A 101465-nucleotide genomic window follows, 5' to 3' on the forward strand; every position below is an offset into this window, starting at 1 on the left:
CTAATATATAGCTTCAGCTTACGACAAACAAATGAAATCTTGTTCCTCATGTCATGTATGCACATCTTCATTAATTTGTTAATTTGGGCCCTGGACAATTATCTTCATTGGATCCTCTCCCGTGTCGTACGTATTCCCCACCAACAAACTAATATATAGCTTCAGCTTACGACAAACAAATGAAATCTTGTTCCTCATGTCATGTATGCACATCTTCATTAATTTGTTAATTTGGGCCCTTTTATTAATTATTTTTTTTATAACCTCTCCTGCTCAAGATCCATGAACAAAGGATCTTCAGCTACTTTAATTTCCAGTTGCTTCCCAAACACATGCAGATAGCTAGCTAGAAAGAGCTGATTTCAAGATCAAGGTGGCATTCATTCATAGAGCAGAACAACCCAAGAAACCTAAGTTTGGTTTTCTTCTGTAGTTCTGCTAGTCAATGCAGACATAATAACAACCTCTAACGCCATGAAAGGTGACCTCTCATAGTTCATTTCATACCTTTTATCGACCCAAAATATGCACAGTAGATAACAAATGAAGTTACATCACCCACCCTGTATCAGCAAGGGAAAAAGGAAGGCGTCCGTTCAGACCAGACAGCAACAATTATAAAAGAACAACCGTCCTTATTAACTGTAATATTCAATTTTTCATTTCAACAACAGACCGTGTGACCAGAAAACTGTCACAAGAGGTTGCTGTACAGGCTGAAACTGGTCTTTTAGGGTTGATATGGCAAACATGTGGAGCCCCTTTTTAAGGCCCCACCAAAGCCAAAACTTGGGGTAGCAACTAGAGAGTTTTCTAGGGAACAGGGTTACCACTTTGCATGGTTGCTTCCTATTTTTTAATATATTGTACTGCAGTAATATTGACTTATTTATTTTAAATAAGAATTAAGAAAGCTCTTAGCCTCTGGTTCGGAGTGTGTGGCTCTCCAATGGACCACGTTCTCTTCTGGGTTGATCTGGTTCGTCAGTCGGTGACCACCTGGGACCCAGACAAGAAGGAGAAGCGGTCAAATACCAGGATGAGCTACTGGTAAATACGGTTGAGTGGGACCTAACCAGAACCAAGCTTGTTTTATGTGCTGTGTACAACACAGAAAACAAAACACAGAAAGGAAGGAAGAAGAAAAATCACACACGGCTCACTGTGGTTTCTAAATTCTAATTAAAGGGATTAGAGATGAGCTTAAATCAGGGTTTTGCTTCTTTTCATGAATTGTAAATGTAATTGTAACAAATAAATATTGACTGGTCCAGAGTAAAAGTACCAAAGTCCCAAGCCACTATGGTAAGAACCCTACAACCTACCCTAAGAAATCCCTAATCTTTAGTTTGTTTATGTTAAAATTTGTAAAAGCCTAGAGTAGGATCTCCTTTTCTTTTGTAGGCTTTCTCCACTGTTTAGGGTCACTCTCAATTTTTTGTAGGACGGTTTTGTTTTCTTTCGCTAAAGCAGATTCAAAGCCATTGCTCCTACGCCAAGTTGAAAAAGTCAGAAGCTTTTCTAAGTGGGATTGAAATAATTTCAGGATAAAACTTGGTAATATGATGTCTAAGCAATTGATTGTGAAGTTTATATATGAACAGAGAGAGAGAGAAAGAGAGAGATTGTGACTTGTGACCTAGGGTAACAAATGAGGGAGAGTGTTGTGTTGGTGACGTGAACTGAAGGTGGGCCGGGAGCTAGGGGGATCAGGTGTTTGGTGGGCCATTCTAGAACCAATTTGATTAGTACCCACGAAATGGGTAGAACCCACTTGATTAATATTCACGTTATGTTCTAGTAAGTTTAAGAATCATCTCCATTTCTACCCAAGCATGGAGGTTCCTTTACCCTTTTATGATCATCAGCACACAGTATTTGCACTATCAAGTTTGCTTAAGCTTTTGGGCATAGAAACAAGAAAGTCAGAGGTTTAATTTAGGTAAAACGCGTGGAAATATCAAATCATTTCAGACGGAGGAGGCCCCATTAAATGTTGATCAATTAAGTTCATTACATATAATTAGTATTTACTCTAACATTTCGTACCACCATTAGTTGCCCCGACATCTAATCACTCCAAGATCTCTCTTTCTCTCTCCCCCTTGCACGTGCAGTATAGCATGTGCCATCCTTTACTGTTAGAAGAGACAAGAAGCCCTTGTCAATCTTAATAGCGAAAAGAACTATGCCAAGTGAGGCAATACTGTGCAACTCAATGAAGCTTCCGAGCAGTTGCCAACTCCATTAATGGCCAAACTTGGCCTAGATACCTCAGTAACTATGCCAGGAAACCTGCAGGCCAGCTGCTACATACCACATATAAGAGAATCCAAGTACCCTTTTGTTATTAATAGAATATGTAATAAATAAACCCCAGATCTCTCTCTCTCTCTCTCTCCTTCAGCATCTTTCCAGTCTTAATTTTTTTATTAGTCACTTTGACCCTCCTTAATTTTTGTTCACCTTCTCTTCCTTCATGGGAACACAGGAATGAAATTGTAGAGATGAATAATTGAAACTATATGAAATAATATCATCAATACAATTTCAATAACCATGTATGGTTGTAGCCCCTAAATTCGGAAACAGCAACTTCATCTCTCTCTAAATATCCTAATTAACAAAAATTAGGATGCATGAAGCAGTGACCTCCTTCCTGATTCACTGAGAATAATCTTGTTGGAATGGTGGACTTTGGCAAGTTTTCTTTTCTTGGAAAGATAAAACCTGGGAGACTAAGAATGACTCTCACTTGGAGTCTAAAGATTGAGAATTTGATGTGGGGAGTCTTCTATATTATGGGGTCTCATTGTGAGAGATGTTCTATGGGCAACCGTTCTCATAGAGTTTGAGTTTGGGCATGAATAATTAATTCTGGTCACTTCTTTGGCTTTAGGATATGAAGCCTTCTATGAAAAAAATCCTATCTCAAGAGAGTTCTCAAAAAGCCAAAGAGAAGAAACAGGCTTCTAATTCACAAAGAATGAAATCATTCATCCAACAGTGATCTGGGATTTATTTGCCCATCCCACTCCCATTCTCTTCTAAACATTTTGGTTACAGTTTTACCCACCAAGAAATACCAAGTTAACAGTGATAAGTTGTTAATATTGATTCTCAGTAGTACAATCTGGCATCCAAATAAATACCATATTAAATTTGGTATTTATTACATTCTTCTATGTGCCTTACACGTATATCAACTTATCAAACAATTAGAGCTTCAACTTTCTGATTCTGACCGATATGTTGTACCAAAATAAAACCTTTCTAATTATGTTTGTATGTATTTAGGTAGGTATTAATATTATGTAGTAGAAAAAGGTTAATTTATTGTTCATATATATAAATTGAATGTGTGAACAATGATTACTCCAATTAGTCCATGTTGTTTCCTTTTTTACTTTAAAGCTTATAACCTCTAAAAAGAAATGCTCTGATCTGATATACTTTGCCCAATTTCTTGATAAAGCATAAAATCAAATGTGACAAAGACAATGGCAGTTTCCCATCCAGTCATGCTTAATTGCAGAAGGTGTAACAGTTTATGAACCCACCACGTGTACAGACAGTGTGATACAGAAAAAAGTTAGCTAAGCAACCAAGCAATTAAGCAAACATTTCTGTGTTCCTTTCATTCAGGCCCCAGCACGTTGTTCTCATTAATGTATCAAGATAAAGCATAGTTTCTCTAATGTTGGGATTTGGTGGTGACTGGGTTTTCAGTTTCTTTCTCTTAAAGGGTCCCCAGCTCTAAAGACCAACTTCCTAATGCTTTCCTTTGTGGCTCAGTCCATGTTAAGCTTTGATTCTTGGAGTCAAAATATGTCTGAGTGATGTTTTATGACTAACCTCTCTGGTCTTCTCTCCTCTTTTCTTCTTTTATATGTAGTTTATGATCAAATAATTAATACTTATTGATGAAGGAAGATTTGGCCCGATCTCGTAATTAAGCAACACGTAGTAAATGCAATAGTTCGACAAAACAGTGTGCCCAAGGCGTGAACACCAAAGGGAGGAACTAGCGGTTCGAGCTCCCTACCAGCGGTCCGAACCCCTACCAGCAGTCCGAACTCCTTACAAGGAGCCCGAACTCTCCCTTAGGCCCTAAGCCAAACACAAAGGGCAATAACCCGAACTGGCCTGCCCAATGGCAGTTCGGGAAATACCTCTATCCGAACTCAAGACTTCACCTCGCTCACCAGTCCAGCACTTCGCCTCAGGATGCCGAATAAACAGTTGTACCATGCCTAACATCGAGGAAGTTCGTATCCAGGGGCGGCGCACCTGACTGACTTGGGATCTGATGCTTGACAACCGCACTTCAAATGGCCACCTGCCACCGCCACCTGCCACCGCCATCTCCAGTTACAGAGACGGCTCTAACAAGGAGCAATGGAGGTTCTGTCCCAACAGAGGGGATGGCACCCGAACTGGCAGAGCACAAAAGTAATCATACCCGACCTGATAGAAGCCTTGGAGCGAGTGCGCGAAGTGGTTATAAAAGGCTCCGTACCCCCCAAGAACAAGGTATGTGAACTTTGCGCCATCTGGTTTTATCTTGCCTTTGAGAGAATACTAACTTGAGCTTCGGAGCAGTCTCATCGGGTTCCCCTCGAAGTTCCTCATCTTCTCTGTTTCAGGCTCCCCGTTGCTCCAATCAGAGGCAAGGTCGTTGACAACTAGGACCGGCCGGATTGCGCACCATCAATTGGCGTTGTCTGTGGGATCGCTTCTAAAAGCTTCCCTCTAAAACTCTCATAACCTCCTCTTCTTCCAAAAAACTCCAACACCCATGGCTTCTTCCAGCAATGCCGGACGTGGCACAGAAACGAACACCACCGAGGAACAACTCCAAGTCCCCGTGGTGTGCATCGGACAGTTCACCATCCCCCTTCCAGTGGATGGGATCCCCATCTTGAATGCGCCACAAGCAGTGGCGCCCCTAAACCTTCCTACCCTGAACATCCCTCTTCCACTCCCTATCGAAACAACTTTTGCTGAACCAACTATTGTCCCACTGGCGACCTGCCAGAACCAGTTGGACGACCTAATGCAATGCATGCGGGCAATGCAAGCCCAAATGCAACAATTCAGTAGCATCAACTCCAACAGCACCAAGTACTACACCACCTCTGTCAACACCATTATCAGCAGCAGTTCCCTTAGCTACCCCTAAACCAGTCATTGCTTCTACCTCGGCACCCTGTTCCGAAGCTGGTTAAAGCCTCCCCTCAGGGTGGATGCCCTCACCGAGGAGAAGCCTCCCAGCTCCAGAAACCCCTAATAGCCAGACCTCATCCCCAGGCCGAAAGGAAAGGAAAATCACCCTAGCGTCGCAGCTCGCAGGCAGGTCGGGAACCTCGCCCGCAAAGTCAGCACTTCGGTGCTCCAAGCCTGAGTTCCCGCTCACGGAGAACCGGTTCAGCGCCCTAGCAGCAGACTACCAACATTCCGGGCCCATCGAGCTTAGCAACACAGAGGCCAGCAGCGCTAGTACCAGGCCCGCTCAACAACATAGGCACCGACAAAGTTGCCGAATTGCCACCCGTGTCCTGCCCGAGCTCAGAGGTAAGGAAGAGACGAGCTCTGATGAGGTAAAAGCTGCCCCAATTCTCTCAGTTCCTTCCCCCCTTGCATCAGAACTCCTGGCAGTCCCCATGCCCAGAGACTTCAAGCTCCCACCTTTGGACAAGTATGATGGGTCCTTTGACCCCAACGACCACGTCGATGCTTTCCAGTTCCAAATGCACCTCGCTAGGGCCAGTGAATCATGCATGTGCGTGGCCTTCACCACCACCTTTAGGGGGTGGCCCGCACCTGGTACAGGAACCTAGCCCCCAGGTCAATAAGAAGCTGGACCCAGTTTGTGCAGGTCTTCACCGCACACTTCGTTACCAGCAAGCGGTGCCCCGAAACCGAGGAAAGCATCTTCAGAGTAGTCCAGAGGGAAGGAGAATCCATCCAGGGCTACATCAAGCAGTTCAATGAAGCATGCTTATAGATACCGCGATTAGACCCCATAGTACAGCTCACGACGACCAAGAGAGGAGTAACACACAAGGAGTTCAAATGGCACATGGTAGCCAGCCAGCCCGCGACCGTGGCCAAATTCCTCAAACTCGCAGACAAGTTCATGAGAACAGAGGAAGAAATCAACCAAAGAACAGAAGGCGGGGTCGAGAAAAGAAAAAGAGAAGGTGAGCCCTCCAACCCAGGCGACAGAAGAAACCAGGCTCGAGAGGCGAAGCCAAGCCAGCCGTCCCGAGCTCCCTTAGCAGTTCAGACGGATTACACGCCATTAATCGCAAGGCAGACCAAGATCTTGATGACAATCAAGGACGCCCCATACGTAAAGTGGCCACCTCGCCTAAAGAATAATCCAAACAAGAGAAATAAAAAGTTGTACTGTAGTTTTCATAGAGATCACAGTCATAGCACCGAACAGTGTAACAATCTCCTGGACGAGATAGAGGGACTCATCCGTTGCGGATACTTGAGAAATTTTGTACAACATAATGATAATAATAATAAGGTAGGGTCGGCAAGTGGAGCACGAAAAGGATGCCCCCGAATCCAGTAGCAGACCGGTTGAAGCTTTGCAGAGACAACCTCTAGAAGAGAGGCCAGTTTGGGGAACCATCCATGTGATAGTGGGAGGTTCGGTGGTAGCAGGGTGTACTTTGGCAGCAACACGGACGTTAGTTTGCGAGGCAACCCGAGAAGAACAGAACCCTCCAAAGAGGTCGAAGACAGAATAACCGATCTTCTTCACGGAAGACGATGCGCGAGGTGTCCACTACCCCCACGATGACGCGCTTGTCATAAAACTAAAGATCAGCGACTTCGAAGTTAGGCGCATACTTGTGGATTCAGGTAGTTTGGCGGACATCCTCTTCAAGTCGGCATTTGACCAGCTATAGTTGTAGAGAAGCGAGCTGAAACCCGCAAACACTCCTCTGGTGGGCTTCAACAGAGAGGAAGTCAGGTCCCTTGGGAAGATAACAGTACATGTGGAAGTCGGCACATGGCCTTGCACGGTCAGACTCAACCACGATTTCCTGGTGGTTGCGACCCCCTCCCCATACAATGCCACAATAGGGCGACCAATTACGCATATTCTACGGGTGGTGGTCTCCACCTACTATCTGGCAATGAAGTTCCCCACAAACTTCAGTGTGGGGGTAGCGTGGGGCGAACAACTTGAGTCCCGCAAGTGTTATGTTGCCGCCCTGAAGGGAAAAACCAAGGCAGTCGACGACCTCGAAATGGAGCGGCCTACGGGGCAGGGCAAGGAACGAGCTTCGCCCATAGAAGAAACAGTCACGATCCCAACCTCGGCTATAGATCCGGCTCGAACGCTACAGATCAGTGCTTCCGTCAAGGAGCCTCTACGAACCGAACTAGTGAGTTTCTTATTTCAAAATTTAGATATTTTTGCATGGTCTGTGACCGATATGCTTGGTATTGACCCTGGCCTTATAACTCACAAACTTAACACTGACCCTATAGTCATACCCATTAGATAGAAGAAACGCAACTTAGCCCTGGAGCACTGGAGGGCGGTCGACGAGGAGGTCGAAAAGCCCCTTGCAGCGGACTTCATAAGGGAAGTTCATTACCCGAGCTGGGTAGCCAACCCAATGCTAGTGAAAAAGGCAAATGGCAAGTGGCGCATGTGCGTCGACTACACCAACATGAACCAAGCTTGCCCAAAAGACTACTTCCCCCTCCCCAGAATTGACTGCCTAGTGGATGCGACCTTAGGACATGAGTTGCTAAGCTTTTTGGACGCCTACTCAGGCTACAACCAAATCAGGATGGACCAGTCCGATGAGGAAAAAACCAGCTTCAGAACCGAGTTTGACTTGTACTGCTACAAGGTTATGCCCTTCGGACTGAAGAATGCTGGGGCGACCTTCCAAAGACTTGTAAATTAGCTGTTTTGACCCTTAATTGGCATGGAAATAGAATGTTATGTAGACAACATGGTCGTCAAGACGCAGTTCTCACAGGAATTAATACAAGACTTAGATTATGTCTTCCAAATTCTGCGTCAATTTAGCATGAAACTGAACCCCAACAAATGTGTCTTCGGTGTCACCTCGGGTAAGTTCCTAAGATACATTGTCAACCGGCGCAGTATTGAGGCCAACTCGGACAAGATAAAGGCCATCCTAGATATGAGACCACCTCAAAAAGTAAAAGAGGTTCAGAGGCTAAACGGCTGCATAGCCGCTTTGAGCCGCTTCATGTCCAAATCGGCAGACTGATGTCTGCCTTACTTTAAGGAAGTCGAAGGCAAAGGGTTCGAATGGACCCGAGATTGCCAGCTCGCGTTCGACGAGCTAAAGACCTACCTCGCTACTGTGCCAACTTTAGCCAGGCCCGAGGAGGGTGAGGTCTTAGAACTGTACCTCTCGGCAAGCAACGAGGTGGTTAGTTCGGTACTAATAAAAGAAATAGATCTGGTCCAGCGCTCGTCTATTATTTAGTAAAACTTTGTAGGGAGCAGAAACAAGATACTCGTAGATAGAAAAGCTAGCATGCGCATTGGTAATTGCAGCTCGGAAACTCCGCCCATATTTCCAGGCTCACACCGTCATCGTCTTGACTGATAAACCTCTGAGGCAAGTCTTACTCAAGCCCAAGGTTTTCGGTTGGCTGATGAAGTGGGCCATCGAGCTCAGTGAGTATGACCTCCAGTACAAGCCACAAACTGCCATTAAGGCCCAAGCCTTAGCAGATTTTATCGCCGAGTGCACATTCAGCCTTGAAGCCCCTGGTCCGATTGAGCCTGAGATCCCCAGTTCGGGTGATCCCGGAGCTCCCAAGCCAATAGAGTTTGAACCCCGTGAAGTAGCAGCCAGTGTGGTATCTCTCCTGGTTAGGCCAAGCACGAACTAGGATGAGGAGCCCTGGATTCTTCACGTAGATGGCTCCTCGAACCAGTAGGGCAACGGGGCTGGAATAGTCCTATGCGGCCTAGGTGGCACGAAATTGGAATACGCACTACGCTTTGAGTTCGTGGCATCCAACAATGAGGTAGAGTACGAGGCACTGATAGATAGGCTGAACCTAGCGCAAAAGGTAAGAGCAAAGCACATAGTTATCTGTAGTGATTCCCAGCTCGTGGTCAACCAGGTTACGGGCGAATACGAAGCACGCGAGCTCTCTATGATCGCATACTTGGCGAAAGTAAAGGAGGCTCTGCTCAACTTCCAGTCACACTTCATCAAGCAAATCCTGAGGTTAGAGAACACTGAGGCCAATGCCCTATCCCGGTTAGCCAACACGAGTCACAACACCATGAGAACCGTGTACATAGAAGACTTACCTCGGCCTAGCATTCTCAGTGGGGCAGAGGAGGTCGCTCCCGTCCTTGAATCAGAGACAAACTGGATCGACCCACTCGCGAGCTTCTTGCTAGATGGAACCCTCCCTGCAGACCGCAATGCAACCAAGAGAGTGCAGCTCCAGGAAGCCAAATACGTCATAATATACGAACGGTTGTACCGATGGCCCTACACGCTCCCATACCTGCGTTGCTTGCGACCTGCCGAAGCCGAGCTCGTACTCCATGACACTCATGAAGAACTGTGCGACAGACACCTGGGAGGCAGAGCCCTCACCCAAAAGGCACTTCAACATGGATACTACTGGCCAACGATGAAGGCAAAAGCTGTCGAGCTCGTTAGAAAATGCGACAATTGTCAGAAGCACGCCAATATCCACCATCATCCTGCTTCCGACTTCAAATACCTCACTAGCCCATGGCCCTTTGCGCAATGGGGCATCGACTTCCTGGGGTCATTCCTGCCAACAACAGGTGGGAGAAAGTTCCTAGTGGTGGTAGTAGATTACTTCACAAAATGGATAGAAGCTGAACCTCTGGCAACAGTTACAACCCGAAACATACAAAACTTCTTTTGGAAGAGCATAGTATGTCGTTTCGGACTACCTCAGGTACTGATCTCCGACAACGGCAAATAGTTCGAGGATATCAAGTTCCAAGAATGGTGCCAAAATATGGGAATTTGTCATAACTTCACATTGGTCGCACACCCGCAGGAAAACGGTCAGACAAAAGTAATGAACAGAGCCATCCTCTGCGGATTGAAAGCACGACTAGACCGAGCTAAAGGATTGTGGGTGGACGAGCTACCAAGTGTTCTATGGGCTCACCGAACTAGAGAAAAAACTTCCACGGGAGAGACCCCCTTTAACCTCACCTACGACACTGAAGCGGTAATCCCAGCGGAAATTGAAATACCTACACTACGACTAGAAGCATATGACGATCGGACAAACAGAGATGAGTTACGTACCAACCTCGACCTACTGGATGAGATAAGAGACCTCGCGCACATTCGGATAGCGGCCTACCAGCAGAAAGTAGCTCGGTACTACAATGACAGAGTAAAGAAGCGAAGCTTCCGAGTCGGTGACCTGGTTCTTCGTAAGATTATGGTGCCCGAACCTGGCGTGGGAAAACTTGGACCAAATTGGGAAGGGCCCTACAGAGTAAAGAGAGCGCTCGAGGGGGCATACGAGCTCGAAACCTTAGAGGGCAAACAAGTACCCCGAGCGTGGAACGTTGTCAACCTAAGGCGATACTACCTATATACCGCCAATCGAAGTGGACGAAATCGCTACCAGAGCCTAAGGGCCAGGATGCTGAGCTAACGAAGAAACCTCGACATAGGCAAGCAAAGAAAATCCAGCCAAAGGCTTAGGCAAAGCAGTAACCCGAGCAAGAAACAGATAGGGCATATGGTCAGTTCAGCAAATATGGGCAGTTCGGTAGAAAGAACAGCCAACACTTAACCAAAAGAAAAGTCATTCCATTACAAAATAAGGGAGCGTACATTTGAAAAAAAAATCATTTCACAGGCCCAAAGCTACTTCTTCATTACTAGAAGGCACTTCAATGATACTCGAAGGTCCTACCTCGCCCTCGGAATCTGGCTCACCATCAGCAGCGTTGGCCATCTCCTGAGTTATGCGCGAAGTGGATATTGCACTGATATCGAGCTCGGGGTACATATTCCGGATCATCCACCGGTTCGGTTTAAATCCCCTTCTGTACGAGTCCACCATCGGGTCATCAAAGTGCAGCGAGGCGATGTACTCATCAACGGCCTTCTTCTTGGCATCTTTGATGCCTTGAGAAAAGATCTGCGTCCTCTCCCTAATGTCCTCCTGAAGGTATTCAACCTGATGCTGCAGATCCAGCCTCAGGTCTGCCATGTACTTTACAACAACCCCCATGGCCTCGGCATCTCTCTGAGACCTTGCTTGCCTGGCCATAGCAGCGCGAGCAGCCTTCTTGGCAGCACGAGCAGCCGCCTCTGCAGCTCGGGAAGTCACCTCAGCAGCACGGAAAGCCTCTTTGGAAGCTCGCGCTTGCCTCGAGCTCCTCTCCACCTGGGCCGCCAAGGCATGGATGGAAGAGTTCACCTACCAAAAGGAAAGAACAAGTGATTAAGAGAACAACAACAAGAGGGATAAAAGCAAAGAAGCCTGACAAGAAATCTGACTCACCACCATAGCATGATTAGCAACACGACAGGCGACCTGGTTCAAAGGAAGATCGGTCCACGCCGCAATCTCCTCGGGGAAGGTGGCCTCCCTACTCTTCTGAAGAGCGTAGTTCAGTGATAGCACGCTCTTGAATTCCCCTTGGGCTCCCGAGCCTGAGGGCCTAGCTCGCGTATAAGTGGACCCAGAGTAAGCGGGAGCACTAGAGTAGGCGGGAGCTCTCGTGTGAGTAGTCTCGGCATAAGGGGCCCCTGCCGCTTCTTGCATTGGAGGAGCCACCTCGGGCTCCCTGGGCTGATCCTCTGACGGGTAGTCTAGTACCTGAGGCTTCGCATCCTAGGGCAGCTCGGCACGAGTTTGCTTGGCGACTCGCTTCCTCCTCTTCATGCCTTGAAATAGGTGCCCACCGCGAGTCCTTTCTGAGTCCATCATACCTACAAAAAAGAGTTTGACATCAGAAAAAACGAAAGAACAAAGCAAAACAAGAAACCTCTAAGCAAGGAACCTACCCAAACTCAGGCCGGCCGCAATGAGCTTGGCCTTCGTCAAATACTGATGGCATTTTAGCCCTAGCCGTGCCCATTGCCGGAGGCCCTTCACCGTCTCTTTATCAAGCGTAACACCGGAGTCAGGGGCGGCCATCCCCCACTCGGTCTGAAAAGGCCACCCTAGTACACTTTGCACCCCGAAATAGTCCCGCTTCCATGCCAGGACCTTGTTGGGAAATTCGTACAAGAGCTTAAAACCTGGGCGAGGAGACAGGTAATACGCCCGCCTACGCCCGAGAAGGGGACCCGCTTGTTTCTTAAGCATTAAGATAGAATGGAGTTCGAGTGAAGCTGGCCAACGGTAATGCCAAAGTGGTTCATGACCTCAACAAGAAGGGGGTGGAAAAGCAGCTGCAGCCCCGCAACGAGCTGCTCCCGGAATATCACGATCTCTTTAGGACCGTGTTCCCAAGGAAAGCTACCCGAAGGAATGAAATAGGCATACTCCCCAGGCAATTTGTAATAGGTAATAAGGGATTGGAGCCCCTCAGGCATCATGGTCGAAGGACCAAACCTGCCTAACATCTGACCTCGACGAGAGGTTGACGCCAAACTGCCTGAAGCGGCTCGGCCTACGGGCTCAAACTCTTCCTCAAGTTCTACCTCAGATTTGCTAAGGCCATCGGGGGATGCAACTCAGTTCGTAGAACCTGCATCAGACCCACTTGAAGAACCGTCTGAGCTATCCAAGCTAGACATCAAGGAGAAAAGGTGGATTCCAGGAAAGTACTCACCCGAAAAAAGGTTTGAACAGACTTCGGAAACTGGAACGAGCAAAAAACCTTGAAGGCGAACTAAAAGCTTGGACGCGAGCTGAAACTTGGATGCGAGCTCAAGAAGCAAAACGCAGAAGTGACAAAGCGACTGGGGTCCCCCACTATTTATACCCACAGTAACCGAGAACCAACAGTGCAGATCAAAGCCAATCCAATGGCCCGCATTCGCGCTGACCGTACGTCCCCTGAGACCGAGACGTGATTGGCGCACGTCTTTTTGAAACTGACAAAACACCAGTGCATGTCTCCTCGCCTTACAAATGGCAGCAGCGCATTTTTTCAAATTCGAAAAGACCCGCTATCACGTCTCCCAGTGGTGCACTTTTTTAAAATTTGAAATAAGCACGTGCCGCCACGTCTGTAAGCATTTGTAGGCAGGTCGGCGCGTCTCCCGCCTTTTGGCGCTCGAAAAACCCAAAGAACCCTAACAACGCACCTCGCGCTATCGAAATTCGAAGTACGAGACAAATCCACTTGCCACCTCGCGAACTCCCCGTGCCAGGGCAAGACCCTTAGCATGAGGAGTGGGGGGCAATTGATGAAGGAATATTTGGCCCAACCTCGTAATTAAGCAACACATGGCAAAGGCAACAGCTCGACACAACAGCGCGCCCAAGGCGTGAGCACCAAAGGGAGGAACCAGCGGTCCGAGCTCCCTACCTGCGGTCCGAACCCCCTACCAGCAGTCCGAACTCCCTACAAGGAGCCCGAACTCCCTACAAGGAGTCCGAACTCTCCCTTAGGCCTCGAGCCAAACACAAAGAAAAATAACCTGAACTGGCCTGCCCAATGGCAGTTCGGGAAACACCTCTATCCGAACTCAAGACTTCACCTCGCTCACCACTCCAGCACTCTGCCTCAAGATGCCAAACTGAACAGCCGTACCATGCCTGACACCGAGGAAGTTCGTATCCAGGGGCGGCGCACCTGACTGACTTGGGATCAGAGACGGCTCCGACAAGGAGCAGTGGCGGTTCTGTCCTAGCAGAGGGGATGACACCCAAACTAGCAGAGCACATAAGTAATCATACCCGACCTGACAGAAGCGTCGGAGTGAGTGCGCGAAGTGGTTATAAAAGGCTCCCTACCCCCAAGAACAAGGTATGTGAACTTTGCGCCATTTGGTTTTGTCTTGCCTTTGAGAGAATACTAACTTGAGCTTCGGAGCAATCTCACTAGGTTCCCTCGGAGTTCCCTCATCTTCTCCGTTTCAGGCTCCCCGTTGCTCTAGTCAGAGACAAGGTCGTTAATAGCTAGGACCGGCAGAATTGCGCACCATGACCCACTTAGAACTGGATGCAGCAAACACGACGCCAGATCATGCACACGTGTGGCTCTCTCTCTCTCTCGTGTTTGTGTGTGTTGTGTGTTTCTGTGAATAGATTATGGTGAGATCCTGTCGCCTTTACTTCTAGATTTAATTCCATCATTTCTTTCTTGTCTTCTTCCCAGTACACAATTACTACGAAGCTGTGTAAGTCCACCACTACATTTGTTTTATGGCCTCCTTCCTTGCAGGGTCGCAACCTTTTTAAACATACATGTCGCTATAGAAACCCCATTGTGCACTAAACCAATCATGATTCATGAGTCATGACCACCCAACTTTCTCTTTCTCTGTGACCCCAATGCCCAATGGCCCATACCCAAGCATTAATCTTGGTCTTATCATCAACAGAACAATCCAATCTAAGGAATTCTTCACATTCTATCAACCTGGTTGGACTCAGGCAGAGCCTGTTTTGGAATTATATATATCAGGAAAAAACTCGACCAGATGGTCCATTTATATTTATTTATATGTGTCTGTTCTGAAAATGTCAACCCAAAATTGATGAATAACAAGAATAAGGTTACCAGGTTCTTATATAGAGAGGTCCAGGTTTAGGCCAGCAACTGGGTGGGCCTGGTCTACATCAGCATCAGCAGCCCATCTATGACATATACATACCATACCAGGTACTTAAAAAAGCCTGAGCCAAACAACTTGTCCCCAAAAGATGGAAGATATGTAAGCATATATAATTTGCTGGAAGCCAGTGCTGGGAATATCTTGCTACATGTGAAGCCTTCAACCTTGTAGACAAAACATGAGATCATTATAGTCTATAAAGCAAGTGGGATTTGTATATAATTACAGGACTCTACAGAGTGAGACCTCTCTCTCTCCAAGGCTTCATTGGCAGATCAGTATATTTTCCTTTCTGGACGCCGTGAACTCTGTCCAAGTGGGTAGATAGATTCTACATGTTTGACCCATTTAGCATTTATTAGAGAGAGAAATTGGGAGTCTAAACATTACTTTAAAAATATTAAATAGAAATCTATTTTAAGTATTGTCATAGAGAGACTGGGTTAAGAGGTCTAGGAGATTAATGAACATGGGATGATGTCTGGATGTCCATGGACCATCCTTTAATTTGCTTGCATGTTTGACCTTTTTAACGCCTTCGCAGTAGGAGAACTGCAACTTGCGGAGGGTTAGGCTGAATCCAACCCCCCACCCCACCAAAAAAAAAAAGGGTTGGTTGAAGTTGGGTTAAGGCTAGGAATGAGGTCGGAGCAACCCTATCCAATTTGAAGCATCTCCTCCCAACAAAAAACCGTTCTTACATGATTTGTGTCCGGACATCTAAATTCCCTACGAATTTTGATAAATTTCACCTGATTGGTTACCACTTTTATGATATTTATCTAGTACATATACAATTATGCATCTAATGTATAAATACAAAAGCTTTATTCTATCAACCAATTTTTATTTTGAAGGCCTTTACCAAAACAAAGAGTCGGTGGAAATTTTTTATGTATCATATGTAAAGTCCTCCCAAAGCATCACATCTGAAGCTAACCTACTCTGTTAATCTTCTCTCTGAAAAATAGGAAATTTTTAACAAAAAAAAAATATAAAAGTTGGGTCAACCCAAATCAAACCCATGCTGGGAATTTAACAACTTAGGTTGAAATAAGATTGACCTCAACTCCACCTAACCTGGCCCAGCTTGAACCCCGAATCAATAGAGCCGTCAATGAAGTGATTCTACCCAATAGAATTAAACCGGCTAAACCAATTATACAGGTTTTGGTTCTGAGTTGTGTATCTTGATTATAATAAGATTGGGATGGTTTTTGGCTTATTTGCTCTTCCAAACCAAATATGCGGTTAATAATATACAAAAGTCTCCTGCTTTGTTTTTTTTAATTCTTTTAATATTTATGTTTAAAAGGATAAGTTTCATAAGCAGTATAGAAGATAATTTTGGCTCAAAACAGAGTTTATCAAACAATTTACTGTTTCTGTCATCTTTATTAAGGCTATACTATCAGAAATGAAATTTTAAGTTATTGTATCATTATAGATGTCATCCTCCTGAGTAATAATTAGTTCGATTCTGGGTATATTTTATACAACTGATTAATAATCGGTTAGCGATTGGCCTACCCTGTTCCAAATCAGGCCCGACCCATTGACAGTAGCCACCCGTGGCTGTGTTTAGCCCACTTAGCAAAAGTATTTCATTTGCATTGGTTGCAAGAGTATGAGAATACAAATGAGTTAGAGGGTGCCTACTGTGCAAATTGCAAAATATGACGAAATTTAGGATTCCCAGTACCCTTCTCGAGATCTTAGATTGCGTGATTGCCCTTGTTTGCATTGTATATGAAGTAAAATAAAATCTAAAACATTTGTACTAGTGTAAATGAAATTTTGTTTGTCAACCAGAAAATTTTTAGTGTCAAAATTCAATGGCTTATAGCCCTCTTCATGTGACACGTTGGTTCATACATCCGTACTTTTAGCACTGTTATTGTCCTATGCAGTATGGACTATGAATTTTATATATTCTCTTTAATTACCTAATTTTTATTCATAAAAAATCTCATTTTTATGTTGCAAATATATTCTAAGGCCCAACACGTGAACCAACCAATGTTTTAATCTTTGGCAGTGTTTTCGAACCGTCATTAACCCGAACGGTCAATGCCAGGTGACCATCTTGCCTACTGGGTCATCAGTGAAGGCCACGTGCTATATTGGTAGAGTACGTGAAATAATCATTATTAAATTTTAGCACAAAAGAACTAGGATTTTGATTTTTTATGGGTACTCGGATGGTTTTTGATTTATTTGCTTAGATCCTGATCTCACCCATCTTTAACCCCCAAAAGTCTCAACTATCTATTTCTTTGAAGGTCACACCTAGGGGTGTCCATAAAAAACCGAAAAACCAAATTGAACCGAGAAATTTGAACCGTAAAATGCGATTAATCAAACCGATTGGTTTGGGATTTTTAAAAAATTGAAGGATCGGTTCGACTTTCTGTTAACCTACAAAAAACCGATGGTTAATCGAACCGACCGATATATATATTTTTATCTATTTATTAATATATTATATATATTATATGTCATTTATTATTTATTATATAATATTATACATATATTTATATAATATATGTTATAAATATAAAAAACCAAAAAACCAAGGGATCGAAACTGATGGACCGATTAACCGGTGGTACCGATTCGATTTCAGTTTAAATAATTAAAAAAACCAATACCACCGATTTAGTTTAGAAAAAAGTGCTATGATTTGATTAATCGAACCATACACACCCTCACACCTATCTAATTTTAATGTTTCACTTTTTTTCGCTAGAATATATTAGATACAACATTGGATGAAGCAGAATTGCGGAACAAGATTAATGCCAGTGTAATTGAATGTATGTGGGCAGTGCAAATTGTTAAGACGACATATAAAAATTGTCAAAAAATAATTGCAATTATTTGACGCATGCCAACAGTCAAATCTTTTGAGACAATCACGACCCCACCCCGTCATAAGTCCCCAGTGTCGATATTTGAAGCTTGATTATACCATTTACATGTAACACTCCAAATCAATATTTTGGGTCTTGTCATCTTCATGCAATATGGAGAAAAATCATCACATGAAAATCGGGAAAATGGGAAAATCGAGTTTCTTTCACCAGCACCCCCACCATCATCAAGCTTCTTTCCATCATTGTTTCCGACTCTGTGCGACCCCCTTCTCTCTCTCTCTTTCTCTCTCTTCCAATTCCGTTGGCGTTTCCAATCATGTGATCCCCCCTCTCTCTCCATTCTCTATTCTCTCTTCCGACTCCGTGACCCCATTTTCTCTTCTACTCTCTCTTTTGCAATGACATGTCTGGCCGTTTTCCTTTTACATCAGTGTATTTCTGTATTTTCACCACATCCAAACACAACCTTAGGAACAATTATATAAACATAAAAACTAAAAATGAAAACAACTTAATCATCATGTATTAGTATAGTGCATGGGTTGAACAGGACCAATATGTGTGCATAGGTAACTTTATATTTTCCGCTTACCATGAAAAATCAGAACTTGGAAAATTTTAAACATTATAGTACAGCTAAAGAAGAAGGCTTTGGATAAAAAACCTTTCTTGTTCTTTTATCATTTCCTTTCAACAGCACGAGCCATGCAATGTGAGACGACGGTTGGACAGATTCTTTAAAAGAAAAAAGCATGCAAACATAGAGCTTGACATCCAACCGCACATCGAGAACCCTTTCACTTTCAAGAGATCCTGACTCAGGTAATGTAAGCTCGACCTAGGTGTTGGTTCGAGTGGTTAAGTGTTTGTGGGCCTAGTTTATCTTTTATGTTTAAGTTTCTTAGTTTTTATGGGCCTTTAGTTATTGGGCCTAATCCTGATTTATCTTTCTTTATTATGCCTAGGTGTTCCATCGCTAATCAGGGGCATTTTAGTCCTTTTGTGTAATATATTATTGTGAATATATAAGTTAGCTTCTAGGGCTGGTAGAGACTACTATTGCCACCCATTCTAACACCTGTTCTCATCTCTTCTTCTTCCTCATCTACTGCTGTTCTCCAGTTAACATGGTATCAGAGCACCATTCAGCTTAACTGGTTACAACTTGCTTTCTTTCTCTTATTTTTTTCTTCTCCTCTAATCTCTCTTCATTATCTCTTATTTTTGCTACAATGAAGAAACCCTAGGGCTGACAGTAGACAACAACAAGGCCTGCATCTAGGGTTTCTCTTGGCTATATGGCCTAAGGGGAGTTTTTTCTCAGAAGTTTATGCTTTACTAGTGGTTCTGCAGCAATGAGTAGCCATTCGGCTGCTAGAGAGATCTATGTAGAATAGATCTAGGTGGAAAGACTAAGTAGATAGTCCTAGTTCGTGTTTGGGTGATTGCATAGATCGTAGGGGTGGTCACAATCCAAGTTCAGCCTCTAGAAGGGTTGCTGGTTTCAATCTAGAAGGGGTGCTGGTTCAATCCAGAAGGGGTGTTGGTTTCAGTACAGAGGTGGTGTTGTTTACAATCCAGAATTTTCTCAGCCACATGTGGTGTTGTCTTTCAGCCCAGAAGTGCTTTAGTGCAGTCATAGAGGGTGTTTCTTCAGCCTTGTAACAGTTCTTGTAAGTCTGAAATCTAGTTCCTTATGTTGAAATTTCAATTGTGGTTTCTGTAAGAGAAGGAATATGACCTCCATATCAGGTGAAGTGTCTTCAAAAGACAATAGGACTGGTGGGAGGTCTTCAAACCTAGAAAACCCAAAACTGCATAGCTTGTAGATCACCAGTGTGTTGTTAGATGAATACAACTTCAGAGAATGGTCTGTTTTGGCCAAGCTTTTCATTACTTCCCGGGAACTCATGGGTTATTTAGATGGACAGAAAAATGAACCCGAAGAGGATGATGCTGAATATTTAGTTTGGCATAAGGAAAATGCTACTATTATGTCCTAGCTACTTGCCTCAATGACTCAATGAGTGGCTAGGACTGTTCAACACTTCCCTTCTACCTCTAAGATTTGGGAGAAGGTGTCTAAAACATATGGACAGAGAAAGAACAATGCAAGAATTTTTAGGCTAAACCAAGATATTATTGCATTGAGACAAGGAGATATGTTTGTTGCAACCTACTTTGCAACTCTAGAAGGACTATGGGAAGAACTTGGCCATCATCTTATACTTGATTGGGAAATTACAAGAGATAAAGAGAGGCATGTGTCAGCACTCGATTTTTGTTCAGCCCGCTACTTGAACCCCTAATTCACCCAAACACCCGATCAGACCCTTCCGACCAATCCAAAACACCCCAAAACCCAGAAAACCCAAATTTCACCTCGAAAGCCCTCAAATCCACCGTTAAGCCTGCTCGATACCTATCCCATGGCCCCGATCAACCCTCACTTACACCTCAACCATTAGATCAGACATAACCATCAGACCCAGAACATACCAAAACACCTACCCATGAAATTTGAACTCAAGATTCCTTCGTTTGCCTATCCGTCAAACAAAGATTCCATTTTGCTCGTTCCTGTACCCACAACCCATATCCACTTGATCTGAACACATCTAAACCAATCAAGTCTTTCCAATCACACCAGAATACCAAAAAACCCTACCTGGAGAATTTTCACCCAAAACTGCCTTTATTTTCCCCTTCATCGAACATAGATTTCATTTCGAAACTCCAGATTAGCCGAATCAAGCCATTTCTAGATCTGCCTGATCCGGGTCTAGTCGGGCCAATCTATCCCCGCCAATCAACCCAAAATGTCCAAAATCCCCACCCTATAAAATTTCAGTAAAAAATTATCTCGTTAACCCTTCTATCCAAAAAGATTCCATTTCGTCCAATCCTGTTAACCCACACGTCAAAACCCTTCTCAACCATTAGACCCATCTCAACCCTCCATTCTTGACCCAAAACCACCCATCATTGACCTAAGAGTCAAGTTCTATCTCTAGGCCCGGTTCAACCCAACTTGTTGAAAATTACCAAAACCCTATTCGTTTTCTTCAAAATTATGAAATGACCCTGTCCTAATATAAAAGCAAAATGACACCTCATTTAACCTAGAGAGGAAACAAAGAGGTTAAGGAGGGAGAGACTATTCATCGTCTCCTCCACTCAAACCAGCGGCGAGAGTAGGCAAGAGAACCCTCTTTGTCGTGTATTTTTGCTCGGCACCCTCTCTTCTTTCCTCTCATTTCTTCGTCTTCCCTCTCTTTCCTCTTTTCCCCTTCTTCTGCATCGACCATCAGACCCAACCAGAGTACACCTGCATTTGAACAAAGCACCTGCAATGTCAATCTCAACTTAGCCAGACAACCCAAGTTTCACTAAAATCTGGAAGTAGATCATTCTTCGCCCCATTGAGGTATCTAACTTCACCGACTAAGTTTTGGGAGCAAGCGCAAGTAGGTAATCTTCCCTCAACTTGTTCTCGCTGCTCTCATGCTTTCATTTTCATATTATGGCTTCTTATTTATGCATGGTCGAAGAATGAGGGAAATGAGAAGCCGATTCTCTGTTAGTTCTACTTTAGTTCAGTTCCTCTGTTAATTCCTTGCTCATGATAGTCTTTTTCTATTTCCAATAGTTTCTAATAGTCTTTTCTTTATTTCTGATAATTTCTTCTCTCATCTATTTTGATAGTTTTTGTTAGCTATTTGCTCCTCTATTAGTCTTCATGTTATTTTGAATTACTTTGATGCTATATTAAGTTTAAATCTCAGTGTTAGATGGTTACTCCACTTTTGTGTTCATCTTTCCTTTTCCTTTCTTTTTATTTTCTTTTGTTTTCTTTTATTTTTCTGGCACATTTACCGAATCTCTGTTATCTTCTTATCTTTACATTTTCGCCATTATTTTGTTGCGTGCTTAACCATTGCCTTTCTGATGCATTTTCCAGGCTGCTTAGTAGCAGGTTTATTTGATCGGTTATTTGTTTCTTCTTTAGATAGTTTCTAGTTGTGCATTCTCTTCAGTGGCTTTCATATAATGCAAAGAAGATTATCAAGTAGCAAGTTATTCGCATGACTATTTTTAGTTTTCTCATCTTCATACCAATCATCTTTTCGTGTTCATTTCTTTCGCGTTCTTCTTATATTTCTGATTTTTATTTTGATGTTGTGTCGATTAGTTATCTTTTATATTATTTCAGTCTTGGTTGAAGGATTTGCTTTCAATTAATTTCGTTAGCTGGAATAATAGTTAATATGCAACTTCTTTAGAATTGATTAGTTGTGTTTTTTTGGTCTTTCAGTTTATTCTCTTTAATATGGTTTGTTCTTAACTGATTCAGATTAGTTAGATATTCTGTCCCTGTTTTTTGCTTTCTTGTCATGGAACACCATGTGGGCCTTACCTATTGGACCTGGGAAAGGGGTGCCTAACCCCTTCCCTCTCCCATTCAAGCCTTACCTAGATTGGTTGGACCGGTGCCTTGGGCTTTGGAGTCACTATTAAAACAAAATGTTTTAGAAAATCATTTCCTCAGAGGTCCCATCACCTCCATCTTCTAACTTGATGGGTGGCGACTCCATATCTGCCCAGGTAGCAAGTGAGCCCGGTTTTCCGATGCTCACAACATGATAAACAAATTGAAGAAGGTAGGGCTTTTAAGTTTTCGGCTGGCCTATATCCGATGTATGAAAGCATAAGATCCCAAATTTTGGGAATGGATGACATTCCAGATTTACATTATGTTTACTACCTTGTAAGGAATGAAGAGGTTAGAATGAAAGAAATGCAAGTTGACACCCAAGTACAGCCTGTTGAGCATTCAGCCTTGATTTCTTCAACCCAAAAAGGGGGCAAACATTCAGAAAAGAGACATCTTAAGTGCTCTCATTGTAGAGGTGATAGACATTTGAAAGAGACTTGCTGGATTCTTTATCCTCATCTGGAACCAACTGCTTTAAGGAACTACAAGAAGCCTTAGAGGAGTCAAACAACAAGCGGGAACATTGTCATAAGCAACAATAGTGAGACCTCAGAGAACACATCTATAGTTGCACCTCTTCCTATGGGACATACTACTAATTCTCGCACATTCGGGTCATTTGATTTCATTGCTCATGAGGTAAAAGTCCTTATCTGGGCCATGGCTCATCTAAGGAACAATTCTCTTGCCTCCACCTCTCTTGCTAGATCAGGTATTGTCTCTGCTCACAGTGTAACTTGTCCTATAGAGTCTAATTCGTAGATTATTGATTATGGTGCTACTGACCACATGACACTAGACCTGGCAATTGGGTTGGGTGGGTTGAGTTCAAGTTGGGTCAAGGAACTTTGGGTTGATTTTGGGTTGGGTTGTCAAATGCTAGAACTTGACCCTAAATATTCGGGTTAGGGTTGACCCATGGTTCAATTTGGGTCATCCCAAAAAATAATTAAAATTTAAAAAATAAAGAAAAATTACATGAAAAATGTAAAATTAAAATAATTAACCTTAAAATTCCAAATATAAAATAAAAAACTTGAACATTTAACAATTTAAAGAGCAAACAATAAAAAATAGACTAAATAGAAAAAAAATTAAGAAGTGGAAACTTCTAACAATGCATAAATAGTCCCAATTAGACGTGACAATCGGGTCAGTGGGTTGACCCATTACCCAACCCAATTTTTTTCGGGTTGGGTCGAGTTGGGTCATTTTCACATTTTGGTAGCTAAATATGAGACCCTAACCTTATTTTTTCGGGTTGTGTTGGGTCAACTTTTTGCCAAGTCTACATGACACACATGTGTTCTTTATTTTCTTCTTATCACTGATGTCTAGCCAAGATAAGATGAGAGTTGCTGATGGTTCCTTCTCCACCATCTTTGGGAAAGGGGAGGTTGACCTAAGCAAGGATCTCTCTCTTAAATCTGCTCTACATGTTCCCAATATTGCTTCCAACTTCTTACCAGTTTCTAAGTTTACCAAGAATTTAAAATGTAGCATAACTTTCTTTCCTACTTATTTTCAGGACAAATTGATGAAGAGAACGATTGGGAGCGGTCATGAGTCTGGAGGTCTCTACTATTTTGATGCAGACATTAGTTTAGCCTTACAATCTTCTACTGTCAGTGGTTGGGATAACGAGGAGTCAATAACTAGGTTACATTTGTGGCATGCTAGACTAGGTCATTTACCTTTTTTTGTCAATGCAAGGATTGTTTCCTGAGTTGTTCAAGTGTGTTTCAAGTCAGAGTTTGGTTTGCGAAGTGTGTCAATTGTCAAAACAAAAAAACTCTTTATCCAATTTCTAGTAATGAAGTTCAATCTTCTTTTGATTTGGTTCATTCTGATGTTTGGGGCCCTTCACCTATTATTTCTATAGATGGCTTTTATCACTTTATCAATTTTATTGATCACTATTCATGATTCATCTGGATCTACTTGTTAAAAGGATGTAATAAAGTGCCACGGATAACTATGGCATTTTGTAAAATGATTGAAAATCAATTTTGGCAAGAAAATTAAGCAATTCCGTTCAGATAATGTTGCTGAATACTTTGAAAGCTCCTTGAATTTGTTCATGAGAATGCAAGCATGCTACATCAGTCATCTTGTGCTAGTACCCCCCAACAGAATGGGGTTACTGAGCTCAAGAACAGACATTTATTGGAGACAACTCGAGCCTTACTTTTCAACACAAGGTTCTCAAGCACTATTGGTCTCAAGTAGTCCTTACAACATCGTATCTAATAAATCGGATGCCATTTAGGGTGTTGGGTATGAGAACTTCTTTCTCTATTCTTTGTCCTAACCTTCCAAATTTTCCCCTTCCTCCTAGGGTCTTTGGCTGTGTGTGTTTCATCCATGTCAAAGATCCTAAGAAGACTAAGTTGGATCCAAGGGCTACTAAATGGGCCTTTTTAGGGTTCTCTCTTACACAGAAAGGCTATAAGTGCTATGATTCATTACCAAGAAAAAATATGTCGCCAAGGATGTGGTGTTTTTCGAGTCTCAATCCTATTTTCAGTCTTCCAAGAATCCTCTTCAGGGGGAGACTAGTGGGATGGAAGAGAAATTTTCTTATCCATCTTTTTTTGTGCCTCTTTCAACCTTGGGTCTTCCATCTTTTCCTCCTGATCCTCTTGTTTTTAGCAGCTCAGTAGAATCTAGTAAGACTCCCATTGACCTTGTTACTGCTCCTGACTACCCAGGTGATTCCATTAGGACTCCCACTGAACCAGCTACTGCTCCTGATGTTGAGGGTGTGAATGATAACACTAATAGACAACAAAGAGATATATGAATTCCCTACAAAAGAAGGAAAAAAGATCCTCCAACTTATGGTAACAACCAATCGAACTCAGATTAATCTTTCAATGAATCCAAGTAATCCTATCACTAATACTTTTCATTTTGATTTTCTCATTGCTCTTTGTAAGCCTACCCGTTCTTATACTACCCGACACCCCATTACTGAATATTTTTCTTATTCATGTCTATCTCATCGTTATTATTCCTTTGTGTATGTTCTTTCTTCTGTTCATGTCTCTACTAAGTACTTAGAGGCAATGTTTGACCCAAGATGGAGAGAGGCAATGAGTGAAGAAATGAAAGCCTTAATGAAGGCCAAGACTTAGGAATTAGTGGATTTATAACAAGGGAAGAGTATTGTGGAATGTGAGTGGGTGTTCACTTTGAAGCATAAGGAGGATGGGTCCTTTGAAAGATATACATCCAGGTTAGTGGTGAAGGGGTTTTACTCAGAAGGAAGGGATTGGTTACAAGGAGACATTTGCCCTAGTTGCAAAGCTCAACACAATCCGGGTTTTATTGTCATTAGCTACAAACTTCTCATGGGAGCTACATCAGTTGGACGTGAAGAACACTTTCTTAAATGGTGATTTACATGAGGAGGTATTCATGAAACCTCCACTCGTTTATGATTTTGATGGGAAAGTATATAGACTAAGGAAAGCATTATATGGCCTCAAGCAATCCCCTCGAGCTTGGTTTGAAAGGCTTTGTGGAGCTATAATGAAAGTAGGATATGATCAGAGTAGTGTAGATCATACCTTGTTCATAAGGAAATAAGATAGCAAACTTACAACACTTATTGTTTATGTGGATGATATGGTAATTACCAGAAATAGTTCAAGAGAGATAAAAATATTGGAGGAATTCTTGGCATCTAAAATTTGAGGTCAAAGATTTAGGCCATCTAAGATACTTTCTTGGAATTAAGGTTGCAAGGTCATAAGAGGGCATTTATATATGACAAAGGAAGTATGTCCTTGATCTCCTATAAGAGACAAGTTTGATAGGGCGTAGACGTGTGATACTCCAATAGTGCAGAATTATTGTCTATAGGAATTGGTTGAAGAGTACTACCATGATAAATAAAGATACCAAAAGTTAGTAGGAAAATTGATATATCTATCTCTTACTCGACCTGATATTGCTTATGCAGTGCATGTTGTCAGTCAATTCATGCACTATCCAAAGTTTCCTCATATGAAAGCAGTGGAAAGAATCATCAGGTATTTGAAGACATGCCTAGGAAAAGGAATTTTGTTCAAAAGGCACAATAAAATTGAAATTGAGGCGTATACTGATACATATTAGGTTGGTTTTATTGGAAATAGAAAGTTTACTTTTGGATATTGCACATTTGTTGGAGGGAATTTGGTTATATGATGAAGTAAAATGCAGAATGTGGTTGCTAGATCAAGTGTAGAAGCTGAATATCGAGCTATGGCTCGTGCTGTTATTAAACTGTTGTGGCTTAGGACCATCCTTGGTGAATTCAGGACAAAGGTTGAGTATCCTCTCAAGCTGTATTGTGAAAACAATGATGCTACCAACATTGCAAATAATCCAGTGTAACATGATAGGACTAAGCATATTGGAATCGACTGACACTTTGTTAGAGAGATGATTGTCTCGAGTGAACTTTACATTCCTTATACTCCTTCTGAGATGCAGGTTGTAGATGCTTTGACTAAAGGACTATCTTCAATAAAGTTCTTAGGCTTACTTGGCAAGCTAAACATGACTAATATCTATGCTTAGCTTGAGGGAGCGTGTCGGTTCGAGTAGTTAAGTGTTTGTGGGCCTAGTTTATCTTTTATATTTAAGTTTCTTAGTTTATAATGGACCTTTAGCTATTGGGCATAATCCTGCTTTATCTTTCTTTATTATGCCTAGGTGTCCCATCACTAATTAGGGGCATTCTAGTCCTTTTGTGTAATCTATTATTGTGAATATATATAAGTTAGCTTCTAGGGCTGGCAAAGACTACTATTGCCGCCCATTCTCAGACCTGTTCTCCCCTCTTCTTCTTCCTCATCTACTGCTGTTTTCCAGTTAGCACTAGGGATGAACACCACACGATTGATCCACAATCACAGAAATAAGAGTGACATTTTCGAATTTTGATGGCTGGAGAGTAGAGATACAAACTAAGATTAAATTTCTGGTAGATCATTATTTCAAATGGCAAACATATACAAGTGCACCTCCGCACTCTAATGGCATCATTCAATATCAAATTATGTTGGAATTAGATCATAAATACAATCCATTTGAATGCAACTAATAAATCAATCAAATTTAAGTTATGTCGAGAAAATTGATACATTTTAATTGTATCGTGTAACTTGTAACACCCTTGCTTACGGGGGTTTGATATCTTATTAAGAGCAGCAGGACACCTTGATGCACCTTTTTTTCCCACCTTTGCGGTTTTATTACTCGAGTGGAAGTGAACCAAAGTCCCTCTACTGAGAAGCACGACTCTTATTATTTGTTTCTACATTTCTTACACGCTTTAGTTCACAACATTTTCTGGGAATCTGGATCAGATGCAGAAAGTTGGGCATACATGTCTGATATCGCTGTTTCAAAGTAAGCCTTCGCTTGAGGTCTCTTAATCTGGAAGAAATAAATGAACAGAACACCATGAGACCATTTCATTCTAAATATATTTCATTTCTTTCACACTTGACTGAAGCTAGACTTGCCTTGAATGTTGGAGTGAGAAGGCCATTCTCCACGGTGAACGGTTCAACAACTAAAGTTACAGCTTTTGCAAATTCAAAACCCCTCAACTGCACAATGGAAGATGGTAAAGTGACAAACTTAGAGTCGAATAAATAAAATGCAAATAAATAACATAGGTGTCAATGCAACTTTAAAGTCTAAAAGTATATTTGTCAAAATGTCACCTGAGCTTCCCTTCCAACGGCATCCATGTCAGTCAGGACAGCTGCCTTTGTTCTTAGATCATTACAAAGTTGCCCTAGATCTTCATACTAACATGAACCCAGGATGGATTGTACAGTCAGATTTCCTTATTTGTCCAAAAAACACTATTTTCACTTAACAAACTGGTGCATGTGTTTACAATGACACCTTGGAACATAATCAAACGAGCTGATTGTTTGGTCTTTGGTATCTTTTCATACAACTGTCCATAGAATAGATCTCACACAAAGCTAATTGGCATTGGCAGTGGATACACAAATGTGGAGAACATATTAAATTGGCACTAATCAAGCTAAGACACTGAAGTTTAATTTCATTTTGTCAATGTGCACAACATTTGCTTAACAACTGGGCAACTGATGGCACAATTTTCAGAAATGAATTACGCATGTAATATTTCTCTCTAACAGAATTCAATACGAGGCAGTTTAATCCTAACGCGCTCGAAATCAAACATGCGGCTCTTTAAAAATAAGCTTCAAATAAAACATCTTATATGACAAGAAATTCAAGAAAATACAAAGCTCAATAGAGCAGCAAATGATGAATGAAAATAAGAAGCTGCAAGAAAAGTTTACCAGGAAACACATCATGTTTAGAATAAGTTACAGAAAAAAGTTACAATCTCTAGGAGGCAATACAAGAAAAAAAAAAAAAACGAAGATGATGCCCTTCTACCTAGCATTTATGTTTTTTAGATCATCCTTACCTAAGCCTTGTTCAATCTATAATGGGTTTGGCTACATGAATCCTACTTTGCCATTCCATTCTGTTTGGTGCCATATCCCTTGTAAAATCATGGGTGCCTAAATCATCTCGTATTACTTCCACCCAAGTCCTTTTTTCCCCCCTAGCTCTTCTAGCCCCTTCAAGTAACAGATCACTTTTTCTAACAGGTCCTATAGATGGTCTTCTGTGCATGTGGCCAAACCATCTATACCTACTTTCACTTATTTTATCACCTATTGGAGCCACTCTTAGGATCCTTCATATGACTTCTATTCTAATCCTGTCCTCCTAGATTTACCACTCATCCATCTAAGCATTCACATTTCTGCCACTCATTTTTTGGACATATTGTTCCTTGACTGCCCAACACTCTGTTCCATACAATATAGCTGGCCTTACAACTTTCATTTATGCTTTTAGATAAATATTAAAAATGCAGCCTCTTTAATGGCAAGAAAAAAACACAAGCTAAAGGGAAACTTTTAAGGTCCACAACCTTTATTCAGTTCAAAGTCACCAATCACATTCCATGTGATGGGACACCCAAGACGCTATTAGGAGACACCAAAAAAGAAAAAAAAAAATCTTGTCCAGCAGTTCTCATATGGTATGACAATGGTTCAGTCACCTAGGAAATGACGTGGAAAAACAAATTTATATGTATAGATCTTATTTTTCATTTATTTATTGTATTTCTGAAGCAATGTTATTTTAGTTTTTATGGATGTGGCATTAAATAGAACGGAATGGTGAAAAAGGATTCATGTAGCCGACCACATAGATGATGAATTCATGATTGCAAGTCATTAGAAATTTTAATGACTTGTTTGAGTTCACTTTTCTCAATGATTAATATGTTGATGTCATTACAAGTCATTAGAAATCTTAATGAGTGAAAAAAGTATTAGTCTTAATATGTTGTTTTGGGGCAAGAAAACTTGGCTGTATGGAAACAACAGCCTGGGCTGTTTTGAAGCTTCCCACACTTGACGCGTTACCCCACTTAGTTCTTTAATTGTCCTTTTAATTAAAAGAATATAGATTCCAATTATTGTATGGAATTATTATGTTAATATATTTCATAGGGAGAACAAATTCGATTTTCCAGAATGCAGACTGTTAAAAAACATTTTTTTTTAATTGTTAAGAAAAATCTATGCTGCCAGAAAGACATGATACCTGAATGGGTTTGACCAGTCAAATCCCCACCCCCAGAATTTGATAAAGAACCACCTGAGTGGTTGCCACTTTTAGGGGTGCTCACGGTTCGGTTAACTGAACTGTGGCCTATTTTTTAAACCGAATCAGGGTTACCGGTTTTTGGAAAACCGGTAACCGAAACCGAACCGAAATCAATCAGTTAACCAGTTGACCGGTTAGATTAACCGTTGGTTTTTCATTTTTTTATATTTACAATATATTAATAAAAATATATAAATATATATCATATATTACAAATATATATATTTATATATAATGCATATTTATTAATTTATAATATATAGAAAATATATAATATGCATAAATATGCATAAAATATATAGATATATATGTATACTGGTCGGTTAGTTAACCAATTTTCTATGTTGGTTAACCAAAACCGAACCGGTGCCTTCTGTTTTTTAAAAATACTGAACCACCCGGTTCAATTAACTGAATTTTCGATTCGGTTTCGGTCGAACTTTTGGTTCGGTTCAGTTTTTCGATTTTTCTTGCTCACCCCTAGCCACTTTTATGATACCAGTTGATTGGTTACAACTTTTTCCAATATCATAGTTGAATCCTTTTTGTTACCTATATGATGGAATTGTTGGTCATACCAAGGTTTCAGACAAAAATGAAATAAGGTCATTTTCTAAAACATCTATTAACCTTTTTTCTCTTTTACTAATTGCCACTTTTATGATACCAGTTGATTGGTTACAATTTTTTCCAGTATCATAATTGAATCCTAGTTGTTATCTATTAGTGTCGACTGTATAGGGGTAGTTTGGTCTTTTTATTTATGTTTGGGGTGAGGTGTAATGTTTAAGTGATGTGTCTGATACTTAAGTAGGGGCATAACAGACTTTTTGTTTTATATTAGAAAACTAAAAATATAACCTGGCTGACTAGAGAGAGAAGACTTATCTCTCTTGTTCGAACCGCTTTCTTCTTCTCCTCTCCTCTCTTCTCTTCTTCTGTTCTATCTTCTCTAACTTTCTTCTACTGCTATTTCTAACTGAATACTAATGCAGATCAGAACTTTATCATGGTATTAGAGCCACTGTGACAGATTCAGATCTGCCCAGAATTCTTTTCCAACATCATTCAGCCTAGGGTTTTTCAAGCTTTCTTCATCATCTATTGGAGATAAGAAAGGGCTGAAAAGGAGTGGTCGCCCTTTCCTTTTGGAGGTTTTCATGCCTCCGGTCTGTGGTTTAGTGGGTGTTTGTAGTGGTTTGTAGGAAACCCTCTAATCGATGGATGGAGAGGGCTGTTTCAGGTGGTTCAATGGACAGTCGAGTGCAGGTTGGTTTTTTGTTGATCAAATAGGTGGGCTGTATGGGTGTTTCAATGTGAATCGAGTGGTTGGTGAGTTTCAAATAGGTGGTCTGTATGGAGTGTATTCGGGTAGCTTTGTGGTACTAAGTGAGGAATATCAGTGACTGTTATTGCTGAAAACTGTGACAGTAGGTGTCTTCAGCAATAATCTATCACTAGTGTGCAGTGTGGTGAAAAGTGAATTAGGTGTGTGATATACAGGTGAGAAAAAAAATTCAGATATGGGAGACAGTAGTGAACACAAGTCTAGCATTATGGTTCCCTCCGATTACCTGAATGTTCAGATGACGTCTATCAATTTGAATGGGGAGAATTATGTGCCTTGGGCGGAATCTGTAGAGGTCTTGCTTAGTGCTAAGAAGAAAGTAAAGCATATAAGAGGAAAAAAACCTCCAGCTGATTCTCAGGAATATAGTGATTGGGAACAAGAAGATGCGCAGATTAATGGCCTGGTTATGGAATAGTATGGAACCCAAGACCAGTGTTAATTTTATGTTCTTAGATACATTTAAGGAGATTTGGAACCATGCCAAGAAGCTTGTCCTTTGGACAAGAGCTTTAACAGGAGTACTTTAATCTGCAACAGGGTAATCAAAGTCTTGAGCAATACTATGCTAGCATGAGGAATCTTTGTAATGAGTTGAATGTGTACATTCGATGACAACAGAGAGAGAAACTCGATGTAACCAGATTTTTTAGTAGTGCTGAAATCTGAATATGAGCCAGTGAGAGCATAGATACTAGGTGGGTCAGCTCTTCCTTCTCTAGAAGAGGTGTTTGCCAGACTTTGGAGGATTTTTAGTAGGTCTGCCTTTGCAATGACAAGAAGGGGTGGGGGGTCGTGGAGTTAGAGGTGGAGCTCGGGGAGCTTAGCCTGGTCGCAATGGTGGTGGTGGACCCATGTATGGTCGTATTGGTGGTAGTGGACCCATGTATAGTCGTGGTGCTGGATGTATTGGAGGTCGAGATTTAGGAAGAGCTCGTGGTAGAGGACGTAAGAATGGTATGAAGTATACACATTGTGGAATGGAAGGGCACACCAACTTTTGTTATGATCTACATGGCCCACCTTCAACTTGGGCAAATCATGTAGTAGCCGGTGATAGTAGTTCAAGACAAGATATTTAACAAGCTAATCAGATGCCTTCTACATCTACGGATGTCTCAAGGAAGGAGATGATGAGTGTTCCATGTGATGAGTATGAGCGGTTTATCCAAGCCACGTCTCACTAGAACACAACTACCCTCGCACACTCAGGTATGGCTTGTCTGGCATCCAAACCCTCCCATTGGATTATCGACTTTGGAGCTTCCGATCATATGACTGGGACTCCAGGTGTGTTCTCCTCCCTTTCTTAATGCTCCACATCACACTCTGTTGCCCTCGCTAATGGTTCCACAACTTCTATTTGTGGTGTTGGTAATATTGACATAGACCCATTATCCTTGTCCCCAGTTTTATATGTTCCCAATTTTCCTTTTAATCTTATGTCTGTTAGTAATCTAACCAAGTCTCTTAATTGCTCTATCACCTTTTTATTCTTCTTGTGCTTTTGAGGATCTCGAGACGAGGATGAAGGTTGGTGGAGGGCATGAAGCTAGTGGATCTCAACAGCTCTTCAAACGTCTCCTCTTTAGTGGCACTACAGACTTGGTCATCCATCGCTTAAAGCACTTAAATCACTTGTTCCGTCATTGAGTCGTCTTTCTGTTTTGGATTGTGAGTCATGTCAATTGAAGAAACATCATTGTTCTCCCTTTCATCGTATGTTGAGTCCTTTTTCTTTAGTTCATTCAAATATTTGTGGTCCAAACAAAATAGTATCATACAATGGTTACAAATAATTTGTTATTTTTGTTGATGATTATTCAAAGATGACGTGGCTTTATCTTATAAAAGAAAGGAATAAATTGTGTTCCATTTTCCAAAAATTTTATGCTAAAATCCACAACCAATTCGATGTACACATTAAGATTCTTCATTATGATACTGGTCGAGAATACATTTATACACCGTTTTAGGAGTATTTACAACAACATGGCATTATCCATTAGACCTCATGTACCTACACCCCACAACAAAATGGGGTGGCTGAGAGAAATAACCATCATCTTTTGGAAACTACTCAATCCCTTTTGCACCATATGAATGTACCTAAACGTTTTTAGAGTGATGCTATGCTTACACCTTGCTTCCTCATTAACCAGATGCCTACGCCCATCCTTGAAGGCCATTCTCCTTTCACAACTTTGTTTCCTACCTTGTCTCCATTTCCTATTACACCCGGGGTTTTTGGTGTCTGTTTTGTCCATAATCTTGGACCTAGAATGGACAAATTAGATGCACGATCCACTAAATGTATCTTCCTTGGCTATTCGCATACCCAAAAAAGGTATAAGTGCTATAACCCCAATTCTCGACATTCTTTTCTATGTCCTGGTGTTACTTTCTTTGAGTTTATTCTGTTTTTTTTTTTTTTTTTGGGGGGGGGGGTCAAGTGATGTCTCTTCTTCTCCACCGCCTCTTCCAGTTTCCATTGAGGACCCCATTCCACTTGTTCCAATTGTGACCAAGTCTTCACCTCTAGTGCAACTTCCTGTTGGTTGGCCACCCATTCAACAAGTGTATATGCATTGACAACATGTACCAGTTCCTCCTCCAACTTCTTCACTGTAGACAAATCTAACAGTTGTTCCCACACCAGCCCCACCCCTATTTCTGACCTTGATCTTCCTTGTTTGTCGAACTGAACCTGTTGAGAGAGCTGAGAAGAAGAAGAGGAAGAAGAAGAGAGGAGAGTCTGATGTGTTCGAATGGGCACTGTTCATCAGTCGGCACTGTTCATTAATATAAGAGCAATACATAATTTACATGAAAGGACCAGGATGCCCCTGATTAGTGATGGGACACCCAGTCTAATAAAACACAAGATACAATTAGGCCCAGTTACTAAGGCCCATTAACTAGAGACTCTAATACCCAGCCCAGACAAGAGAATAACAATATATTAGCCGAACCAACACTCCCCCTCACTGTGGTTAGCCCTTTAGTTAAAACATCTACAATTTGCATCTCTGAGGGAGTGTAAGGAATGCAGAGTTCTCCTGTGACTATTCTTTCTCTAACAAAATGGCGGTCTATCTCAATATGTTTTGTTCTATCATGTTGCACTGGGTTATTTGCAATGTTGATAGTAGCCTTGTTGCCGCAATACAACTTGAGAGGACACTCAGTCTTTACTCCCAGTTCACCAAGAAGAATTTTAAGCCACAACAGTTCCACAACACCGTGAGCCATAGCTTGATATTCTGCCTCTGCACTAGACCTTGCAACAACATTCTATTTTTTACTTCTCCATGTAACTAGATTTCCCCCAACAAAAGTGTAGTAACCTAAAGTCAACTTTCTATCACCCAAAGAACCAGCCCAATCTGCATTAGTATATTCTTCAACTTCAATTCTATTTTTTTTCTGAATAGAATCCCTTTCCCAAGGCAAAACTTCAAATATCTGAGAATTCTTTCTACAACCTTCATGTGAGGAATTTTGGGGTTGTGCATAAACTAGCTGAAACAATACCTGATCTAGCAAGGGAGGTGGAAGCAAAAGAATTTGTCCTTAGGCGGGCCAGTGCCCGGATAAGTACCTCTACCTCATCAGCTATGAAATCCATAGGCGGGCCGGTGCCCAGATAAGTACCTCTACCTCTACCTCTACCTCCATCGTTGTGACTTACTGCTAGGTCCCCACTTGCCGAATGGCCCTTCTGGTGCTTCTTCTCTTTCCTCAATGCTGCTGGTTTCAAATGAGGGTAGAGAACCCAACAGTTCTCTTTCACATGTTTTTCTCCCCCACGTTGAGTACACCTCAGGTGTCTCTTGTCAGAGAACTTGTTCCCCCTTTGGCTTGTTGAAATGAGAGTTGAATGTTCTATAGACTGCTCTACTGGTTTGGTCTGGGCATCAACTTGCATCTCCTTTCTTCTCACCTCTTCATTTCTCACAAGATAGTAGACATGATGTAGATTAGGCATCTCATCTCTTCCCAGAATTTGGAGCTTATATTCTCATATACCAGAACTAGGCCAGCCAAAAATTTGAATGCTCTACCCTCTTCAACTTGTTTGTCGTGTTTCTCCTTATCTCTATCATTCTCCTCCCAGTCTATGATGAGGTGGTGATCCAGCTCTTCCCACAATCCTTCTAATGTAACAAAGTATGTAGCAACACTCATGTCTCCCTGCTTCAAGGCAGCAATATCTTGATTCAGTCTATAGATTCGGGCATTATTCTTTTTCTGCCCATAGGTCTTAGACACCTTCTCCCATATCTTGGCAGCTGCGGAGAAGTGTTGAACCGTCCTAGCTACCCTAGGAGTCATTGAAGCAAGCAGCCAGAACATGACTGTAGCATTCTCTCTTCTCCAAACAGCATATTCAGCACTCCCTATTTCGGGCTCTTTCTTCTGCCCGTCTAAATAGCATGTAAGATCCCGGGATGTGATAAAGAGCATGGCCGAAACAGATCGTTCCCCAAAGTTGTATTCATCAAGTAACACACTTGTTATCTGTAGGCTGTGCAAATTAGGGTTCTCCAGATTAGGAGACCTCCCACTAGTCCTAATATCTCTAGAAGAAACTTCCCCAGATATGGAAGACATCTTCTCCAACTTGCAAGAGTACCAAAACTGTCACATAGGTTATGCGAAACCTCTTCAGACTTCCGGACCTTGCAGCACTGTAATCTCAGACCTGAGGGTCTGTTTTAGGGCTGTAATACCCTTCCCACTCTGCTGTACTGCACCACTCACTGCTGTCGCAAGCTGCCACTTACAGTTGAAGTGCCGAGCCAAAAAAAAAAAAAACTCTACTGTTTTTGGCCACTGTTTCCGCAACCCTGACCTAGCTGTTGTGGCTTCTACCACACACCAATCACTGCTATCGCAGGTTAACCTTCACCCACGAACTGCTCTAGGACTGCTGAAATCAATCCTCTCTTCTAGATCTGTTTTACACAGATCTCACTTAGCCGAATGGCTACACCTTGCTCTATGTATCTCTTAGGGCATCAGCTACTGGGACTAACTCCCCTTGGGCCCTACAACCAAGGGAAACCCTAAGTATAGGTTCTGTTGGGTTCTACGACCAGACCTAGGGTTTCTTTGCAGTACCAAGATAGAGAGAGAAGTGCAAGACAGCTGCTGTAACCAGGCGAGAGAGGACCTAGAGCTCTGATACCATGTTTGCCGAACTGAACCTGTTGAGAGAGCTGAGAAGAAGAAGAAGAGGAACAAGAAGAGAGGAGAGTTTGATGTGTTCGAATGGGCACTGTTCACTAATATAAGAGCAATACATAATTTACATGAAAGGACCAGGATGCCCCTGATCAGTGATGGGACACCCAGTCTAATAAAACACAAGATACAATTAGGCCCAGTTACTAAGGTCCATTAACTAGAGACTCTAATACCCAGCCTAGACAAGAGAATAACAACATATCAGCCGAACCAACATTCCTATTGCCTTGTGGAAAGGAAAACACAATTGCACTTTTCATCCCATTTCAAATTTCTATATCTCACCTTTTTGCTTCCCATCCCTAGTTTGTTTCTATGTTGCCTTCTATTTTTGTTCCTACGGATGTCCAAGAAGCCCTTGCCTCTCCAAGGTGGCTCCATGTAATGGAAGAAGAACTCTCAGCTTTGGCTCATAATCATACATGGGACCTCACCACGCTCCCCCTAGTAAGCATGTTGTAGGTTGTAAGTGTGTATACATTGTTAAGTATTTTATCTGATGGTAATTAGAGTGGTTGAAAGCCCAACTGGTTGCCAAAAAATATTCCAAAATGTACGGTATTGACTACACCAAGACCTTCTCTCCATAGTTGTCAAGGCGACGCCTAGGCAACTAGGCGCTTTTCAAGGAGTGCCTCACCCAAACGCCAAGAAAAAATGTATTAGGCACATGTTGTGGGGACTGAAACACATTTATAATATACAATATTTATTAAATAAATATAAATATAAAAAAATATAATATTTTATTGGTTGGTTTTAGTTTTTAGAATAGGACATGTTGCATGTTATCATGTTTTTTTTATGAGGAAAGTATAAACAAAATAATCTCAAGGGTTTCACTTTGACAAAAGAATCGAATGAGGAAGAGGAGAGAACAACAGCCCTCCATTGTTCTAACACAATCCTCTAAGTCAAGGTGAGTTAATCAGTTTCCTCCTTCGTTTTGTTCTCTCTTTCCACTGGTTTAAAACAGTGGTTACGCCCTATTGTCCTCCTCTTCCATTTTGTGGACTAAAACCATTCTTCTTTCCTAGTTTAAAACAGGGGCTCCGCCCCCTTTTGTTCTTAAATTTCTTGCGTGTTTTCAACTCTCTTTCCCTCATTATTGGTGTTTGAAATTCTTCGTATTCTTCTTTTATTTTAGTATTTTTTTTCACTATCTTTTCTGGGTCTAGAACAGGGGCTCCACCCCCTTCTTTTGCTCTTAGCTTCTTGCATTTTTCAGCCCTTTTTTGTTCTTATCATTAGTGTCTGAAACAGGGGTAGAGCCCCTTCTTTTCTTCTTCATATTTTTTTCTTTTATTTTAATATTTTTCACCTTCTTTTCTGGGTCTAGAATAGGGGCTCTACCCCTTAATTTTATTCTTCATTTTCATCTTTTATTTTAGTAATTGTTCTCATCAAGCAAAACTGCGAGAAACACAAGCACAAAAGTAAGTGCAGAATACATAAAACCAAAAAAACTAGTTCAGAAGGGGTAGAAATTCATCACCTAGGTGAGGGCTAGGTGGCTGCCTAGGTGCCTGGGCATCCCATGGTCGCCTAGCCTTGCCTTGGCGCCTTGAAAACTATGCTTCTCTCCTGTTGCTAAAATTGGTTCAGTTCGTTTTTGATATCTCTAGCTGCTATGCATGATTGGCCTTTGTTTCAGCTTGACATCAAGATTGACTTTTTACATGGTGATCTCCTTGAGGAGATCTATATGGAGCCACCACTGAGGTTTATTGCTCAAGGGGAGGATGATAGTAAGGTGTGTAGACTAAAGAAGTCCATTTATGGACTTAAACAGTCCCCCCCCATACATGGTTTGGTAGATTTAGTGAAATGATAAAGAAGTTTGGTATGAAACAATGTCAAGTTGATCACTCAGTATTCAACCATGATTCACATGCTGGGACGATTTTATTGGTAGTATATGTAGATGACATTGTTATTACCGGTAGTGACAGGTTGGGAATTAATAGGTTGAAGACCTTTCTGCAGGAGCACTTCCAAACAAAGGACCTTGGAAAATTAAAATATTTCTTGGGGATAGAAGTAGCAAGGTATTAACCTATGTCAGAGGAAGTATGCTCTTGATTTATTAGAGGAGACGGGATTATTAGGTGCCAAATCGGTTGAAACACCTCTGGAACCAAATACCAAGCTAAGCAGTGATGTGGGTAAGGAGATCGAGGATCCTGGAAGGTACAAAAGGTTGGTGGGTAAGCTAAACTACCTAACTATTACTCGACCAGATATTTCATTTAAAGTTAGTGTGGCAAGTCAGTTTATGCAAAATCCTTGGATTCCACATTGGGGTGCAGTTCTAAGGATTGTATGATATTTGAAGGGAACTCCTAGTCGTGGTTTGTAATACAAGAGTGGAGGAAATCTTGAAAGAGATGGATACACTGATGCTGATTGGGCTGGTTTTGTATCTGAAAAGAGATACTCTACGGGTTATTGTACCTTTCTTGGGGGTAATTTGGTGAAATGGAAGAGTAAGAAGCAAACAGTGGTGGCAAGTAGTGTGGAAGCTGAACACAGAACCATGGCACATACAAATTGTGAACTAGTGTGGTTGAGAAATCTTCTATAAGAGATGGGGTACTCGATTGACACTCCTATGAAGCTTTACTGTGACAACCAAACTACAGTCCACATCTCTTCTAATCCAGTTTTTCATGAGAGAACAAAACATATAGAAGTTGATTGTCACTTTGTGAGAGAGAAGGTGCTTAGTGGAGTGATAGATATTGCATATGTTAACACAGGAAGTCAATGGGCAGACTTGTTCACCAAAGGGTTGAGTCGAGGAAGAGTGGACTGCATATGTAACAAGCTGGGACTATATAATATATACTCACCATCTTGATGGGGAGTGTTAGTGTCGACTGTATAGGGGTAGTTTAGTCTTTTTATTTATGTTTGGTGTGAGGTGTAATGTTTAAGATAAGTGTTGTGTCCCATACTTAAGTAGGGGCGTAATAGAATTTTTGTTTTATATTAGAAAACTATAAACATAACCTGGCCGACTAGAGAGAGAAGACTTTTCTCTCTTGTTCTAACCAGTTTCTTCTTCACCTCTCCTCTCTTCTCTTCTCTCTTCTATCTTCTCTCTTCTATCTTCTCTAACCTTCTTCTACTGCTATTTCTAACTGAATATTAGTGCAGATCTGAAGTTTATCATTATCTATATGATGGAATTGTGGGTCATACACTCATACCAAGGTTTTAGACAGAAATGAAATAAGATTATTTTCTAAAAAACATCTATTAACCTTCTTCTTTTTTTTTAAATTAAATTTGTTTTAATAATCAAACACCATGATGGGGTTTGGAGATTTTCCTTCCAGCACTAATTATAGATTCTGAATAAATGAAATTTGGAGATTTTGGTGCTCATACATGTATGATACTCACAACATCGAGAAGTCGTGGTTCCAACAGAATCCCAAGTCATTTATGGTTTGGACCCTGAGGCTGTATTTGGTTGCAGTGCAAATTTGTTTGCACTAGTACAAATGCATGGGAGTACAAATCATTTGCACTGCCATGGTTTTGCATTAGTGCAAATTTATTTGCATTGCAACCAAACACAGCCTTAACATTTTGATCTTTATTTTCTGATTGGCCTTGATTAAGATTGCTAGCGGAAGATAAATTTGGCATGAGGACTAACGCAAGTATGACACCAACTTTCTTAACCCTCCATTCTTATCTTTCTTCCACTCAAAGAAAACCCAGTCTAGTCAATTTTCCCCAATCTAGAAAACCCTAAAGTTCATGAAAGGAAGTCATAACTGTGTTCCACTAAACCTACCTAGCATCCTATTTTGGTTTTCAGTTTCCAATATAGCCTTGACTTCGGCTACCTAATTAAACATGTTCCTGCATAATTACCAAAATTTTAAGCCTAAATATGACCTAATATCACTCTCAACTGCCACATATGTTTACACTCTATAAAAAGGTCATTACCAAATGTCGGTCCTATCTATCTGGGGTATTGGGAGGGATAGACTGGATATGGTCCTAACATTTGCACTCTATCTGAACCCTAAATTTCACCACATTCCCCAACATCCCTCCTCAGCCATGTCACCATGTGCATAGAATCTCTAGATAGCTGAGGCACAATAAGATTGTAAAGCTTAATGGTAATGGTGCTATACTTATGGATCTCTCCATTTTCTTCTTGATGCTGCAAAGGATTATGCCAGACATACAACATTAGTTGTCATAAAACTTTTTCTGAGGCAACACAGATAGCACTTTTTCATCATTTGTACTGTGCAAATATATGATACAATTAAAAGATGTTCCATTTGAGCTGATTCTTGTTACCATTATTGCATTATTACTCTTCAACCCACCTTGATGCCTTCAGCTGCAGCCCAAACCTTCAATGTATCTTGGTCCACCGAGACAATTGCTACTAAGCAAGATTTCAAGCTGTCACCTATCGCAATGAAACCAATTAATTTAAACAGAAAAAACAAGACCAAATAGCAGTTGATGAAGAAAACATAGAATCTCAAATCCCTTACCATATACAAAACATTGGGAGACAAATTTGCACGTTGCATATACGTTCTCAACCTTCTCTGGTGCTATATACTCCCCTTGTGCCAACTTAAATATGTTTTTTTTCCTACCAGAATTTCAAAGTTGATAAAAGTGGAGGATAGTAGGTATGAAACATAGTCAAGTGGATTGTTAATACTTACTTAAGAAAAGTTAGGAGGAAGGAAATAAATTATCTAATTGCTGATTTATCATGGAAAATCTGAAAATCAAGAAATGGTCAAATTTTTAACTGTGTTTTGTCTAATCCAACTAAAACCACTGATGATGCTTCCAAGGATTCTCAGAAGATGATGTTTATTCTGAAACAAGAATCACAGAACTCTGGCAAGGAGAATAAAAAGGTGCTTATTGAGCCTTATGGGAGTAAAAAATCAAGGTTAGCACCAATGATAGATACAGAGGAAAGGGGTTGGCAACTTTTGGGATAGTGGAAAGAGGGTGCAATAGAAACTTCCTTGTAAAAGTTGGTCATAGTCTAGGAAGCGTTTGTTTAGAAACATGGAAAATGACAGTAGAGTTGTAGTGCGTAGCCTTTCAAAATTTCCCTTTGATGGTAGAAAGGGAATCCCTTTCATTCTCGTAGGTATTCTGCACTTAGTTAAAGGTAACAGTGAGCTTTAACTATGTTGAAAGACAATCTAATGCAACTGCTCATATTTTTTCTTTGGGGTAGTTATCTTGGGGTTTGTGTCAGTGTTAAATGTGTTTCTGTGGTTTTGCTGCCTTCTGCTTTTTTCCCAAATAATGAATTTCCTTTATCAAAAAAGAAAAAAATAAAGATAGCCTTAATGGTATGAAAAGCTTATCATCATCAGCTCTTAAATCATTTCTTCTAGCCCTTTCAACTTGCAAAACAGAACTCTTCTTATGGGTGCTATTGATGGTCTTCCATGCGTGCAACCAAACCATCTTAGTCTACTTTCTCTCATTTTATCACCTATTGGAGCTACTTCTAGGTTCCTTCAAATAATTTCATTTATGATCCTATCCCTTCTAGTTTTTCCACTCATCCATCTCAGTATACACATTTCTGCCACACTCACTTCTGGACATGATGTATCTTCACTGCCCAACATTTATGGTCATGGATCCTATAAATCCCATAGACACCACAATTTGTTATTTTGTTATCTAAAAGTCCTTTAATATATTGAGAAACTAAATAAAAAAAAAAAATCAAATATCCTCTAATGAAGAGCAGATGCATAACACCAGTGTCAAGAAGACACCACACCAAGAGTTGTGAAGATCTTTAGCTGGCAAATTTATTAGCAAATACCAGTCTCTCGATTATTAGATGTAAAACCGTAAGTGTATAGGAAGAGTTATATAAATGTTCCATTACATGTCAAATTCATTAACTCAAACCTAAAAATGATGGTATGTGGCATGCATTCCTTTGAGGACTAAAAGAAAAGAAACTTTGATCTCACCTATCAATGATCTTTAAGCGTCCTCCAGGCAACCACAACCCTATGTCTCCTGTATGCAGCCAGCCATCTTCATCAATTACCTCTCTCCTGCCCAATGGTAGTAAATTGTCAGGTAGATCTGGTTTTGAAAAATTTTATAGCACACTCAATAAACTGAAAACTCTATGGAGTAAATACGTTTGCACTTCATCTTTATAGTAGCCTTGGAATACAATGGGACCCCTGACACAGATTTCACCACGAGGATAGGGATGATCCTCAGATGTGTAATTCATTTCAGGAACATCCATAAGCTTTATCTCTGAAACAGGGAAAAGGAAAAGAAGTCCAGCTCAGAGGAAGAGAAAGATATCATAGCAAATAACATTACAATCATTAATAATCAACTGGGTCAATTTTTTTTGTTGATAAATAACAGATAAATTCATTCATTAAGGAGCTGAAAAACCCCAGAATACATTAGATAGGCCCCAAAGGAATATGAAGCCAAGTACAAAGCTGAAGCTAAACAAAAATAAAAACTGACAAGTTATAGACTATAGCCCAGCCATGGACAACCCCACTCTAGATGAACCTTTGAAACCCCTGCTCTAGCCAATGTGTCAGCCAACGAATTGGCACTTCTAGGTATCCAGTTGAATGAGGAGTTCAAGGGGTCCCATAGGGGAGGTGCTTGTCTTACTAAAGGCCTCATCCTCCAACGAATTTCTTCTCTAATCTTCAGCCAAGATATAACTATTTGGCAATCAACTGGGCCAAATCTTAGACCTCCAAGGAAACAAAGTTAATTTTTCCAGGATGCCTGACATACTTTAATACAAATTGAAGTGGTTTTCATATTACAATCACCTGTCCCACCAAGACACATCAGAATCATTTAAGGTACCAGGGTTGAGGTCTAAATCCAAACTATCACCAGGTTTGACTTTACCCATCTCCTTCAGTACAGAAGGACTAAATGAGTTTTTCTATTGTAACAGGGAAAAAAGCATTAAATAAAAGAGAAGGATTACAACCAATAAACAAAAAGCCAGAATATAAAACACCACACTTCAACAATCAAGAATACAACAAGACCAAGAACCCCATTCAGTCCCTAATTCCCTATAACTCAAACCCAGTGTAGACCACAAGCTTGATCCAAGTGCTTCCCTAATAGTGTCTTTAAAATCCGGATACGCAATTTCCTATCCTGCAATCAAAAAACCAATTCTAGAAATCAATTTGACTCTTGGTTCATAGCAGGTAAAAAATTTTGCCTTTTGGCTGAACTTTATCTTCTTTTTTTGAAGATAAATAAAAAAAGAAAATTTATTAAGAAAAGAGGACGCAGGATATAAATGCAGGTGATGAACCAATCACCAAAGAAGCAAAAAACCACTCTGAACCTTCCAACCCTCCAACTCCCAAAAAACAAGAAAAAATCCTTCACAAGGGAGCCATCCAAACAAAAGAAGAGCAAGAAGAATAAAACAGCCCAGCGTCCCCAACCAAAATTCGTTTCCTCTGTTCTGAACAGGGCAATTTCCTCTTTCTATCACTTCCCTGAAGACTCTTCCAGCAAACTCCACACCTCCAATAAATAGAATGCCTAAAATTTTACTTACCTGAAGGTCCTGAACTCTGTTTCCACCACCTTATCTAAATCAGCCTTCCTCTGTACCTTGAATGTTCTGTCCACTTCCACCTCCTCAAAATCACTTTGTTCTCTCTCAGCACCCCCTTCTTCTTCTTCCAATTGTTCCATCAAGTTTCTCTTTTATCCCTCAACACCCTCTTTCTCTTCTTCCACCTATACTAACCTACTCTTCTTTTTTCTGTGGTACACTTGAGAATTCAATTCCACCCTCCCTCTTAACTCAATCTCTCTGCCTTCTACACCCTCACAACCCTTGCTTTCCCCTCCTCCGTTATTGCCTCGGTTTGCTTTCCCCCACCCACCTTTCATAATCCTTTCCTCCCACCCTCCCTCCTAACTCAATCTCTCTACTACTCTTTTTCTTTTGTTTTCTTTTCTCTCCCAACACCACTCTAAACTCCTTGCCAGCTAGCTCCTCTCCTCTCCCTCCCACAACCTTTGTCCCCTCTATTTCAACCAAATTAGTGCAAAGTATCTTTTTCACAGCAACTCTGACTGACATCTTTGTCCCCCTCCTCACTTCTCCTCACACCTACATCTTTGTTGAGTCCCTCTACCATTTGAACAGAAACAATGAACTCCATGATTCTTCCTAGTAGGGCTGTTCACAAATAAGTCCAAACCGACCAACCTGGCCCGACCCAACCCGAGTCGGTTGGTTTTTCTTCACTACTGGTTGGTTTCGGGTTGCAAAGATGAGTAAACCGATAATTCGGTTCAGTTTTGGTTTTCATGTGAGAAAACCGAAACCGAACCGAACCGAACCGAGTTATTTGAAAAAATATATATTCTGAAAAATATCTGTTAAATATAGATATTTTAGTTTTAAATAAGAAATATATATCTGAAAAAATATATATTCTGAAATATATCAGTTATATATATTTCCAGAAAATATATTCTGAAATATCAGTTATATATATTTCCAGAAAATATATTCTGAAATATTATATATAATATTAGCACTTGGACTTCATGTGCATTGTGCAAGCTTGGAGTTGGTTGAAACCCAAACCGACTCAAAGCAACCAGGTCGGTTTTACTTAATAGAGGGTTGGTTTCGGTTTAAACTATAGGTAACCCAACCAGGTCGGGTCAGTTGAAAAAAACACTAGTAAACCGATCCAACCCGACCCGTGAACAGCCCTACTTCCTAGCACCTCCTTCCCTTTCTTTACTCCCTGTTTTGGTGCAGGATCTTTGTGATTCAGCACTATTCTTGCAACCAACTTAGATCCAGATGTGTAGCACAAACAAAGAACTAACAGAGAGAGAAGAGAAGAGATGGAAATAAGATTAGAACCCTAGGCAATAACACCAAATCTGTAGAGAAACTTTATTGTTCATCAGAAAAACTGTTTTTAAATGAGCCATACAAGCTTAATAAAAAGAAGCTTCCAAAGGAAGAATACTTTCAAAAATAATACTGATGTAATATATATTTAATAGAGCAATTTCATATCAAAGTAGCAACTAAAGAAGGTCAAACTTTAAATAATAAAAGTTAAGATAGAGTAAGTAAAAAAGAAAATAATAAGGGTGGAGACATAGTTTTTCTTAATGTAATAGAGAAAGAATAGAAAAAAACTAAAAAAAGAAATCCTTTATATTTCTATCTATTCTCTCTCTCTCCCTTTTCAAAACCCTTGAATCCTTTAAATTTCAGTAGTAAAACGATAGAAAAAAGTATAAATGATATCTATAGGTATATAATAAAATGTATTAACACGCATATTAGTGAGATGTAGCAATATGAATGGTATTATAATAAAGTGCCCACCTTGTCATTTTTATCACCAAGGTAGTGTGCCTAGTTGCCCAAACGAGCACCTTGTTGCTATAAACAAGGAGTTCAGGAGAGGTGTCCAAGGACACCTAGGTGAAACCTTGACAACTTTGGTCTCAATAATATACAAAATAACAAGTATACCCCTTAGTAAATATATTAACTAATTTCATATCTAAGGTGACAAATGGAAGATAGACTTCTCTAGAATAAGATTTTAACCTCAATGTGCTTAGTCCTTCCATACTAAGCAAGATTATAAGCTACATGCATGCACAACATCAGTGCATAATAAACCATAAATACATACATACATTTGAGGGGTTGCAAACTTGAAGGATTACAAACCGATTAGCCTAATCTCAAATAAGCTAATTTCTAAAGTGTTAGCTAATCGTCTGTGCAAGGCCCTTCAGCACATTATTTCTGTCACAAGGTGCATTCGTGGATGGATGCCAAATTCTATATGGAGATTTGATTGCTAACAAGTGTATGGACTCTCAGCTCCGAGAAGGGATCTTCTAGGACTGCTGTGCAAAGTGGACGTGGACAAAGTATACGACCATGTCCAGTAGGAGTTTGTTGATTATCTTCTATTTTGGATGTGTTTTGGTCATTTGATGTGAGATGGTGTAGTGGATGAAATCCTGTTAGTTTGACAGGGGCTGAGACAGGGTGATCCCATCTCCTTTCCGTTTTATTATTGTGGTGGAAGCATTCAGTAGGTGGGTGATTGGGTTGCGGAGGATGGAAATCGGGTTGAGTGCTGATGGTCCTTGCATTCAAACCAACATCCCACTCATTAGTAGACAGCCCTCTACTCTCTTTTCAGAAATCTTATTATATATCCAGCCTTTCTCAGGTTGCATGCTTGGGCATCTTACCATGCTACATCATTATAGGTTGAAAGCATGGTTTCAAATGTCGCAACATTTTGCTAATGTCGCTCGACATATGTTGATGTCGAGGCTCACCAACATGAAAATGGATGGTAATATAAAAATTACATTATTTCGGTTGACATTTCCTATAATTCGGATATGTTGACCAAATTGGTCCAAATAACCAAAAAAAAACAGTTTTTCCTATTATGTCGACAGGATGCCGACTAATGTACATTAATAATATAACATATTAGTATATTATATTAATATAAATTATTCCATTAATAATTTCTAGTTAATATTTCAAATGAAATATTTATAAAAAACAATTAACAAAAAATAAAAGAATAAATTAATTACTTTATAATATAAAACATAAAATATTTTTCAAGTAATAAAATATTAACTAGTTAGTATTTTTAAAATATTTATTAAAATCAGAAAATATTTATTAAATTTTATAATAAACCATATTCTAAATTTAATATAAAAATCAGAATAAATTTATTAAATTTTATACTAAATCATAATTTATTATAAATTTAGTATTAAAATAATAATAAATTCATTAAGTTTTATAAGAAATCAGAATCTATCATAATATTAATACTACAAAAAGGAGAATCAGTTTATTAAATTTATAATAAAACATAATGTATTATAACTTTAATATTTAAAAAATCAGAATAAATGTATTTCTACTTACTAGTGTGAAATAAATATATTAGAATTTATAAGAAATCAAAATTAAAAATAAGAAAAGAAAATATTGGATAACCTTGTAAAAGCATCAAGGTGCATAATAAATCAGTAAATCGTCATTTACTAATTTGTTATTGCTCTTAGTTTCTTAGCTTTATATAATGGTTGGGAATAAGATAATAGTCTAGAAATATGCATTAATGCTTCTTTTATCATTTTACAAAATATCATTGAATATTTCCACAGTGTCTCTAATTTTTACAATATTTCCCCTCGACATTTCCGACATATGCCCTATATTTTGGTAAGCGACATTTCCATCGACATCGACATTTTAAACCTTGATTGAAAGGAATACATGTAAGTTTTGAAAGCAAGGAGCATCATAATATGCATCTCTTAATAGATCTCATCAATGTAAGAATTTCCCATTAGTATTGACAAATGGAGAATTTAAAAGGGTTACTATGGATGAAAGCAAGCAAGGGTGGTAAACTATTGAGGGTTTCTCCCTAGTCCCTAAGAAGACAACAAAGGAATGCTGCATGGATGGTGCCAAAGACAGGTAAACGAAAGTCAAACTTAGATGAGTGCTATTTTGGAAACCAATAAGTGTCAAGTATTAAAGTTGTTAACAACCATGGCGGAAAAGTTCTGCTTAGCTTCTAAGAACTCCCTGGAGATGGAATTTCACTGAAAGAAGAGACTTAGACCAAATGAAGGTTAAAATTAGCCTTAAATTCAGACTGGGAAAACTTCATACAAGGGGATTGAAAAGTGATCATGAACTGGATGTTATCAAGGGAAGCTTAGAGCACTAGCCAACAATCTGAACTGCTCGTTCAGGTAGGTTACCAAAGCAGCAAACAATCTGCCAACTACAGGGAAAAAAAACAGTAGTCTAGTAAAGTCCTTTGCATCATGCATATCACTAATTTCTATTAAAATCCAAAAGCCAATAACATACCACAGGCAGGATTAGGAGAACCAACATGACCTGACAAGTTGTCACCCACATCCATTGAGCTTATAACACATGAAGTTTCAGTCATTCCATATCCTTCCATTACTAGACAACCAAAACATCTGTAAAATATGAACTTATGAAGTTATTTTAATGAAATAAGGAGTCAAAAAAAAAAAGATGAAAAACAGCTTTACCACATATGACTTGTGAAAAAACAACTTACACCCTCAAGAAGTCCATGACATCAGGAGATAAAGGTGAGGCACCTGAACCCATAAACCGGACTCGCCCTCCAAGTTTTGCCTTTATTTTATTGAATACTAATCTGTCCCATATGGGTGATGTATTTCTACCTGAAATAATCAAATGCAAGTATTTAGAATTTTGGCAACATATATGAAAGATATGGAATACAAATTGGGTAAAATTACTAAACTATCCAAAGCCACTAACCAAGCAAACGCTTCCACCCTTGGTGGAATAGGGTTTCCCCAAATTCCATTCACCCCTGAGACAATAGTTTTCAAGGCGACACCTAGGCACCCGCCTAGGCGACAAGGCACCCTTGGAGGCTCGCCTCGCCCAGTCGCCAAGCAGTTTTGTATACTATCTTATAAAATACATTTATATTGTTACTTTTTTGTGATTATAATTATAAAATAGACATTATTAAACAAAAATATTCATTTTGCGTGTTTATAAACTAATTTCTTTTTATTATTTTCTTATTTGTCAGGGTTTAATCAACACAAACGCCACTAACTTCTGTATGAACCCTCAAAGACTTCAGAATCTAAACCAATAAGGGAAAAACGTAAAATTTTGTCTAGTCAACACATTTCTTCCTCAACTTCTTCTTCTTCCTATAACAAAAATAAGGGTTCAGTCCCCATATTTTTTTTAATTTTCTTTTCTTCATTCTTTTTCTTCTCATAAATATGTTGATTTTCTAGACTTAAACATGAAGTTTATAATTTTCTTATGAAAATTATGGATAGTTATTAAGGAAATATGGCTATGGAACCTAGGAAACTACCCTAGGATATGTATTTTTTACTTGAAAAAATCCATCGCCTGGGCAACTAGGCAACAAGGTGCCCCCTTGTCACCTAGCCTCACCTCGGTGCCTTGAAAACTATGTCTAAGACATCTCCACTTGATCTTGAAAGGGACTGATAAAAGGATTTAACTGAAAATAAATCATTTCTTGATTCTTCCCACCATCTTGAATCTTCCCTTTACACTTGAGACTCTATTGATTGTAATTTTTAGAAGACCAACACACTCCTGAACTTCCCAATCAAATAGAGCTCTTCTAAATTTTGGACATCAAACTACTCTGCCTTGATTGATCCCAAATTTCTCTGCGACGAAGCTATTCTTCATACCCAAACTGTATAGCCGAGGGTAAAGATCACAGAGCTTCCCAATACCCAACCAATCATCTTCCCAGAACTTAATTGTTGATCCATCACCAACTCTGAAGGAAACAAGATTGAAAAAAGCTGCATAGAAACTCATAATCCCTTTCCACACAATTACCCCATAAGACGTCTTCACTTCCTTAAGGTCCTGAAGCCAATAACCCCATATTTGCAGGCCAGCACCCTTCTCCAAAGAGCCTCCCTCTTCAAACCAAATTTCCATAACCACTTGCCTAATAAAGCTTTATTGAAAACCTTCAATTTCCTTATTCCCAAACCCCCTCCCTTTTTTCCTTGCACACTTTGTCCCACTTGACTAAGTGAAATTTCTTCTCCAAACCTTTAACTCCCCATAAGAACTCCTACAGATTTTTAATTGAATTTATCACACTAGATGGAGCTTTTAAAAGCGAAAGGTAGTAGACCGGGAGGTTGGAAAGGACACTCTTAATAAGAGCAATCCTTCCACCAAGAGAAAGGTACCTCCACTTCCATCCTGCTAGCTTTTGATCAATCCTGTCAAGAACCGGTTGCCAAGTAGATGGTGCAGAAGCTTTTACCCCTATAGGAAGACCCAAGTAAAGGAGAACTCCCCCACCAAACAACCCAAAGCTGAAGCACAGCTCTCCAATAAATCATCCGAGATATCACCCACCCCAATCATCACACTCTTCTTCAGATTGATCATTTGACCTGCCAACAATTCAGAAAACTTGAGGCGAGTAATGTATCATCCGCAAACTAAAGGCGAGTAATGAGGATTGGGACTCCATGTCTTCTTGCTGTGAACCCTTCCAACATCCCAGTTCCTACTCCTTTTATTAAATAAGAAGCTTAGAATTTCCGCAACCAAGACAAACAACAGTGGGGACAACGGATCTCCCTTTCTCAAACCCCTGTTAGCTTGGAAGAAAGGGGCAGATATTCCATTATATCTTCTAAAAAGCCCAATCCACATGATCATAAGCCTTCTTAATATCAAGTTTGCAAAGCTCTTGAGCTTTGCAGAGGTGTTGGGGTGTGAGATTAGAAGTTGGCCCATTACCTACCTTGGCCTACCTTTGGGGGGGAACCCAAGGACAGAAGGATTCTGGAAGTCAGTGGATGAAAGGTTTGCAATGAAGCTGACTACTTGGAAGAGAACTTATTTATCTTTAGGGAGAAGGATTATATTGATTAGGGCCACTTTAGCAAATCTACCCATCTACTTTCTTTCTACCTTTCGTATCCCGGCAAGGATTGTGAAACATCTAGAAAAGTTCATGAGGGATTTGCTTTGGGAACCGGGGGAGGAAAAAAAGGATCACTTAGTCAAGTGGGAACAGGTTAGTAAGCCAAAAGAGCAAGGGGGTCTAGGGAAACATTGCCCTAAGGAACACCGCATTGTTGGGTAAATGGTTGTGGAGATTTCCCTTTGAAAGAGATAGTTTGTGGCACAAAGTAATTGCAATAATTCATTGTCTAGATTGCAATGGTTGGGATGCTAAATTGGCACATCACTCCACTTCAGCCTCTCCTTGGAAAGCTATTCACGAAGTCTACCCAAAATTCTCTAGTTCCATCTGTTTTGATGTGGGAAAGGGGAATAGAATCCATTTCTTGGAAGACCTTAGGGTTGAGGAATCACCACTTAAAGAACAATTCCCTGACCTTTATACCATTTCCGACTTCAAGAATGAAACCATTTCTAATTTGGGTGTGGCTTCCCATTCAGGTATCATCTAGAACCTTGGTTTCAGAAGTGGCCTTAGGGATAGAGAGTGTATCTTCTTGACTGATCTCCTTGGAACCTTGCAATCAGCTAATACCCCAATTTGGAGGATTCTAGATTCTGGGTAATCTCCCCAGATGGGCTCTTCTCTTGCTCCTCTTTTTTCAGTCATCTTGCTTACTAGGCCCCAAGGGGTGACTCTCCCGATGAAAGAAATTTGGAGCAAACCTACCCCACCCAAAATCCAACCTTTCTGTTGGACCCTTTTACTTGGTAAGGTAAATACTTGCGACTTGTTGCAGAAAAGGAGGCCTTCGACTTGCCTCTCTCCTCATGTGTTTTCTTTGTAGGAATGAATAGTGGAGAGTACCTCTCCCACCTATTGATCTCCTTCCCATTTATAGGTCATGTTTGAGAATTTTTCTGTTCTCTCTTTGGTTGCAGATGGGCCCTCCCCCAGAGGTGACAGACGATTTCAATCCTAATTTCTTGAGGCAACCTAAGAAGAGAGGGAGAATTATGTGGAAAGTTACCAAAGTGGCTATTTCTTGGGGAGTATGGGAGGAAAGAAATAACAGAACTTTTGCTGGAAAATCTAGAACCTTGGAAGAGGTCATTGACAGCATAAAACTGAGAGTTGCATTGTGGATAAAAACCTTGGGCAGTTTTCAAGTTTTCTTTGTAATTACATCCAAAGGGCATGGAAAGAGATAGCACAGTCCTCTAGGGGTAAGGAAACTCTAAGAGTTGAGTGGAAACCACCAGAGATAAACAAAGTGAAATTGAGATTTGATGGAAGCTCTATGCGCAACCCGGGAGTGGCAAAAATAGGAGGGGCAATCAGAAATGAAGCATGCAAGATATTGGCTCTATATTCAGGGTGCCAATTGGTATTACGAACTCAACTAAGGCTGAGTTATTAGCATTACTACAGGGCCTCCGATTGGCAAAGCAATTGGGTATTCATCAGGTGGAAGTGGAAGGGGTTCTCAAAAGTTGTAATCTCCTGGGCAAAATGTAATAGACATGTCCCATGGACCCTCAAGCATATCTTCAGAGAAATGGAGAGGTTAGTAAAGGATATAAATGCTGATTTTAGGTGGATCAGGAGTGCAAATAGGTTAGCAGATACCTTAGCCAAACAAGGGGCTACAAGGCAACAACTATATTGGGCCTCACTGTAACCAGTGTTTTAAAAGGCGTGGGAGGTGTATGCCTAGAGGCGCGCCTCCAGGCGAGGCGCTCCCAAAACGCCCTGAGGCGTATGGCAGAGACACTGATACCTCTAAGGCGTACGCCTCAGGTGCAAGCGCTTTTTTCATGAGGCGTGCTAGAGGTGTATGCCTCTTGCACCTCATGCACACCTGATATGAAAATACAGGAAAAAAAAAGAAAAAAGAAAAAAAAGGAAAGGGAAGGAAAAGAAAAGAAAGGGAAAGAAAAGGAAAGCAAAGAGAAGAAAAAAAGAGAAAAGGAAAGGGAAGGGAAGAAAAGATAAGGGGAAAGAAAATGGTTTGCCCCCTACCCCTTCGGTTGGGGGGCTCCGCTTCGGCGAGCGAGCTTCACTTCGACAAGACCCCGCCTTTGAACTACTGTTATGCATCTTTATTCTTCTTAATATAAAAGATTTTTATTAAAAAATAAAGAAAAAAATGAGATCCTCCCTTCCTCTTCATCCTCTTCCTAACCCCCCTCCTCTTAAGAAGGCTTACGCCTCCTTATGTTCGGGAGGCTTACGCCTCACGCCTCTAGGTAGTGGAACGCCTTGTGTCATGCCTTTGTGTTTTAAAACATTGGTTGTAACTTGGATTGTAATCATTGGGGATGACTATTGGGTCATCAGTCTGTAATTAACTCCACATAGTTTAATTAATGAAACAATCTTTTTGCTGATCAAAAAAAAAAATCATCACCCCATCAAGGATTTGCTTGCCTTCCACAGAAGCCATTTGGGTTGGACCCACCACCCCATGCAAGACCAGTCTTGGCTTTCTAGATAGAACTTTAGAATAAAACCATCCATAGAATGGCCACTCTAGTGCATCTCCTAAGTACCATTCCCCTTCATTTAGGGAAATCAGGAAAGGGCAAAAAAAGATGTGGCTCACATATTTGGATGAACCTACCTATAACCAAAGGAGCTAGAAACCAACCCTAAATACAAGAAGTGAAACTATAGGAGATTAGCAGATAGAAAGTAGTTTCCTCATTTGCATCACACATAAAACACATGTGCACCAATTAGGTGTCATTTTCACAGATTCTCACAAGTATAGAATTTCGGGAAGACCTCTGAACAAAATTCCTCACCCAAGCCAAGTATATCTAAATGTAAACGTGATAATAGAGGAAGAAGGTAAAACAAGAGCTTCCACAAAGGAGCCAGGGTCCAAATTCTGGAGCCAAATTTGGAAGGACCCAATAAAACTCGTTCTAAAGACTATAAATGCACAGCTACCTGTTCAAATACAAAGTCCCTCACCCCTCCCCTCAACGCAAGATCACAAGAGAAACCACCATTGGAAAATGAGACAAAACAGGAAATGGATTTGAAGAGGGAGTAAACCCAGGGGAACTGATCTCTAAGAGGCCTATCACCCCACTATTAATCCTCCCAAAATCTCTACTGCCATCTAATGCATCATCAACAACAAACTCATGAAATGAAGGCAGAACAAAGGAAATGGCTTTCCAAGGAAAAGCAAGTGTGGCTTTGTGAACCAATCTAGCATCCCATCCTTCAATCATCCCACCATGAATGTTGCCAATGGATATCTCCATAACCGCTGTACAAGCAGAGCCAAGTTTTCTGGTACCATTCTCCCCATAAAAAATCCCTTATTAACTTTTCATCCGTTTGCTATTGACCTCGGAATTCTAAAAACTGACAAAAAGTATATGCATGTAGGTCAAGGTTGATTCAGCTAGAGTAATTCTGCCTCCTAAAGAAATGAAGTTCCTTTTTAAAGCAGACAATTTTTTTTGTTACCCTCTTCCACCACCGGATTACAAAAAAAGTTGGCTCTAGGATTACTTCCCAAGGGAAGACCTAAGTGTTTCAAGGAAAGAACCTCCTAACGTCCTCTTCTTCATCCTCCTCCATGCTAATGCTGGTCACACAACTCTTATCAAAATTAATTTTTTTATTTGAAATCAACTCAAAGAACTTGAGCAAGAATTATAGGTTCCTAGCTCCACCCACCCCCAATGTCCTTACAAAACAGTACAATGTCATTAACAAGCATAAATGAGTCATATCTAAATTGGTGAATACATAGAACCATGTAACCATAGAATTTAGAGACTACTTATTTTTGGCCTAGATAATCCATTATATAAAGCCCATCTATTGGTGAGCCAAAATGCTAAAAGCATGGGACATTTAGCAAGAGAGGTCACACCCTAGTTAGAGTGTTGTATCTCCATGCCCAAGTCCCTTAATTGGTAAATCTGACAATTGGGGCCCACAGGCCTCTTAGCAACCAAATAATCTCAGATAGTGTTACCTAGAAAGTCTTTTCTGGATTCAACTTTCTTGCATTTTCTTGGCAACCAAATGAAGCCCCAGTCTTCCTAATAGATGTGTTTCTTGCTCGACTCACTTATAATATTCCAAAATCCAAATGTACATATTTCTTGTTTAAAGAATGTAGGTGCTATAGGTTATACATTGTTCATAGTATTGACAACCAGGGACAAAAAAAAGGCAGTCAAAAGTTCCTTGCTTTCGTGTAAAATGCATCTAGTTGTCAATTCGTTTACCACTCATTATTGCTTGTTTCTTGGCATCATATGCAGCATTGAACAGACTCTCCCTTAGAACACCAGATGTCTTTACAGCATTTATAATACTGCAGTTTTAAGATAGCAATTGCAGACCAAGTCAAAAATGAATGCCCATACAAATTGTAGGCATAGAGAAAATTCAATTTAACTATTGAACATTAGTTTACCCAGCATAGATTCTATTATATAGTCGAGGGACACTGCAGAATATAGTTGGTCTTAGAGCAGCCATATCGTCCATCAATTTTAAATTGTCCTGCAAACGAAAGGCAACATTCAGCATATGAGTATTTAATGAAGAAAATAGTAAGCTTTTCTTTGTCAATGTCTACAAAAATTTTGGACTTAGATCACATCATAGTACCTAGAGGCAGACCAAAAGGACATCGGTCAAAATAATAAGAAATGATTTAAGCGTTCATAATTTAGTAATGGATATAGCATTAAACAAAACAGAATGGTGAAATGGGATTCATGTAGCCAACCCAATATAGTTGGGATAAGGCTTAGATGATGATGATCACCAAACAAATTATTAGATTAATCCAGAATCAATGGTAACTTATATTAAAGAATGAAAATATATGTTGAAGAATAACAATAAAAAACTATATGTTGATGAATTTAAAAAAAGATAAAGGATCTATTTATCAAAAGAAGAATCTAGAATCGTTAGACTGGTTTAACAATTATAAGAGTCAATGCCCATAATGCTAAATTGCTATATATCTTAATTGTATAGAATAGAAGGAATCATACTTTCATATAATATCTTAATTGAATTATATATAATGATCAATAAATTCAGTTTAATTCTACATCTACACGTGGAAAATCCTAACAACATTTTAATCGATTCCATAGATATTTAGACTATAATTGATGAACAACCAAGACAAATATTAGTCTTTTATTAGTGTTGAATATAAATCAAATTGGCGCATGGCCAAGCAGTAACGCAACAGGTTTTGGTCCTGGTATATATATTTCCTTTTCTTAACACTACCAGTGTGAGTTTATCTTACACTGCTGGTCCTAAGCCCGGATAAAGGAGAGTTGTGTCAAGTTGGCAACTAACACTAAAACTTCTGCCAAACCCTCATGATTATGGATCCTGATTTGTCTTTTTGTGCTCATGCTAGGGCATTTTGCATAAATGGTGTGTTGCACCCTAACTCGTTTTAATTAGACTTGTTTTAAGAGGAGGAAGTCATTAACATAATTAGTGCTTATGCACCTCAAGTAGCTTTAGAAGAAAACATTAAAAGACAATTTTGGGAAAACTCAAAAGGATTAGTCCAAGAAATTCCAAACGAAGAGAAGAATTTTATAGGAGACTTAAATGACATAGGGAAAAGATGTTAGACAGTTTTGTATGCCCTTAGCTTCAATCAAAATGATGTACTTTGTGAGTTTATTGTAAATGAAAAATGTGCATATTTGATTCATGTTCCCTTCGTATATTTCTGTGTAATACCCTTAAACTGAACACTTAATGAGACTCGTGTTAGTTTAGAATGTTCACAGCCAGTGGGTCGGTCTGAGGAGACCTATCCTGACAAGGCTGACACTGTGGTGCCACCAAGTCGGTCGGGGTGGCCTGTCTCAGCTACCAGGGTGAGACCCTAGGCACATATAGTGTAGGATTAATTGAATCTTTGAACTGGACCAGATTTCCAGTATTGCCCTGAACCTTGGAGATTGATGGGCAAAACTGGAATGTTACACCCAACCCCTAGACTTGATTATGATACTGCACTAGGCGTCGGATTGGGCTATCTTTGATGTACCAATCAGTGAGATCCTTAGCAGGGGTCAAAACCTGGGTATGTTGGGACAGTCTGAGAATGCATCTAAGTGGGTGATCATAGTGACAGGATCAGCCCCTTTGTCGGACAAAGGTAATGATCAAGGATGCACTCTCACTGATGGAAACCAAGACTGTCGGCAGTCGATTTCAATCGTTGAGATTTGTTTTGCAAAATATATTTTATGTGAGATATAAAAGTATATATATAATGGTTTCTAAAAGGTTTGCAAAAAAGTTTTAATTCCCGGGATCCATATAAGTAGAGAGTGCAACACTGTTCCTTGCAGCCGAGGGAGAGGTCATTTCTTGTCAGGCAGTGTATGATCATTATGGGCTGAGAGGTTAAGTGTAAGACCATTGAGGATAATACCTGATGAGCTAATCTTGCATCTGCCCACAGTCCCTGGGTGTTACAAGGTGGCTTGGCCCAGGGACCACTTAGGGTAAGTGTTGGGCCCATAGAGCCCATGAGATGGGTTTCAGGGGGTGCACTGTCCATAACAGTGTATTCGGCCAAGCCTTGTAACAAAGGCTAGGCTGAACCCATGTGGCTGATGTGTAGATCAATGTTTGGGTCCCATGCCATACAAGGAAGCCCAACTGGGCAGTAGTTTGGAAGGCTAAGTGAATACATAACCTTAAATGGGCCTTAAGCCCATTTCGAACTGGGCTGATTTGATTAGTCACTTAGGGGTGAATTCTGAGATGGATCAACTGATAGGATTGGGCCCAGACCCTATCCACTTAAAGAGTCCAAGATCTAAATAAGATTTAGATCTGGAAGCCTCCTAATTAGATTAAGAGATGGCTGATCTTATCTGCAAATAAGATAAGGGTTATCCCTTATCACTTAAAGGGACTTCTAATCCAAATATGATTTGGATCACCAACTCCTAATGGGATTAGGAGTTGATCCCTTTAAGATTATAAAAGGAGGGGGCGGCAGCCTTTAGACATGCAATTTACAACTCCTATCTTCAGAGCTGAAATCACAAGAAGAGAGAATTTCTGCTCCCTACGAATACTCTCTTGCCGCCTCCTTCCTGCAGTCGTCGCCTCCAGCAGTTCGATCTCCTACTCTACAGGAGTAATCAAGATTTGATCTTGATAACAATCAATTGGAGAAAAGATTGATTGGAGCTGTATTCACAAGTCATCATGTTGATTCTTGCGAAGGGTCAAGTTCTTTTGGAAGAACACTGTTGATTATGCTCCTTCCTGCACTGCGCCATCTTCAGTGGGAGCAGATTTTGGATCCTTCCTTGGGCGTAAACACCTCCATTGAGAGATATTGTTTCTCCGTATCAGGTATAATCCCTTCCTACTCCTTTTGGTTCAGATCTGGTTCAGTTTATGGTTCAAGAATGATCCTTGAAAATATGATTTTCTAAATAGGGAATGCGATTCCCAATTGAAGGGAGAGAAAAATTTTTGAAATCCACCCCTTATTCCGCAATCTTTGGGCGTTCATGTGATGGATATCCTATCCCTTCAAAAGAAGTATAAGATATGGTATAGTACATGGAGGATTTGGATATAGGGAGAGGAATGAATCAGGACATAGATTATTAGATTTTGCAATAGCTTATGACAGAGAAATTTTAAACAGTTTTTTCCAAAAGAAGGATAAACACTTAATAACATTTACAAGTAGATTAAACATATGTTAAATAATTTTTCCTTATTAGGAGAACAGAACGAATGATGTGTAAAGATTACAAAGTTATTCCATGAGAAAACTTAATAACACAAAATTGATTAGTGGTGGTAGAAATGCGCATTAGGAAATGGAAGAGAAATAGGGAAGAAAATAGGTGTAGGTGGAAAAACCTAAAAGAAGAAAACGCTAGCTCAATTTAGAAACAAGTTGATAATAAAATGGAATTTAAATTTAGATGGAAAGATTAACGATATTTGGCTTGAAATGGCAAAAAACATCAAGAAAGTAGCAAAGGCTAAAAATACTAAAAAACTTGGTGGTGTGATGAAGAGGTCAAAATATTATTAGATTAAAATGAACATGTTACAAAAAATGGCAAAAGGCTAAAAATGCAGAAAATATAAAATCATAAGAAATGAAGTTTAAAAGAAAGTGAATGAAGCTAAATGTAGAGCTTATTATGAGCTTGACCATAAATTAAACACTAAGGAGGGAGAAAAAGGAATATATAAACTAGCAAAACTGAGAAAAAGGAAAGGCAGAGATATAAACCATGTTAGGTGCATTAAAGATGATCAAAGAGTGTTGGTAAAAGATGAAGAAATCAAACAAAGATGGAAAAGCATTTTAATAAAATAGTAAAAGAAAAGATGATGCATTATGATTGGAGAAAGAATAATATGGTGCCTATATTTAAGAATAAAGATGATATACAAAGTTGTAATAACCATCGAATGATTAAACTCATTAGCCACACTATAGAACTTTGGGAGAGAATAATTGAACAAAGATTGTGACTTGGGACAAGTGTATCAGAAAACCAATTTGGCTTTACGCCAAGGAGATCAACCATGGAAACTATATTTCTTTTGAGGCAATTGATAAAAAAGTTTAGAAAGAAGAAGAAAGATCTTAATATGGTGTTCATTGATCCAAAAAAGGCTTATGATAGAGTTCCTAGAGAAATAATATGGTGGGTTTTGGAAAAGAAAGTGGTCCAAATTAGGTATACAGACCTGATTAAGGATATGTCTAAAGGGGCAACAACCAAGGTTTAGCACTTAGCCCTTATCTATTTGCACTGATCATAGATGAATTGACTATTCCATGATGCATGTTGTTTGCGGACCTCTATATATATGGATACACTAGGAACATTCCAGATACAAACCGACTAGAAATAATTCATTTCCAATTCCTAGACCAAGCGACATTCCCTCCTGACATAGTATTACTTAGAAAATCTCATTCCCTGCTTCCTATTACCTAGAAACCTTTCTTTATGGTCAAGACATGTTTTTATGCTTCACATGAACCTAACATTTTCTAATCCCAATGATGCCAATACCAATAGTGAAAGTTCATTTTATATTTTGAGTGCAAAGTGCATTGGACCTCCATGTTAATCAAGGGTATATTATGATTAAGTTAAAGCTCTTGGCATCCAATCTGAATTGCTTGTTCAGGTGGATTTCAAGGTCGGAAAATAGCTTGGTTGACAGTTTTGCAAGGATGGATGTGAACAAAAATTTCTTAGAATGGCGAATGCCAGGCTCAATGATAACTTACAATTTTAGATATTCAGTTTTTAAGCCTGTCATGTCAGGCAATGACTAACCCAAACTTCTCTCTACTTCTAAAAAGTCATTTGGAAAGTAGTGTTGTATTTCACACTTATTTATACTTAATAAAGTCGATTCTTGTTACTGATAAGAAAAAAACAATTATGTTCCTCAAGAACCATAAAAGAAGATAGATTTTCAGAATACCCAAGTATCAGATAGTCTAAACATCACTCTGGATGCTGAAAATGTGCATTAGCACAGAAGTTCTTAAAAACGTTTTTTTATTGTACTAAAAACATTTTCTATTGTTCTTAAATCAAACCATGTAACAAAAATAACCAATTATATGCAAAAATCATGTCAAAAAACTAACACAATTGCTGCTAGCGTGAAACTAAGTTGAGACACAAACCCCCTGGTAAAAACCAACTGCACCTCCATGGTATGCTACCATAACTTGGTTAGCCCGTTCATAAATGTGTGCCAAAGGAAGATAAGATATGTAACTGTCAAATGCAACGAATAGCTTCAGTAAAAGGATGTGCACAGAATAAAAAATAAAAACAAAAAATAAAAACTCACACATCTGAGGAGTAGAATTTGATGGTATGGCAGGAACCAGCAATATTTGCAATCAAGTTTCCATGAGTTAATACAGCTCCCTTCTCATAGGAACAAAACCATAATCTGTAGTTAATATAAGGAACCAAAATATTACTGGATAAACACTTTAGGTTACAAGTTAAAGAACTCAGTCAACAGGAAACCAAAATATGATACCTTTGGTGTCCCAGTTGTACCACTAGTGTAGCAGATGGTTGCAATATCTTCAGGATTTGAAGGGCAAAAAGGATGAGGACTACTGCGGCCCTACATTACATCCATTTATATCATTCAAAAGCAATTAATCTTGTAAGAGCTAAAAAAATTGTTTACAATGTACAAATCAAGATTGTAGACATACATTAGCTTTAAAACCATGATCAGAAAGGAGATACAGTGAAATAGCTTTATCCAATAAAACAAGACGACCACATTCAATAAATCCAATAGAGATGAAAAACCCCTTCATTGAAGTAAAACAGATGAACACAAAATTTAACAAATTGTAATAAAAGATTTCTCCAAAAAAACATGCATAGAAGTTAAAGACCACTAGATCTACACAATTCACAAGCATTTAATTCAACAATGTGCAAGAGCGGCATCTGAAAGGGATCAACTTCTAAAATCCATTCATTGGAAATGAATGCAATTGTCCAAAAATAAAACCCTTTCCAGGGGCATATTTGTAATTTGGTATCTTATTTCCAGCAACCAGTATAAATAGTAATTGGAGCCATAACAGCCCTCACAATTTGGTGTTTTCTCCCAGAATCCTCCTTTCTTCTTCCTTCATTCTCCTTCATAACTCTGCTACTTTTCTTTCTGTTTTACTACATTACAACACAAGTTTGTATGAGAGCAGAGTTACCTACTCATTTCCCTATGTGGGATGCATGTGCATTATTAGGATCGGCAGTGTGCATAGAGAATTGAAGAGGCTGATCACTTCTAATGATGTAGCCTGCTTGTTATGAGGATTTTAGGAATTCAATTCTGTTTGATGCCTAGAAGTGATTCCTAGAGTGTGTTGCCCAAAAAACAAGAAAATCTGAGATTTCGGACCTTATTTTGATTGGATGCTAAAGAGTGGATGTGGAATTTGCAATTAGGTGTAAATCAACCAATTTTATATTCTACTTGAGATCGACAACCCTTTCAGAGGTTTCTGAGGTGTCAGGTGAGAGCACCCCTATTTCTCCCTTCCTATACTGGTGTCAGGGTTGGTTGAACCTAGGGGTGGCAATTTTTAAACCCAACCCACTAACCCGCCCAACCTACTCATCAATTTACAGGTTGGGTTGTATTTATTTAGTCCCAGGTCATTGACATGTTGGTTAAGCAAATAAAGGGACAATTAATAGTTTGGGTGGGTTGGGTTATGATTATCCAATCGGTAACTCGTTATTTCGAAGCCCCCCCCAGTCTCTGGTTCATTGCCTTTTGTGGAATGAACTCCAGAAACCTTTTGAATTAAGAAGGATTATTAATCTCTGCTATGATTTCAACTAAATCTCAGATTGTTTAAGCTTTCTTTATCTCGTAGAAGTGAGAACAATTCAGATTTCAGAATCATTCCATATTTATCTTAACAACTAAAAAAATTCAAGAAACCACAGGTTCTGTGACTTGATCCCTCAATGCATCTCTGATTTGAAGGAGCAGAGCTTTCAGAAACAATAGCAAACCACACTTCCATTTCAATCTTGTCTTGACTTGAAAAGTTTTTATGTCCGGATTGAAATCTCATTTACAACTGTTTGATCTCGAGTTCTCGACAATAGAATCTCTGTTACAGTTTAGAACAAGTAGATGTGTTGTATTCCAGATATACTAGAAGTCCTCTTTATGTGGATACAGTAGATTAATTGTTTTCATTCCAGAACAAAAAGCAATGAAGATCTAAAATTTGTCCAAACAAATTGTAAAGATCCATGGAGAAATCATGGATTGGTTGTGGTGGCTGTTATTTTCTCATGTTCTCTTCTTTCTTTGCTGAATTCTTCAGAGAGTTCAGATCTCAAATACAAGTCTTGCGAAATGAAGAAGGTACTTCTCTCTCTAATGAAAATTTTATTGTATTTTCTTTTTGAACAATTTGTTTTCATGATTACTCCAATTTTGTCTAGCTGTATCAGATTTTGGTCGAATTGCCAATTTTGTCTTCAATAGTTTCTGTAGATTAAGAAGCCTTTAATGGTGGCTATCATTTCCCTCAAAATAAGAGAAAACTCTTCACTTTCTGGTTAGAGATTCATGCTTGCTTGAATTGAATGTCTGTTCTTTTAAAAACATCAGAACGCTCTTGATTCTGCAATTTATAAGATGACTAGATAGAGTAAAAAATCAAATTCAAATTTGTGTTATGTGATTTATGTACGTCTAGGATTAATGGGTCAGGTGGGTCAGGTTGGGTCAAGGTGGGATTGGGTTGGACCAACCCATTTAATTTTGTCTAAATGGGTCATTAACCAGTTGACAGATTAGGCAGGTCGGGCTAAAGACCAACACGACACTTATGGATCTACAAGTTCTCTCAGGGAGAACCCCAAAATACTAGTGACCACATGAGATACTGCAGAATGAACTGCCACAAATCCACTTCATGCTAGGTGGGGACGAAAGAACTATATGGTCATGGCCATGGGTGGTGATTTTGATGTAGCCACTTATTAGCAGAAATTGTTTATGGACCAAGACATTAAAGAATATTTGAGATAGTGTTGCTAAGACATATTCCAAGGCATTGAATGTGGCAAAAACCTACCAACTCAAGAGTGAGATCAACAATTTTGTGTTAGTTAATTGCAGAGAAGCTTGTGTTGGTTAATGGGGTGGTGAAGGATTTTTTTCAGGCAAGCAGAGGCCTGAGGCAAGGGGATCCCTTATCCCCTTTCCTCTTAGTGGTGGTGGATGTTTTTAGCATACTCATTTCCAAGGTGGATAGGGAAGGGGAGATTAAGGGTTGGAAGATTGGTGGCAATAATATTGTAGTCACACACCTCTAGTGTGCGGATGATATCATAATCTTTTGTGAAGGGAGTGAACAAGGGTCAATAGGGCATTTGAAGAGTTTGGTAAAGAAATTTGAAGCTATCTCGAATCTCAAAGTTAATTTTGAAAACTGTTGCATTGCGAGGATGAATTTGGAGGTTAGAGAACTAGAGGCTATTGCAGAGAGGCTTGAGTGTTCCAGATCTAGTTAGTCTTTGCCCTATTTAGGGCTTCCTTTAGGAGCCAATCCCAAAGAGAGTAGTTTTTGGACTCCAATGTTGGAAAGGTATGCAAAAAGAAAAGCAATTTGGAAGAAGAATCACATATCTTTAGGTGGGAGAATTACTCTGATTAGATCAGCCCTAGCAAACTTGCCGTTATACTATTTGTCATTGTTCAGGATTCCACAAGAGGCTAGGAAGATTGAGAAGGTAATGAGGGATTTCCTAATAGGAAACAGGGGAGGAGAAAAAATATCACTTGTTGAGATGGGAAATAGAGACTAAAGATCTTAGAGGAGGGAGGCTTAGCTCTAGGTAATGTAAATAAAAAGAACTTGGGTCTGTTTGGTTAATGGACATGATTGAAATTGGAATTAGAATCAAAATCCCCAAGAATCGGAATTGGAATCACCTATTCCTGATGCTTGTTTGGTTCAATTAGGAATAAAATCGGATTCCGATTGTTGTTGTTTGGTTCATTTGGAATTGGAAACGGAATCAAGTGAAAATTTTCAGTTTTATATTAGTTCATTCATTATTTTATTAATATTTTATGAATATATAATTACTATTTTGTTAGTACTTTATTATTATTATTTTATTTGTATTTAATAATTATCTTAGCATTTATCATTAATTTATGAATATTTTATTAATGCATTAGTATCTTATATATATATATATATATATATATATATATATATATATATATTAAAAGGATATGGGTGCTCTCTGCACTCAGGAAATGGAACCTACTCGTGCGAGTAGATCCCACGTGCGAGCACCCATTTCTAGTAATTAATTATTAATTAATAACAATAATTACTAATTACTTACTAACTAATAACAATAATTAACTTATCCTATATACATATATTAATACGAAAGGGGTGCTTTCCCCTTTCAACACGTTCCCTTTGTTTCAGACGTTTCCTTTAGTCCCTGGTTTCAACACAGGTCCTTTGCTTCAGATTTCATCAAGACTGACACGTTCCCTTTGTTTCAGATTTCATTTTCTTTCATTTTCCTTTAGTCCCCAGTTGCAACTCATGTCCTTTGTTTCAGATTTCATCAAAACCATCACTATATCCCTTCTCTTTTCCCCCTATCCTCTCTCCCTCTCTTTCTCAAAACACTCCATCTCTCTCTCTCTCTGATAGGTGAGTTCCATTTCTGGTATGCCAGCGACCACCACTCTATCCCCTATTCCCCCCCGCCCCTTTCTCTCTCTTTGGTATGCATGGCAGCTGATCAGAAGATCAGAATGGTTTTTATTTTTTGTCATGGTTTGTATTTGAGTGTTGTTGGGTTTTGTTTTTGTTAATTTAGGGGTTTTGCATTTCCACTTTTTCCCTAATCTGTTCAGCGGGAATAGCTTGACTGACTGGTTTTTCTTTGTTTTTTCTTGTTTTGTTTCTAAGATTAGGCATCAGTGGTAGTGGGAATAGCTTCGATAGAAGCCATTGGAAGGACGCCAGTGGTAGTGAGAATAGCTTCGATGGAAGCCAGTGGAACATCGAGACCATCACCATATCCCCTCTCTTTTCCCCTCTCTTTTCCCCCCTCTTTTCTCCCTATCCTCTCTCCCTCTCTTTCTCGAAACACTCCATCTCTCTCTCTCTCTCTGATAGTTGAGTTCCATTTCTGGTATGGCAGGGACCATCACTCTATCCCCTCTCTTTTCCCCCCTCTTTTCCCCTATCCTCTCTCCCTCTCTTTCTCGAAACACTCCAGCTCTCTCTCTCTCTCTCTCTCTCTCTCTTAGAGGTGGGTTCCATTTTTGGTATGCATGGCAGCTGATCAGAATATCAAGATGGTATTTATTTTTTGTCATGGTTTGTATTTGAGTGTTGTTGGGCTTTGTTTTTGTTAAGTTAGAGGTTTTGTATTTCGTTTTTTTCCTAATTTGTTCAGTGGGAATAGCTTGAGTGACTGATTTTTCTTTGTTTTTTCTTGTTTTGTTTTTAAGATTGGACGTCAACGGTAGTGGGAATAGCTTCGATAGAAGCCACTAGAAGGACGCCTGTGGTAGTGAGAATAGCTTCGATAGAAGCCACTGGAAGGACACCTGTGGTAGTGAGAATAGCTTCGATTGAAGCCAATGGAAGGACGCCAGTGGACACTTTCATGTGCTTGCATTTATTCTTCTTAAGCACATTCCTAAGCCCTAATCCTCCTTCCTCTTTGCTTCTCCCCACAACCTCTCAACTGATTAAGTGGTCTTTTTTACCTTCTCCCGGTTCCCAAAGAAAATCTCTCATTAATTTTTCCAGTTTCTTCACTTCCCTAGATGGTATCCTAAAGACAGAGAGGTAGTAAGTAGGTAGGTTCACAAGGGTAGCTCTTATCAAGGTGATCCTCCCACCCAAAGAGATGTAATTTTTCTTCCACATAGCTAATCTCTTTTCAAACTTCTCTATAACTAGGGTCCAGAACCTACTCTCACTAGGGTTTGCCCCTAACGGCAGCCCTAAATAGGACAAAGGCCAAGTAGAAATGGAGTATTGAAGACAATTTGCAATAGCCTCAACCTCCTCAAAGTCCAAATTGACTCCATCAATGCAGCTCTTTCCTAAATTGATTTTCAAATTGGACACTCCTTCAAAGGCTTTAATCAATTCTTTCAGGTTTCCCACCTTCTCACTAAAACCACCACCACCATAGAAGATCATCAAGTCATCCACAAACTGCAAATGAGTTACTGGAATTTGGTTTGTGCCTATTCTCCATCCCTTTATCACATCTTCCCTATCATCCATTGTGATAATTTGATTGAACACATCAGGTACCAAGGTAAAGAGAAAAGGTGAAAGTGGATCCCCATGTCTAATACCCCTAATAGCTGGAAAAAAATCCCTTACCACCCCATTTACTAAGATGTAGTAGTAACAAGAGCTAACACAACCAAGCATCCAACCACACCATCTTTCCCTGAACCCACACTTCCTCAAAACCTCTACTAGAAACTGCCAATCCACCAAATCATAGGCTTTCTCAAGATCGAGCTTACATACAAAGCCTCTTTGCTTAGACATCTTCATCTCCTCCACACCTTCATTGGCAACTATGATCTAATAAATTATTTGTCATCCTTGGATGAATGCCCCTTGGGCCTGACTAATAATGGAGGGAAGGATTTCTTTAATCCTCAAAGACAACACCTTTGCTAAGATTTTATAGATACTAGTCACCAAACTAATTGGATTGTTGTCTTTACGATAGATGGCATCAAACTTCTTTGGAATTAGAGCCAAGAAAGTAGCATTAATGCCTTGGCAAACTATATGCTTAACTGCAAACTCATTAAAAACCTCACAAAGATCATTTTTTATCACATCCCAACAATCTTGGTAAAAGACTATTGTAAAACCATATGGGCCTGGAGCTTTGGATCTATCCACTAAGAACATCGCCTTCCTAATCTCTTCTTCCTCAAAGATTCTTTCCAGCCACCTAACTTGATCTTCATCCAGACTTGGCCAATCTATCCCTTCCAATTCCAACCTTTCATCCAAGGGTCCTCTATAAATCGATTTAAAGTGATCCACAAACTTCCTAGCAATATCATCCTGATTAATGAAAACCTCCCCCTACCTCCATCTTAGACACAAAGTTCTTTCTCCTCCTCCCATTTGCCACATCATGAAAAAACTTTGTATTTCCATCATCTTCCTTGATCCACCTATGCCTCGATTTCTGCCTCCAACTTATTTCTTCTCTCAATAAGACATCTTCTAAGTCCTTCAATTATTTCCTCATGTCTCTATCACCCTTCTCCAATCTAGCTTGAGCTTCTCTTTCATCCAGCTCTTCTATCCTAGAGATTAGATTCACTTTTTGCTCCTTAATTCTTCCAAAGTGATCCCTATTCCATTCTTTTATTTTGGATCTCAGTCTCTGCAATTTCTTATGAAATCTTACACCTTTCCATTTTATCCCCCTTAATTCCTCATTCCACCATAATTTAACTTTATTCACAAAGTTCGGGTGGGTTAGCCACATGTTCTCAAACCTAAACGGCCTAGGTCCATCTATAAGATCTTTGACACCTATTCTTATAGGACAGTGATCCGAGGTTACCCTAGGCAAAGCTCTAGACACCAAGTTTCCCCAATAGTTCTCCCAATCAACATTAAAAACAAAACCTGTCCAACTTCGACCACAAGGGAGTTTTCTGTAGGTTAGACCAAGTAAATCCATCTTGTAACAATGGAATCTCCTTTAACTCACAATCATCACATGCTAGTTGTGATGGTTTGTTGGGAGTTATTAGTTTCTTCAGAAAAACACATTACATTGAAGTTCCCTCTCAAACACCATGGACCTTTCCATAGACCCTAAATTGCATACAACTCCTTCCACATGTCATTCCTTTCTCGATAGTTATTAGGACCATAGATATTGGCTAACACCCAAGTGAAGTTATCCTCTACATTCTTGAATTTGATGGAAACCGAGAACCTCCCTATTAACTCCTCCACTGCTTCTACTACATCCTCCTTCCATAATGTGACAATCCCTCTCGAGGCTCTCCAAGAAGGGGTTGAGGTCCACCTTACTCCTGTTGACCTCCACACACTCCTTACCCATCTTCTGTCCAACTTCAACAACTTTGTTTCCTGTAACATAACAGTGGCAAACCTTTCTTTCTAATTAAATCCTTTATCACCCTCCTTTTCCTTGCACTCCCTAATCCCCTAACATTCCAGCTAACTATTCTCATAGGCACAAATCATGCAAACACCTTCAGTCATAAATAGGGGTGAGCACTATTCAGTTAAAACCGAAAAACTGAACTGAAAATTTTGATTTCGGTTTTTCAGTTCGGTTTCTGGTTAAATTGGTTCGGTTAATTCGGTTTTAGAATTAGAATTTCGGTTAACCAAATTAACCAAACTTTTTATTATTATATGTAATATATAATAGATTATATATTTAGTTATTAATATATAATATACTGAAATTTGATTTCATAATATACTTTATAATATATAATATATATTATATGTTATAATATATATAATAGAGTATATATTGTTAAAATTTGGTTTTAATCAAAATAACCAAAAATTCTGGTTTCAGTTATTTTGATTATTCTAAATTTCGGTTTCGGTGCGGTTTTTATTTTTTAGTTCAGATTTTTAAATTTCGGTTTATTCGATTCAGTTTTTAACTGAATAAACCGAATGCTCACCCCTAGTCATAAACCAGCACTCCTTACTTCATACCGTTTCTCCTATTACCTCTACCACTAAACTCTATCTTCCCTTCGATGTCACCAATTAATCTTTCCACTTCAAAACGTTTCTTCTTTTCCTTATTCCTTTTTGCCTCACTCTTTTTATTATAAGTTTTCACCTGTCCTTTCCTTTCAGCCCTCTCTTCGGCCTGACCTTCCTCACCAATAGCTTCCAAAACTGAAGTCTGAAGTCCTCCTTTATCATAATCAACCCTTTGCTTTCCCCTATCCATCACCATTTCACTGAACCCATCTACATATCCTTCCCTTTGTTTGACATTCTCAAACTCTGTACAAATCAGTCCCCAATTTTTATCTACCTCCCCACTCTTCCCTTCAAGGCACCCTTGTCCAACTCTTCCACCTCCAGTCCTACCCTTGTTGTACCTTCTGGGTGGGATGCTAGTACCTTTGTTTCAGGCATAATACACTGGTCAGTAACCAAAAACAAATTGACATACGTACCTAGTTGGATTGGGATAGCACAAGGAACTGGTGTCGTTTCCTTACAGGGAGACTTTTGTGGAGTAGACATGGTAGAGCAAGCACCACTGTCTAGCCTACCCTCTTGAAAACCCAATCCCAGCACTCCCCTTCCTAGTTCACCCTTATCCATACTCACAAGAGAGAACTATTCTCTTATAATTAGTCATGTACGCCCTGAGACTTTTCGTTGGCTCCTTCATTATGGGATAGTGGAATCTGTCCAGCAAACGCAGCACCTCCTACCCTTTGTTCTTCCTTGGGAAAAACTACAGTAGCCCCTTCCTCTTCTAAGTACAACACCTCCGTATTCAAGCTCCATATTTCAATCGGATTTTGTTTAGCTTGCAAATCGAGGCTACCCAAACTCAAGGCTCCATCTGACTCATAGTCATCATCACTACTGCTTTCGTCTCCAAGCCAAACTGCAGAATCTAGCCCCCTCTCTTAGTTGGGATCCACTGAAAAGAGCTACTAGAATACACACTCTGCCCTGCTTTCTGAACTCGAGCTAAGGAACTCGAGGAGGAAGATAAACGATTACAATTGTCTATCAACCATTCCCCGCCAACTTCAGTCACGTGCTCTTAACCTTATCCTTAATAGCTATGGGCTTAAAATTGGGCCTAAGAGAACTTAGATTTCCTCTCACCCTTGGCCCAGGAGAAATAACAATGTCCATGGGTTCAGTGCTCTTAACCAACCCCACAATACTACTTAGCCCACCAACTCGACCCACCTCAACTCCCGGTTCAACCACCATGTTTCTTACTTCAACATGTTTTTTAACACTTGTCACCTCTTTACTCCCCTCTTCAACATTTAAGTTTTTTGTGGCAGTGTTCCCAGCCACCTGTGCAAAAGTTCTGCTATGCGTTAGAGGAGTTTCTTGTGTTTTAAGCCTTTGACTTTCCATAAGCCCCAAGTCTTTTTGGCTCCCCCAGAAATTGTTGGCCCATTTTAGTATAACTTCCTGTCTTTTTTGAACCCTCCAATCTACTTCTTCCATATACAGCTTCTTCCTCAAACTCCTCACCTCCCTCCATTCTAGCTTCCTTCCACAAGCCTGCTTCAATGGAGGAAGCCAGCCAGACTGAAACAAAAACACCCTCCACTCTTATTTCCACATTCCTTGGTATATCTTCAGGCCTCACTCCGCTCAGGAGAATAGCCACAGAATGGAGGTCTCCCCAGTAAGCACCATCCCAGTCTCCCTCCACACATCAGTGCAGTGACATCTGCTACTTCTTGCTTCCAAAGATGGAAAGGCAATCCGATTATCCGTACCAGAATCCCATTTTCAATAAAGAAATTTTTGGCATTAAAGAGAGGATTCCATTTGAAGATTGTAATAGTTCCTAGATCAGTCTGAAAATTAACTGTTGAGAAGTCTACTCTGTTCTCCCCAAAATCAACTAGAGCTTTATATTTATCAAAGGGAGTTACAATAAACTCATTCTCCAGCTTCATATTCAAGATCAAGTAATCTGCAACTCTCCTCCAGTCAACGGATTGCAACCCTACCTCTATTATAGGGATGGCAATTTTCCCCTTCCTTGGCGGGGACTTGACTTCCCCGATCCGATGGAGGCGGAGCTGGGACAAGGACGGGGATTAATAAGAATCCCCGATCAGGGTCGGAGTCGAGGATGGGGATTTAGGCCCCACCCCTCCCTGACCCCGATTATGTATATATATATCATATTATTTATTATTATATTATTTATATTATATATATTAAATATATATTGTTATGTTATTTATATTATATATATCAAAACATATTTAAAAAAATTATTCATAATTTAAAATATTTATTTATTTTAAGTAAATTTATTTTTCAAATAAATACTGTTATATATAAAAAATTCCGGGGATTCAAGTCCCCGCGGGGAACCCATCCCCGTCGGGATTGGGAATGGAGGACGAAATCCCCGCGGGGAACCCATCACCCTGCACTGTCCACTGGCTTTTGCTACAATCACTGGCTCTTGCTCCATGTTTCCAGACACATTAGACCTTTGATACACCCCTTCTTCCCTCCCTGGACTCCCCTTTGTTACTTTTACTCCATGGAGCAAAAATTCCTCAAGCACACTACTCACTTCCCTCCAACCTTGACTCTGTCTTCCTGCTGGGAAACAAACCAGTTGTTTCTTTCCTCCACCAAAAAACTCAGCCAGAGCTATGTAGCAACCCTTTGCATTCTTTCTGCTTTCAACTATATATTTCTTACCTTCATTAGCTGCAATCTCTTGCCAGATGTTTTGCTTACCTTTCAGTCTTGCCCCTTCCACAAACTTCTGCAGCCACTCCACTACTTCTATCCTAGTCAACAGAACCATAGCCCTCCTTGCTTCCCATATCTTCAGACTCAGCTTTCCTCTACCTTTCTCTTCCTCAAACAGGAAGTCCTTAGCTTCAACTTTCAGATTTCTTCTCCACCGACCTGCCTCCACAAAGCTTTCCTCCATTTTTTTCCTCAACGTTTCCCTACTAAGGAAGTGGCTGTTGGCCTATTCCTACCAAAATTAGAGCCTTTTGTTAGGAAGTGTACCATTGGAAGATCAACACTATGGGCATGCTACAAAAAAGAAGACCCTTCTTTTTCTTATCCCCAAATTGGTGCACCTTATGTAAATACAATGAAGAAAATCGTTACCACTTACTAATATCCAACCCCTTTGTTGCATATTTATGGGATTGGTTTTTCTCTTTGCTTGGTTGCAGGTGGTCTTTGCCAACGAAGGTAGATAAGATTTTTGACCCTTTGACCTTTGTTTGGCCTAAAAAGAGGGAAAGGATTATGTGGAGAAGTGCTAGAGCAGTGATAATATGGACTCTCTGGGAAGAAAGAAATAACAGAATTTTCTAAGGAAAGGAGATCTCCATAGAAGCAGCAAGAGAATTGGCAAGGGCGATACATTGGCTTAAACCATTGATTCTTTTTCGTCTTGGTCCTTTGATGATATTTGGAGAAATTGGGGGTAGTGACTAGAAGCTCTTCCAAAAAAGAAAAAAGGAAAAGAAAAGATTATGGAAACCCACTGTTGTAGACTTCGTGAAATTAAATTTTGACAGGAGCAGTCAAGGCAGCCTGGGCCCTTCAGGTATAGGGGGTGTTAAGAAATAAAGAAGGGATTATCATTGCACTTTCTTCCAGTCCTGTGGGAGTGGGGGATTCCAACTAGGCGGAATTGCTTAAGGCTATAAGAGGACTACAAATTGGAAGTAAGATGGGCCTAACAAATGTAGAGATTGAATGGAACTCAAAACTGGTGATAGGATGGCTGAAGGATCCAGAGTCTATAATATGGTGTCTTAGGGACAAGATGAAAAGTTTAAATGGATAACCAGAAAAATGAACTTGAAAACTTCTTGGGTTAGGACTCATCAGAAAAAGAATATTTCTTGGATTAAGAGAACAGCTAATGCTATGGCAGATGGGTTAGCTAAACAAGGGGTTAATAGGGACAATTTGTATTGGGCCCAGTTGTAATTGTTTTGATACTTTTTTTTATAAAATTTGTGTATGAGGTAACACCTCATGCCTCTCTATGGGATGCCTGTAATGCTTATTCTCTTTGATTTTTAATAAATACTTGTTTACTTATCAACAAAAAAGAGTGAGGTCAACAATCTCACACAGGGGGAGAGATCATTCTCCTTGTATTTATCTACATTAAATCTCTTTAGCAATAGATTGATCACCCAGAGACTGTAGAATGGCAGAGTCCTAGGGATGCTATCACCTACAAGAAGCTGGTGAAGCAAAGCTGAGTATTTGAATTCTAGCTGGATTAAAACAAGAGTATGACATTACCATGCAACATATTCTTGATAGAGATGAAATCACTCTACCTCAGGCTTATTCCATCATGCATAGTGAAGAATACAGAAGTATGATGTTACAACTTACAAGTGTCATCTCCTAGTTATATGGCCCATGTTTCTATTAAGCCCAAGACTCTAATTATGCCAGTAAATCGTGGGGGTGAGGATACAAAGGAAGTTGTTTATGAGCATTGTAAGAAACCAAAACACACTAAAGAGACATGCTGGAAATTGTATCCTAATTTGAAGCCTTCGAGGCTCATAAATCCCAAGACTCCAATACGAACTTGGTAGCTACTAGAGATGAGTAAAGGACTTCATTTGCTCCCACATCGATATTAGGGTCATTGATGCTTCCTTCCCCAAAGATTACTATTGTTGCCAAAGTAGTAGAGTTCGAGAAGTACATGAGCTAGCTAAAGTGCTAAAGAGTGCAACAGGGAATATGGGTCCAAGAACATGTCCATCAGTTATGCTTACACAAGTAGACATGCAATTACAACATTGCTTCCATTTCAAGTAAGGATGGCATTCCATGGATTATAGATACTAGAGATTTTGATAACATGCCCAATGTGCCATTACTTTTTCACTCAGAAATTATGTTCTAGTAAAGACGAAGTGTCTAACAGTTCCCTTGCCACTATTTCTGGGAAAGGGAACATTAAAGTTGTTTTTTAACCCTTTCTTCAGTTCTTCTATACAAGTTGAAAACAAATTTATTATCTGTTAATAGCCTCGCAAAAAATCTTAGTCGTTCTTTGTTCAATAACACTTTTCCCAATTACTGAGTTTTCCAGGATCTAGAATCTAAAAGGACAATTGGAAGTAACCATGAGGTGAACAAATGGGATATGATTTCTAAATATACCACCTAGAGATGGAGTCAGCCTAATCAGTTTTCTACTTTTGAGTCAATTTCTTTGGAGCATGGCTCAAAGTATCAATAGCCCCTGATACACCAGAAGGGGTGTATCAACACTTTGAACCTTGCACTTCTTTTTTTTAGTTTTTTTTTTAATTTCACAAGTCATTTTTTATGTTATCAAATTATTTAAAAAAAATAGCCTTTAAAAATAACTTGAAATAAGTGCATCAGTACCCCAAAGATACAAGACGATATATGCCTGATATGGGGCATATCATATTGATACTTTGAACCTAGCTTGTTTTGGTAAAGCTGCATTCATTAAAACAGAAACAACAAGAGCAACAAACACCAATACAAACACAGAAAACCAAAGGAGGCTACAAAAAACTACAGCAAAGGAAAAACAAAGGAAAGAAACTAATCCTAAGAGGGGCCAGAAGACCAATCATCCATTACAGTATCCGAAAACCACAAAGGAAAACAGTCATCCATTGCTAAAGCCAAGCTAAGACCACGCCTAGCCAACTTGTGAGCAGCAGTGTTAGCTCATGAGGAGCCCAAGAGAAAATAATAGACCTACCTCTGCATAGAGCTTTAATGTCTTTCAACAAAAACAGAATATCTTGATGACACACATCCAGAGCTGAGTTTAGGCAGCTCACTAAATAAAGATTATCTAATTCAACCAAAACGATCACTGGGTTCTTAGACAACACCATTTTTAAAGCTTCAAAAAGGGCTGCGGATGCTTTGGCATGTTCAATTGGGAAATTTGTCTATTCATTTGTTGAGTCAACTATTTCCTAATTTATTCAGGTTATTGAAACTGTCTAGTCTACATTGTAATATATGAATAGTTATTCCCTAATTTATTCAGGTTGGTAAAACTGCATGCATTGTGACACGTGAATAGGTAGAACCTACTCCTTAGACTGGAGAAACCTTGGCTGTTTGGGAGCTTCCTGCACATGGCACATTACCCCACTCGGTTCCATGTCTTTCTAAAAGAATATTGGTTACCCCACACCTATCGAAACATGTCATGCACAGGAAGATCCAAAACAGCCCAGGCTGTTTTTTTCAAGCAGACAAAGCCCCCCCCCACCACCACTAGAACTGCTATGTTACCCTGCTATTACATTTTTTACTTTGAAAATCTTTTATACTGCCACAACATTTAACCATCACTTCATAAGTATATTGCCAAAATGGTTAAATGTTGTTAACCATCACAACATTTAACCATCGCTTCATAAGTATACTGCCACAACATTTAAATGGTCTTCTTTGATCAGAAATTTATGGTTGTTGATGGTTGTAATGACTTCTTAAAGGAACAAGAAAGAAAATAGGGATAGAAAGAAGAAAGAAAATACACAGAATCACTCACGGGGTGCCTAGAATCACTCTAGGGTATGGGAATCACTCATCATAATTAGCATAAGCTGAACAAACTCAATAAGCTTCATTGATCTTTGTATAAAACGCCCATACATATTTATAGACTCTAAACTCATAATAATCCTAGGAGTCAAACTGTTAGACTCAATAATCCTAGTAGGACTCAAACTAAGCTGGCATATCCTATTTCAATTCAAAGAAGACTCAATAACTCTAATCCTACTTAACTCTGAAATTTTAAACATAAATAAACTATAAATATCAAACCCTGTTATTGGACCCTATTGAAAATTTGTAAAATGGTAAAAATATCCCTGGGGTCCAAAATTACAGAAATACATAGAATTTCACAAAATTCCAATTTCGACTCTTCAGCTCCTGCACCACAAAATTACAGGGAACATGGAATTACCTGAAAAAGTAAGCTTGAATATGATACAACTCTATACCCTGATATTACATTTTTTTACTTTGAAAATCTTTTATACTGCCACAACATTTAACATCACTTCATAAGTGTGTTGCCAAAATCATGCAATTACCTGAAAAAGTAAGTTTGAATATGATACAACTTTGACTCCTGTTTTTGATGGAAGTGATGGCATTTGTCCATCTAAACCCCCAACAATCTGTGACAAAGAGAAAGCATGTGAAAACCAACAAAACTGCAAAATCTGCATGAGGCTTTCTTTTAGCTTGTTCAAAATTCAATGAAATACAAGGGGAAATGATCGAGTGAACTCCATACCACCATTAAACGAACTGATGGGATCTCAGACAAGAAACTCAGCAACTGCAAGTTCCCAATCAGAACATAAGAAATGTTGCAGAAGCACAGTTTGAACAAATAATGCATGAATGTCAGACAAAAAAAAAGAAATGAGACATGGAAATAAGTAATTAGTAAAGCCATATGAACTACTTTGGCGGGTTAGAGTTTCTGAAACAACAAAATACCAACATCAAAAATGAAAAAAAAAAAGAGTCAAGATAATTCTAAATTCTAATCAAATTTTCTTCCCAGCATATGAGAATATTCACTTACTACCCCAAAGGAAATATTAAAAGGCATCCCAACAACAGCAATGAAAATGAAAAAGAAATGGAGTATGAACAAAAAAGAGTATAATCCTGTTATTCTGTCTCACCCCAAAAACAGCAAGGAGAAAAACATATAATGTAAATAGAAGGCTTGGAATTTTCTTTGTAATCCCAACAACAGCAAGGAAAGAGTAGTTTGGGCATCAGCAGACTTGAAATTTTCTTTGTAATTCTGAGTTTCTGACTGTATTCTAATGTAAATAGAAGACCCTGATTGTACTCTTATCTTTTCCTCTTGTTCAGATTTTAAGCAATAGGTCATCATCATCACGCATGCATGCATGCCTTGTCCCAACTATATGGGAACGTAATCCTGTTTCGCAAATCAATTCTTTTTAAAAACATATCCATTGTGAAATTATTATTGCTTAAATCATTTCTTACTACTTCTACCCATGTCCTTTTTGGTCTACCCCTACTACTTCTACCCATCACTTTTTCTAACTGGAGCTATTACTGGTCTTTTATGCATGTGACCAAACCATCCTAACCTACTCTCTCTCATTTTATCACTTATAGGAGCTACTCCTAAGTTTCTACAGATGGATTCATTCTTGATCCTATCCTTTCTAGTTTTTCAACTCATCCATCTTAGCATTCGCATTTCTGCCACACTCATTTTCTAAACATGTTGTTTCTTGACATTTTGGGCAATAGGTTGATGAATTGAAATTTATTACTGCTGCTTATCAACACAAGAAGAAGAAGAAGAAGAAGAAGAAGAAGAAGGAAGAAGAAATCCCACCCAAAAATGAGGAAGGATAACTAAATGGTCGTTTCCAAGTTGAAAAATAGGTCCCATTCAGAGTGATATAAATTGAATGGTGTTTTAGCAGGAAATTAGGCGGTTTGTTTCCAGGAAAGTAACAGGTTCAAGTAGGAAGGTGGCCATTTCATGCTATAAGACATGGAGGTTAGGTTTTTCATTTCAAGTGCCCATGAATGATCTAAACAATAGACCCTACATTTGGGAAAAAGATGAGGGAAGATTTTTTTAGAAGGCCAGTGAGGGAAGATGAAGAGTGCGAGAAATTTATGAGAAGATTTTAGAAGGAATTTTCATACTCAGCAAATAACCTAGCAAGGATAGGATTAACAAGAACGAGTTGGAAAGGGGAATGCTTGGGCTAGGTTTAAATCTGTTATTGTCTATATGCATATCTTACAGTATGATCGGTTCAGTCATTGGCTGCTTAGCTCTTCCTGCATTGCTTTTCCAAGATAAATGGAAAGTAGAGTTATTATTTTTTTTTGAACTTTTTAATCCATGAAATTCACTGTTACTGATAAAAAAATTATCACAAGGCAGCCATAAGGCCAATAATACTATGATTGTCTATGCATATCTTACAATATGATTGGTTCAGTCATTGGCTGCTTAGTTCTTCTTGCATTGCTTTTCCAAGATTAATGGAAAGTAGGGTAATTATTTTTTTTTAACTTTTTAATCTATGAAATTCATTGTTACTGCTAAAAAAATTATCAAAAGGCAGACATAAGGCCAATAATACTATATGGCACAAGCAGGCTGTTGGCCAGGAAAAAATTGCACTGTAGCTAGAATTTAGTTGTTTAGAGTGATGAGACCCGAGGAAAAAACAGATAGAATCAGAATCAAGCACGTTATTGGATAGTAATGGTGTCTCTCCAATGAGTAACTAGATGAAGGAATGCATAAGAAACCCATTAGATAAAGCTTCAGTGGATTAAGAGAAGTGCAAATTCCTCTGTGGATGCACTTGCTAAACAAGGGGTGGGAGGAGCCAGTCTTTTTTGGGCAATGTTGTAATATGCATTTTGTTCTTGGGGAGGGTTAAGAGATTGTACCCCTCCCATTGCTCTTTTGTATCTGCTTGTTTTTTAATAAAAGTTCAAATATTTATCAAAAAAATATAGAACAAATGATATTGTATAAGTCAAATGTTAGGGATGATCATTGGCTGGGCCAGGATGGGTTTAGAACCTATACTAAGGGACATATCCCAGGACCAGGCCAGCCCCTACCCCAGGGCTTAAAATATAAGCCCAGGTCTAGCGCCTGGGATAGGATTCCAGGCCTACAATTTTAAATATACTATGTTCGAAATATAATATATCAAAACATACCTTATACTTCATATATTACATGTCATCATCATCATCATCATCATCATCATCATATAAGCCTTCTCCCAACTATATGAGCTCGTCTACATGAATCCTGTTTCACAATTCCATTCTTTTCAGTGTCTTATCCATTTTTAAATTATGGCCACTTAAATCATTTCTTATTACTTTCACCCGAGTCCATTTCAGTTTGCCCCTAGCTCTTCTAGCCTCTTCAGCTTGGATCTACTCCTATATTCCTTCATATGACTTCCTTTCTAGCCCTGCCCTTTCTAGCTTTACCACTCATCCAACTAAGCATTTGTATTTCTGCGACATTTGTTTTTCGACATGTTGTTTCTTGATTACCCAATACTTTGCTCCAAACAACATAGCAGGCCTTACAATTGTTTATAGAAATTTCTTTATAGCCAAAGTGATACTCACCTTTTCTTATCAGCAATAAAGGAATTCATTCATTAAATAATTAAAAGAGTTACAACAAGAGGTTGTGAAAACAACAAAAAGAGCATAGACACTACAATCTCACCCCACCACCCTTTTTACATTTGAACTCAAACATTTTTTTTCTAGTAATCCCTCGTTTATACAACCAGTTTGCAGACCTTTGTACCCATCGATTTGTATCTGCAATTCTGCATGTCTTTTGAGAACCATTAAACTGTCTTAATTCATGCCTGTAATTCCACACCACATTCTTTTCATTCATTAACCAGCCAACTACCTTCAAATCACATTCAATCATCAACCTCTCTCAACTCCCATTTCTTTATCTCTCTGCACCCTAAATACTACAGCTAAAACTTCTGCCCTTACTGAATCACCTTCTCCTATTGGACTTAAATACATTACACATATGGTTCATTCTCATCCTTTACATCACTTCCCCAATTGCAGAAGGTCCAGGATTATCCATACTGCTGCCATCAAAGTTTAGCTTCAACTTCAAGCACACTCTGTTTGAAGGTGTCCAATCCTCTTTTATTTTTGGTTTTTTAGAAGAAGACCCTGCTATCGTCCCCCCCCCCCAACTTTTAATAATGTCATCCATAGTGAAGTCCAAGAATAGTTCCAATGTCTTCACCGAAAAAGAGCAAAAAACCATTCCCAAATACAGCAAATAAATAGACAGGAAATTATGCGGGGGTAAGAAATTTCACCCTTATACATTATACACCAGCTAGGGGACAAAAACCAATGTGGTCTTTTTCTTTGCAACATATTACAAGTATTGATGCTTCCATGGAAAACTTCCCAACAAAAAGCACTGACTTTTGGGGGAATAGGAACACGCAACACTTCATAAAAAAATAGGACAGAGAAGGGAATGGCCACTAAGGAATTAAAGAAGGATTTACAAGAGAAACCGCCATCAGGATTAGGAAACTAGGAAACCACAAATGGCCATCTCCAACAAAATCATCAAGGATGACCCCACAGCCATAGAAAATATAGATCCTAGGGTAGTTCCCTAGGTACCAAAGCCATATTTCCTTAATAATTAATCATAATTTTCATAAGAAAGTATAGAGTTCATGTTAAAGTATAGAAAATGTGTTGATTAGACAAAATTTTAAGTTCTTCCTTACTTATTGGTTCAGGTTTTAAAGTCTTTGAGGGTTCAATACAGCATTTAGCAATGTTTGTATTGATTAAATCCTAACAAATAAGAAAATAATAAAAACAAATTACTATATGAACACACAAAATGAATATTTTAGTTTAATAGTGCCCATTTTATAATTATAAAGTCAAAAAATAAATAACAAAAAAGTATTTTACAATACATAGTACAAAACTGCTTGGTGATTAGGCAAGGCGAGCCTCAAAGGGTGCCTTGTCGCCTAGGCGTCGCCTTGACAACTATGATCCCAACCATTCTCTAATAGCCCATGAATGCTAGTCACGAGTCATGACCTTGTGCCAAAGCTTTTCAACCACTTATCCAAAAGAGAGATTTTTCTTACTCACGTTACCTATTCCCAAGCCACCCTCCTTCTACTCACTTTTTACCATCTAATCAATTGGCCTTTCTTCCCCTCCCCCAGTTGGCCAGTTCCCAAAGAAAATTCCTCATTATCTTATCAATTCTTCTCACTATCACCTGATGATGTAGGACCAGCTCAGTTCTAGTCCTTAGAGAATGTCGAATGGTTTCTTGGATCAGAATTTTATGGCTGTTGATGGCTGTAATGGCTTCTTAAAGGAATAAGAGAGAAAATACCTGGAATCACTCACAGGGTGCCTAGAATCACTCTAGGGCATGGGAATCACTCACCATAGCTAGCATAAGCTGAAGAAAACTCAATAAACTTCATTGCCTTTGTGTAAAACGTCCATACATATTTATAGACTTTAAACTCATAACAATCCTAGGAGTCAAACTGTTAGACTCAAAATAGTCTTAGGAGTCAATTGTTAGACTCAATAATCCTAGTAGGACTCAAACTAAACTGTCATATCCTATTTCAATTCAAAGAAGACTCAATAACTCTAATCCTACTTATGCAATGACTGAAATTTTAAATATAAACAAACTATAACTAGACAAATTAAACCCTATCATTGGACCCTACTGAAAAATTATAAAATAGCAAAAATACCCTTGGTGTTTAATAATAATTCAGTCCAAATTCCAAGTGCAATCACTATGTCATATCAGGACCTGTTGTAAGGCCTTCTTCTTTCTAGAACAAGTCTTCAAGGGTGTCGATCGATTCCTATCACCCGAGGCATCTTAAACACAAGCATTCAATGCACAAGGAGACTTGCTAGGGTGGACTTAATCAAGGTTAACCTACCCCCAAGCGAAATGTAGTTTCTCTTCCATATAGTTAATTGTCTTTCTATCCTTTCTACCACTGGAGCCCAAAAGCTACTAGTTCTCAGGTTGGTTGGCACCTAAAGGTAAGCCTAGATACTTCAAAGGCCAGTCACCACACTCACAACCTAAAACCACCACCATAGACCCCAACCTTCTTCTTCAAAATGCATACCTACAATCATACTCTTACCCCAATTGGCCTTCAAGTTAGACATTCTTTAAACAATCTCACCACTAACTTCAAATTCTCAATTCTCAAATCATTGTCTATACTCCGCATAAGAAAAAACTATTATATCATTTGCAAATGGTAAATGGGTTACTACACCCTATCTCTTCCCACATTCCACCTCTTAATCAATTGCATTCTATCAGCTACCAAAATCAGTCTATTCAACACATTTGCAACCAAAGTAAAAAGAACAAGTGATAAAGGATTACCTTGCCCAAATCCCCTCACTGCCCAAAAAAAGTCCCTCATGATTCCATAAACCATGGTGTAAAATGTCCCTAATTCCCCTAATATTTCCAAAACATATTTCCATTTCCATGGATGGCAACACAAAATTTTACCAGAATTGACATATTCCTCAATGACCTCCATGGTTGATCTCCCTAGCTTAAACCAAAATTGATTTTCTAAAACATTTGTTTGTTGTAACTTTTGCTCAATTGTTCTCTCCTAAAGTTTCATAGTATGGCTCATGAATTTAATTCCACGATAATTTATAATTATTACAACTTTGTGTATCACCCTTGTTTTTAAACATAGGTATCATAGTGCTCTTTTTATATAACATATATTACACGCATCATTTTATAATATTTATATATTATAAATACATAATACATGTATGTATATTAACATGTATATTCAAGGCAGGGCCCTAGGCCCAGCCCACAAATTCTTAGACCCAATGTAGGCCCAATCCAGAAAAGGACTTGACAGCTTGCAATTTGAAAAATATACAACACTTCATAGAGTAAGATGGCAGGATTAAGATGTAGTTAACAAACTGAAAGAACTTAGTTAACTTGAGAATAAATTTCAGCATAATTTAGATCTCTATAACCTAAAGAACCATACATAGATTGAAGTAAAGAAAAGGACTTGACAACTTGAAATTTGAATAATATATAAACCCTTCATAGAGTAGGATGACAGAATCAAGATGTAGCTGACAAACTGATAGAGCTTAGTTGAGTTGAATAAGTTGAGGATAAAGTTCAGTAATTTCAGCATAATTCAGATATCTATAACCTAAAGAACCATACATAGATCTGAAAATCAAGTAAGGAAATAACTATATAATTAATTATTTAAATCTATCCACAATTGAATGCATTTGTAAATAAATTATATCAGGTTAAACATAGTTCTCTCCTGTGCAGCTGTGCTTATAAAACCTCCCCCTAGATAGTAAAGGACAATTTGAAAGAAGCCAGGAACAAACTCACAATGTTCAACGTCTGGGGGACACAAAATATCACTTGTACAGAAGAATGATTTACAATGTACTTGACAGCATCTGGACCTGTAGAGGGGAAAAACACACAAAAAAAAATTACAAGCCCATGGGCAAAGTAGGAAGGGATCCATTTAAAGCTCATTCTGTTGTCAAGAACCTACCAAGAGTGTCATATAAAGGAACTGATATGTAAGAATATGCTGAACAAGCATGATCAACAATGAGCCACTCCGGTCTGTTGATAAAATATAGTCCAATGCAAGAACCCTGCACACAAAATCATAAAGTACAAAAGGGAAAATCAGGTTTTATAATGGAAATGTAGCCCCATGGATACTAGTTTTAGATATGCAACCAGGCATTCATAACATGGAAAAGATCAGGAAGAAACAAACAAATTCATAAAACAAAGTAAAAAATGCTCAAAAGATCATCCAACCATAAACCCACTTTTGGTATTCCATGGTATATTAGGCCAGAACCTATTGCCGCTCGATCAGTACCTGCCTCTCCATATGTCATCCATTTGTACCTTTGAGTGCAAAGGATACATCCAAATGAACAAAAGAACATCAATGAGAATTTGATTTGTAATTTTAATGTTATAAAACAACTTACTCTCCAACTGTTCCATCCACCCGAACTCGTGTACCCAAATATTTGTAATCCTGGAATGTCTCAACTGCATGCCTAATTTCAAATATTAGAGGAAACACATTTAGGCCTTTTAATTGAGAAAACCAAGAGTTCGGAGACTCCAAATTAATTGAGGAATGAAGAACAGAAGTGATGCTCACACAAAGTTGTCGTGCAAAGTTTCAATTTCAGGATGATCTGGAAATCTACTAACAAGCTTCAAAGGAGATTGTGCAGATCTGCCATCCAAGACTGATATCATAAACAACTCTTGAGAAACTAATTAAAAGGCATTTGAAGGGGAAAAAAACAGAGGACAACCTACCTGTACACATTCCACTTTCCTGTTTGCAATTTTTCTGGAAGTACAACACTATAGCCCTGCCCTGTTCAAGATTTTAAGCCAAAATGCACATAAACATAGAAGCAGGGGATAGGAACAATAAAAATCATGAAGAATTGCAATCTCCTAGTAAGACTGAACCAAATTGGCCCGTCATTAAGGACAAGTGTTTCTCAAAAAGATAAGTGTTTCTTAATTAAGCAAATAGGATCCCTAGAACAACAATTCAAAGAAACCAAAAGGAATGCCAAAGAAGCAGAGTATGACAAATTCCATAGGTAATGTTGAGAATGGTTAGATGGGTGTTTTTGGTCTTTTCGGTCTTCTTCTCTTTTCTTATACTCTCTCAGTATTTGGGCACCCAGATAGGGGCCTTCTTGAAATTATAATTTTCTCACATTACAAAGTAATCTTTTGAGAGTGTGAATAGTAAATAACACACACGTCTTGACACTTGCTCTCTTCTTCTCTTCTCTTCTCTTCTCTTCTCTTCTTCCTCTCTCTTGAAACCCTAGTTTCTACAACTTGGTATCAGAGCGGGTAGAAGCATTTGGGAGTTGTTCTCAGCTGATCTCCTACCTGAAGGCAAATTGCTGACGTCAAACACCCGCGGATGACATCAACAGTCCGTACAAGTGCCGGCAGCAGTCTATGAAACCAGCACAATTTGATGCGCCCTGATTTTAGAAAAATTTTGGTATGACTCTTGTCATCACATGAACCTTTTATGATTTTTGGTGGTTTTTTCAAGGAAAAAATTGCAGAAATTCCAGATCTGATGTCGAGCCATGTACAACAGGTTCAATGATATTTTTCTGCTGTAAAACCATGGTTTTCAAAACCGGACCAGACCAGACGGTTGGACCAGAAAAACTGGAAACCGGTCATCCCCCGGGTCCATTTATACTATAAACCATCAATTCCTTAAGAGAACCATTGAAAAGTCAAAAAACCGCTGACCCGGGCGGTCGAACCGCTAAACCGTTCGACCCGGACAGTGGTTTGCGGGTTATATTTTTTATTTTTGTTGATCTAAATAAAATAAAATTAATAAAAATAAAATGACTCCCATATCCCCGACCCCAAATATTACGAATGCTTAGGGTTAGAACGACCCCCTTTTTCATTCTAACCTTCCCTCCTCTCAGCCCTCACACCCAATCCACCACAACCTACGGCGTCCGATGGCAACACACAACAACGATGGCAATTCACGGCGACCGGCGACGGCGGTCAGCTTCATCTATGGCGGCCAGCGTTGATTTTGCAGCAGGTCAAGCCGTCCAGTAGTAACAGTTACGGTAGTAACAGGTCCGGCAACCGACTTGTAGCGATGGCCGGCGGTTTTGCAGCAACAGACAATTTTGCAACGACGGGTAGGGGTTTCTAGTGGCAATACCAATTGCAGGCTTGCAGCAGCACTTGCAACAGCAATCACCTGCGACCAAGCCCAAGCCCACCGTCACACCACCATTATCAGCGGTGACCATCTTTGTTGCTGGTGCCATGGCAGGGGCAGTGATAGCCAAGCTTGAGCATGTCAAGGAATTCATAGCTCAGAAATGCAGAAAATTTGTAGCCCCAATTAGCCCAGAAGCTGTCGTAGTGCGAACCATCAGAAACTTGCGTAGTTTCCAGTAAATTATTTCACTCAGCCCGCCTCTCTCATGACTTTCCAGATCAACCAACCCGGATCTGCCCTCGCAAGTCTCTCAGCATTGTGGGAGCAGAGCATGCAAAATCCAGCAATGGATCTTAGAAGCTTTGAACAGCACTACTCTTTCTCAGGATTCGGCGGGGTTATCTTACGCTCTCATTGTCTGGGCTGTCTGGGCCATGATCTTTCTGAGCCTCTTGCAAAGACCTTTGGTGTTTGGGACCTTATTGACGGTGGTGGCAATTTCAAAACTGGATATATTCAGGTTCCTCTGATGATACAAATTACAAGCTTGATTGATTTTCTGTTGCTTCCTGACTTCCTGTCACTGCCCCGTTGGTTGCCATCGCCAATATAATTGAGCGCTTAGTCCTGTCACCATCTTTTGTCACTTGGCATCGGATTACCTCTGGTTCTTTTTCATGCAGTCTTTGGAGTTAGAGATGATGACGAGGATTTCCAGAGTAAAGCTAATTGAATTCAGTCTTAGATTCTCAATTTATGGATATAGGATGATCTAGTGTTCTATTAAGGCCCTCCAACAATGTCATAGTCATCTAATAATCTAATAATCTGTTTGTTTTAAATTCTATTCATGTTGGTTTCCTTTATTGTTAATTATTTTGATAGTTTTATTTTTCTATATTTTTTAAATTTTTGTGTTTTTTTTGTATTTTTTAGAATTTTTTGTATTTCAATTTTATAGGGAATGCATCGTGACTGTGAATTGATGCCAAATTCACGGGCAGGATGTTGTTTATAGGGGGGAGAGGGCTAGTAGTAGGGAGGCTGGAATTCAGAATTCTACATCGTGTGTATCCGTACTTCTCTGTTTAATTTTATGCTATTTTTCTATTATTTATAAATATATTTTTATTTTTAATTTATTTATGATGTCACGAGTTGAACCGTTCGACCAACCGCTTAACCGGAAACTGGTCCCCTGATCGGTTTTGTTTCTAGTTCATTTTTAAAAACCTTGTGTAAAACCTAGACCATTCAGGTCGTTTTTCAATTTGGGATTGACGGGAAGTGGTCCCGTAATTTTTTGAGCACTGTGTAATTTTTGGGAGACTTTTTTCTCCCTCTATTTTGCCACCAACCTAGTTTTTTGGGTCTTCCTTTGGTTCTTAACCATGCGGTAACCTAGTTTTTGGGTCTGCAACCTCGGTTAAAGTGTTGGGGGTCCTTTTTGGTTGGTGAAAAGGTGTCTTGTTAGAATATGGAATCATCTAAGGATTTTCAGATGGTTCTTGGCGTGCTCCCCGGAACTACAGATATTTCCAGTGGTATGATAACTACTGTTAAACTAGATAGAACTAATTTTTTTAGAGTTGTCTCAATCTGCTAAACTTACCATTACTAGGAGGGGTAAACTAGAATTCATCACAGCAAGGGAAGGGAAGCCAAGTCCTGAAGACCCGAAATTTGCAAGGTATGAACAAGACAACTCTCTTGTTATGTCATGGCTGATTTGCTCGTACTCATATTGCCCGAAATTACATGTTTCTTCCATCTGCCAAGGATATCTGGGATAAGGTTGTTGCTACTTATTCCCAAGTTAACAATATTGCCAGAGCGTATCAGCTTCGGAGAGAAGCTTCCAGTATGCGTCAAGGGGAGAGATCTATTGCAATGTATTTCTCTCCTCTACAGTCCATCTGGGAAGAAATGGATCACTTGAAAGCTCTAGTTTGGAAGGACCCTGAAGATGGTGAGCAATATCGAAAGTACATAGAGGAGAATAGAGTCTTTGAGTTTTTGGTAGGCTTAAATCCAGAGTTTGATTTCACCAGCAACACATTCTTAGTGCAAACATTGTCTCTCTTGCTACTGTTTACTCTTTTATACAAGGGGAAGAAAGCCAAAGAACCACCAGGATGCAATCATCTATGAGTGATCATTCTGCCTTTATGTCATATCGACCCAAGCAAAATACTAGCAAACATCCCATTGTAGAGAAGGTCGAGGATGTTATTTGTGAGTATTGCAAGAAGCCAAGACAAACTAGAGAAAGGTGTTGGAAGCTCAATCCTCATCTAAAACCGGAGAAGTACAAAACCAGGAAGAAGGGCAATGCGCACTTCGCTACAATTGGTAATGATGCTCAGCCCTCAAATGTGCTTGACTCCTCTGATATGATAGACAAACTCAAGAATATATTGTTGCAGCTAAAGAAGGGTGGTACATCATCCTCATCTGGTTCTGGACTTAGTAATCTATTTAGTTCATATGCCAAGACCACCTCCTTTAGCCCATACATTGTAGACTCTGGGGCCAGTGCCCATATAACTGGTATGCCTTCACATTTTACCTCATGTAAGTTAACCCCGGGGAAGGGCAAGATTACTGTTGTTGATGGATCTCAGACTCAAATCTCAGGTTAGAGTGAAGTCAGAATCACTAATAACCTTTCTCTTGACTCTGTTCTACATGTGCACCAGCTACAAAAAAGAATTTATTGTCTATTAGTTTTCTAACAAAATCCCACAATTGCTCAATGACCTTTTTTTTTTCAACCACTATGTTTTTCAAGACCTGAGCACGGGGAAGACGACTGGAAGTGGGCATGAAGTTGATGGAGTCTACCTCCTAGATGGACCTTCAAAGAATGGATTGTCAAGCCAGACTGAGTCTTGTTCCAATGAGAAAATGAGTTTTGAAATTAGGGGTGGCAACGAACCGAACTTTTCACAAGTTGCACGAGCTCAGCTTGTAAAAACCTCGGCTCAGCTCGGCTTCATCCGAGCTCAAGCCCAATTCAGTGGCTCGATTATTAAACAAGCTGAACTCGAGCCTACTAGAGCTCAGCTCGTGAGACCTCGCGAGTTGGCTCGAATATATATATATATAATAAAATTATAGAAAATAATATATATAATAAAAATATTATAATTATTAATTATTATAATTCTTAATATTTTTAATATAAAATAAAAATTATTTTATAAAATATATAATAAAATACTTTTTATAAAATATTAAACAAGCTGAACCGAGCCTAGCCAAGCTCGAGCTTATGAACTTTTGACTCAAGCCAAGCTCGAGCTCAAGGTTCTGGCTCAAACCATGCTCGAGCTCGAGGTCGAGCCTTGTAGAATATTCTCGAACCGAGCTCGAGCCTGGTACTATTCAGCTCGGTTCGAATCTACTCCTATTTGAAATTATGGCATTGTCACCTTAGTCATATTATCAATTCTGTCAAGTTTTTGTTTCCAAACTTGTTTGATTCTGTGTCCAAATTGAATTTTGAATGCGAAGTTTGTCATTATCCAAACAATGTAGAAACACATATTTTGCAAGCAGTAAAGGAAGTAATGTTGCTTTCCATTTGATCCATACTGATGTTTGGGGCCCATATGTTGTCCCTTGTATGGGGAGTACAAATATTTCATTCTCTTCGTTGATGACTATAGTCGGTATACATGGATTTATTTAATGAAAAGTTTCCTATAATTGTTCAAAACTTCATGAATATGGTCGAAACACAATTTGATAAAAGAGTTAAGATAATAAGATCTGACAATGCCAATGGATACTTTGAACATCACTTGCATAGATTTCTTGAAGACAGGGACATTATTCACCAAAGTTCATGTACTCATACTCCACAACAGAATGGGGTGGTTGAAAGAAAAAACAAGCATGTGGTTGAATTGCTCAAGGCTTATTGTTCCACACTCATGTTCCAACTCATTTTTGGGGTGATGTTGTTGAGACAGTTGTATATCTCATTAATAGACTCCCATCAAGGGTCCTTAACCTCCATTCTCCTCATCAACTACTCTTTCCTGATGAACCTCCTCTTAATCTACCCTGTTAGAGTTAGCCGAATAAGGGTAGATTAGTCAACTCACCTTTTGTTAAGTTATGAGCTTATGTGGCAATCTTATTAGAGGTTCTCTATCCCATACGTATGTAGGGGCAGTTTAGTCCTTGTACATTTAATTAGAAGCCTAATCACTATTCAAAGAGAAGGAGAAGAAGGAGAAGAGAAGAAGATGAAAGAATTGTCGAACCTGATAGCTAAACCCTATCAGTCGACCTCTTAATAGTGATTAGGCTTCTAATTAAATGTACAAGGACTAAACTGCCCCTACTTAAGTATGGGACAGAGAACCTCTAATAAGACTGCCACATAAGCTCATAACTTAACAAAAGGTGAGTTGACTAATCTACCCTTATTCGGCTAACTCTAACACTCCCCTTCAAGCTGGAGAATATATGTCATATAATCCCAGCTTGTTACATATATAGTTAACTCTCCCTGAGCTTAAGGCTTTTGTAAACAAATCTGCCCACTGATCACCTGAGCTTACATGTTCTGTGCTTATCTCTCCAGTAAGAACCTTCTCCCTCACAAAGTGGCAATCAATCTCTATGTGCTTTGTTTTCTCATGAAAAACAGGGTTGGATGAGATATGGAGCGCAGCTTGATTGTCACAGTACAACTTCATAGGTTTATCTATGTGGAACCCGATTTCTTGTAGGAGATTCCTTAACCACACTAATTCACATGTAGTGTGTGCCATGGCTCTGTACTCGGCTTCAGCACTGCTTCTAGCCACAACCGTCTGCTTTTTACTCTTCCACGTCACAAGATTTCCTCCAAGAAATGTGCAGTAACCTGTAGTAGATCTTCTATCAGACACAGAGCTCACCCAATCTACATCCGTGTACCCAACTACTTCAAGTTTTCCTCCTGGTTTATACAATAGCCCACGGCCCGAAGCTCCCTTCAAATATCTTACAATTCTAAAAACTGCATCCCAGTGAGATATACAAGGGTTCTGCATAAATTGGCTCACCACACTGACTGCAAAGGAGATGTCTGGTCTCGTGATAGTCAAATAGTTCAGCTTCCCCACTAGTCGTCTATACCTTCCAGGATCATCAAATATTTCCCCTGTATCACTGCTCAACTTAACATTTGGTTCCATAGGAGTCTCAGCCGGTTTTGCACCTAACAATCCTGTTTCATCCAATAGATCGAGAACATATTTTCTTTGGCACAGGTTTACACCTTGTCTTGATCTAGCAACTTCTACACCCAAGAAATACTTCAATGTCCCAAGGTCTTTTGTTTGAAAATGATTTTGCAGAAAGATCTTAAGTTTGTCAATCCCCAATTTGTCACTACCAGTTATGACAATATCATCCACATAGACCACTAATAGAATCTTTCCAGCTTCTGAGTCATAGCTAAACACTGAGTGATCAACCTGGCATTGTTTCATTCCAAAATTCTTCACCACTTCACTAAACTTCCCGAACCAAGTACGAGGCGATTGTTTCAACTCGTAAATTGCCTTTTTCAGTCTATACACCTTACCAGCCTCCCCTTGAGCAACAAACCCAGGTGGGTGCTCCATATATACCTCCTCTATAAGGTCACCATGAAGGAAGGCATTTTTTATGTCAAGTTGAAATAAGGACCAATCATACATAGTACGAGGCGATTGTTTTAACCCGTAAATTGCCTTTTTCAGTCTATACACCTTACCAGCCTCCCCTTGAGCAACAAACCCAGGTGGGTGCTCCATATATACCTCCTCTATAAGGTCACCATGAAGGAAGGCATTTTTTATGTCAAGTTGAAATAAGGGCCAATCATACATAACTGTCAGGGAAATTAACACACGGACAGAGCTAATCTTAGCCACTTGAGAGAAAATTTCCATAATTTCCATATAGTCCACTCCATACAACTGTGAATACCCTTTAGCAACAAGTCTGGCTTTCAGACGCTCCACACTACCATCTGGCAAATATTTAACAGTATACACCCATTTACAACCCACAACATGCTTACCAGGAGGAAGAGTATTGAGCTCCCACGTGTGAGTATGCTGAAGAGCAGAGTGTTCCTCCTCCATTGCCTGCCTCCACCCAGGTGAACTAAGAGCCTCTTGGACATTGTTAGGTATGGAAATAGATGACAATAGTGAAACAAACTGGCGATGTAAGGCGGAAAGGCGAGATACTAAAACAAAATTGGAAATGGGATGGAGAGTAGAACTATGTTTACCTTTCCGTAAGCAATGGGTAGGTCAAGTCCTGAAGGTTCAGCAACAGGAGAAACGACAGGATCCGCGGACAAGGTAGAAGTTGGAGGGGCCGGTGTCGTTCGACATGTATACACTTACCGAATTAGTGGTCGTTTAGTAGGTATCTGCACTGGATGAGGTGACGAGTCAACTCCAACAGGAACACCCGGAACGGGATCACTGACCGAAAGAGGAAGAGGAAGTAAAGGTGGAGACAAAGATGCTTCAGTTCCTGAGAAAAGGGAACAGACTCAAAAAATGTGACATCAGGACAGATATAGCACTTCCGAGTAATGGGATTGTAACACTTATACCCTTTTTGAGTCCGAGAGTAGCCAAGAAAGACATACTTAATGGAGCGTGCATCCAACTTGTCTATTCCAAGACTCAAATTGTGAACAAAGCATACAGAGCCAAAGATACGAGGTGTTAATGGAAAGGGAAACAAGGTGGGGAACAAGATAGAGAAGGGAGACCGACCATGAAGAATAAAGGAGGGCATCCGATTAGTGAGGAAACACGCAGTAAGTACAGCATCACTCCAAAACCGTTTAGGAACACTCATATGATGAAGAATAGACTGAGTTGTTTCAAGGAGATGACGCTTCTTCCGTTCAACCACCCCATTTTGTTGAGGAGTGGATGCACAAGAAGTTTGATGAATGATGCCGTGCTGTTCTAAATACTGTTGAAAGGAAGTTAGAAAATATTCACGACCATTATCTGAACAAAGAACTTTGATTGGAACACTGAATTGTGTACGTATTTCAGCATGGAATTATTGAAAAATAGAAAATAATTCACTCCTTTCTTTTATTAAATCAATCTATGCCATTCTTGAACAATCATCAATAAAAGTGACAAAATACTTTTAACCATTATAAGACTCTATTTTGATCGGGCCCCAAACATCTAAATGAACCAAATCAAAAGGACTCAACATACGACTTTCAACTCTAGGACTGAAGGAAACACGACAATGTTTCCCAAATTGACACGACTCACACTGTAACACTAACAAATGACTCAAAGACGGAACTAGTATCTTGAGTGCCTTGAGAGAAGAATGTCCCAGTCGACAATGCCACTGTAGAGGAACGAGTGAAGTCTGAAGTGCAACTAACGATCCACCACCGTCAAGGTAATACAATCCACCAGCTTCATGCCCCCCACCAATCTTCTTCCCTGTCCTGAGATCCTGAAAAACACAAGAGGAAGGAAAAAAAAAGTAACAGAACAGTTAAGAGTCTTGGTTAATTTACTAACAGACATAAGATTGAATGGAAACTTAGGGACATATAGAACAGATGATAAAGAAAGAGAAGCCATGTCAACATTGCCAACACCACAGATGGGAGAGGAGGAACCATTGGCAAGGGTAACAGTTTGAGATGTGGAAGTTTCAGAGAGAGAAGAGAACACACCTGGAGTCCCGGTCATGTGATTAGAGGCTCCAGAGTCAATAATCCAAGGAGAGGTTTTAGATGACAGGCAAGCTATACCTGAGTGGGCAAGAGTAGCAGTAATGTGCTGTGAAGTGGACTGAAGGAACCACTCATACTCATCACGCGGTACACTCACCATCTCCCTTCTGGAAACAGATGTAGATGTGTAAGGAGTTAGGTCTGCCTGTTGATTATCACTGACATCAACCCCACCAACAATAGCATGATTGGCCCATTTAGAGGGAGGGCGGCCATGAAGATCATAACAGAAATTTACGGAATGTCCTTCCCACGGCCTTGTAGAGCTGCCTTTTTCTTTGCCACGACCTCCCCCTGAGTCACGACCACCACCACAGCCAAATATGGAACCACCACGACCTCCTCGGGAGGCATGTCCTCCCCCTTTCGTACCACGTCCACCTCCTCTGGCTATCACAAAAGCTGATCTATCAAACTGTGTGAGATTCTCTATCTGTCCCAAAGAAATCCTACGAAGCCGAGCAAACACTTCCTCAAGTGTAGAAAGGGTAGAGCCCCCAATATTTGGGCTCTAACTGGTTCACACTCTGATTTCAACCCCACTAAAAACCTTGTGACATCTAGTTGTTCCCTCTGTTGTTGCTGAACCTTAACATCTGGAGTGAGAGGATGATAGACATTGAGTTCATTTCTGAGGTTCTTCATACTTGCATAGTACTCTTCTAGGGTTTTATTTCCTTGTTGCAGACCAAAGTACTCCTGATAGAGCTGATATACCCTTGTAGTATTATCTTGCCTAGAATACAACTTCTCGGCATGTTCCCATATGTCCTTAGTTGTATCTAAGAACATGAAGTTGGCACTTATTTTGAGTTCCATAATGTTCCATAGCCATGTTATGATTTGAACATCCTCCTGTTCCTAATCATCAAACCTAGAGAGTCAGTCGGTGGTTTATCTTCTTTCACATGCTTCACTTTTCTCTTTGCCTTGAGAAAAACTTCCACCGACTTGCCCCATGGAACATAGTTCTCACCATTCAGTTTAATTGAAGTCATCTGTACACCTAGATAGTCAAAGGAAACCACCACACTAGGTTTCTGATCACTACAGCCATCTCCCATTGCTGCCATGATACTCTTTCAATGTTGTCTCTAATCTGAATTCCCAATCACCAACTAAGTGTTGTTGTCAAGAGTTTGATGTTCCAGAACCTACACCAGTCCCTAAACACAATGATAGATACACGCGCCTTTGTTCTTATCCACACCACCACTGATTTCACAAAAAAAAAAAAACACAGACTACACCGACATTAATTCAGCACTTACTAACCACATGCAAGATCTCTTACAACTACTCAATAGAGTGTGTCCATCACAAGCACCACCACACAGCCATAGCTGTCGCACACAACACAGACCTACTTTAACGCTTTTAAGAGGGCACCACAAGACCAACAAAAACTCAACTAGTACCATTGCATTACACCTTGCACCATTCGGCCACCTACAATAGCAGCCCTTACACCATTTGGTCACTGTAAACACAGCCTGTTCTTGGAATTTTTCCAAGAACCAGGGCAACAACCAACCTAGTTCTCTAGGTTCTGATCAGTCCTCTCAAGTTCTTGAAGATTTTCAACCCAAAAATACCAACAGCACATAGAGGAGAGATAACCAACCTTCGTTTGAGAGCTTCAACCAACCATTCACTGCTGAAATTGTTTTCTTAGGAAAGGAGGTTCTGTGCACCAGAAAAAAAAAAAAAAGAGTTGTGATGTTTCAGGCCTGGGACGAACCACTTTTCTCCATTGGCAGCCCAAGAGAAGAAAAGGAGAGAACTGAAGTTGTCACGAACTGAAGTAGCTACAATAGCACGAACTGAAGTTGTCACGAACTATAGTAGCTATAGTAGAAAACATGGTATCAGAGCCACTTTGACCAAGTGGTCTAGTGTTCGATTCTCGTCACCCCCATTATAATAAATTAAGTTTCAGTACAAGGTATGGGTGGGCCTGTGCTGTCCATGCTTCAAGCCCAATGGGCTTTCGTGTGAGGGGGCATGTTAGAGAATAAAACCTATTCAAGGACCTCACTTAAAAGCTTAAGCTTTTAGGTTGAATGGTTCTTTGAGATACCCCTTAAGATCTTTGGTTGTGTTTGTTTTGTTCATGATATGAGTCCTTCCCATCACAAGTTTGACCATAAATCAGCTGAGTGTGTATTCCCTGGTTACTCTCTAGTTCAAAAAGACTATAGATGCTTTGATGCTATCTCTGGCAAGATATATGTTTAAAGATGTTACCTTTTTGGAATCATCTTCCTTTTTTCAATCACCTCGTCCTTCTCTTCAAGGGAGAATGTAAATAAAGATCGGACTCCCTTATGCCTTTCTATTCTTACCTCTATTCATCCCTCTCTTCCTACCTCTATTCCTCCTCCTCCTCCTATGTATCGACCTTAGTCTTGGCAGCAGTTTTTCATCAGGCGCAATAAGAGGGTGGCTCCTGAAGCAAAATGCCCATCACAATCTGATTCCCCAAACTCAAGTAATCTTGAACCTCCTAACAATCTTATTATTGATTTTAACCTTGATCTTCCTATTACCATTCGAAAAGGGAAGAGGACATGTAGCAAGTATCATATCACTAACTATGTGTCTTATGGTGCTCTTTCACCTTCCTATTGTGCCTATATTTCTGTTATCTCTTCTGTTTCCATCCCCCGCAATACTACAGAGGCAATGCAGTGCCCCCACTAGAAGGAAGCTATGAACCAAGAAATGAAGGCCCTAATAAAGAATTGGGCATGAAAGATTGTTTCTTGCCTTAAAGATAAGATTCTTATTGGGTGTAAGTGGGTTTGTACTATTAAGTACAAGGCAGATGGCTCAATTGAAAGATACAAGGATCGGCTTGTAACCAAAAGATACACTTAGACATATGGCATTGATTATCTAGAAACCTTTGCTCCAATTGCTAAAATGAACTCTATTCATGTGATCAAGTCTCTTGTCACCCATTACTCATGGCCTTTATATCAAATGGATGTAAAGAATGCCTTCCTTAATGGGGACTTACAAGAGGAAGTGTATATGGACTTACCACCTGGGGTAAGTTTTCCTATCAGTGATGAGAAAGTGTGCCACTTGAAGAAGTCTTTGTATGGGCTAAAACAATCTTCAAGAGCATGGTTTGACAAGTTTAGAAATGCCATCTTAAAGATTGGATTTTCTCAATCTTAGGCTGACCACACCTTATTTATTAGAAGAGCTGATGGTAGAGTAACAATGTTGATAGTATATGTTGATGACATTGTTGTGACAGGTGATGATATCACAGGTATCTCAGTTAAATGCATTCATTGCTTCTGAATTTGAGATTAAGGACCTTGGTGATCTCTGATACTTTCTTGGCGTTAAAATTGCAAGATCCAAGAAGGTTTTTCTATCACAAAGGAAATGTGTACTTGATTTGCCATGAGGTTGGGAAATTAGGGTGTAAGCTTGTAGAAACTCCAATTAATCCCAACCACAAGTTAAATTCTACTAAAGGAGAAGTTCTTCCAGAGAATGGGTATATCAGAGATTGGTAGGACGTCTTCTGTATTTTTGTTTAACTAGACCTGACATTTCCTATGTTGTTGGAGTGGTTAGCCAATATATGCATGAACCCAGGACATCTCATATGCAAGCAGTTAATAGAATTTTAGCCTAATTGAAAGGGTGCCCTAGCAAAGGGATGTTGTATTCCAACCACGGCCATCTAAAGATTGAGGCTTACACAAATGCCGATTGGGTAGGGTCCATCGATGATACAAGATCTACATCCAGTTATTGTGCCTCAGTTGGAGGCAATGTTGTTTCCTGGAGAAATAAGAAATAATCTGTGGTTGCTCGTTCTAGTGTTGAGGCAGAGTACAGGGCAATGGCTCATGGAGTGTCTAAATTACTTTTGTTGTTGAAGACCTTATTGACTAAGATGGGCATCCAAGTAGATGCTCCAATGAGACTATATTGTGACAATCAAACAGCCATAAATATTGCTCACAATCCTACCAAACATGATCGTACAAAGCACATTGAGGTGGATAGACACTATATTAGAGAAAGAATTGCTAGCAAAGAGATTTGCCTTCCTTTTGTAAGGTTAGAAGGCCATCTAGCTAATTGCCTCACTAAAGGTATTCACCATCCAAAGTTTGCTAAGAACCTTGTCAAGCTGGGTATGATTGACATATATGCTCAGCTTGAGAGGGAATGTTGAGAATGGTTAGACAGGGGTGTTTTTGGTCTTTTCCTCCTTTCTTATACTCTCCCAGTATTTCGGCACCTAGATATAGAGGTGTAAATTGGGTTGTGCCGCCTGCGGCCCGGCGCAATGGTTTGTATATTTATATATATTTTATATATATTATAATTATACAATAATATATAGTATATAATATATTAATAAAATAAATTTTGTTTTAATTTTATTATACTAATTTATTTAATTACCGCATATATAAGCAATTTTATACACAAAATGCATATAAAATTAAAATTTTAAGTTTTTTTGTCAATTTTTTTAATAAATAGCTTTGTCCCGATACACGGTCCAACCCGGCCCAAGGCTCGGCCCACGGGCCAGCCCAGTCCGTGGCACGGCATGGGCCCACATGAGCCTGGGCCATGGGTTGTGCCAGGCCAACCCCCAAATTTTTCAACAAGGAGGGCGGCACGACCCACGATGGCCCGCGGGCCAGCACTTTGTGCAGGCCACCCACGAGTTTACACCTCTACTAGATAGGGGCCTTCTTGTAATTATTATTTTCTCAAATTATAAAGTAATCTTTTGAGGGCGTGAACAATGAATAACACACGCCTCTCGACACTTGCTCTCTTCTTCCTCTCTCTTGAAACCCTAGTTTCTGCAATTGGTTACTTTACTCCATGTATAACTAGTGAATTGTGAATATAAAGTAAAATACAAGTTGATCTAGTAATAACTAAGCCATTTAAGAATTATTGTATTTTATGCCCTTAGCAGGTTAAACTCAAATACACAAGTATGCACATATACACCGCAGGTAAAAAAAGTTGAAAATGTTGCAGCTTTTAAAATTTGGCACTCCCAAAATTCAGTTCTGCTCCATGAACCCACTCGCTGCATGATCTGGTTACTAGAAGAACTAATTAGTTCCCTAAACTAATAAGTAAATGGAAAATTGTGGTTTGAAACATCAAGTGCAAAAAGTATGGTGGAATTCTACTAAAATTAGTAAATAATAAACAAAAAATAATAGAAGATGATGATGATACCATGAAGTACCATGGAAACCATTTTTGGTAATCCTTAACCTATTGTAGAACTTAAGCCTTAAAAAAGTGAAAATCATGCATCACCAAGTTTGTTTTCTAAAATTCTAAGGACTTATTTATCCCATTCTTTTGAGATAAAGGAACTCAAAAACAACCCATGAATGGAAGAGACTTGATTAAATGAGTTAATAGGGTTGCTAAATCCATTTAAAAAGTAAACATGTGGAGGCTTCAAAAACCACATGTCTTCTTGTTTTATCCCATTCTTGGTGCACTAGTAAAATCTCACGCAAGCATGAGAGAGAACTTAGGCTCTAGTCTGAGTCTCTAACAGAAGCCACTTTGTGTAAAAATGGTAAGGTTAGGTACTTAGGTTTGCATCCAATCCACTCCTCCCAATAACTGGAATAACACATCAACTGTAGGGTTTCAATTTGGGCAGGCTTGGTTGAGCTTTTATTAGAATTTCAATGTGCCCAGGCCAATGCCATGTAAATTCTTCAAATAGGGTACAGACTTGGACCTCTAATCAACCGCGTACTATACTACATAGTTTCACGTATTTCATTTCTGAACCCATTTTGTCTTCAATTGTTTGTTGTTATTTTGGTGCAATATTGCCTCACCTTACTAATTATTTCATTCAAAAACATGGTTGTCTTATCTGTTGCGCAAAACACATAAACACAGATTCAAATGGCACCCAAAAATGGGAAGAAAAAGAGAGATAAAGAGAAGTAAATAGAGAGACACACAGATTTATGTGATTCGGCTTAAATCTTACACCCACGGACGAAGGAGGAGCAGAAATCATATTTAAAATGAGTACAAAGCTGTTTACACATAACCTCAATCTCAGAAAACCCTAAACCCCAAACTCAGAAAACCCTAAACTCCAAATAGACTAAAAAATCGCTCAATTTCTCTCACAAGCCAAATAGAAGTATAGAAGAGAAAAGCCCCGAGTACATAACTCTTCTTATCTGGATCAGACCCATAAACTGAATATAGATTGCATCCATAACAGTTATACTTCTATCACAAATCACTATAAAATTTTGCCTTCGGGTTTTTTTCTCAACTTGATACGGTGCGGATTCATGAAGAGGGTGGCAACAAATAATTCAAATCACAAACATAACATTATCTTTTTCTGAGAACGGGGTGCTGTAAAGCCAATTTTATAGTCAAAGAATAAAGTGTCTAGTTCTGAAAACTCCGCTCCGATTCACAGATTAAGAAGTTCGATCAAAGATTCGAAAGTGCGTCAAAAATGCCCAACCATTAAATCCTCTCCTCTTAAAAAGCAGTGGGGATTAAAAAGAAAAAAAAGCTTTTTCAACTCAGAATGAAAAGTAACTACGAGACTACGAGTACGACCACCAGAAACAAGCAGAAGAGCTACAAACCAATAGCAATAACAAAAAAGCGCATGATCATTAAACACGACTGATTTGACATGTTAACCCGTATTCTGCAGGAACCCTAGCTCTAGCAATAGAAACAATAACTAGAAGGCCTCGCTTCAGTTGACCAATATCCCGGTTTCAAAGTCGGATTTATTTACTCACGCATTATCATATAGACGCTAGCAGAAAGAAAAAGTTACCGCTAACGAACTCTCCAGCAGTCTCGTTCGTCCGAAGCTGCAACTGTGTGTCGCCGGCAGTGGAAACCAGATAGCCTTGAATTGCTTTCAGGCGACGGCAAGCGGGTGAATCCATCGAATAGTCGGGGACAAAAATCTGCGTCACTGATTTTCGGATTCGTACGTTCTATCTTTAGGTCAGAATTTTTTTACGGATGGTATCTGCTTTCTGTTTTGATTGGGATTCCCGTTTAGATTGACATCACGTCTCCGAGCGGAAATGACGTGCACGGCTTGGACAAGTGTCGAGAGCGGCTTCGGTTGGTGTAACCGTGTAAGCCCGTGCAAAATGGGATTTTTTTTGACAAATCCCGAGTCCGATCCGAAAATACAGTCCCGAGGTCAGGCCTGCAGGTCTAATTACATGGTCAAGTCCGATCGGGTGCGGGTTGGACCATCGGGCTACCCGACCCATGAACAGGTTTACACGCAATGAGTTACTAGTACGAATACATCATCTCCGGTCAAAACAATTGAATTCGGAACCCAATCCCTGAGCGTGATGGAAAGTGCAAAAAAGCCATCTTCGAGGAACATAACTAACAATTGCAATTCATCTGGTGAATTTGAGCTTCTTTTCGAGGAGAATTCATCGAGGGAAACAGTGTCCGACACTTCTTCATTTTCTTCCCTAGAGCTCGAGGAAGGGGAAGAAAAAAAAATATGGGGAGATAGAGAGTGAGAGAGAGAGAGAGAGAAATGTGAAGGAATTTGAGGAGATTACCGCCTACTATTCGTGTATGCAAGGTCAATAAAGATGAACAGTGCTTTTCTTCCGGTCGTTGGAATAATTATTATGAGGGTAGTATGAGGATTAAAAAATATTGTAACGGAT

At 39.5% G+C, this 101465-nt stretch overlaps 1 protein-coding gene across 2 annotated transcripts; it reads right to left on the bottom strand.

Moving 5' to 3' along the window:
* Positions 1–27110: 27110 nt before the first annotated feature.
* LOC148879278 (long chain acyl-CoA synthetase 6, peroxisomal-like) lies at positions 27111–100912 on the bottom strand. 2 transcript variants are annotated; one of them, XM_088960772.1, is made up of 23 exons: positions 100592–100902; positions 84533–84593; positions 84369–84446; positions 84190–84261; positions 84022–84103; positions 83733–83838; positions 83561–83637; positions 76820–76864; positions 76614–76700; positions 61206–61295; positions 61008–61087; positions 60838–60931; positions 55558–55646; positions 55367–55455; positions 48693–48822; positions 48470–48588; positions 42669–42792; positions 42492–42578; positions 41019–41122; positions 40845–40930; positions 27875–27961; positions 27671–27757; positions 27111–27581 (listed from the first exon to the last, which is right to left on the bottom strand). In XM_088960772.1, exons 1-23 carry the CDS (start codon positions 100704–100706, stop codon positions 27483–27485), a joined length of 2088 nt encoding a protein of 695 aa, XP_088816898.1. In that variant the 5' UTR covers positions 100707–100902; the 3' UTR covers positions 27111–27482. The 2 variants fall into 2 exon arrangements, with proteins under 2 accessions (XP_088816898.1, XP_088816899.1); XM_088960773.1 differs by lacking the exon at positions 27875–27961 and having other exon boundaries at positions 100592–100912.
* Between the last annotated feature and the right edge of the window lie 553 nt (positions 100913–101465).

Source organism: Nelumbo lutea, chromosome 1 (genome assembly GCF_056320005.1).
Source record: "Nelumbo lutea isolate HS-2025 chromosome 1, American lotus-T2T, whole genome shotgun sequence".
NCBI classification, from domain to species: domain Eukaryota; kingdom Viridiplantae; phylum Streptophyta; class Magnoliopsida; order Proteales; family Nelumbonaceae; genus Nelumbo; species Nelumbo lutea.

Coding starts and splice junctions, on each gene's coding strand:
- LOC148879278 (XM_088960772.1), bottom strand. CDS start 100,706: ATGGATTCACCCGCTTGCCGTCGCCTGAAAGCAATTCAAGGCTATCTG. Junction 61,088..61,205: donor GTACAACTGGGACACCAAAG/GTATCATATTTT, acceptor TCCTATGAGAAG/GGAGCTGTATTAACTCATGG. Junction 55,456..55,557: donor TATAATAGAATCTATGCTGG/GTAAACTAATGT, acceptor TTAAAACTGCAG/TATTATAAATGCTGTAAAGA.